The 137,629-nt window shown below is 39.4% G+C and overlaps 6 protein-coding genes and 1 long non-coding RNA gene across 24 annotated transcripts; 3 read left to right on the forward strand and 4 right to left on the reverse strand.

The window, feature by feature from the left end:
- Positions 1-2,325: 2,325 nt before the first annotated feature.
- Positions 2,326-27,403, forward strand: tmtops2a (teleost multiple tissue opsin 2a). The gene is made up of 4 exons (XM_056750563.1): positions 2,326-2,695; positions 18,725-19,050; positions 19,746-19,979; positions 24,748-27,403. Exons 1-4 carry the CDS (start codon positions 2,326-2,328, stop codon positions 24,949-24,951), a joined length of 1,134 nt encoding a protein of 377 aa, XP_056606541.1. The 3' UTR covers positions 24,952-27,403.
- On the reverse strand, positions 19,613-40,116 carry st6gal2b (ST6 beta-galactosamide alpha-2,6-sialyltranferase 2b). Of its 8 annotated transcripts, none has more exons than XM_056750555.1 (7): positions 40,011-40,116; positions 36,664-36,711; positions 35,727-36,422; positions 34,175-34,272; positions 33,950-34,051; positions 33,383-33,557; positions 19,613-21,324 (listed from the first exon to the last, which is right to left on the reverse strand). In XM_056750555.1, exons 3-7 carry the CDS (start codon positions 36,412-36,414, stop codon positions 21,077-21,079), a joined length of 1,311 nt encoding a protein of 436 aa, XP_056606533.1. In that variant the 5' UTR covers positions 36,415-36,422; positions 36,664-36,711; positions 40,011-40,116; the 3' UTR covers positions 19,613-21,076. The 8 variants fall into 8 exon arrangements, with proteins under 8 accessions (XP_056606533.1, XP_056606539.1, XP_056606538.1 ...); XM_056750561.1 differs by having other exon boundaries at positions 36,664-36,682; positions 39,777-40,105; XM_056750560.1 differs by adding an exon at positions 36,505-36,564 and having other exon boundaries at positions 36,664-40,105.
- Positions 40,117-48,220: 8,104 nt separating this feature from the next.
- On the reverse strand, positions 48,221-55,040 carry LOC130424250 (uncharacterized). Of its 5 annotated transcripts, none has more exons than XM_056749743.1 (6): positions 54,590-55,040; positions 52,152-52,846; positions 51,323-51,541; positions 49,948-51,006; positions 49,062-49,230; positions 48,221-48,982 (listed from the first exon to the last, which is right to left on the reverse strand). In XM_056749743.1, the coding sequence occupies exons 2-6, from the start codon at positions 52,669-52,671 to the stop codon at positions 48,847-48,849; spliced, it is 2,103 nt and encodes a 700-aa protein (XP_056605721.1). In that variant the 5' UTR covers positions 52,672-52,846; positions 54,590-55,040; the 3' UTR covers positions 48,221-48,846. The 5 variants fall into 5 exon arrangements, with proteins under 5 accessions (XP_056605721.1, XP_056605722.1, XP_056605723.1 ...); XM_056749744.1 differs by lacking the exon at positions 54,590-55,040 and having other exon boundaries at positions 49,948-50,284; positions 50,795-51,006; positions 52,152-53,231; XM_056749745.1 differs by lacking the exon at positions 54,590-55,040 and having other exon boundaries at positions 52,722-53,236.
- Positions 55,041-106,229: 51,189 nt separating this feature from the next.
- Positions 106,230-118,092, reverse strand: LOC130424803 (uncharacterized protein DDB_G0292642-like). Of its 3 annotated transcripts, none has more exons than XM_056750730.1 (4): positions 117,900-118,092; positions 107,441-107,484; positions 107,200-107,349; positions 106,230-106,925 (listed from the first exon to the last, which is right to left on the reverse strand). In XM_056750730.1, exons 1-4 carry the CDS (start codon positions 117,976-117,978, stop codon positions 106,488-106,490), a joined length of 711 nt encoding a protein of 236 aa, XP_056606708.1. In that variant the 5' UTR covers positions 117,979-118,092; the 3' UTR covers positions 106,230-106,487. The 3 variants fall into 3 exon arrangements, with proteins under 3 accessions (XP_056606708.1, XP_056606709.1, XP_056606707.1); XM_056750731.1 differs by having other exon boundaries at positions 106,230-106,818; positions 107,441-107,544; XM_056750729.1 differs by having other exon boundaries at positions 107,441-107,544.
- On the forward strand, positions 113,456-115,032 carry LOC130424804 (uncharacterized). The gene is made up of 3 exons (XR_008906981.1): positions 113,456-113,552; positions 113,941-114,003; positions 114,605-115,032. It is a non-coding gene; the product is annotated as an uncharacterized LOC130424804 (long non-coding RNA).
- An 8,124-nt stretch (positions 118,093-126,216) lies between the features above and the next one.
- Positions 126,217-128,456, reverse strand: LOC130425370 (potential E3 ubiquitin-protein ligase ariadne-2-like). Its single transcript, XM_056751664.1, has 4 exons — positions 128,278-128,456; positions 127,823-127,926; positions 127,521-127,670; positions 126,217-127,020 (listed from the first exon to the last, which is right to left on the reverse strand). Exons 1-4 carry the CDS (start codon positions 128,348-128,350, stop codon positions 126,574-126,576), a joined length of 774 nt encoding a protein of 257 aa, XP_056607642.1. The 5' UTR covers positions 128,351-128,456; the 3' UTR covers positions 126,217-126,573.
- A 39-nt stretch (positions 128,457-128,495) lies between these two features.
- Positions 128,496-136,607, forward strand: LOC130425369 (uncharacterized). Of its 5 annotated transcripts, none has more exons than XM_056751658.1 (12): positions 128,496-128,628; positions 130,522-131,600; positions 131,845-131,967; positions 132,056-132,152; positions 132,236-132,345; positions 132,526-132,596; positions 133,490-133,618; positions 133,870-133,968; positions 134,090-134,218; positions 134,781-134,939; positions 135,299-135,353; positions 135,605-136,607. In XM_056751658.1, the coding sequence occupies exons 2-12, from the start codon at positions 130,568-130,570 to the stop codon at positions 136,462-136,464; spliced, it is 2,865 nt and encodes a 954-aa protein (XP_056607636.1). In that variant the 5' UTR covers positions 128,496-128,628; positions 130,522-130,567; the 3' UTR covers positions 136,465-136,607. The 5 variants fall into 5 exon arrangements, with proteins under 5 accessions (XP_056607636.1, XP_056607637.1, XP_056607638.1 ...); XM_056751659.1 differs by having other exon boundaries at positions 135,608-136,607; XM_056751660.1 differs by lacking the exon at positions 134,781-134,939.
- Positions 136,608-137,629: the final 1,022 nt, after the last annotated feature.

Here is a 137,629-nt window from a genome sequence, read left to right on the forward strand (position 1 = left end):
ATTATATTGCATTTCTGTCAAGAGATCAATCAAAAATTACACATTGGACCTTTGAAATGTGTGATACACTTAGACCAAACTATCTGTTTTGTAAAGCAGTATTAAGAATTATGTTGCAGGAAGTTTAAATGTGTATGTCAATTACTGGTTAATTTAAGAACAAATAAGTAAACTGATGCCTCGAAAACACTTCCAGAACATCTGCTGCTGCATCTACTTGATTTATAACATATTTCCGCTTGTGTTGCAGCTGGTCGATAGTCGTGGTTTATTTATGGCAAGCAGACAAAGCAGAGCTTTGACCTCTTCCCAGAGCTACTGTTTGTATGCAGCATCCTATCCTATCATTATTTCTGTTGCATTCCTTTACAGTTTTAGTGAAAGTCATAGACTATATTTTCTAATGGAAGGATGGTATTTACTGATTCTCCTAAAATATATAACTGCAACAATTTTCAATGTGAAGTGCATAAATCAATAGCAGGATTTTTTGTAGAGTAAACAAGTGAAATACAGAAAAGCAAATGTCTACAGTGAATATAATCCACTGAAGGTTGTAGGTGAGTAAGAGCGAGCATATTAGAGTAAAAAACTTTGTTGTATAATCAATCAAAATGCGTTTTTCTTGTTTGGAAATGTCAACGTCAAGTCACTAACATTCAGAAGTTGCCATACAGAGGCTGACGGGATGTCTTCCTTAAAATGATGGATGGGATAACACTGTTGTTTAAAGGTGGAAAAGACAGCACAATTATTTTTGTATTGCTAAAGAAGACAGTGAATTTTTATTCTGCTGGACTATAGGTTATCTCATATGCTCTTTGTTCATCCACTTTGTTTAGGCAAGGCTTAGATTCCTTTCATCTTTGACTGTTGTTGTGGCGAATCGGCCTTCCATCGCAGAAAGAAATCTCAGAGACAAGGGTTCCAGGTGTCAAGAGTTTAAACTTTATTTGCCCAGGCAAGCAAAGTGGGATATTCAGAGTTCATCTGAAGTGATCCAACGAATACACATCTGACTCCATCGTTTATACATTGTTTTCAAGTTGTTATCACAGTTTAAACCAATCATGTGTGCATGACATCGTCTTCTTCCAATCAGGTTTCAAATGACATCACCTTTTCATTAATCAAACTGAAGTTGGGTTAGATTGATTAAAAAATATGAACTCAAGAAATTACAGATAAACCATAAAAACAAAACATAATAAATAAACATGATTTCTGAGATTTAAAAAACGTGTTATATGTTATGGCAAATAAAGTCAACATTTACACAGGTTAAATATGCATGTCATTTTTTCACAGTACCTTGTTTTACAGTGTATAATATCTGTATAAAAATATTTTATCTTGTCTTACAAATACATCGACAGTAAATATATAGACAGTACAACCACTGCAACAAGAAAAATAGCTTGTATGTTTGTAACAACATGTGTAACAAATTGCATCTCCCAGCTGTGAGCATTTATTGCCTCCATTCAGTATGCATGTGTAACTTTTTATAAGACAAAACATTATAGGCTAACCATAGAAGGATGACTCCATAAAAGGCTTTTTACATGTTTATGTGTTGCATTTTTTACTAAAAACCTAGATTTGTAAATGCAGTGTAATATAAATTGTTATTATTATGCTATTCCCTACTATCGAGTCTCGACGTCATGCTGGCTTCTCCTTTACGCAAACAAATGCGCTCGAGCTCTCCACACGAACAGAAAAAGTAGCAAACGCGAGACGCGCGACCCATGCGGTCAGTAATCGTTCATTCGTGGAAAGCGTGCATTTGTTTGGAGTTGGATAGCTTTTGGTAAACGTTATTTTAGCAAGTGTGTATCTCTTACCCTCTGTAGTGTCAGGATAAGATTTGCTGTCGAGTTATCTGCGTAGTGCCAACGTTTTGCAGTCGTATTTTCTTCAACATTTTCAGATTCCCCTGTTAATGTGTGTTCAAAAATTGGCAGCTTCATAACACCTTCAATTGGTGTTCTCTAAGAAATTTAACAAATGAGACTTAACCCTTCAAATAGCCTTTATACTTTATGTGATGGATCACCTGCGCATTTTTGCAACTTCGTTCCTGGACTCTGGATCATCGAAGACGCTTAACTGCTGTCGATGGGGCATACAAGTAAACTGGTTTTCTTCCCTTTTGTAGATTCATTATTAAAGTTCATACAGTATGCTTGGCATAGTCCACGTGGACAAACGTGATTCCCTGACTCAGGTGTGGGAAAGCTCTGTAAGTAGACTTTTCCCCATCTCATTGCAGCATCCTTATCGTGCAGCATATTATGAACTGAAATCCAATCCAAAGCAAGCATGTTTTATGAAGGGGCTCATCTAAATTCTTCTTCTAACGGGACCGATGAGGACTTACTGTCTCCGCAGCATCTGGAGTGGAGCGACACTCCTGCTGAGCGACTGTCACGGACGGGGCACAATGTGGTCGCCGTTATTTTGGGATCTATAATGATTTTCGGTTTCCTGAACAATTTAGTCGTTCTTGTTCTCTTTTGTAAATTCAAAACTCTGCGGACTCCCGTGAACATGCTCCTGCTTAATATCAGCGTGAGTGACATGCTCGTGTGTCTGTTCGGCACCACGCTCAGCTTCGCTGCAAGTGTCCGCGGCCGGTGGCTGGTGGGGAGACACGGGTGCATGTGGTACGGCTTCGTCAACTCCTGCTTTGGTGAGTAAAGTGAGCAAAAAAACAAGGTTGCAAAGGTTTATAGCAATTGTCATCGGATTTCGGACTCATTTCAGTAGAAATGAAGCTGCACAGGTTACATTAGTAGAGACATTATGAATGAAACGAGTAGAGAATTAAACTTCTATTTGATTTCTTCGGCACCTCATTTGTTTTAGATTACAATTATGTCGGTATCTAAATGTTTTATGTAATCCTTTGTTTTAGTAGTTTTAGTACATCTGAAGTATTTACTGATTATTTGTAAGCTGTTTATTATGATGTTGTTAAATATTCCCCATGGTCTATGGAGCATATTGTTAAGAAAAGTAATAAGTGTTAATATTAGATTAGATTCAACTCTACTGTTATTTCACATGTACAAGAACAAGGCAACGAAATTTCAGCAAGTGCAGGATATACAGCGGTTGCATAGGTGCAGGAAAAAACTGTATGATGGAAGTAGTTTACAGATGGGCATGTACAATGAATATTATATACAGGTGGCTATTACTATAAATAGGAAATTTACAGATGGGTATATACAATGATAAGTTATAGCAGTTATAACAGCATAGTGCAATGCAGAGTAGTGCTGAAGAAGGTGTACAGACGCTATCTAAGTAACAGTGCAGTGGAAGATGTTATTGCATATTTAGTTAAAGTACTGGAGTGGAAAGATGCATGCGTAAACAGTAGGTACTAGAATGAACAGTTGGCAGAGCAAATGAGCTGGTAGTGCAAATTATCATATATGCTATGTGTAGACAGTCCAGTAGAGACAGAACTTTCCAGTAGTGCAAATAACAAGACTTAGGTGTGCAGTGAGGGGGGAGAGCAGAGTGAAGAGGTTATGAGGGCAGTGGAATCACCAAGGGATAGAGTTCAATAAAGAGACAGCTCTGGGGGAAAAAAGCTAATGTGAAGATATTATGGCATTATATTTGTCACTTTGCAACTTTTTTGCCTTTAATAACAACAAATATTGTCTAGAACTATTAAAAGATGATAGAAATGTGTCGAAGGGAATGTAATGTTCAAAAATACGATACATAACTTTATATATAGGCTTCTGTTTAGAAGAGATTTAGAAGTCAAATCAAATATCTATCAAATTAATGCATTACGTGAGGTTGTAAAAAATAAAAAGTAGCTCAGTGGTAAGAGCATTGCGTTAACAACACAAGGTTGTGGGTTCGATCACAGGGGATTGCAAATACCTATGTAAAATGTATAGGATAAAGCAATGTAAGTCGCTTTGGATAAAAGCGTCTGCCAAATGCCTAAATGTAAATGTAAATTTAAATGACAAAATAATCCTATGGAAAGATGAAATCAAAGGTACACAAAAATACATAGTTAAAACAATGAATACCAAATAATACGTATTAATTAGAAATGTCAGTAGCTACTGTACATGTATCCTAATGCTAGGCTGCACACTGCAACATCTGGTACATGAAACAACACAAGGGTAACATTTAACTTATTTGAGAAGGATATACCGTATTCATGCTCATCACAAGACAAGAAATCTACTGTAAATGTGACAAATGATCAGACATCGCAAACATAATTATTTATGTGGGAAAAGTGGGCATATTTGTAAATTTAAAGGGGTAGTGTGAGATTTTTACGAGGATCTATTGACAGAAATGCAATATAATATACAAAACTATTTCTTCGGAGGTGAATAAAGCAGGCGTGCAGATGGCATTGGGGACGGGTGGAACAAGGCCCCCTCAGATTACAATCCGCCCCTCTCACTCTCCCTACGACAAACATCTGTAAATATGAGGATAAATCCGTGTTACAGCTATTCACATTAGCCTAAGTAGCGATACAATAATACACAATAATAATCTACCCATCACCATTACTTTGAATCCACCTTCTCACTATACCCTGTTCTGTTGTAAATAAACACACACGATGGTGCTGCCAATGACATTCACGTTCTCTGTGCTCTCTGTGTGCTGCAAGCCTGCTACAACTCCTGACCCTAGGGTCCTATGATGAGCTGTTAGCTGTCTCCATTGTGCCTGTAGTAGAGGTAACAATAGTGATCACATGTCATCTTCTGCTGAGCTGGTGATTTTGATGAGTTGGTGAACTGAAAGAAATGGACTGCACAACTGCCACATAAGCCAATGAAGAAACAAAAAAAAATGTAACCATAGGATGTAAGTATCCTATGCCTGTTGATTTTTTTCAGATCATGTGGCAGATTAGTTTTGTTTTTTATTTTGTATAGCCAGTCTTTTGCACTTAGCAAACACAGCAAAACGTGAAGAGCATGACTATGCAATTAGGTGAGTGGACAGAGGCAAATAGCGAATTAACACAAAAAGAATGGTTGGATAAATAAAAAAAATTGTCAGGAAATGATGTTTTATCTGGACTTGGACGACTAAATAAGTGTTCATCTAACCGAATGTACTGTGTAAGTTGACTGGACAGGTAAATTTACTGATGTGTTAGCCACATATAAAATGAAAAAAATATTATATTAAGTAAATTAGTGTTGTACAAGGTTAATGCAAGCCACAAATAAAGCCTATAGCCTTTTTGACACGCCCTTATAGCTGTAAATCATGTTTTTGTTATACGGAGGATATAGATCTTCACGCCTGATAGTTCATGTTTACAAAATCATGTTTATGCCTGCTCTGAAATTAAGGGCTATGGAAAACATGGATGTTAAGTTTAGTAACACATTATTTGAAAAAGCTATTTCTAATCTATAAATTGCAACCAACTTGTAATTTACACTTTAAAATAGTTTTTGAGTTATTCTTAGACTTGTGAAATAATGACCAACCAATAATTTAGTAGTTTTAGTCAGAATTCTCTGGAATATGTTGTATTTTTTTTTTAAATCTTATTGGGGTATTAAGGAGCAATTCTCAATCCTCTCGGACCCCCACTCTGCATATTTTGTATGCCTCTCCTACCGCTTCGGAGGTTTGTTCAATATGCCCTTAAGAGCCCTGCTAACTAAACATCACTAGATATTCTGCCATAATTCCAGTTTGAAATGGGCGTATATGTTCCATCCAAAGGGCACTAAGCATGACTGCACAAATCTCAAGATTACGGTTAAATAACCCTTCAAACTTGCGTAGTAGGTTTTGTCTGTGTGAGGACACTGTATTCGTGTTCTTAAATTAACTTCAGCCGATTTCAGTGAGTAGAGAGCAATGAACACTGTTCAGGCAGCACGTCAATCGGAACGATTCATTCATTGAGCTCTCTTCTAACGAGCTGGTGATTTACATCAGGTGTGTTAAACAAGAGAGAGACACAAAATATGCAGAGCGGGGATCTGCGAGGACCAGGATTGAGAACCGCTGGTATAGAGGGTCGTCTGAAATTTTACGATTTAAAATGTTAACATTGACCTCCTGGTCTGCAGGCAATACAGTGAGACAATTCAGGTGAGGATCTGCCGTTTCTGTGTTTTTACTGCTCTAAATACTTTAAGATAAGGAAACCAACACAAGCCAAAAGTATAGACCCAGCTTTTGACATTTCTAGATTTAAAAACTGGAAATGAGCACTTGAAAAATGTTCCATGCATGAGAAATCAGAGGGTCACAACGTTGCTGTTACAACTGCTGCCTATGAAAACAGGCCTGTTACTACACAGTTGAGCAGTACAGTCAGGACACAACCAGCAGGAAACAGAGCTAACCAGTTAAAATAATAGGGGGTGAGATGTTTCTGGCGAGGCAGGGATTGGCTTTAAGGGGGCATGAACATCAGGGGGTCATCTTGAGGAGCTTCTAAAATACAAAGCTGAAGATGATACATCATTTACTAGGTGGTTATCTGCAAAGAGGGGGGTGCACACATCTTGGGATTGTCCAAATGACTGAAACTGCACACTTTGAGGGAATTTTAAGGAGGCAGAAGACAGGTGTGACAATCTGTCTCTAGAGCCCATTGTTCCACCATGCACACATAGGACTTGGAAGTCCAATTAGCCATGTTTAAAAACAAGTACAACATCAGCACAACTGCAGATGTGTGTGCATGCTCTGAAAGAAATTCCCCATGAAGACCGAGGCCTATTTGATCAGGTAGAGACATTAGTATGATTGTTGATGGTGGTGCCCATATCATATGCTGAGACAGAGCACAGTTTTAGTGGGTTATCCAGATTGAAATCATGGTTGCGATCAACCATAACACAAAAAAGACTCAATGGCATTGCTGTGTGCCATATTCACCGAGAGAGGCTTGACAAACAGGACAGACAAGAAATTGCCAAGCAGTATGTTCAGGGTAACGAAAGGAGAAGAGATGGTTTTGGGTCCTTCACTGAGGAAATTTGTTTGGATGCACTAGAGGGAATTTCTAATACTCAGTATACTTATTTTTAATTATGTAAATATGTTGTTTTAGTTGTTGTTGAATTTAATTTTAGAATTATTATTTTATTTTTTTGCACATAGGATCTTTGCTTTTTTGTTCATAATGACAGAATTTGTATGCTGAGATAAGTAAATGTTTAAATAAAACATATTTAGCAGAAGGCATGAAGTTTGATGGGTGATTTGCATTCTATAAAAATAATCCCCCAGTTAAAAAATCCCATCTGCGCCCCTGGTATAAAGACCTTACATAATGAACCGTTATGTTTTTATGACATTAGAATAAGCTATTTCTATCTACAGAGCAAGCCTACATACATTGAATTCGCTGCCATGTTTTGTACAATAGCTCTAAACGGACAAACAACTCTACAAAGCGCGTTTCCTTTTCATCGCTGTCTACCCGGCGGTATAGTCCAGTTTTCCCCTGACTTTACAAAGGGAAGAAAACGTTTACTAACTTACTCCTAACTGTTATCTTACTGTCAGATCAAACGCCTTCAACAGCGTTGCTATAATACTGCAATACAAGCATGAAATACTTAGCTTTATTTTAGACCATGCAAATAATAATGCAAATTAATAAAATAAGCGAAGTGACTGCTATAAATCTCACTCTAGACCTTAAAAGGTCCAGTGTGTCATTTTTTGGGAGGATCTATTGACAGAAATAAAATATACATAACATGTCTTCAGAGGTGTATAAAGACTTTACATAATGAAGTGTTATGTTTTTATTTGAGCTATATCTACATACACCACATCTTCCCGTGCATTGAATCTTCATGGTGTTTCTTTAGCCATACGCAGACAAACTTCTCTGCAGAGTGTTCCGTAAATGTTATCTCCTTTAGCAAAGAAGCAATAACATGACATCTTAGTCCAGTGCAGATACCGCAGTGCTTCGAAAGGGATAGGTAAGCCGTTGGTTGCATTTCGCAATCTAAATTTCATATACTGGAACTTTAAAACAAATGTTTATTGACATCTCTTTCAATTCTGTCAGGAACTGTCACGACCAGGGTGTGACAGCGCGCAGAAAAACCCAAGTGCAGGGCAACGGTGGTAGGGAAGACAATACTTTATTAACAGGGACAAAACAAAACACCCACAATGGGGTAAAACACGGACAAGACAAATACAAAACTGAAACATAAACACTTCCCATGGTGGGGATAAAACGAGGGTATAAAATGACAAGACTATGATTAGACAGGAACCAAACTAAAAACAAACATGACACAACGTCGAACTATCTAGAACACAAATTAAACAAGGCAGGGTAAACAGACATGCGGGATCAGGAACAATATTACCAGGGTAGGAACATGATAAATTGGTAATTTTCACAAGACTCACGAGGTAGTAGCACGACGAACAACGTAGTACGAATGAGCACAGAACAATAGACACGAGGGCATCTTAAAGGGTAACTAACAAGAGAGATAACAATTGGCAGGTGTGGGTAATGAAACAGGCCGGAAGCTAAAAGAGAGAATGAGAGAGGCGGCTATGGACGAGACCGGAGAGAATCCATATTAAGTCGTGACAGACAATAATATAATAATATGCTTCTCTCAACACAAAATGTGAGGTTCTGTCATGATCCGTTAACCAAACCAAGAAAGACATGGCATGATGAGGCAGAATCATGACAGAGTCACTCAATAATATCTTGATTTGAAAAGAGCATGGTTAGCAACAAAACTGAGCAGATTTAATTTCATAATATAATACATAATATAAACATTTTCTTATTGACGCAGCCCAAATTTTGGTTAAAAATGCAAGACAATATCATTTGTATATTGTAGGCCTATATGCATGAAATTCATTCTTGCAGCTACTGTAGTTTCTTTGGCTAATGGAGATTTCACATGTCTATTAAAAAGACCAAAACAAGTCATGGGCTGTTAGTTAGAGATAAAGGCTTCTACACATTTTAATGTAACTCAACTGTCCTGCACGTAGGCATATAACGTCTATTTTGAGCAAAACTGGAAATTCCAGGAATGATTCCTGTCTCTCGTATATTCTCTATCTTTCTTTCTTACTCACACTTGCACATTATACATTGTAAGTACTTTCCATAGACATGATGAGTTTTAAACAAACTCTTTATTCTATCCCCTACCCCTTAACATCACATTTTCATATAAACATTAATAAGTTTGATTTAAGAGCAGTTTTTCTCATAGGGACCAAAATTTTCCCCACAAGCTTAAAAAAAATATTAGTACTAGCATACATTTTAGAGCTTATCTGGACCACACACACTCAGTCTTTAAATGAAGATATTTCATAGATTTCATATACTGTAATTAAATAGAAAATTATAAACCTGTATACATCAGTCCATTTTAGGCATACAAGATTAGAAACATTTTAGGATCTTAATTGGTGAAAAAGTTAAATGTTCTCAGAAGTGCTTTAGGCCTCCCTAATTTCTACAACTTAAGCAGAAGTTTTTATCATTTCACCCATCATCACACTGTTTCACTCCACATTTTATAAAACAATCATGATGCAACTTTCTATATTATTAAAATGGGTAATTGTTGGTGTGGCATTAAATTACAATGAAGGCACGCACTGTTTATCAGTGTTAATAATGACCGAGAAGCTGACATTTAGTAGACTTAAAGTTAAGTGGTCTGTGTTTTTTTTCATGTCACTTGTATTATAAAAGTTGCAAATTGATCGATCATGTGCTAGAAAATACTTTTTAATGAATAGAAAAGCAAGTAGAAAGGTATGGTTTAATTATAGGATATGTTACAGGTCTTAGTCTAGAAAAATAAAGTGATATAATCTGGTTTAATGTAAGGCCTTTCATTAGTTGAATAAATTAATAATTTATGCCCTGATCGGAAAATTACAGTATTCTTAATTAATACTTATATGTTTTTTTTGTTATGCTCTTTCATATAGTTCGGTTGATGAATACTAAAGTATTGCTTGTTTTAGTTTGATTGAAAAACAATAAATTATTATTTTGATTTCTATTGAGCGTCAGATAACAGACCTAAAATCACCCCTGCAAGTCACTGTTTGACATGCTTCACTATGTCACAAGGAGTAACCAGGCGAGAAGCAGATCCATATGCAGTTAAGATTTAATCAACTCAAAACAGAGTAGGCCTACACCAAAATAAAAGAACAAAGAAACAAGGGGCAAAAGTATTCGGAACATACATGAACCAAAACACAGAAACAACTACTGACAAATGACAAGTGACACAAAAGTGTGTATAGGACAGAACCAAACAGGGAAACAAGACACACCTGGGAGCAAATCAATATGGAACCAATGAACAAAAGAATTGCAACGGACTACACAGGAAACAGGAAGTTACAAAATAACTTAAAAACTTAAAAAAGTTATAGCCCAAACTTCACCCACAAAGCAAATGTTAAACTTTAAACTACAGTTTTATGTGTAACTGCCCTGTCCTCTGAATATGTCACTGATATTAATTCATGCTTGATAAAATCCCAGCTAAAAAGGTTTTTCTTAAAGTCTGCAATAAGAACGATTAATGAGGTCATATAAATCATTTGCCTCAGTAAATTATCATAGTTTCATCTCTTGGGTGATTTAAATGTGTGTCAAATGTTCTCTATCTAATTTAGACTTTGCAGCATGGAAAAAACAGCTGGCACAATGTAGTTATAAAATACACTTACTTTTGAGGTGTTTAAGTGTAAGAATCGCAGGGACACACATGCTGAAAAACTACACTACCCACATGAATTACGTTCAATGACTTGAGTTATAAAAGCGAATTTTGTTTGTTTAGTATTAGGAACAATTTTGTAAAGAGCCCCAAATGAACCAGAATATTTGGGAATTTAAGGTTTTGTCAAGAGCGAAATATCTCTCTTTTATTAACTGTGATAGTGAACCTATTTGTATGTGTGAGAGAGAGAGGTGCTTATTATCCATGTTAATCTCAATTTGAGCTTTACTCATGTTGAGACTCTTTTGAGGACCCTCTTTAGTGCCGAAAGACTTGATATAAAGACCTTTGAAGATTAGAACATGCTGTCCTGGTAAAGCCGGGTAAGGAGTGATTTGGGAACATTGGGAATTAGTACCTTGGGAAATGATTGTATAACACATCCCTTCTCGCCTAAGTCTGAGGAACTTCAGATCTTCAGCCAAAAAACACAGGTACATCATGGATCTTTTTCCCGGCCAAAACTCTTTGCTTTTTATTCAAATTCATTATTAAACATTTTGTATTTCTTTTACATACACTGACCAAAATTATACACTTTTGACACAACATCTCGTTCCTTTCACAGAAGTTACAGGCATAACCGATATGTTTTCTGCAAATAAATGCTAAAAACATATTTTTATGTAGAATTTGGGAGAAATTTCTTCACTAGTTTATAGAATGAAACAATGATAATTTTACCTAAACACGTACAGGTGGCTACTTATAAATCCAACCCCTTGCAAAATTATGGAATCGCCAAACCCTGATGATGTTCATCCTGCCTGGCAATTTTCTCCCCAAATTAAGAAAAAATGGAATTGTTTGATTTTGAAGAAAAATTTATGGAATAACTTGGCAGTAGCGGACCTCAACAAACTGTAAGAAAAAGGGAAGGTAATATACAAGTAAAACAAGGAAGACATCAAAGCCTCAGGACAGAAAACTTAAAGCAATATGCATTGAAAATAGAAAATGCCTAACAAAACAAATGGACAGAAACAAGAGTCAGTGTTTGTGACAGAACTGTGAGAAATCGGCTAAATGAAATGGGATTTGCATACAGAAAAGCCAAACGAAAACCAGCACTAACACCTTAACAGAAGAAAACAAGGTTACAGGCACAAGGCACGCCAAAAACTCATACTATCAGTCCCTTGTCATCCATACTTATTATCTGCGAGGCAAACCCGTGGGTTCAAGACACGTGACCTTTTTGGCATGGGCGCCATCTTGAGGACCTAGCTCAGCCTCTCCGTAATAGAGATTCTATGATGACATCAGATCCGAGTCCACAGTTTTTGTAATTCTTTCACTCTGTTAAACAGATCCTGTCCATAGATTAATAAACCATACCATACTGTGCCCTCAGTTTTTGTGAATAGTACCATTCATTTTTTAAATCCGTTCAACAAATACAACAACTGTGCTACCACTTTCACCATCCATCCCCACAGTTCCCACAGTTTTGCAAAACGTTTTATTTTTACCGTGAATTTTTTATGTCTTACATTACATTTATAAAAATGTATTATAGAAATGAGAATTTCAAGAAACTAGACTCAATTAATGTATATTATTATGTTCATAATTAATTATCTCAATATTAAGTAAAGAAGCAAACATATTTTTTGAATAATTCCCTGTTTATTAATAAAAAACAGTTTTTAATGGTATTGGCATTTTGCCTTATTTTCAATAGAAAAACATAAACTTTTACAAAGAACATTTCCTTAAAGGCCTATGCGAATATGGCAAAAATCATAATTAGCCTACAGTATTTATTACTTTTCTTGATATTAATTTTGATATTAGTTTAGATTTTACTTTGAAGTCTGTTAAAAATGTTTCATAACTTTCTGTAAAGTAAATGAATGGTGTATTTTATCATAAAAATCCAAAACAAACTGGACCTGAAATGTGTCATTATATTTGTAAGGAATCAAAAGCGTGAGCACAGTTTATGAATGTATTTTTAGGTACAGATTTCAGAAATTAACCAAAGGAATGAATGAAAAGAATTGATGCCACGGATTTGCAGGGCATGTTTTTTTCCTCCAACAGAAACCTCACAGGGTCCGTACGAGGATATTGTAAAACATGAACCCATTGCTTTTATTTGCTGTTATAAAGGTAGACGCATGTTGTAGTACGGTCCTCCAAATGGTGGCTGCACCGCTGTGTGACGTCACATGAAACCCACGAATAAAGACTGTATCAAGAAATCGAACAATTTCACCAGTCACTTTACTATATAGGGTTGCATGTCAGAAAAGGGATAGGGGGTTGGCAATCATTACATCACCAGTGATTGCACATGCTTACATTGACATTTTGGACACTTCAAGGCTCCATCTTCCAAAACTGATCTGTCAAACGCATTCAAGAAAGCTGGAACCAGAATGATGAAAAATATTGTTTTTCATTAGTAAAGTCCATGCCTCAAAGAATCCAGGCTGTCATTAAAGCCAGAGGAGGAGCAACCAAGTACTAGTGATTTTTGTTTAATCCATAATTTTTTCCTCTACTTAATTTGGAGAGAATTAATTTAATTTCAATGAATGTTTCACAAAGGTGTAACAGAACAACTCGGAAACAGATGGTAAGTAAAACTGGATGTTTTTTCACAAATAATGATTCTAAACAGCAGGTAAGTGGAGTTTACAGGTTTATGGGTTCAACTGAATGTTAAAACTGTCCTTGTGTTTACAGGTGATGGGTATCCTGTAAGCAGGACTAGGATATCCATTGGAGCACACACCTCGGTGATGTAACTGGAGAAAGACTTGGAGTGGAGCTGGAGGGAGATCTTGGAGACTGATGAATATACTAGAGGAAAGTTCAGGTAGAAGATAACTGGAATCGCCTGACTAGAGATACAAGGTCAGTAACATCACGGGTAAGAGTCTGAATCACTTGCAAGGCCAGGCGCAGACTAAGCGTGAGGTTTGTGCTTATATGCTGGGCTGGTGATGACTGTCATGAGGTGCAGGTGAGTCCAATTAGAATTCGGATGATGGTGCTCGTGATGGTTGTGAGGGAGCCTGGCAGATCCGTAAAAGTAGCCCTCCTCCACAACCCCTCCTGAGTACAGAGGACCACGCAGTCATGGTGGCTGTTGATTTCCCCGTGGTGCTGGCCTGCTGGGATGAGACTGGTGGTAATGAGGCCAGTAGAGTCAGGTCAAGGATATCATCTCTGGGTACCCAAGATTGTTCCTCCGGGCCCTAGCCCTCTCAGTCAATGAGGCATTCCAGTTTGCCACCACAACGACGGAAGTCTAGGATCTCTTTTACAGAGTAGGTGGTTTCTTTTGGCTAGCCAGGCTCGGAGGAGAGATCAGACTGGGGTGAGTGATAGGGTTTCAATAGGGATACATGAATGGCTGGGTGGATGCGATATGAGGTGGGTAGTTTGAGCAAGTATATGACTGGGTTAACGGATGATTGGGAAGGGACCAATCTGAGCCATAACTTTCAGCTGAAAAGCTTCATCCTGATGTCTCTGGTGGAGAGCCAAAGCTTTTACCCTCGATGGTGCTGCGGGGTCTCCTCCCGCCGGGCTTTCGCCTAGATCTTTTGGCGGTGTATGGCCCTATGGAGCTGATGGTGAGCTTCATCTCAGACCCTCTCTCCATCCCGAAACCAGTGGTTCACAAAAGGTACCTCCGTAGGATTCGCAGACCATGGGAACCTACTTTGGGGCTGAAAGTAGGGTTGGCAAAGGGCTGTTTGTGCATACTCTGCCCAACTGAGGAACTGGTTCCCCACATGGTGACCATGACAGAAGATTCATAGGAAACTCCCAATCTCCTGGGCCCAGTTTTTTCAAAAGTAATCCAGTGGGATTTCGGATGGCAGATTGGATCAAATCTTGGAAATGGGTTTTTCAAAAATAAAAGAGGGATTCCGAACTAAGATCATCCTGATCCCATCAGAAGGATGGATTCAGTTGTGATTTTTCAAACCAAATAACATCAGAGAGGTTATTTTTAAGTGAATGATCACAAAATCAATGTTTACTGATGATATATACATCATATAACGTTCCTCAGCTACAAAAAACGATGGTGACAGCTTTGAGTTGCTTCTGAAACGGGAAACCGAAAGAGCAAAAGTACAAATTGAACTAGGTTAAGAACAAATCATGCTTACCCAACTGCAGCAGAAAAAAACTGCAGACGGAGATACTAAAGGCAGAGATGGAAAGAGGTGGTATCTGTCATGTAAAGGATTTTTGGAAAGTATTGTTTTGTTTTGTTATTTAACATTATAACAAAATAAGGAATGTAAAATGTTTCTGTTTATAACAGTATTGCTGTTTCTCACAATTAAAACCAACAATGGCTATATGTGGCATTTTGCCTACCCGGTATTTTGCCTACCTGTTGTTCTTTACTAAGCCAGTAGGCTACACTGTTGGTTCCGTTTAAGGCTCTGGTAAACAGGATTTGATAATCCTGAAATTTAGTATTTGGATCACAGTGATCCAATCCAATGTTCCTTGAAAAAACTGGCATAAAAGTAAAATGGATCAGCTGATCCTGGATAGCAAAACATGGGATTTCCAAATCCGTATAAATTTTTTCCATTCCATTCCATTTTCTACCGCTTATCCGAACTACCTCGGGTCACGGGGAGCCTGTGCCTATCTCAGGAGTCATCGGGCATCAAGGCAGGATACACCCTAGATGGAGTGCCAACCCATCGCAGGGCACACACACTCACTCATTCACTCACGCACTCACACCCTACGGACAATTTTTCCAGAGATGCCAATCAACCTACCATGCATGTCTTTGGACCAGGGGAGGAAACCGGAGTACCCGGAGGAAACCCCCGAGGCACGGGGAGAACATGCAAACTCCACACACACAAGTCAGAAGCGGGAATCGAACCCCCAACCCTGGAGGTGTGAGGCGAACGTGCTAACCACTAAGCCACCGTGCCCCCCCCCCCGTATCAATTTGACTGGGCCCTGGATTTTACTCTCAGTCTGTCCATTCACTTGAGGGTGGTAACCTGAGGATGGACTCAGTCAAACCCAGGAGTGAGAAAAAGGCATGCCACACCCTTGAAATGAATTACAGTTCATTTTCGGAAAATGTGTCCTCTGGGATACCAAAATGCAAGAAAACACACTAGAAGAGGAGATCGGATTTCTCCATGGATGTGGGCAGTGCGTTGTGCAGAATTAAACAACATGATTTGGAGAATCTATCAACCACTACAAATATACAAGTGTTACCAGCATGGGCGCCGTAAAGGGGTTGAAGGTTAGGACTATTCTAAGGGCCCAGGCTGATTTAGGGCCCAGGAGAGCAGACCCCCTTTTTATTTTCCTATTTGTAGGTTGCCCAGAAATTTGGTTTCCATAGGGCCCAGAATTTCTGGCGGCACCCCTGGTTACCAGATGGAGGGAGACACCTGTGGATACACGGTCAAGAGAGACTGTTCACTCCAACCACTGGTGGAAGAACATTGGAGAAACATATCCGTTGCAAACCTCCACGGAAGTAGGGCCCTGGAGTTGCCATGGGACTTGTGATGACTGATAGCAAAGCAGCAATGTCGACTGTCCTTGTATTTACAGGTGATTGAGATCGCAAACGCAAGGCTAGGATATCAGTGGGAGCACACACCTCAGTGAGGAAGCTGGAGAGACTTGTCAACGAGCTGGAGACAGATGAATTTACTCAAGAAGTGTTCAGGTAGGAGATAACTGGAGTCCAAACACACTGACTAGGGGCACAAGGTAAGTAACAGAATGGTTAAGACTCTGTTTCACTTGCGAGACTAGACTGACATTGAGGTGTGTGCTTATATGATGGGCTAGTGATAACTGTTATGAGGTGTAGGTGAGTTTAATAGAGTGGTGACTGCTTATGACATAAGTGCACAATGAGGGAACAGATAAAAGACACTCACAGAGACATCCATGAGCTGATTTTAAACCACTATAGGTGAGAAGACAAAATAGGGATCCAAATTGCGACTTTCCTTTAAAGATTCTGTCGCTAATGGGTTTACGTGCCATATAGCTGTAGTAATATTCTCTAAAAGAAACATTTACCGTGTGACAGCTTGAAAGCCACATGAGTAATTTATGTGTCATTCAATTTCTTTTTGTGACATAAGCTAAGCTGTAAATTTTTTATGATTATTTTTTCTACTCTTTGTTACAGAAGATGGATCCTACAGAAAATTGTTAGGCTCATCAAAGCAGCTATTTCCAACAGTGAATAAATCAATAGTTCATCCATAAGGGCTGTGTCCACCGAGGCGTTTACACTTGTGGCTGACGTGTTTTTTCAATTGTTTTCAACGGAGACGGCAAGCTTTTAAAAAAAGGCATCAGTTGCCTTTTTTTTCGTGCTCAGCGCAGGTGCTATGCATTTTTCCCACGATCATCGCCGGCTATTTCAGCCAAGCTTCTGCCATTTTTAGCCGCGTAAATGCGCCCCGTGGACACAGCCCCAACAGAATTCTCCATCATCATTAACTCACACTTAAATTTCTCCAATCCCATATTTTATTCAATTCTATTTATGAAATTATGCAATAGCTTTTTGTGGGAAGACCAACATTCTTTAACTTCTCCATTCATTTAAAATATTGCATATATCAGGTTTTCTTTAACGAGTCCATCCTAATGGAGCAAAAATAAAGCCTCTTTCCTGTAAGCAATGTCCCACATCTAAAAAAAATCTCCAAAAAGTGTATTGTCCTTCCCTTTTTAGTTAACAGATTTGCATCAGATCATGAGGTACCGTACTTACTGCATCACATTTTAAACTCTCTTTTGAAAGGGACAAGTAAAATATTGAAATGCTCAACTACTAATTTCTATCTCTAACAAATCAGGTACATTTAAACTAAAAGAACTTGAATTCACAAACAAAAAATTCTTTAAAATCTATAGAGATCATTTAGTAGAACTAAATAACAGAAACTCATTCTGTCCTTCTGTAGCTACAGTATGTGCATAACTATCCCAAATTTAGAACAGAATAGAATAGATTTGTATTGTCATTATGCGGCTTTTCAACAAAATTCTGGCTCTCACATGTACATTTAGTAAATGTAAACAATTACAAAGAGAATGTAAACAGCAAATGGGAACAGATAATTTGGTTCAGTTGATTAAATATACAGTATCTTTAGGCATATGTTAACCATTTTTCTAAAATGTTTTGTGAAATCATGGCTAGTGTATAACTATCACATTGTCCTAACCTTATTTTCCAAAGTTTTTAAAGGAATTAAAATGGTAAATCTGGTTTTAAATTCCTGTTGAATATTTGGTCAATGTAAACAGATGTCCGCATTGCATTTTAATTTCTGAATGATGAAGAAGTCTCTATTTCTACATAATATGAATGACCTTATTAAATGGTCCCAGTCAGAAAATTCCCACACTTGCCCCTTTGAATAATATCAGAATAAAAACTATACGCTAAAGACCAAGTGTTCTGAAAACAGAAAAGTAATGTTTCCTTTTTTTGTGTGGAGGTCATTTTCAGTATTTATTTCATAAATCATACTATTGCTTTGACATTAAGTTGTTCTCTGGGGTTGCAAAGCAAACAAAGCAGACTTTTAAAGGTAATTTCCTTCCTACAATGGCAACTTTTCCTTTTTTTCAATTGAATTGATGTATATAGCCATCTATTAAGTATAAACAGACCTTAACAAAGTATTTCATTAGCCTACATGATTGCTTATTTACTCAATAATGATTGCTTTGTTTTCAAAGTGATTTGTTTGCATGAATTAATAAGCATTTACAAAAAAAGATTACTTTTGGATGCGTTTGCATAGTCTCTGTGATTTTTTTATTGTGTAGAAAAACATAACATAGCAAAAAAAAAACAATGCTGGACAACTAAATAGGTTCCCATTTCTCTCTGATTTTAACTTTCCCTCTCTTAACAGGTATTGTATCATTGATCTCTCTGGCGATCCTTTCGTATGATCGTTACAGTACTTTAACTGTCTACAACAAGAGGGCCCCAGACTACCGTAAACCACTGTTGGCCGTTGGAGGCTCCTGGCTTTACTCACTCTTCTGGACAGTTCCTCCTCTGCTGGGATGGAGTAGCTATGGACTTGAAGGTGCCGGCACCAGCTGTTCGGTTACATGGACCGCCGACACCCCACAATCACATTCCTATATAATCTCTCTGTTTGTTTTCTGCTTGGGAATCCCCGTGCTGGTAATGGTGTACTGTTACAGTCGGCTCATTTGTGCGGTCAAACAGGTAATTCCACCACAAAATCCCAACTGGTAGTAATAAGATCCATTACTATTAAAGGTTGTGTGTAGATTGTCAAAAAAAACGGGATTAGTTGGTGGGCCAGTCCTGAAACCCTCTACATATGCCTGGAATGCAATACCAATCCTTTTTGGAATGAAAGAATTAATTGTCTCACTGACTCATACCGGCAGTTTTCAAACTAGGTCATGCTACAAATAAGGGTTAAACTGCCGCAATTGGTGTTCGCTTAAAAAACGAAATTTCTAATATGCTACAAATAAGATAAACCCAGCTCTTGTCAGAACAGTTCACCAAAAGCAAATATATGTAAGATCAGAGACATTAAAAAAATCACATCAATAGCCTCCTGGCAGTTTTGGAGCCCACAAAAAATCTGTTGGATGTGTGTGTAAATTCTGTTTAAGACTGCCGTTTTACAGCAAACTGGTAACATTTTGGAGACATGATGGATCCAATGTGAAATTTCATCATTTATGCACTTTATTCAAATGCAGAATTGCAAAGATTTCATAAAGTCTACCCAGGAATAAATTACATTACTAAATCTCAGTGGTTCTTCTAACCAGATTGCAGACTTGCTCTATAGTGAAGCCCGAGTCCATTGAGATCAATGGCTACTTTCAAAATATCTGCTGGAAAAAGTATGAAATCCATTTCAATGTGAATGTTCTCTGCAGGTGGGCCGCATCAGGAAGACGGCAGCGAGGCGGAGAGAGTACCACATTTTATTCATGGTCATCACCACAGTGGTGTGCTACCTCTTGTGCTGGATGCCATATGGGGTAGTTGCAATGATGGCTACGTTTGGACATCAGGGCATCATCACACCCATTGCGAGCGTGGTGCCTTCAATTCTGGCAAAAAGCAGCACAGTCATCAACCCTCTTATTTACATCCTTATGAACAAACAGGTCAGACAACAATTTTCTTAATTATGCACTGAATTATTGGGTATGAAGTGTTAGGAATTACTGCTCTTATACACTGAGAGACACTGAGAAATAGATAATATGTAACATTGTTTCATCAAATACTCATTCATTTCCTTTATTTACACTGTATGAAACTACATTCACAGTAATAAAAACTATTTACCAGCCGTTAGAAATAAAAACATCAGGTACAAAATACATGTTAATATAAAGACAAATAATACCAAAACCAATTAAAATGTAGATTTTTTTCAATACAATAAAAATAGAAAAAAAATTGGCACAGCTTACAAAATTACTTTGTCAAAATATTACAGTAAAATTGTATCGTTTAAAAATATATCTGCCAACATTTTATATTCACAGTAAACAGGTAAGGCGGAAGGAATTCAGTATACCCGTAGTGCAGTTAACAATTCTGCAGCAGAATTCCCTGTGGATATCCAACCTAGATCTACCTAGAATCTAAATCTTTTTATGTGAAAATAATTTAAAATCCAAATTCATTTCCAAATACATTACATTTACATTGCAGATTTATATGCATTTAGAATACCATTACCATGACTTTAAGATAAAAGTTTCATTTTAAAAATACACTACTGTTTAAAGGTTTAGGTTTAGCACACAGTAAGCTTATATGCATATATTCACTTTTTCTTTATAACATTTTTATTTTGAAAATCCTTTTTAGTTTTCATGATTTTACGATTATTCTTGTTTGTTGAAATATGATTAAGCAAGCTAATTATACTAAACTTTTAAAGGCAGTGAGTAATTGCAAATTATTTAATCAGATTACCAATTAATTATATAATGCAGATGAACAAGCTTTAAAGTGGATAATTCCCATCCGGAAAATGGGAATTTTCCTTTTGGAAAGTCATGTCCCGTGAGTGGATAAAGTGTCTGAATTAATTTTTAAGTGTTTTATCCGGATACACTAAGCCTCTCCATTTATTAATCTGAAAACAGTGCTTACAGTACAGAAAATGTTTGACAAAATGAAATAAAATAGTGCAGAAATACATTCAATGGGATGCCATGTGAATGTACTGCACTAGTGAGTCTAATCATCACGTTGGACATGTAATCTTGGAGAAACCTGGCAGAGTGACCTTTCCCTTTTTCCTGAGGTCGTGTTCAGAAGCTGTGCCCATGCGCTTGATGAGCATCTTCTCGTAAATCAGAGGGTGGTACGCCCCGTAGGTGCAGCCATCGTCTTCATACGTCTCATGATAATGGCACAGACTGCTTTGCCTTACAGAAGGGATGTACTCATAGACATCGACTTCCTCACATAGGTTCATCATCACAGTTATACCTGTCAGACAAACACAAAGAAAATAGATCCATCGGTACTAATTTGACTTGACGTTTTATAATCGTATTTGACACTTGAAAGAGCCACATTCCCCAGCTGTGTGTGCTGTTGTCTCCCGTGTTGTATTTTTGTCGATGACCACGCTATCTGCCCGCAGGCTGTAAACATACAGTGCCTGTCAGCACCCTGGCGGGATCAAACAGACAGCCACCTCGCTGCAGAAATGCCCACATGCAGGGAACAGGCGCATCAAAAAGTTCATAGTGCTGTAGTTACACGCAAGTGTGAACATCAGTTGCCTGGATGGGCCGAGACTACTCAGCCAATCACGCATCGGGTCAATTGGGACAGCCAATCACCTGAGACAGTTGGCTTGTTCTGTGACCGCTTCTACAGGTTGTCATGGCAACAAAATGATACAAATGTGTTGTTAGAAGACAAACATTGCATCCATGCACGTGCACACATAGACATAGCTTCTGCTTCCTTGAGAAGAGGTGCCCCTTTTTTATGGGGATTTTTTTATGAATATAACCATAAGTGTGCGTGTTTATGTTTGCGCACAGCTTAAAAAAATCTGAATATCAGGTCGGGACATTTAAAAAGACTGTCAAAATCCGCTGCCTTTCTCCCTTCACGGCCCTGCGCAGGTGCGCACAGCAGTCAGTCAGTGTTTATGATGAAGCACACATGGCACATCGCAGACAGGCACAGCACAGGCAGAGAACCGCAGAAGTGAAGCCCCTCTATTTCACTTGTTTTTGTCTGGGTGTGCAGTGAGTAATGTTAAAAATATTAAGCTACCATTGACTCAAATTTACAGCTTATTATCCAAAAGATAAAAGCAAAATATGAGTTATATGTCTTGCTTGTAACTCCTGAGCTACCATGTAATAAGTTAGCTAAAGTTTAGCTTACACAGCCTCACTCAAATCTGGCTCGTGAGATCCACTTTCTTGACAAACAAGTTTAGCCCTGACTCTAATAGAACATACCTGAACAAGCATAACCAAGGGCTTAATTCAGCGCTGCGCAGATTCACTCTGTCCTTAAGGACAGCAAGAGACCAGATTAGGCATTAGTAATTAAAATGATTTTCATACATTTAATGCAAGGCATTGCAGATGAGTAGGATAAACAAAATAACTAAAGCATATCACCACAGAACTTCCCCAGTTATTAGTTAATGACTTAAATCTAGATTATTTTCCCTTTGAATGTTGTTTAAATATCCATATAGCTGGTTTTGGTTCATTTATAAGAAATCTACAGAAACAAGCAGATAGAAGCCTTTTCAAACAAACACATTAATTTGAATTTTTGTAATTTTGCAAAAGAAGAAACGGAAAGAAAATAAATGTATATAGCCTACCAAAATCTAAAAACGGAAGACTACATGAAGTGTCCTGCCTTAAAGGGATCACATGATTAAAACATGATTAATTTGTGTTTATTGTGTAACAAAATGTTTTACAGTTGAAAAAATTCATCTTTTAAATACTTGTCATTAGTGTACCTCCTCTATGCTCTGCCTTTCTAAAACGCTTGTATTTTGACAAAACTCAATTCTCTGAAAAGCGCGGTGTGCACTGATTAGACAGTTGCCCAGTACGTGGTTATTGGCTTAATATCTCAAGCGTGTGAATAAAAATATTACGCCCCTGATGAGACCGATTGTCAGTGCATCTCTCACTCGGAGACGTTAAACTGATTATTTTGTAGGCATTTGTTGAAAAATTAAACAACATGAAACAATTGGGTGAGTGTGAGGGAATTCAAATAAATTGGTAAGATTGAGTTATGTTAATATTTAACATTTTGTTTAGTCAAATAAATAAATATGAGAAGTGCCCATTTTTCCACTTGAGCCCCTGCCCCTTAATTGCATGTCCCTGATTGCATCCATAATTTGAGAACCAGCAGGAAGTTCCTATTCACTAATGTTCAGAAGATACCACTGGGGCTTTAGTGTGGATTGGAGTGAATATAATTGACATCTGTAGATATATTGTGTAACAAGGTTCAATAGGTGGAAGGAAGGAGACAGGAACCGGCGAACATTCAAATACATTTTTAATAAAATAGACAAACAAAAACACAGAAGTAAAATGCCGGCAGCCACCTCACGGTCGACTGCCGGTCACAAGAACATAAATACAAACTAAATACATGTCCGTGCCCGGTCCTCTCTCGTCAGCAGTCCCGTCGCTCGTCCTCTTATGCTCCCGATTTCCTCCGTGAGATATGCAGGACCAGTGTGCGCACAGCTGATTCCAACTATCAATCACGCTACCGGCCCCACATCACGGCTCTCGTCACGCCTTCCTCACCACATACCCCCATCACCCCTTACAGGCCGGGGGTACCACCGTGGAGCCAGTCTCGGCGTCCGCAGCGCCTGGGGGTATGCAACGACGAGACGAGAGAACGGAGACAGGAGCACCAGGAGCGACAGGGACGAGAGAGGAAAAAAAATGTTGGTCCGGTTCCCCGACACACTGTCGCTCGGACCTCAGCCCAGTCGAGTGGCTCTTCCTCGCGGTGCTATGTGGTGGTGCTGGATGTCCGTTGGATGTCCCGATCCTCCTGGCAGTTGGTGATGGCTCCTCCGTGTGAGTGCACTGGCAGCGAGTCAGTCCGCCATTTCCTGCTCCTCACCTTTATGGCTGTTGGCAACAGGGTTCAGGCTCACGGGCAACGGCGCCAACCCCTCCGCTCCCTCTTGGACGGCTGCCGCCCCACCTCGGCCCAGGAGCACGGCAGTGAAGTCTCCGTCCCATCCAAATCCTCACTCCAGAACCACCGCCTCGGGCAGCCGTGGGCGGTGCTTTCTTCCCATCACCGTGATGTCACTCAACGGCGGGGGCTCTTCGATAGCATGTCTCTCCTTCCTCATGGGTTTCGGCACCAGTGTAACAAGGTTCAATAGGTGGAAGGAAGGAGACAGGAACCGGCGAACATTCAAATAAAGTTTTAATAAAATAGACAAACAAAAACACGGAAGTAAAATGCCGGCAGCCACCTCACCGTCGACTGCCGGTCACAAGAACATAAATACATGTCCGGGCCCTGTCCTCTCTCGTCAGCAGTCCCGTCGCTCGTCCTCTTATGCTCCCAATTTCCTCCGTGAACTATCAATCATGCCCCCGCCCTCGTCACGCCTTCCTCACCACATATTGATAAAGCTGTGTAGAGCTAATCGTGTGCCACATGGAATGGGTTAATTATAAAAAGTCACAATTTTGACATGCCAACTGCCTAAAGCATGTGTCCTGTCTTACAACACACTCCTTGAAGGAATGAAAACTTTGTCAAAACAATAAACATTGTGCTTTTGTAATTTGAGTTTTAGCTGACCAATTCCCTATTACAAGTACGACAAAATGAGAAAAGGATAAAGCTAACATTTGTGTTGTGTTTCAGTTTTACAGGTGTTTCCTCATCCTTTTCCACTGCAAGCACAGCTTTCTAGAGAATGGACAGTCCTCTATGCCATCCAAAACTACAGCTATCCAGCTCAAACGTAGAGTTTACTGCAACAGATTGGCTGGTGATGCACCCCCTTCCGCTGACCTCAACCAACACGAAAGCAGTACCCCTGTCTCAGAAGGAACCAATCCACCCTAAATCACAATTTGATGTTCCAGTTCAACCCTGCCCCATGACATCATGAAATCTTTTCACAAATGATGATGGGACAAAATAAATCTGTGTACTGTAGCATTGCGTGATGTAGCTTGAACAGTGACACACATTTTCAGTGTTCGTACGTTATGTGCTTGATCCTGGAATGCTGGACTGGTAGAACCTTGTCGAAGTAGAGGACCATAGAGGTCGAAAGGTTTAAGGACACTTGACTGAAATGTTTCAAAAGATCAGTATGGTTTAAAAATCATTCCAGCGTGATACCTCAAGAAGCTGGTTGATAAAATCCCAAGAGTAAATTTTATAAATTTAAAGCAGACGATGGCTACTGTAAAACTGCTGTAATATAAGCAAAATTCCCAGAGGCAAATTCGTTTTATAACATAGTTAATGAGTTAAAGTGGCAATCCGTAACTTTATTTTGTAGAAATGATCTAAAACCAATTATTGAGCAACTACATGAAAGAATGGCATTTAAAACGTGGCATTACCCTAAATGGATTCACCACAGAAAGCTTGTAATAATGGTTTGTAATTTTCCTTGTCGGGTAGTGTTTCTCTGGAAATCCTTATTCGTGAACAGAATGAAGAGGACCGGGCTGCTAGCCCGCATGTGGATAATGCGGGTGACGGGTAGCATTGAACACAGAATTTTTTACTTCAATTCTTTTATTATTATTTATGGCGCCTTTTAGAAATTTGATTTTCAACGCCATGCAGTTCTTACATCTGGGGGTCTGATTGAGCATTTACAAAGAAAATGAGAATGTGATAGGACTCAGAAAACCATAATTACGGAGCCCGTAACCTGTCACAAGACCATTTTATATATATATCGTGGCCACAAATTATTTATTTGTGTGAACGTTTTGCATATTCGTTACCTCGATTAACGTAAATCGTGCCCACGTTTTATTAATTCGTTCCCTCGATTTACATTAATCGTGCTCACGTTGAATTACCCATGTGATCCTTTTGTTTCCCTGTCTGTGGACAGTTCTTACAGCCCACCCTTAACTCCATGCTCACGATTTGTAAGTTTATAAAAATAAACATTCTTATCAGTTTACGCAATATAATTTTGAAAATCAATATAACACGAAGTATAGCACATATTATATCCAAATTGCATATTTGTATAGCCCTCTTGCCCTCAATATGCGATGCAGGTGCCTCTCTGATAAGACGATTCCTTGCAATGCAAGGCTTCGGAGAATGTCTCAAACCCAGCTCAAAATATATATCAATTATTATTTTCTCTGTCCATAACAGTTGCAATGTCTAAATTAGTAAAATACCGAGGGTTTCATTTAATTGTGGGAACAAATGAATAAAACGTTAGCACGATTAACATAAATCGAGGGAACGAATTAATAAAACGTGCGCGCGATTTATATATAAAAAATGTCGTGTGACAGGTTACGGCCTCCGTACATAATTAATAATGTTAAGGCATTTCAAAGATTGAGTGAACTCCGGTTGCAGACATGGCTTTATTTCTTCTGAACAGAACAGGTAAGACATTTCGCTATTTCAATAGATGACGCGAAAAACCATAGCACACTTGTTGTGCTAACACAAACGGGTACTGTTTTATCGCTTGTTCTTTCTCTCTTTGGTATGTTCATTATGATAAAGGTAACTTAAGTCCTATTTGCACAGGATAAGTATTATCTGGGGACCTCGTGTTATTTAGAAATTACCTCCCCACATCTGTATTTCATTTGGCGCACTCGCACAGGATAAGTGATCCTGCGATTTCACTCAAAATTATGATGACAAGGCTTTGCGTATAGTTTATGTATATATAGTTGTGTTGTGTATAGTGATATATGACCGTACCTGTCAGCATTTCAGACTTGTGATCGCATATCTTCTGTACGATTTGTGTTATGGGACATACAAGGCCACATGTGACATACGACTAAATACATCAGACTCATCCGCGCAGTTGAGCAGTGCCGAATCATAACTCGCATAAAGAAAATCCTCCGAACATCACTTGCAGTAGCAATTACAAACTGAGACGGTGACAGAGAGGCCATTCTTACGAACTGCCACTTTAAAGGAAAGGTCACCCAAAAAAGAAAATTCTGTCATGATTTACTCAAGTTGTTACAAACCTGTTTAAATTTCCTTGTTTGATTGAACACAAAGAAAGATTTTTGAGGCACCATTGACTACCAAAGTAGAAGGAAATGTTGTTGTTTTTTGTTCTTTCAAACACAAAAACGAGATATTTTTAATAATTTAGGGAAACAAACTATTCTGGTGCACCTTCAACTACCAGTTTGTCTGTTTAACAAAAGAGAGAAATGTATACAGGTCTAAAACAACTTGAGGTTGACTGATTCATGACAGAATTAAAAATTCTGGGTGAACTCTCCGTTTACAATTTTTCCAAAACGTGAAAAAAGTGTGGAAGTGGACTGTAAGTGAACCTAAACTTATCACTGGTAGTGAAAGTGCAAAATGCAAACAGCCACTGGTTACTAGTGAATATGGTTTTCAGGTTGATGTGGATATGCATGACTTGTTTTGTGAATTTCCTAAATTATTTAAGATTAAGATGTTTTTTAAACTGTACATTTCACAGATTGTCCTCAAGAATGGTAAAAATGGCCTTGCTTCAGGTAGTCTAATGTCAAAATGGTCCAGTAATTTATGACAAAAGTGGTTACTTTTTTAAGACCACTTCTTCTGTAGCTGTAATAGTGCATCCCTTACAATACACAATTGCTCAAATTACTGAACTCAAAACCACTGAAAAGGCTTCAAAAATATGGATGCTTCTACACTTTAACATTGTTCAAAGCTGATATTGTAGTCTGTTAAATACAGCGATATTAGATTGTGCCTTCAACTTTCACAGCATTTACACCTGCTTTGATAATATGTGACAAATAAACCAATTTCCCCAAAACGGTACTTCTCGTTAGTCCTACATTTTTTAGCTTGTGTGTCTGATTTCTTTATTTATTAAACATTTCAGCCCAAAATGTCTGTAATTGTTTTCTCACCCTCATGAACATTTTGAAGAATGTATGAACTTTCTTCTGTACAATCATATTTAAAGAGTAAAGTTTACCTTAAATTCAAGCATAGCGTCAGTTCTGGCAGGTCACATGAGTCTAGCTTGCATCAGCCGATCACGTCAGGTTCAGCTAATCGGCGTAAACCTATATACAACACATACTAGACTGCGCCCTATTTAAGTTTCCTTTCTCTGCTCCTTGTCAGCTGCTTAATCGTACCGCACTTAAACTTGTTTTCACCACCCACGCTTCATTGTTCAATGCATCTCGCAAGTTGTTTGGATATACAGTATTTGCAACACACCGTTGACACTCTTCCAGATGTATATGCAAGCAGTATGGATTTTAAGCCCTCGTTTACAAACTACTTTGCTCTATACGCTAACTAGATGTTCGGATATGCAACGCGCTATTGCAAATCATGGATAGTTGTTGGATAATCTATAGCTTTACCTCCACTATCGCTACTACTGTGCGCGGGTGTTTGATCTGCTTGCTGGCATGGGTGCTTTTCTCTTGCCCACTGTTCCATTAAGCAAGCAGGCGGGGGGCTGACTGTACTAAGCTCACCGGAGAATGCATATTATAACGGCATATCCAAGTGTGAACTGTCTGCTATGTATTTAGTGCTTTCAGTGCGAGATCTTCTTATTTTGTCTGCACAATGCAAACACTGTGTCTCAGACATTGCGAGTTGAAAGTAAGTTATTACACCTTGTATGTGATTTTATTTGGCACATTGATGCTTGCAGCAATAAGTCACAATAGTTTTATACCCTAAAACTCTAGTGAATATTTGGGTGATACTCTCATTCTCCACATTTCTTGTCAAGTGCTTGCTGTTTGTGCTCTGCTTGTTTAAAGCAGCCCTAACACACAGGGTTTCTGCCAATCTCATATTAATCTTGAGTACCTATAGAGTAGTATTGTATACGTCGTATCTTCGAAGAGTATTAAGTTTGATCAGATTTATAAAGATAGATACAGCTGTACGATTACTTCCGAAATCATACGGCGGATGTAGGCCGCTGAACTAAACCACATTGTGAACAAAACACAGACATCAGTTTCACTCATCGCATGCGGTTTAGCGCTGGGACGGCTCGATATATCAGTTTCAAACGATCTCGAAAATCCAGTGTTATATCCGCCGTTTATATAACATTTATCAACCAAATGCAGTGAACAAACAAACACCTGAACTTCGCAAACATATGCTCTCTCTCTCTCCTGCAGACAAGTGTAAGTGACGTCTGCGCATGCTCCGTCTCCTGCTCCCATGCTGCCACATGCTTTTCGAGGAAAATGTCCAATAAGGGACTAAGAAATTTTTTTATATGTTCGAAAAAAAACTTTCCGAAACCTGTATGATCGCTTGGGGAGTGTATTGTGCACAGAAAGATATGTGAAACGCCCAACTTGTTATTGATAAGTTTACCATGTTAAGCATTAGAAGACAGCACGTTTAACATTGTAAAGAAGTCAGAATGCATGACACATCGTTGCACCGGCTGGACTGCCGCCTGTAGCACCGGCTGGACTGCCGGCTGAGTCACCGGCTGCACCGGACTGGACACCGGCTGCATCGGACTGGACAATGGTCTGGATACCAGCTGCACCGGACTGGACGCCGGGTGCTGGACCGGACTGGGACAGCGGGAACACAGGATCTCTGGACCCGGCACAGCAGGAATAGGATCCACTGGACTCTGGACCACAGGAATTGGATCCACCGGACTCGGGACCACCGGAACTGGATCCACCAGACTCGGCACCACCGGAACTGGATCCACTGGACTTGGGACCACCGGAGCTGGATCCACCGGCTCGGCTGCCGGACTGGACACCTGTGGCTGGGAAGCACTGGGGATGCCGGCTGCACCGAACTGGAGATGCCGGCTGGATTGCCGGGCTGGACGCTGGAAAGGACGACTCTGAAGAGGCCCTCCTGCCCCGCTTGCCATGGAGGGTGACTGGAGAAGATGAGGCGGATGGAGGTGCCAAGCTCCCCAGGGTAAGGGTGGCCAGGGTGCATTCCTCCAGGACGTTATATGAGGGAGTGGATACCCAGGCTGGCACTAATGGCTAGGGATCATCCCGGTTGACCACGTACCTAATCATATCACCCAACCACAGGGAACTCAACATCTTCATCTCTGTCCGGTTGAGAGGCTCGGTGAGGCAGCAGTTAAAAATAACCTTGAGCTCTGCCTCACTGAACTCCGTCTCCCCTGCGACAGCCACAAAATCCTGGGCGAAGTCCCTGATCCCGCGATCCCCCTGCCGAAGCCCAAAAAGTAGGCGGCCCGGTGGGATCGCAAGGAGATGTCCATGCTTGCTGCCTGCTGGGTTCGGTTAGGCTCGTTCATTCTGTTATGCAGGGGGAAGAACCTAATTGCAGGCAGCGGGGATTAGGGGTTAACACGCAGATTTATTCAACATAAAATACAAAACAAGGACCCACGACGGGGTAAAACAGGAACAGACATTAATATAAAAGCACAGAAACGAAGACTGACTAAACACTAGACCAAAGAGCACTTGACATAAACTAACACTAAGACTAGACTTACTTTACAATATGCAATTTATATCCACAGGGACACAGACGAGGAACCAAACACGCGGCTTGAGAAGGCATTTACATACAATGAAGGAAAGGACAGTACAGTACAGGACAATGAAACATGAGAAGTATAAATAGGGAGGCAAGTCAACCAAAACAGGTGCGGGGCATGAACTACTTAACAAGGTGATAATGAGACGAAAGGGCGGGATACATAGACGATATTTGGGGAGAGTATGGAAAGCCGCAAGGCCACAACGTCTCTCTCCACATAAAACAGGAAATTCTGTTTTGGTTCTGCCTCAAGACCAAGAATTAGCCAACAATGATAGGGAGAACCGTGACAGTTTGTCTGTAAATATTTGCATAGTTTGTTGCCCAGACGGACATGTATCTTGCACAGTTCACTGAAAGTTACAGTGAAATACTACTTCTTAAGCAGAAAATATCTTAACGAGAACGGCTTTTTGCATTTTGTTGTTTAAACTCTTCATATAGAGTTCATTTGTTTTTTACATTTATTTAAAGTTGTTTATTAAAAGCAAGTTTTGTTATAATAATTGTACTGGACCATTGACGTAGACAAGGGTTCAGATTCGGACCTTTGAATATAAACTGATCTATCTGGTGTCAAACTTAAATCCTGGAGGGCCGCAGCTCTGCACAGTTTAGCCAAATCCAACCCACACCTGTTTAGAGGTTTCTAGTAATCCTAAAGACCTTGATTAGATGAATCAGGTGTGTTTGATTAGGGTTGGAGCTAAACTGTGCAGAGCTGTGGCCCTCCAGGAATTGAGTTTGACACCTGTGATCTAAAGCAACATAAAAAATAATGTTTTTAAGCGCCAATTTATCATCGGAAACAAACGTTATAGTACAGTTTACGTTATTTAAAAACAAAAATTGGGATTTTAGTCGGAGATCATAGAACTTTCAGAATTCCCCATTCACTCTTGTTTGAATAAAGTATAACTGTCCTAACTGCCCGGAGGCGCATTGAGTGGCAGGACTTCCCTTAACTGACTTTGCTACTAGTTTATTCTGCTTGTTTACAACTTCCTCATTCAACTCAAAGGCTATTTGTTGCCAAGTTTACTCTTACCCTGCAAGCTTAACTGCTAATTTAACCAATTCGTCTCGTTAACAGTTTGCTCATGCTACTCTAGTGCTATTTGTTGCAGGGTGTACGAAAACGAAATGTGATCGGTTGCTTTACCTGTCAGTCATAAGGCCTCTTGGGCGGGCCTTGCCCAAGAAGCAGCAAAAGTTTCCAGACATAGCTGTGTCCCAAATTACATACTATGCACTTAAACTATGCACTCAACCATCTAGAGTATGAATGTAAGAAGAGTAGTATCATCTCAAGTGATAAGACTGTTTTTATACATCCTATCAAATCGCAGAGAAAGATGAAAGCCACTGCCACTATTTTTCACATTAGAAATTCCATTTCACCTGGAAATGCGTCAAAATACGATCACAACTTCCGGTTTACGTGGACTTTAATGTTGAAACAATGTTGAGAATAACCAGTTTAACATTGATTCAAAATTAAATCAAGTTTCTTTGCTATGGGTTACTTTAACATTATCTTCATGTCCGAAAGTCATCTGTGACATTCTTCTCTTTTATTTATTTGTACTATTGTAGTATGTAGTACTATTGGGAACATGCTGTTTCTCCATAAGCTGCCTACCTGGTTGTCTATCAAAGTGGGTTTACCCACTAACACATTTAGCCTTCATATGCACATCCCTCCATTTTCTTTCTACATTCAAAATAATAAAATATAAAAATAAATACAAACATACTGTTCATGATTTACATCACCAACCCTTATAAAAAATAAGTATTCTCTATGTATATTTTAAGTATACTTTGTGTAGTAAGTATACTAGATGGATTAGTTGTTCTATAAAATTGTATAATGTACTGCTTGGGACTAAATTTGCCAACTTTTGAGTCTATAAAAATATACTTTTAAATGTACTTTAAATGCAACAGTAGTAAGCTTTTCAGAGCACAACTAGTTTACAATTTACGTTTTTGTACTACAACTATACCCCAAGTAATCTGGTCGGTATACTGATAGTTTACTAGTTCAATACTTTAAGCAAACGTTTAGTCTGAAAGTTTACACTCACCTCAACTTATTTTATGTATGCTTGCAAGCTTTATTTATGTGAACTTGCAGATATACTGTTCCTAACTAGATCACTACTTGTAGTACATTTGTAAGTACACTTCAAGGTGTATTCTTAGTAAACTACTAGTTTAAGTATGCATGTGTTTTTATGAACATACTATTTATATATTTAAATACTTGTAATCTATCTCTAACTGTACATGTACATGTACAGGTGACATAAAATAATTCAATACATTAACATATAAGTGTTCACCTTATAAGGTAAATATCAGCAAACACATATCAGATTTTGAACCAAACAAAATAAGTAAATGAAATCTCTTCAATTCAAATTTATTTAAGCTATTCAGCTATTTATACAGCTTTACAATACAATATTTTAATACATATTAGTATAATAAGTATTGAGTGGGACAGAAGTATAAAAACGGAAATTATGCATTAGCTATAATAAATAGAAAACTTTTAAATACAAATAGTGATAACCAAAGAGAGATAAACATCCATTTGCGATCACATGTTATAACTGTACAAAATATTTATTACAGGCATATATGTTTTTTTTACATATAACAGGCATATATCATGTGAAAGGTTTTCAAGGTCATCCGTCAATCACTGGTTTTCTTAGTTAGAATATTGAGTAGAAAGAAAAGGAGTTACCTATAAATCCTGAGGAAGTAGGGTTGGGCTGAATGTTCTCCACTGTGTTATTTTGCACAAAATCCCAGAGACTCCAGATAAAGGAGGGATGCAGGATATAAAAAGGCTGCTCAGGATTGCTCTCTCTACGAGCAATGTAGGGTTTGAAGAGGTCAAAGTCGGGATACTTGTACCACTACAAAGAAAGCAGAAAAAACAGTTAGGTTCCAGAATTAGTGTTTGGGATTGAAAATATTATTTATCATAAGGTGTGACTGCTTTGTTTAAAAGAGAACATGCAAAACAAATAAAATATTTTCTGTAGGAAAAACAAACCAAAGTCAGTCTATGTTCTATAAATAGTCATGATAACAGTATAAGTGTAAGGAAAGCGAAGGGCCAAAACACAACTGTAAATTTTTAAAAGTTCTGTTGCGATTGCCCTACATATTACAAGTCACAGAGTAATTTTTAGAACAGATGGATGACCCTGAAAAGGCCAAACCAAACATGTTTCATTAAAACATTAAAATAATTATGAAATGTTATCAGGGCTGAATGCCATGAACATAAGTAGATTAAATTTACCTTTTCCAAGTCAAGATCATAAGGAGCAGGATCCCAGGCTAGCAAAGCAATGTTCTTATAAATAGAACTGCTGTTGAATTTGTACTTGGGGTTTGCAAGAATCTGATAAAAAACAGTAAACAAACTTTCCATCAGTACTTCTATGCAAGTAAAAAAAAAGAATCAAGGATCAATGGTCAATTACATAAAATGTGTGTGAGTTTGTGTCAATTCAAATGCCCTCACTTGAGAGTTCATGATGCGAATGGTGGTCTTGTTGCCCACATCTCTTTCATAACCAATAGAAGGTGCAGAATTAAAACGCAACACAGCCTCATGGGAATCTTAAATGTTCAAGATTGAAAAAGTAAAAAAATAACAATCATTATATGACAGTCAATTAAATATTTATTGCTATAACAGGTGGGTACAAAATAACTACACTTCATTGACTGACAGAAAGGACACAAAGTGTTGTGGTATTGCTCCCTCTAATGTTTAGTAAGGCTAAATGTTGACTCAAAGCCTGTCATAAGACTCTGCCTTTTGTATTGGTACAGTTGTTTAGAGTAATTTGTTATTTACTGACCCATACAATTATTTTTCTGCCTTTTAGTTAATTTTTTATTTTTTTTAATCTATAAATAGTGCATACTGATTATTCCATTAACCCCTTCACTTGCAAGACATTAAGCGATCACTAGATGGCAGCAAAAAAAACATACTAATACTGTGCATTTTTCGTGAGGGCTTCATTGACATCTTGAGAAACAGTAAACAAAAGATTTTTATAAAGTACGTTATGATGTTCAAACAAGATTTATAATAGATTTCAAGAATGGGACCCAGTAAAACGACTGATTTTCTCCATCAACACTCTTTCTGTCTGACAATGGGGCAAGGCACCTATTCAAAAGCTTCTAGGGAGCAGAATGGGCTGCATTAATATTCATCTGTCATTGGCTGTCAGCTGCATTCATGCTCAAACACATTCAACAATTAGGCCATATACATCAACATCTTTACACAAAAGCGAAGAAAATCAAGAGAGTCGATGAATTGAGTGGGAGAATTAGAGAGAGAGATACTGAAAGTCATGGAGATTTTCTCTATTCAGTTCATACTTTATAGGTTAAATATATATATATCTATATCTAGTTATTTCCTTTTTTTCTGAATTTATCTTTTATAGGTATGTGTTTGGGTAAAGTTATTATTTTTGTTTGAATCGGTCAACTACTAACAATTATCCTCCCACATTTCAAGTTTCTATTTGCATTTAATGGCAGACAAAGAAAACTGGAGAAACAGGTAAAAATAAGAAAATTCTCTATATTTTTAAATACTGCAAAGACAACAAGTTCATATTCAAGTTTAAGCAACAAAACAGTAATATTTGTGCATGTATTTAGGAAATGTACAAAATAAAATTTATGTGACCTAAATTTTTATCACAGTTTTCATGTGTCTTGTCATGTGTCTTTCACATTGCTGTTGGATGACTTTATCACTGTTGAAATGTCAATAGACACTGGACTGTTATGACCACAATAAGGAAATGCTGATTACATGAAAATTTGGAAGGGTTTTTTCATTTTTTCTGCAGCAGTATGTATTCATATTTAAATATACAGTATCTCACAGTACATTTTAGCAAATTGTAATTTCTTCAGTGTTGTCACATGAATTAATATTATAAACCGTTTACAAAAATGTGAGGGCTGTACTCACTTCTGTGATATACTGTATATTTCACATTAACGTTTCTTTCTGCAAACATTTTTTCTGTCCAACTCACCAATTTCTCGACCCATTAAAGAGTTAAGGATTGAGCCTGCTGATGATACCACAGCACATGTCTTGTACACCTTCTGCAGGGGTTGGGATGGAAACCACCGTTGAAAGTCAAGGCGAAAAAATGGCTGCTCTGAACTATCCAGATTCTTGAGCCGAGTTTGCCGTTTCATCTGACAGAGTAACTCCTGCCCGCTCCTACTTGCATTTCTCCTCCCTTTGTAGAGAACCTTGTGCGTATTGACCCGAACATAATCTTTTATGACTTGTTGCAATCGTTGATTTAACAAGTTGGAGGACACATTTCCCTTCCAAAGACCTTCCATCAGTAACCAAGTGTTGTCGATTGTCTTCATCTTGTTTCTCTTTAATTCCATGTTGTTTATATTCCTTAAACGAAGCTGCTTATATCTTGAGTCAGAAAGTTTTAAATCTCGTCTGCTCTGGAAAGGACCCCTCCTCTCTGCAAACCGACTCAAGTGTATTTTTTTTAATTCTCTGCTGTCCCGGGCAACATGTTGACCGTCAGAGTATGAGATGGAAATTGCCATTTGGGTCTGGTCAGAAAAGTAGGTGGTGACAAAGAGGAAGAGCAGTGTCCAGACCACTAGGAAAAACAGGAGAACTCGAGCCGATTGCTTCATGGCATGCCATAGGAGAGTGTCCTGGACCATCATCTCCCTGTTCCACATCACCCACCCTGAATAAAGATTTGAGATGTAATTTGCGGTACAGTATTGTAGATCTGCTGAGAAGACCAGCTCACACCAGCAAGAACTCACATGCAGGTTAGTGTTGGTTTTGTGAACTGTCTCAGATCAAAGAAAATCTGGAGGTGACATCTGCAAACATCCTTTCAATTTCTAAGTGTTTCACTACATCTAGATGTTAACATTCAAATCAGTTTTACTGTATGCCATTTATTAAAGAAGTCAGCTTACCTATTTTGGCCCTTGTTCCCTGGTTCCACAGTAAAAAGATTCTTTATTCTGGCTTGGTGCACATTCATGAAAAAAAAGAACAATTTACAACTCAGGAAAGAACTCTGTTCTTTTTACTTTGTGCGATAAACGTCATCATTAAAGTCGTACCTAAATTTAACCTAAGCAGACTTTAAGATGCTGAAATGTTCATGGATGTTTAATCCTATACCAAACAGCAATGGATTATTTGGTCAATAAAAAAGTGCAATCATTTTTGACTGTCCATCAAAAATATTAAAAGATTTAAAAAAAACGAGCAGATCTGATTTTGTGGACCTAACATCTGGATAGCTTAATGCACATATAGAAGTTAGTAAAAGGGACAATATGTAAGATTTTTCCGTTAAAATACAAGAAAACTACCAGTGCACTGTTATTTATTTTGTTTACGTGTGTACTTGCATTATCCCAAATGTTTTCAACAACGTTTGAATCAACATTCAAAATTAAAATTCTGTCAATTCAAACCTGTATGACTTTCTGTCATCATCGGAACATAAAAGAAGATATTTAGAAAAATGTTGGTAACAGAAAACTAATGTTCCCTTTTGTCAGTCTCTCGACGTTGTGTCGAGAACGAGAGATGGGGTTCGCCCTTGAGAACCAATCAATTCTGACTACTATAGAAAAGGCCAATGAAATTTGGCGAATGAAATTCCGCATTCATTTACCTTTTGTAGAGACCTTTTCCTCAAGACCTACATGATCGGGAGAAAGGACACATCTGTCCATGGGGCTAGGGAGCAACAGCAGTGAGGCGTAATGGAGATACGTTTCGTGCCGGTGTATCACGCTCTTCAAGGAACGCGACTTTGAAGCCAATGCTGAAGCGGTCTCATATCTGTCAACCCGAGCAGCACGACTGCTGTCGAGGATGCCATATGCCTCAGGAGCCTCTGAAACAGTTTCAGTGGGACCGCTAATTGCGGCCTGAAGAGTGTCAGGTAAAGCCTTATTGACTGGGCATGCTCATAGGTAAGGCGTGCCATCATGGTGACAGATTCTTGTTCCATACTGAGATAAGAGATGCTCTGCACCGGAGAGAGCTTACTCTTGTCCCAGCGATCTGCATTATCATCCCCATGGGGGAAGGGTCTGTGGTTGGCAGAACAGAAACTGCCTGCAGCACGACGCACCATCGAGTGGAGAGTGCTGACCAGATCCGCATGACGCAACGTCATAAAAAAGGCCAGTTCATGACTCCTTTAAATGAGTCATGTGCTTCTAAGGTGAGAAAATTGATAAATTTGGGCAGCATTAGGATGAATTTTGCAGGTAACAAAGTAATAGTTTGTAAACAGGTTAGTGTTAAACTTAGTCAGTTTCCACTGTGCAGTACGGTTCGTTACAGTACAGTACATTATGGTATGCTTCGTTACGGGTAACCATTATTAGGCTTGCGTTTCCACTGACAACAGGTAGGCTTGAAAGTATCGATCAACGTCATTCTCACGCAACAAAATAATCTGTAAATGACAGTGTCGCTTCCTGTGTTGATGTTCCCCCAAAGAGTATAGATACCAAGAGGCGTAACTCTGGTGCTTTTTTAAGAGAAAACAATGCGGCTGCCCTTTTGGGGTGAAAATGCTTGATAACTGTCAAGGTTTCTAGCGAGCCAAGGCTTTTGTCGTCATTTCTTATCATCATTCAGGTTGAATTTCAGCTTTAATGTTTTATTTTTTAAACAAAGCAGCTGATATTGCCATCGTCAGAGCAGAAAGCAGAGTTGCTTTCAACCCAAAATGGCGGAAACGCAGGGTGCAGGTGTTGCAATGGAACTATCTATTGAATTTCACCTCTTGTCATCTATACTCTTTGGTTCCCCCTTATAGTACGCGCAAATGACGATTCTCTTTTGGAGCTGTGATCCTTAAGCTACAGTATCATGATCACAAATAATAATTATCAGGATATAACTAATTTCACCTGCTGTATCTTAGTCTTTCATTTTTTGCTTGTGTACAATCCACTGAGAAACAAATGCCTTTGTTAGTAAGGAAGTCCACTGTGAATAATTTTAAATCAGCAAATATTTTAAATAAACTTAAAGGCAGGGTAACCGATTTCTGAATTACGCTTTAGACAACTGAGTCGGGCCGAGTACCAAAACAACCTTGTAGCCAATCAGCAGTAATGTGCACAGTGAACAGGACGGACTTTAGACGAGCCGAGCGCTGACGAGATCGAAAGATGGGGGCAGGGTTGTGTTTGTTTTGGAGATTTTAAAATCAACAACGGCTGAAAGAAATCTGACACCCTGCCTTTAAGTAATCATGCCAACACACGAAGAAAGGCTTTTTCAATTCCAAGCAGAAGGTTTGTGTGGAGAGAGACCTTCACCAAAATAAATAAACAAAGCTTGATGGAGGCAGGATAAGGTCAAACAACAAAACAACAAAACAAACGCTTTTCAAATGAGGAACCAACACCTTTCTGCTTCTTTATGCATTCAAATCTAAACAGAATGTGAAGTTTCCAGTATTTTTAAAAAGCCTTCCTGCCAGTAATATGCCATCCCTTGGTCAATATCCTCTGTTCTATTTGTCAATAAATGCAATAAATGCAGTTGTCTTTGCATCACCATTGCATCAGGTAGTTGCTCATGAACAGGGTGTGAAATTTCCTAGTTCAAAACATTTAATCTTTATTAAATAATTGTTTACAGTTTACTGTTAAGCCTAGCCAGAATTAAAGGATTGTATTTTTTGTTATTAGAAACTTGTTAGAAACTGACTCAAACAAGTAAAAGCACAAATTGGTTGATAAATGACAGTAGTGTGCAACATGTTGTCATGTTGTAGATAAATTAAATACTTGTTCATTTAACACACGAACAAATTAGCCGAAACAAAACTAAACTTAAACACTTCGAATCTTGATGGATTGCAATGTTGAGTCTAACACAGACATGGTTCAACTATTGTTGCTGTAGCTAAACCAATTTATATTAGCACTAAAACTGTAAAGTGTGCCCTAAATATCTTATAAAACTGTTACAGATGTCAAAATAGCATGAATAATCATGTGCAAATCTATCTATAGGCGGAAATGTGGATAAACTGTTCACCTACCGCACCTGATCGCAGCACACGGTTCTGGTCAAGAGAATTTGTGCTTTTAAAATGCTCTACTGTGAATCATTACTAAAACAATAATCCGTTTAGGTGTAATGTCGCCAAACATCCGGCTGTTTCTCTGACAATCCTTTTCGGCAGTTTGTCATCGCAATCAATATATATTTGTTCTGCAGTCTAGACTAGAATTGAAAACTATTCGAGATGTCTGACGAATGGACTTGCACTCACCGACAGATGGACGAGAAAAGACCGCTGTCTGATGCACTGATTCGCTATGTTTTCCCACGATATGTATGGGAAAACTTGTCATTCTCAGGGCTCGCACGTTCCCCGAACGATACTGGATATTGTCCAACTCTTCCTGTTTGGCAAATGAATAATAATAAATCATCATTATTATTATTATCATAAATAACATGTATAACATTTTTAACAACTTTTTCAATAAGACTGAACATTCAATTAAATAATGTTGAAAGTTTTAGGGTGATAACTAGGTTTATTCAGGACAATATAAATTAGGCTATTTATAGCAGGTTTTTTGGGGGTAGTTAACAAATACTGTGTAGGCTAGATGTGTCCTTTGGTGTGATAGCAAACATCTAGAAAACAGTTAATAATATATTTTATATTAATATTCATGTAAAAGGGCATAAGAGGGAATTATTTGTCTTAATTGTTAGTTTTAGCTGTAACATCATGGGACATGGTTACTCCATTAAGTTTATATAAGTATATTGCAAACCTGTCGTTGCGATTATAATGGTCTATTTGAAATGTTTTAAATACCAATTAAATTGTGCGCACGTGAGCCATCTGCGCGATAACTAGTTTTTTTTCTATAGCTGAAAAAAACATAATTATGGTTGTACAGAGATTCATTCGAACCTGTTAATGGTTAACTTTTATTTGTTTATAGGCACAACAACAAAAAATATATTGCTTCTAGTAAAATAAAGAAAACATTCAGGATACGCTTTTCGCTTTCAGTTTCGGTTTGTGGTGCCCGACTCCGCCACAAAAATTAGCCTATCTTGAAAAATGTCTAATCTTTAAGTGGGCAGACTATTAATATCAAAAAGCACAACATTCACTGTACAGCGCTTTAGAGACGTCGAAATGGATTTATAAAACGTAATATAAAACGTCCGAAATCGCATAGGCTACTGCCATAATCTATAGCAGGCGAAAAGCATAGGTGAACGAATAGGAAATCCGAAACCTCGGTCTTCATAAAAAAGTAGGCGGGAATTTCCCGACTGGTGCATTATTTCTACCATGTCTAGCTTTAAGGGGCGTTCCACGGACACGCGTCTTGGAAGTAGACTTAACGTTACATATATTAAAACCATACTCAAGTTAAAGTCTGTGTAGCATGTGACCTGTCATTTTATCTATAAAGTATTGTAATTTATCACATCAAAATATAAAATACACATCACAGTAATGTAGCTTACGTCTGTTGTTCACTGCTTGCGTAGATAAATATAAGTAATGTAAATATAAACATATTTACTTAAGTAACTAAACCTAATGTATATATTTTATTTGTCCATTATTATGAATTCAGGAAAATTTGAGTTGAATAAAAAGCGAGTTAACACATGTTCAACTATCTCCACATTTAAATGCAGTATTGAACACATATTACAGAGGTAACTTATATCTTGTTTGACTGTTACAGGGACAGAGGAGCACACTTGTTAAAATCACAAAGGCGGAGACGGTCGTCAGCTGCGAGATGGCAGTAGGATGTGGGGTTCAACGCCTGTAGATACAGGATAATTTGCTACTAAAATAAATTGAAATAAAGATTTAATTTCTGTCATGTTTACTTGTATATGTATTAATAATTAATACATTTATTTATTTTCTTACATCAAATTTACGTATTTTTATATGTTTATTCTATAATTTTCTGTAAATAAAACATATTACATTACTTCATGCATGTCATTGCTTAACTGAAAACGTATGCATTTACATTTTTGTAGTCTGTATTAATGCATAGATGGCATATGGCAATACAATTACATTTAGTAGCCTTAATATAATATATAATTTTGAATATTACTCCATCCAGGGTGTATCCTGCCTTGATGCACGATGACTCCTGAGATAGGCGCAGGCTCCCCGTGACCCGAGGTAGTTCGGATAAGCGGTAGAAAATGGATGGATGGATGGACAATAAAATCAGAAGTACTCTCCTAAGGCGAGATCGCAGGGCCGGCCCTGGCCAATTTGCTGCCCTAGGCAAGATTTCACCTGGTGCCCCAGGAATTTTGTTATTAAACTTACACAGAAACAAACTGCACAGCTTTGTCTTGTTTTTCTTTATTTTGAAAATATTTTGGAAACACACACACAACGTATTATAGATACAATATAAATATGTTTATATTATATTATGTTAGTGCAGAAAAAACTATATTACAGAAACATTGCTTTCCTTTGCTTTCCTTGCCTTTCTTACAGCATATGTAACATTCCAGAAATTATAAATAAGAGTGCTGCACAAAAAATAAATAACTATATACAAACTTGAATGAACTATGCAAATGTATATCAAATGTTCTACAGTCTTACTCGCCTTGCCTTTCTAGCAGCAAAGTCATCTATGATATCATCATAAGACAGCTGTTGTGAGACTACATGATTTATGCTAATGACTGAAAGTCCACTGAGACGTTCTTGAGCCATTGTAGATCTCAGGTAGTTTTTAAACAGTTTGAGCTTAGAGAAGCTCCTTTCAGCAGCAGCGACTGTCACAGGTAGAGTGGCAAAGATTCTCAGAGCGACCCACAGATATTTCAAAAGTGCATCTGAAGAGAGAAGAGGAGGATTATATGTGACCATTGGGTGTTACGTTTTATTATTAAAAAGCTGATGATAGTGAAACTAAAAAAAAATATCGCAGCACCTAAACCACATTATAGCTTAAACACACAAACAGCAAGAATAATTACATCTGGTATTCATGCACAAAATTCTATTCATTGAGCACTTCTCTAGCATACAGTAGTTACATTTTCAAAATTAATTTTGAAAGTGTTTGTTTTCCAGTATATCTGGCATGGCAGCAATGTCCTACTAACTACACTTTATGATGTTATAACCATGAAACAGAGGAGAAACGTAAATCTTTATTTAAATTGAATTTTAATGTAGCTATTTTTAATAAATCCATATATATAATACATATATATAACAACATTTTATGTAGGACTCATTTTAAATAAAGATTTACGTTTATATAGCAACATTTTATGCAGAACTCATTTAAATAAAGAGTTATATGTCACTACTTTCTACTCAAGGACCTTGACAGAATTGTAGTGGTGTAAAAAGTACGATATTTGTCTTTCAAATGTAGTGAAGTTAAAGTAAAACATCTCCTGAAAAAATAATACATATAACATTACTAATTTAGCCAATTCAAATAAAAATACCATAAAATACTGCACAAATTCGACTAACTATGTCATAAGCTAATTCAAATTAGCGAACTTTACAGGCATCGTTGAACTAACTTAATGCAACATAGATAAACTAATCATTACCTACCTCTGTCTTTTTCGCGTTTTTCTTCCTCTTCTCTTCTTTTTTTTCTTCCCTGGGCACCAGATGGCTTCGGTCTTTTTGACATAATGACAACTTATCAGTGTCAGTGAATTCGGCCATCTGTCACTCACAATCACACACAGGTAACGGATGTTTGTTTTGTTTTTCAGCAGGGCGGGGGAGATTGATGCGTCACTCAGTCGGACCGGGGTGGATCGGGATTCGGGAAAGCAATGTTGTAGTTTTGTCTTTATCGGACGATCGCTTTTTTTTATCCATAATATTTAAGTAGTATTGGTAATAAAAAAATTAAAATATATTCTTAAAAATAGTAATTTGGGCGCCCCAAGGGGTGGGCGGCGCCCTTAGCATTTGCCTATTCCGCCTATGCCCAGGGCCGGCCCTGCTCAGCCTTGATATAAACATTCTCTGTCAATCCCGGTTTGCGGCAAACAGCCAATCAAACAGAACATGGAAAGCATCATCAGTTTGATAGACTTCTCGCGAGTATCAGTGCAATTCACTTTTCTGTGGAAGATGAAGATATCATTATGAAAAAATGACATGAATTAAAAACATATTTACAAGGCAGGAATAAACACTGCTGCAGTGAAAGTTCGACAAGGCAGCTACTTACTATATCCTTGTAGAATCATCTGAATTTAAATTATTTACATAGGTTAACAATAAGATCACAAGATAACATGTATGCTATACTTTAAAATCTTTTATATATTGAAGTTTGTTTTATTCGAATATACTTATATTCATTTAATATTTTATATAATTAATTAACATTATTTATCAACTCATATAATAATTATATTAATTTGTTCTGAATCATAATTAATACAATTAAATATGTAATACAAATAAACAGCAATGACACATTTTTCCTCTTACACCTTATCACTTCAAACTTTTTTTAATTTGGAGCGAGAGATGTATGGGAGGTGGATTCACTTAAATCGTGTAGCCTAAATTGCCATGGCGATGAAAAATCCGCTCAAAACCAATCCACCTTCTTGAGCTTGAAAATTTAGAGTATTCTCAAACAAAACACGAATTGGGTAAAACCCGAAACCGGCATCGTGATTAAGGCCACAGCTTTGTGTTTGTCAAAAAGAGTCGGTCATTTTGCCGGAGCTTTTTAAGTGGGTGGTTGAAAAAAACACAGACATTGAAATTGAAATGAATTGACATTTTCATTGAAATGAAATCAGCAGGGGTTTTAAATGGGTTCTTTTAGGCTGATATAAAACTAGATGTGTAGCTGCTTTTAAGAGACAGGAGTTTTAACCGGTAGCCCTAAATTTAAGCGCTGCAGAAATATACATCATGAGAAGGGTATTACGTTTAAAAAATTGGCCATAATTGATGGAACCATGAATTCTGTGCTCTACGAGAAAATCATAAAAGAGAATATCCGGCTATCGGTTTGTGAACTCAAGCTTAAATGCACTTGGGTTATGCAGCAGGACAATGATCCAAATCCCAACAGCAATTCCACCTCTGAATGGCTAAAAAAATCTAAATAAAGGTTTTGGAGTGGCCTTGTCAAAATCCTGACTTAAATCCAATGGAAAAGCTGTGGCATGACCTTAAAAAGGCTGTTCATGCTGGAAGATCCTTCAATGTGACTGAATTAAAACAATTTTGCAAAGAAGAGTCCGCCAAAATTCCTCCACAGCGATGTGAAAGTCTTGGAAGCAAACGTTTGATTGTAGTTGTTGCCGCCAGGGGTGGCAAAACTAGTTATTAGGTTTAGGGGGCAATTACTTCCTCACATATGGTCTGAAATGTTTGGATTGTTATTTCCCTTAATATATAAAACCATCATTCAAAAACTTACATTTAAGACTGACAAATATGCATTTTAATTTTTTGTTAACTATCAGTTTACTTCTTTAAAGAATAATTAGTTTTGATGTTTCTCAATGCATAGTTTCTTGTTATGACATGTCTAAAGGATGTTTGTGTTAGTGAAGCAACTGTTACATTGTTCCTTGACAAAAAAGACATCAACGTTATTTACATCGACGAGTCAGTCCACATATCATGTCTATCTATGCACCACACCCAAAGTGTCCTTACAACTTTATATTCAAAATATTTTGTGTAAATATAAGAACATCTGTATGTCTAATAAAACAAGTGTCTATTTACAGACATTTCCTATACAACAAACTTTATATACATATTTGAATTTACTTGCTTAACCGCTGTTTTCTAAAATAAGTACACACAAAAGCGTTGACAGTTGTTCCTTTATTCAGAGACCTTTATGCTTTTTTGCCCCAAACCTTAATGTAGCTGACTTAGTGCTGGTGGAAGGGTTGATTCCAAATAATCTGCACAAAGATAAAGTCACAAACACAAACAGAAGCATTAGAATAGTTGACAGAATGGAATTAAACAAAAAAAAATAAAGCTGCAATCTGGACCTTTTACCTCTTTATCACATCTCCACATTAACAACAGTTCAGTAACTAGTTTAGTTTCAATCAAAAAATGACGGACCACAGCCTTTAGTACCACCAGTAGCGGCATTAACTACTACGCAAACCACGCAAATGCGTAGGGCACCGCAAGTTTGGGGACCCCCTAGTGGCCAGAAGTGGTTAAATCATTTGACGATTGCTATTGACGGCAATCGGCCTGCGTATGCGGCACCGGATGCACTAAAAACAGACAGGTCTTTCTCAGTTGATAAACCAATCAAAACTTTAAACTAGGGGGTCGGTTCACCTTGCTTTGACGATCAGCCAAAGCATGTGATTCATTTAAAAAATAAACCACTATAAATGACTTATGTCAGGTTTCCATGTAAAAGAAGCATAGTGGGAAAACACAATTATTCGCTGGATTTCATCTGCATTAGTCCCAAATGGCTTTTGTTTGAAGAACTTAAGGATTATCTGTCCCTTTTCTTCATGAAAGAGACTCTTAAAGTTAATAATGACCTATTCCTTACTAATCAAAATTAACATTTAGAATAATATTATGGGCGAGGACCTTAACCTTTCAGCCACAAACCAAAAGTAATCAACGTTCAAAATAGCACTGCATGCCCTTAGGCTCCAGACTAACTTTTTTACTAGAAAGACTGACTGAAAGTCTTAGGAGCGCAAGCAGGACATTTGGGGGGGACCTTAAAACAGTATGCGATAAAATTTTCAAATTCCCCCCATATAACGTTATTACTGACAAATACCTGGATTATATGAATACACTTGTGAATGTGTCATGTTTAAACTGTGCGTTGCCACTTTAGATTGTATTTTAGGAGACAGAATATTGAATTACCTCGCAGTGATTGTTTGGTAGCAGAACGTCTTGGTTACGTATGTAACCTCTGTTCCCTTATGAAACGTTGTGTCATCTTATGACTAGTATGAAAAGGCCAATAAAATTGGCAAATGAAATTTGCATACCGGATTCCGCCCCGGATATCAGGGTATATAAGGGAGACGGCGTGCTGCTTTCATTCACCTTTTATGCTGAGGAGCCTGAGAGCATATCTCAAATGCTTTTTGTGGCGAAAACGTACATGCCTTGGACGGGAATAGGTCGACCTCTCCAGGTGGCCACCGTCTGCGAGCATAAATGTACCGCCACGGCACGCTCCACCTGAGGTATGTTGACATAGCCCCTAGCTGCCCCACCATCGAGTGAAGAAGGGCAACTGAGCCAGCTTGACGGGAACGCACCAAGAAGCGGGTATTCCACTACTTACAGAGATCCTCATGCACTTCTGGAAAAAAAGGCACCGGGCCGGGCGCGGCTTGGAGTCGAGCTCGGACTCGAGGTGCTAAGTATCCAGCCGCGAGCTTTGTGAATGGGTGGTGTGGTGCATTGCAGCTCAATGCTTGCGGCGCCCCAGGATAGTATGGCTGACATTTCTACGTCCACTTCTTCCTGGGCTCGATCTCCTGAAGGAGGAAGCTCTAAGGAGTCGTCGGTCACCCTGCGATGCTGCAAGGGACATCTCATCTTCATCACGCATCATTTCCGAATGCATGGCTGAGGAACAAGACAGGGTAGGACCGCCTTGGGGAACGGTCAGACGAGTGAGACGTCTCACTATGGACTAACTCCAATTTGCGTTTGGAACGTATATCTCCCACTGGCTTGTGAGGCTTTCTTGATAACTTGCCTTCAACACAGGCTTCACAAAAGTGATCTCCTTTTTCTGCAGGAAAGTTCATTCCCCTCATCAGATTCTAAACTTCCCTCAGCTTGGTGGTCAAGTCTGGTTTATTTATAAAGCACATTTAAACATGGCAAAAGCCAATCAAAGTGCTATACAACAACAATTATACACTGTAAAAAATAAACCGTACATTTTACGGTAAAAAACTGGCAGCTGTGGTTGCCAGAACTTAACCGTCAAAAAGACGGTTGCACCGTTATTAGTAGTACAGGATTTCACCCACTTTTACAGTTCTTAATTGTCTTTTTTACAGTTCATTACTGTCCGATTTACTTGTTTATGCCGTAATAAAAACTGTTTATTCCAGTCAAATTCCAGGGTTTACATTGTATTAATTACGGTTCATGACTATCTTTTTTACAGTTCATAACAGTCCAATTTACTTGTTTATGCTGTTCTTAAAACAGCTTATAACTGTCACATTCCAGGGTTTACATTGTTTTATTTACGGTTCATAACCATCTTTGTTACAGTTCAGCACAGTCTAATTTAAAGTTTGTTGTTATAATTACAGTTAAACCCTATAATTATTTGCTAAACATTCAGATTTAACCTTTAAGAAACTAATATATAACTGTTATACTAATTCATAAATATCTTACATTTACTAACCTAAATCAAATCATCAAAACTCATCAAAATCTATAAAAGACAAAGACATCACTGTGGTCCCATTTTTAATAAAGTCTGGCAGGCATTTAAAACAACAAATGACAGCCTTTTCTGTTAATGTGTGGTTCAATTAAGGTCAGTCAGTCCAATGCATTAAAATCATTTACCTAACTAAGCTCAGTTCAAAATGAGCATGTTTCAGAAAAGTTAACATGAACATTTACAGTATAAAAAAGTAGAATGCAGCACAACACAAGTGCTTACAGAGTTGATTATATGACTAAACTTGCATTAACAATGAACATTCCAATGTTTAAGTGACAGTTAACCCAAAAATAGATCATTTACTCACCCCTCCTGCCATGTCAAACCTGTATATATTTATTTGTTCTGCTAAGCACAAAGGATTATATTTGCAAGAATGTCAGTTATCAAAAAGATCTGCTCCACCATTGGCTCCCATAGTATTTATTTTCCCTGTCATGGCAATAAATGAGGGATAAAGTCTGTTTGGTTACTGACATTCTCACAAATATAGCTTCCTTTTGTTCAACCGAACAAAGACATTAATACAGGTTTGGGACAACCTGAGGGTGAGTAAATGATGGAAGAATTTAAATTTTGGGATGAACTATCCATTGAGAGAGTATCAACTTTGAAACAGTCTGAAGACCACCTTTACGAAGTCTCTCGCCATTCATGGTCAGAAAGGTCAGAGATTAGGGTGAATACTCTTGGGTTGACTAGGAGTCGCTTTTTGTTTTTCTTTTCCACCACCTTTGTTCCCTTCTCCGGATTGATGAGGAAAAAACACCTTGAAAAAAAAAACATTTGCAACTCTGTAAATGAAGCCACACTGAAATTAATCTCCCCACCTGAGTCTCTTTACATACCTTTGCAGGAATTCGAGAACTGACGCCAGTTCTGTAGGGTAGTGAATGTTGAAGCTGTAATAACTGCCCAACATTAGGCAAACAGCAGAGATGAAAGAAGTGATATTATCATTCACAATCTTGCGGTCCACAGCAAGCATGAAATGGACAGCAGCATAGCAGGAGGGTCCTGTAGATAAATGTAATATACATAGTTATGAACAAGTAAGATAATTCTGTATTTACATATTTGTCAAGAATATCATACAAAATCTTGTTTCTGTAGTACTGCCCTGAAATAACTATTTCACATAATATATTTTATAAATATTGGAAATAACCCAGATATATAGTTTAGATTTATTTAAACTGAGTTATTAATCTGTGTTGTTGAATATATGTAAAAAATATATTATGTGAAACAGTTTGTTTTGTGCAGAACTAATTAAAAACTGAAATTTGTATGATTTGTCTCATTTCTTAAACTGACTGATCAACAAAAATGAAAATTGTCTCATTTCCTCACCCTCTTGTCATTTCTAACCTTTATGACTTTCTTCTGCAGTAAACAATTTTAAAGAATGTTGTTAACTGGCCCCCATTCACGTGTTGGTTTTGTGGCCATACAATAGAAATGAATGGGCGCCACAGCTGTTACTTGTGTGTGTATAATTTGTATTTAAATGATCTCCTTTTGTGTTCTGCAGAGCAAAGTTATTACATAAAACGATAAGAGGGTGAGTAAATTATGGCAGAATTTTCTTTTGTGGCTGAACTATCACTTTAATCTCCATCATTATTCCTACTCTGAAAGGGAAATGTCAATTTATAAACTTAACTTTATAGTTCAACCTTTAATAATTAAAGCTTAAGGGTTCTACTTTATATTAATAAAAGTTTTACTTACCACACACAATAATGCAAGGTGTCACAGGCAGGTTTTCCAACTCTACATCCTTTGCGAGGCTTGTCTCTTCTACATAACGAAGGAGGACCTCCTCTTTCTCGTCAAAATAGGAGAGAAGTAGAAGAATCATATCTTTTACATCCTCTGAGCAACCATTTCTCTGTCCTCTCAAAACTTGTAGTTTTGCAACAGCCTGTAAGACACGCTTGTTCTTGTTTGCGCAAATATTCCTCATGAAGTGCAACAACCGATTTCCTTTTCTGTCAATGCTTTCCAGGAAGGTCTCTTTAAGTGGTATTCCTGTGAGGTCTTTAAAGTGCACTTCCATTCCACTTTCCTGAAACAAAAATGGCCACTCATCATTGAGGGTTTTCATGTCTTTTCCTTTGTTTATATCTTTTCGTTGACAGTAGTATGTAGACCTCATGAGATCCTTCACTTCTTTTTCATTCCAGTCAGATGTTTGCGAAAGACTCTTCATCTTCTCTTTTTTCAACTGCAGACTCTCGGCAGTTTCACTGAGTGGCATAAATTTTACTTCCCAATTAACACAGCCATATGTATCTTGGACCACAGCTCTTTTTTCAGGTGTGGCTTCCTCAGTGTCAAATTCATCTGAATCATGAACACGCTTTTTTATTTTTGGTGTGCTGGTCCTTCTTGCATTTTCAACTCTGGTTTGAAATTGTTTGACCAAGGAGTAGTATCCAGGACCAATCACACTCTCTTCAATTACATCTTGCAAAGACTTTGGATATTTGGCAACCATTATTTTGGCGACTTCTGTTAAATTCTTCCTACTTGGACAAGCACAAACTTTCATCATGGCTGCAATAACAATCCTCACCATTTCCCTGCGCAACTGAGGACTTGGCCTTTTCTGTCTCTCAAGTGCCTGCATTAATTCCTCAGGAAAGTTTTTCCATGGGACTTCGAAGCTGTCCACCCATTTCACACTAAGAGGAGAGGAAGTCCTGGAAGATGAGGATGAAGAACTTTGGGACAAAACAGATCCTTGAGATGGACAGTGTTGCTGCCTTGGGGTTTCTGAAATTTGTGCTGTAAAAAAAGTCATATGCACCTACTTAGTTGGACCATGAATAGTTAAACCAAAAAGAAAACAATCATAACAATTTATTGCCCTCTTATAATGTCTAATCAGGTACTCATTTAGCACTACAATGGTTTAGTACATTTTTTACAAACTTGGTTTTACAGTTGCTTTAAGGTCACAATTTTTCAATCACAGTTAACATAGATGATGCATATCATTAATAGATACTTAATACAGTTAATTTTAATAACAATAAGAAATGTCCTATATATTTATCTGACCATTAAGGTTTTCGTAACCGAAACAAATGCATGGACTTACTAGTCTCCTTTAGAACAGAAATAAATTTCCTGGCTTGAATTGGCCTCAGTACAGCTACAAGATCTGATTCCTGAAGAAATCGGAAATCTTCTGGGGTGTCAACTCCAAGTGATTTTAAGGTGTCCTCAAGAGATTGTTTTGTTGTGATTGGAAGGTCAGGTAATATAACATCAATGGCACTGGTAATGCTTGAAATGTTCATCTCGGATTCTCCCATTTCTGAAAACAACCACATAACAATGGTTCAATTAAATACACCTTTAGTATGATAAAATAGAGATCAACAAACATATTCAGTGTGACATTACACTGTGTTTTAGTGGAATAACCAGTTTTTCATTCATCACATATGAAGTTAAAGGATAGAAATCTGCCAGGTCATTGATGTTCACACATTGCATTACTTCAGTCTGATTTGTCAATGCGTGCAAATGGTATTCAGGAATGAATTTTGCTACAAACTTTCTCAGGAGAAAATGAACGACATCATCTTTTATGAGAACAAGTGCAAGTTCTCCAAACTCTATCGAGTCCGTATTCTTTGTCACAAGGAACTGACTTTTTTTGTACAATGTACCCCTGTACATTACTTCTGCTGACACTTTGGTATTATTCTCTGTAAAACCAAAGTGCCTCACTGCATCTTTAACAGAATCACCGTACAGCTCTTGGTAAAATTCAGTGCTGTTTTTTACTCTTAGAGTTGAATCACACATGGGCCCTTCTGACAGATAGGCCTGGAACATTTGATGCCTTTCAGAGAGAGTGAAGCACAAGTTTTTAAAATACTTCAAGTTCCTAGCACATCTTTTAAAGTAACTGTGCTTACTTTCAAAGCGCATCGTCCACAATCTGATTAAAGGACCCAACTTTAAAATCAGTGCAGGGTAGTGTCGCAAGTAGTGATGCTTAGGCTTTAGTCTATGTCCTGGAAAGAGAGAGAATCTACAAGACAGATACTCTTGGATAAGAACATCAAGGTATGCAACATCAGGCAATGAAATCCTGTGCGCACAAATCATCTCAACAATATCTTTCAGCTGAAGGGTCAACTGCCAAACATCATCCATGGGCTCTTTCACCTTGTCACCCATGATCACAGGTAAAAGTCTTAGAAAATTCCAGTTCTGAATAGCCTGACCAGAAAGCTTTACTCCATTGGAGCTCACAGTACATGGCTTACTCAATGCATCAGATGCACTGTATTTAAACTGCTTAATGCGTCTATTCAAAATTGAATAGGTGAACCACTTTTTCTGCTTGATGAAGTATTTCAGGTAGAGGGCTAAATCATAGGAAAGGATACCCTCAAAAATGTCGTGGCCTAAACAAGGTGGCAGGCCAGGCATGCAAACATTGAAGTAATTCAATGAATTAAAGATTGACTTACATGTTATACCTTCAACGTTTTGGTGTCCCTCAGACTGTAAAATGTCTACTGCTGAATTGTAGTTTTCAGGAGTGCGTTGAGGCCCACATGCATTTGGATCCGTTTGAAAATCCCTTCGTGCTATCCGGCAATACCTGCAGAAATATTCAGAAGTACTAAAATTTTCTGTGAATCCCCCGACATTGTGTGACCCCAAATTGTCACCGGCAATGCACAAAACAGTCCCTTTAAAGGTTTCCTCTGCCACAGTAATTCCATTATCTTCCAAGTCCTTTAAGTCTGCAATTAGCCTTGAGAAAACTTTTTCATGTCCAAAGTGTTTGAAATCTTTTTCTCGACACAGCATTACAAGTGACATGTGGTCTGTACTTGATCTTATATGAGGTGGTAAATTAGCTAGAGACATATAAACAGCTAGTACTTTGTGCTTGCTTTTTGCTGAACCTAATGGGTTCACCACCTCAAATGAATCTTGATATAGAATTAGTTTGAGACACGATGGGTTTTGAGAAAAGAACTCATTGTTTTTGTATACCTGACCATCAATGACATCACAAAGCACATCTGTGCAGGGTAAGCATGTATCCTGTGCAGCACATTTCTGCCATAGGTCAGACTCCAGTAAACTTCTCAAAGTGTCTTTCAGTGGAACATAGTGGGCAAACCTCTGTGACCTTGTTTCATCTGTTCCTAAGTACAACTTTACAGGTTCTGTGTATCTGAACATCTCTTTAAAAGTCTTTGTCCTTGAAAAATTCGTTCTCATTGGTCCATCATGACAAGTGGTGAATATGTCAGATTCCTTCACAACATCACATACTCTACCAATGTTCTCATCTGTTAAATCTAAATCATTTTTCAGGAATGCACTCAATTTTTTCAAAGAATATGTCTGTCCCAGTTCATGTATGCTCTGCATCTCTTCAACAATATTTTGTATAGTTGATGCTGGCAGAAGAAACTGCCCATGTAATTTCAAGTAGAAAAGACTAATATTTCTGAGAAAAAGATCACTGAAATTCTCTGCAAGATGAACTTCACCTTCATCAGTCTCATTTAATCTCTCTGTGGGGCCTGTAACTAAAGGTTCAGTTTCAAAAGACTGAGGAACTGTCTCTCTATAAAGACCACGTATACTGCTCAAAGAACACTGTCTGTGCTTTCTTGAGATGTGGGAAGTAAACGACGACTTTACAAAGAAAGTATGATTACATCCTGTTACCGGACATGTCACGACACGTCCTTCGGCGATATGTTCCTTTAAGTGAGCGAGTAGTGCTTTGACATCCCGACACTGGTGTTGGCACATAGATATATTACATCTTAACACCGCAAGGGTATGTGTAGTAGCAACACGTGAATCTATATTATGTTTACGGTAAAAATGAGCCTTAAATGCTCCGTGTGAACGAAACGATTCGTGGCAATCTATAGCGGCACACTTGAACACGCAACGTGGCTCATTACGGTGAAGTTTGATATGTAAAACATGCTCCCTAAGGGTTTGCACTGATATCCCACAGAACTGACAGCTAAACATTTCAATTTAGTGAACAAAAACACACCCTTCTACTGTTTCAAACACAAATTATGTTTTACATTATGGGCTGGACATCGTGAAATCAGGGCGGATGCTCCCTTACTCGTATTTAAAACGACGCGCTAAAACTGTTTGACTCTACTTAGCAATGTGTGAAGTACATAACAAACATATATTTCACACAGTATTTCTACTGATCGAGAGCTCTCACGTTTTAGAGTTTGCAAGTCTGCCTAGATGCGCTGGCTAGTTAGATTCGTTTATGCGCCGTGAAAATAATGTGCATTCGACTCGTGTTTAAAATAGCATACTGGTAAAGCTTTTTAATCCAACTTACCAACGTGCCCATATATATATTTATATAAATATATAGACAAAATTTGCATTGATTTGAATTTCAGCTCCTACGGTGCTTCACCAGAACCGTCACTGATGAAATGAGGGAACGCAAACATTACGTTACGCTGCGCTCGGCGCCAAACGAGTATTCAGCCAATCACTTCCTTTGTTCACGGAGCCAAGATGCAAACTATATCTTGATTGGATGATATTTAACGGTTATTTTTTGAAATGCTTAAAACATTTAAAATCACTGTTAATTACCTAAAAGTTATATTTAAATTCTCAAAAGTGACAAATTTAAAGGTGAATCTTTTTAGGGTTTTAGGCAGACAATTTAACATTAAAAGTTGAAAGAAGTCATTATATTACAACTTTACACAGAAAAAGATTATTCTATCACACATATTTTAAAACTGGTTATGGTGTGTCCTGCATTGTGGTGTTTAAGTGCACCCTCCATGGGGGGGGGGGTAAATATGTTAATGTATTTTAATAAAAATAAGTTTATGACAAAAAAGTATTTTCCTTTCTTTTTATGGCAAATAATACAGTTAACTGTTAATTTTACTACAGTAAACTGTATTTCAATATGTTTTTATCTGTTATATTTACAGCCTTTCTCCGTATAGCTAATTTCAGGGTTTCACCTGTACATTATACGGTTTTCACGTGTTATATGAAATACGGCCTTTTTCTGTAGCATTTCTACGGTATTTTACCGTTAAATTTACAGACATTTTTTACAGTGTAGCATAGAACCAATATACATATGCATCCATAAGAAAACACTGATAAATAAAAACTAAAATAGAAGCAATAAAACCATTTTACACCTCACAACTCTAAGAATTAAAAGCCAGGGAGAACAGTTGGGTTTTTAATAAGGTTTTAAACAACGGTAGGGTGGGAGCAGCTCTAAAGTGTGGTGATAGAGCGTTCCATAGGGTGGGACAAGCCACCACAAAAGCGCTGGAGCCTCTAGTCTTTAGCCGGGTTCTCGGGATCAGGAGCCGAGATTTTCCCTCAGAAAGTAATCCCCTACATTGGGCATAGGGGATGATTACGTCAGATAGATATTGAGGGGCACGATGATTTTGGGATTTGTATACAAGAAGAAGTAATTTAAACTTGATGTGATATTGAGGAGCATTACAGTTGTTGTCATGCTCTGTACACTGGCATATCCAAAGCTGCCGCCAGATTTCTAAAGGGTGGAAAGAAATGTAACCATATAATGAATCGCTACCACTAGCGAACATTTAGAAATGGATTAACTTTGGCGAGGGAGCGAAGAAATTAGCTAATGCACTCTGAAAAATGCTGGGTTATTTGTTTAACCCAACAGCTTGGTTGAGCCTGTTGGGTCATTTTGTTGGGTTATTTTCTTGGTGTTGGATCGTTTTTTGAGTAACCCGAACGCTGGGTTACCAGTCGGGTCAAATTGAGTGACAGTTGAGAGTGTAAACCCCTCACACTCCTCGACGCCTCAGACAAACTCAACGGACATTTTGATTCACCTCATCTCGGACAGCTGTTATTCGGAGAAAACTTTTACAAGTTTTTAATGTATAAAACTAATAATGTACATCAAAAAATGCAAAAGTATGCAAAATTCAGCTGTTCGTATTAGGTTTGAAAAGTAACTTTACAATCTAGCTTTGTTAGCTTTGGATAGCTAAGGTTAGTTTGTAACGTTATGCCCACGTTGTTCTAACTTACAGCTTTTGAATAATTTAAACCTCCTTTTTGGTGAACATTTCCTGTGAAATTTGTGACATGTGTGGGTCATTAAGTCACGCATCTTGATATTAGTTTAAGGTTGACCCGAGAGCGTCCTGTCAAAAGCAAACATCCAGCTATTTTTTTTTGTATAAATACCACAAATGTTCGTTGGCGGAACGTAGTTTTAAGAGTCTTTTAGACCAGAATGTAGTTGTTAAGACCTCAAATAAGTGTATTTGTGTATTAAATATCAAATAATATTTATATATAAACATAACACCTCTTTGCTCCATCCAGGGTGTATCCTGCCTTGATGCCCGATGACTCCTGAGATAGGCGCAGGCTCCCCGTGACCGGAGGTAGTTCGGATAAGCGGTAGAAAATGGAATGGAATGGAACACCTCTTTGAGAATTTGTTAAGACGCTTTCGGAGTTGTGACCATCAGACTGTCAGCGGTCGTTGCTTAAGATATAATTAGTCTTGGGTATATGAAACAAACAATTGTTGGTCTTTTTATTCTTCAACGTAACCCTGAGTGTGTCGAATTAGGTAAGAGTTGTGTTAACGTTTATAATATATTTTTTTAAGACTGTATTTCACTTTCTGTACAGAGCCCTAGAACTTACAGCCTCTGCCACCTCTTTTTTTCCCCACACTGACAGGGTGCAGAAAAACAGCTAATAATAATGGATCATTCTATTCAGGAGAAAGAAGACTGGAAGTTTGATGTCCTGATACCATACTTTAAGGTAATCTTTATTAAGGTTAAATGCTAATGTACTTCTCTATATGTTAATTTAATCCATTGTGCTATGGGTAGGCCAGTTTCCTTACATTCTTCTCTTGTATCTTTTCTTGTCTCTTTCTCTTTAAAGACGAACAAATTGATACAAAAAGAAACCCTACATTCCATACATGATGTTTTATTAACAAAGTTCGGGAGGAGCACGTGCAAATAATTAAGCAGCTGCACGGCATCAGAAATCACGCAGCTGCCCGGCATTAGCAATCACATCACTTATCCTTCCAAACCAGAACGAGCCCTATAAATCGTGAAACCTCCTTACCTCCTTCATTCATAGATTTTTGCAGCATCCCACCTCCACCCCGACTCCTCACCATAAAAAACTATTTTCTACCCAAAAGGGGGGGAAAGCGCTCGGGGCACGGGCAAACAGAGACCAGAGCCCTCGCCCCGAACAAAGGGGGAGCGCTCCGGGGTCGGGAGAGAATGCCGACCCCGGAGCCCTCTCCCCGGACAGCACGCCAAATACGCATACTAAATTCTCAGCGTATCCACGCTGCTCCCCCTTTAATTATTTGCTAAGGTGAACTCGTGAACCTACATTCCTTGCAAATTCAACCAATACCATGAAAAAAGTTTTTACCAAATGTTTTACTGTACTAACTGCACCTTATCAACATTTGGTGGTTTAATTACCAGTGTGAGGTCTCTCTTCAAGTTAAGGTATTATTGCTTCAGGTTTGTACATTTTAGTTCACAGAAATCCTACAAAGTTTGTTTCCTCCCGAATACGGTGTCCCTTTTTCACATCCATAACACTTGTTTATCTCCTTTCTTTAAAATAAAAAACTTGTGCATAGACTGAGATTTTATCATATTAGTGCAGTCCTATCAGCAAGGGTTTAGTAAAATAGAAATAAATGCATCAGTATATTGGTAACAAATACCTTCTCTGAATGTTTTTGTCACATCCATAACGGTGGAATTGCCCTAAAGCATTTTACTCGTCCCAATTTGTTAACTGTATTTTGTAAAAAGTTCAGATTTTTTTAAGCGGAAAGTTGTCGAACTATTTCTATTTACTTGCGCCACTTTATGCATATATTAAAATCGAAACTAATGTAATTTATTAATGTTTATTTTTTTTAAATATGTATAAACAAAAATTGCATCGAAGTGTTTTATATGCCGTTTTATTGTTTTTTGCAAGTTTTTATGAATTTACGAAATTGCATTTCGATCCTTAATAAAACTTCAATTTTGATTCTTACTGATGCCTTCAGTAATTCCGTGATTTTTTTTCAAACATTTGGGGTTTGTTTTAAACCAGCAGTGTAATAGTTGATTTAAATAAAACAACCCAGCATGTTGGGTCAAATATTTAACCCAAATGGCTGGGTTAAATTAACTGGCTGGGTTTGTCCATATTTTGTCTATACATTGTCCAGGCTTTTTTTAGTGTGTCCTTGGCGAACTTCACACAATTATCAAATATCACAACCTTGTTTGGTAGCATATGTTCCTAAGAACCACACATGATAATTTCTATTTTGTTTGAGTTTAGCAGAAGAAAGTTGCTGGCCAGCCATGATTTTACCTCTTCGAGACACAGATAAAGGGTATCGACAGAGCTCTTAGAATTGTTGGTCATGGGGAGATAGATTTGGAGGTCGTCTGCATAGCAGTGGAATGACACACCATGTTTCCTAAAAATGGCACCCAACGGTAGCAGATCTAGAGAGAAAATAATCGGGGATAGAACTGAGCCCTGTGGAACCCCACAGGTGAGCATTCTAGGGGCAGAAACATAGTCTTAAATTTTTTCTGCAAAGCTTCTATTTGTCAAGAATGACATAAACCAATTTAAATCAGCATCCCCCCATACCCACGACAGACGCCAGTCTAGAGATTAAAATCTCATGGTCTACTCTGTCAAAAGCCGATGATACCAAGACAACTGAATCACATGTTTCAGTAGCCACTAATATGTCGTTTAGTACTCTAAGAAGGGCAGTTTCAGTACTGTGAAGTGGTTTAAACCCAGATTGAAAAGCCTCATACATATGATAGTACATTAAAAAGGATTGACAGTGTAGGAGAAAAGGTACCATAGCTATGGGCCAAAAAAATTCTAAAACAGTTGTATCAAGTGTAGGCTTCTTGAGTGCAGGAATGACCATAGCCACTTTTAATATTCTAGGAATATTGCCAGATTCCAGACATTTACGCAGAGAAAAGAATGCCTTAGTAGTTGTATCATAGACTGTGTGTCAAAAGTTTGAAATTTTATGACACCTGTCACTCAACCTGAGTGTTTTATGGCCTGTCAATCTTGATGACAGATATGTTTTATGGTTGTTTTTGTGGGGTATCCTCTGACCCCAACCCTTCCTTTAGTGGTTCTATCTACCTCACCCCCCTTCACTACTTCCTTATCAAAAAGGATTGTTTTCATCCTGTTTAGCTGTTACTGCAGGATATTAGTGAAAGACATTTGTAAACTAGTGAGATAAACTAAATGTAGTATAAGTGTTTTTCCTCTAAGAGTGTTGTTTCCTTTGCTTTGTGGTTTTTATTATGCAAATGAGTGAGTTGGTGCTTGTTGTTTGAAATCTTCTGAATGTGTGTGTGTGTCCCCACTTTCCCCCTAAGTAAGTCATGTAAATCAAAGTAAGTTAGTTTTTATGATCTGACAGTCTTGTTGTTAGTTTATATTTTGTAGCTGTGTTAATGTGTAGTTGTCTTCATCTGTTGGCCTGACATCCTGATGGTCAGGCAAACGATTGATCTCTCATTAAACGTGTGAAAACCAAGCAGGGGGGATGTTTTAGAGTGGAGTCCTAACGTTTAAATGCACTGTTTCAGCTAAAAGGAAACGGTACCAATAGTTTAAGATTTTATATGATAATGATTAAAAGCGATGTGGTTCCGATTATCATCAATAATGCATAAAATACATATGCTTCAAGGATATGGCTCTGTATTGTTTCTTTTAACGTTATTAAACATATAACAAAAGTATTCAGACAAAAATTTTATAGAATAAGAAAAATGTCAACAATAGTAAGTTACGTTTTAACAGGCGTTTGGTATCGTTCTGCATGGATGTGTGTTTTTCATATTAAACAGGGTGTTCTCTAACGAAATTTGTAATGTAGAGTTAAGGCAATGATCCAATTCTAAACAAAAAGGTATTCTGAGTCGTGTCATGGATTACCGAATGATTGGTGAGACGCCAATGTGTCTATGTGTCTATGTGTTAAAACCAATTGTTTTAAATTTGAATTCTTTGAAATGTAGGTCACCTGTGCGTTGATTTAAATCAAGTACTTCCTTATGCCTAAGAGGATGTCGTAGGTCTAAGATGATTTAATATGATAAAGAGTTTTGGGGCTTTGTTAGTTTGTGTGTGTGTGTGTGGTTACAATGACCGGGGGTGTGTTTTTGCATATGTTAATGGAGTCACCCCCTAAGTATTTTAACACACGGCCCTGTAAGTCTTTATACGGCTGAAAAAGTTAGTTCTTTCGTTACGGAATCCTGTTTATCAAGACGGTCGGTTGCGGTAAACAGACATTCAGCTCTTTGTTGTTTTGAAAAACTACCCAATCTTCTAAAATGGCAAGATTCATTAACGGTATGTGATTTTCGTTTTCTCTTTGAAACAAATAAAAACAAAAAGTTTATGTAGTCATGGTATTGGTGCCTTGTTTAAAACAGGTTGTATGTAATGAAGTAGGTGCTTTGAACGACCCCGATATTCCTGGCTTAGAAAAAATGAACAAACTAAATGGACCAAGCGGTATGTAAATATGAACATATTGCATTTATAAGGGTCATAGCATTTATTTATATATAAAATGAATAAGTGCTTTCAATTTATCTACAGGTTCGCCCCCTGTTGTAACAACTCAACACAGCAAAACCCCCGGATGTTTAAGAAGAGCCTTTGGTACGTAGGCCTGTATGTGTGTTTGAGATAGTAGTGATTATTGAAAATCATGTAATACAATGTTTTACTGCCTGCTGGCATGACACCTGATGTTCTCACATCACAGTTTGAAACCTGACGGTTGTCTTTTTAAATTTGTGATAGATAATGGTTATGTCTTGTTTCATCTAAGAGTTATTTTATTCCAGGTTTAAGATTTTTATCTGATAAGTGATTAACGTTTTTGGGTCACCATTTTATCATTGTGTCATAACTATATCTTTTTGATTCAATGACATGCCCTGCCATGTTCATTCTGGTCATGGAGGAATGGGGGATTGTTTTTGTTAGCACCTCCAAGGGGTGTCTTTCTGACAAATGTTATAGTCTTAAGACCACAACCCCAAAAAAAAGGAACTTTTAAATCCAGGAATAAAAAAAAAATCAATATCTTCATCTACAATTGTCATAGGTCTACACTGTTTTATTTAATAAATGTTGCGTTTCAGATGATATCTTAAGATCTTCAAGAAGGATGGTGCTACCACTTATAGCTCTAACCATGGGTTAAAATACAATTGTTAAGCACTCTTTACAAAATGAAAGATCTATTATTGTATTCTTTAAAAGATGTGGAATAGTCCTGTAACTACTTGGTATCATGTTGAGTAAAGACTGAGTCACAACAGTGGGGTTTTAAATGTAGCTTCTGTTAATGGAGTTGTAGGTAAGGATGTGTTTATGGTAATAGGTCAAAGAATTTTTGGGAGACTCAAACATCCCTACATCCACTTTTCACAGCTTAAGTCATGAGACTACCTCAGTCTGAGACTATAGTAGTTTCTTTTTCATTTCCATCCCTCTTCATCGGCATTATTTCAGGTTGTACATCTGATAGCAAAGAAGTCTTAACAGATAGTGTTTCCATTTCACATTGTTTTAAGGGCATATATTTGTAAGTGTTAAGTAAATGATAACATGTTTTTATAACGGTTCTCTTAAGATCTAAATATCACAAACAACGTATAAGTTGACTCAACTGGGCATGTTTTGTAAATTTGTCATCCTTTTCTTATGTTGCATGCTTTTAACTACTCATGTAATTCCCTTTCTGACACAAACCATCTGAATGTATTAAAAATAATAATTAGAGAAGGCCACAGCAAGTTTTTTAAGTACCACTGTATTTTCCTGTATGTGTTAAATGCTTGGCCAGACAGATCTGAAAGTGTGTGTGCTGGATTGTGCATTAAACATGATTGGTAAAATGTGGTTGGATTAAAGAATATCTTTTACGTGTAAAAAAATCTATATTTAAAGTTCTAACAAACTAAACTAAAATAAACTAAAAATGGCTTTTGCCTGCAGGAAAATAGGCAACTTATGAAGACAATGTGTCTTGTGAAATGCTGTATGGGGTTTTTTAAATGTTTAAAAACATATCGAGCTACAGAGATAGATTTAGTTCCACCGCTTTATAGGTTCTTCCTTTTAAAAGATTGGATGTTACCTTTAGTTTTTAGCCAAGTTTGGTCTTTTCATCTTCTTTTCTCGATTGCTCAACGAGCACTGGCAAACATGCATATCAGTAGAATTTTATGTGATCTTCACCTTAGGTCTTTCAGTGGTGAAGACAAATGGGAAGCCCATGGGACACTACCCCAATCCGTATCTTAAGTGTCACTTAAGTTAAAGATGGGTTAAGTCATAGAGAGACACTATTAACATTGCAACAATATCTCTATAAACCAGTGCGTCAGTAAATGAATCAGTCGATAAATAAATAATTACTTGAAGGCTGAACACACGTTTTGTGTTACCTTGTTTCCCTATTAAATCGATATCCTTTGAGAAATGAGTTTTGTGAAGTAATCCTTATACTATACCCTCAAATACACATCATACACGCAATGTCGTTCTCTCACTATATATCTACAGTGCTGATCAAAACTTTCGACACCTGTTTTACTACTCAAGTTTGTATCCTCACCATGTGCATGTCAGGAACATTTTACATTTCTTAAATTGTTCATCTTTTGTAAACCTTTTAAATGGTTTCAACTTTTTTTTTATTCAGTACAAAGTTGTCAGGTATTTACACTTACGTTTTTAGAAGTTGTTTTGTTTGTCACTTTTTTGTGAATATTTACAAATGACGAATTTGATGTGATGGGTCAGTGACGTTTTGTTAGCTTCATTACATGTTTTACCAAATCTAACGAATGAATCCGAAGGTCGGCATTTCAAATGATAGCCAAAAAATTTAGGACAGCTCTTTATACTGATATAATCTACAGAAAGGTGATAAAACAGACATGGTAAGGCTACGGATTTGTATTAATTGTATTATGTAAAGTTTCTCATTTGAACTTTTTCATAATGTTTTCATTAGTTTTTCTGCTTTATTTTCTTAATTTAACACTTCTTAGTTATAACTAGTGGCCTGTTTACTTCTTTGTGATTTTTAGTTTAATTCCTCAGATAGCCTTTTGTTATAAATTTGTTATTTGACTTCGTACAAAAAGCTAATCCATACATTTTGACCTGTTTATTGTTTTGAGATCTTGTTCAATTGTCTTATTTTCCTCACAAATTTATCCAAAATGTCTTGCTTTAATGCTGGTAAGATCAGTTGTTCTAAGTTTTCTCATCGTTCCAGCCGTGTTTTAGGGTTGATTTAGGTTTGCTTTGATTTAATAAAAAGCAAGTATTTACATCCAAAACCTTCTTCATCTTAATGCCTCTATTTTATTACACAGCTAGTATTTTAGCTATTGAGGATGCATGTTTTTATTTTATACATCGGCACCAATATTTGGCACAATATTTGCATGCAGTCCTTATGATCTAAATATAAGATTACTATGCTGTAGCTCAGTTGTATTTTACTAAAGAAAGCATCTTGATTTAGATTAGTCTTTCTTTGAAAGGAGGAAAGAAAAGTTGTTTAAGGTCTCAATTAGAAAACTTGTTTCCATGGAAAGTGCTTACATACTAGTTTGGTTACAAGATTTACGACACAACCAGTGTTTGTGTGTGTGTGTGTCAACACAACACTTTTTACAATATCCATGATAGTCTGATTTATTTATTGCTTCATAGTCTGTATGCCGTTCTTATGGCAATTATAATAGCAAATAAAGGAAATATAATTATTTGTCCTTAAGGCAGAAACTATTCAAAGGTAACTTTCTGAAAAATATCTAATTAGATCATAATATTACTGTTTCATTAACCGATCAAAAGCCAATTTTAATTTTTACAGACCTCATTGACCCCCGTCTATCCAAAATCATACAGTTTTAGCTCAAGCTCATCCATATTAAAAACATTTAATAATAATGTTTAGTGTACCTTTTTAACAATCATGTACATATTGAACAGTGACACTGATTTGTGAAGTGTCATTGAGTTGCAGACAAGCACTGGTGAGATAAAAGATTTTACAGCTATATGTTTGTTGTTTTGCTCTTTGGTGGTATTGTAAGTTCTGGTTGTGTGTCTGTTTTTCATCTGTTAATTAATTAATTAATGTCCCAATCATAAAAAATACACTTTTCAAGCAATATTTAGAAATGTTACCTTCCGTATATCCTTCCACACCTAATCTGCTACACTTACTTTTAAGTACGGTAGTACGTCTTATTTTTATTTCCCTTTCGGTAGTCTTCTGCAGTTGTAACATTAGCTCTCGACTCCAGATTTTACAATTTGGAACTATTTTCACAAACATTTCATTATTTCAATTTCTACTAATTTCACAACGGATGATAAAAAATGCATTTAAATTATTGTTTACGTCTCGTTTATGAGGAATTCGTGATTCATACTCTACAAAATGTTTATCTCTGATTTGAATTTCCATCTATACTTTTTTCTCCCATCAACGATTCTCTCACGGTTGGGCATTGCAAGGCAACATTTATTTATATAGCACAATTCATACACAAAGGTGATTAAAAATGCTTTACATAGAATTGATTCACAAAGAAAAGTTACTTAATGAATAAGTTCTTTAGAAAGTAAATGAGTTAAAATCAAAAATGCTTATATCACTTTTTTTGTGTCCGTCCATTATTGCAACAAAATAACACAAGTTTAAAAACAATATTTTAAATGCATTTTTTATCATCCGTTGTGAAATTAGTAGAAATTGAAATAATGAAATGTTTGTGAAAATAGTTCCAAATTGTAAAATCTGGAGTCGAGAGCTAATGTTACAACTGCAGAAGACTACCGAAAGAGAAATAAAAATAAGACGTACTACTGTTCTTAAAAGTAAGTGTAGCACATTAGGTGTGGAAGGATATATGGAAGGTAACATTTCTAAATATTGCTTGAAAAGTGTATTTTTAAGATTGGGACATTAACAAATTAATTAAAAGCATGCAACATAAGAAAAGGATGACAAATATACAAAACATGCCCAGTTGAGTCAACTTATACGTTGTTTGTGATATTTAGATCTTAAGAGAACCGTTATAAAAACATGTTATCATTTACTTAACACCTACAAATATATGCCCTTAAAACAATGTGAAATGGAAACACTATCTGTTAAGACTTCTTTGCTATCAGATGTACAACCTGAAATAATGCCGATGAAGAGGGATGGAAATGAAAAAGAAACTACTATAGTCTCAGACTGAGGCAGTCTCATGACTTAAGCTGTGAAAAGTGGATGTAGGGATGTTTGAGTCTCCCAAAAATTCTTTGACCTATTACCATAAACACATCCTTACCTACAACTCCATTAACAGAAGCTACATTTAAAACCCCACTGTTGTGACACTGTATTTTAACCCATGGCTAGAGCTATAAGTGGTAGCACCATCCTTCTTGAAGATCTTAAGATATCATCTGAAACGCAACATTTATTAAATAAAACAGTGTAGACCTATGACAATTGTAGATGAAGATATTGATTTTTTTTTTATTCCTGGATTTAAAAGTTCCTTTTTTTTGGGGTTGTGGTCTTAAGACTATAACATTTGTCAGAGAGACACCCCTTGGAGGTGCTAACAAAAACAATCCCCCATTCCTCCATGACCAGAATGAACATGGCAGGGCATGTCATTGAATCAAAAAGATATAGTTATGACACAATGATAAAATGGTGACCCAAAAACGTTAATCATTTATCAGATAAAAATCTTAAACCTGGAATCAAATAACTCTTAGATGAAACAAGACATAACCATTATCTATCACAAATTTAAAAAGACAACCGTCAGGTTTCAAACTGTGATGTGAGAACATCAGGTGTCATGCCAGCAGGCAGTAAAACATTGTATTACATGATTTTCAATAATCACTACTATCTCAAACACACATACAGGCCTACGTACCAAAGGCTCTTCTTAAACATCCGGGGGTTTTGCTGTGTTGTGTTGTTACAATAGGGGGCGAACCTGTAGATAAATTGAAAGCACTTATTCATTTTATATATAAATAAATGCTATGACCCTTATAAATGCAATATGTTCATATTTACATACCGCTTGGTCCATTTAGTTTGTTCATTTTTTCTAAGCCAGGAATATCGGGGTCGTTCAAAGCACCTACTTCATTACATACAACCTGTTTTAAACAAGGCACCAATACCATGACTACATAAACTTTTTGTTTTTATTTGTTTCAAAGAGAAAACGAAAATCACATACCGTTAATGAATCTTGCCATTTTAGAAGATTGGGTAGTTTTTCAAAACAACAAAGAGCTGAATGTCTGTTTACCGCAACCGACCGTCTTGATAAACAGGATTCCGTAACGAAAGAACTAACTTTTTCAGCCGTATAAAGACTTACAGGGCCGTGTGTTAAAATACTTAGGGGGTGACTCCATTAACATATGCAAAAACACACCCCCGGTCATTGTAACCACACACACACACACACAAACTAACAAAGCCCCAAAACTCTTTATCATATTAAATCATCTTAGACCTACGACATCCTCTTAGGCATAAGGAAGTACTTGATTTAAATCAACGCACAGGTGACCTACATTTCAAAGAATTCAAATTTAAACAATTGGTTCAAATAGACACATTGGCGTCTCACCAATCATTCGGTAATCCATGACACGACTCAGAATACCTTTTTGTTTAGAATTGGATCATTGCCTTAACTCTACATTACAAATTTCGTTAGAGAACACCCTGTTTAATATGAAAAACACACATCCATGCCGAACGATACCAAACGCCTGTTAAAACGTAACTTACTATTGTTGACATTTTTCTTTTTCTATAAAATTTTTGTCTGAATACTTTTGTTATATGTTTAATAACGTTAAAAGAAACAATACAGAGCCATATCCTTGAAGCATATGTATTTTATGCATTATTGATGATAATCGGAACCACATCGCTTTTAATCATTATCATATAAAATCTTAAACTATTGGTACCATTTCCTCTTAGCTGAAACAGCTAAGCATTTAAACGTTAGGACTCCACTCTAAAACATTCCCCCTGCTTGGTTTTCAGACGTTTAATGAGAGATCAATCGTTTGCCTGACCATCAGGATGTCAGGCCAACAGATGAAGACAACTACACATTAACACAGCTATAAAATATAAACTAACAAACAAGACTGTCAGATCATAAAAACTAATTTACTTTGATTTACATGACTTACTTAGGGGGAAAGTGGGGACACACACACACATTCAGAAGATTTCAAACAACAAGCACCATCTCACTCATTTGCATAATAAAAACCACAAAGCAAAGGAAACAACACTCTTAGAGGAAAAACACTTATACTACATTTAGTTTATCTCACTAGTTTACAAATGTCTTTCACTAATATCCTGCAGTAAAAGCTAAACAGGATGAAAACAATCCTTTTTGATAAGGAAGTAGTGAAGGGGGGTGAGGTAGTTAGACCCACTAAAGGAAGGGTTGGGGTCAGAGGATACCCCACAAAAACAACCATAAAACATATCTGTCATCAAGATTGACAGGCCATAAAACACTCAGGTTGAGTGACAGGTGTCATAAAATTTGGCAGGGGGTCATAAATCAATCAAACTTTTGACACACAGTCTATGATACAGATACTTGCCTTTTCTCTGCGTTTTTCAAAATCCATTCTTGCCTGTGCATTTGCTCCCTCTGCCATTGTCTCAGTCTCCATTACCATGCCTCATAGTCCTTGAGCTTTCATCAAATGTTCCATTTGAAATTTCCATGTTGCCCAGTTTCTTGTCTGCACAGCTTCTTAATAAGCAGTCTATCCTCCATTGTGAGTTCCACAACACTGTCTATTGAACACAACATCCTGTGTAAAAGCACCTTTCTTAGCGGTGAACTGGCCCCATAACCTGTTGCGACCAGTGTTGGGGTAGTTACTCTGAAAAAGTAATTAATTACTAGTTACTCATTACATATTCAATAGTGTAATTAGATTACTGTCCAAATTACTCTGTCCAAAAAGTATTTAGTTACTCATTACTAATTACTTTCTATATCCTACATCGACCTTGATTAGTTAAGTGATCAAGAATATACATGAAACGGCTTATTGAATTCATTCAAATAAATAATATTATTAACTGACCAAAGTATTACAAATGTGAGAATTATACATTAAAGCACAGATTTTAAAGTAAGACTTTCAATTTTGATGTCAATAACACTATTGCACACGCATATATTTAACAAAGTATTTAGTTTAATTACATCAAAAGTAACTGTATTTAAATTACAGAAAACATATGAGTAATCCCTTACTTTACTTTTTCAAGGGAAAAGTAATTAAATTACAGTAACTAATTACTTAGTAACTAGTTACACCCAACACTGGTTGCGACTGAACATGTGTGTTTATTACACAGAAGAAGAGAGAACAGGTGACAGAACTGCAGTGACACCTATTGGAGAAATTACGACATTACAACAGTCTTTTTACGTTATTAGAACCTTGAGAACATACAAATACAGCATCAAACACATGATTAAACAACATTAAAAAGTGACAGAATAGAAGTTGTGGCCTAATCACCTATGCACCATTTCTACCCGGTCACTGCGGCAAAAATGGCTGCCCACTGCTCGGGGTGTACTCAGTGTGTGTTTAGTACTATATATAACCTGTGATGCCATCTGTCTTTTGTGTATTCTACCTTATACTTATAAATCTTGTTCTCTGCTATGAGTCTCGCCTCTGTAGCTCACGTCGCTAACAGAGCCTTTGACTTCTCTCGCTAACGTGTGACTTAAGCAGCTTTCATTTGAACGAAGCTCCAAAAGCTCTGTCAACACGATGCAATGTCCATGTTTATTCAGGCTACCGGTAAGGACAAAAAATCTTAACAGCAGTTTTATTGACAAAATATGAGACATGTTATGTCACATATTGAGTCAAGGACAGTGATTTCCCAATAAATGACATTTGACTGTTTCATATTGAAGGGTTTTATATATTTTATCTGGGTTCTTTATGTTTTATCTAAGGGTTTATATCAATTACATTTTCTGAGTGTGTTTTTATATGATTATTACTTATTACTGCTTACCTTATATAACATTGCATTATTTTACTATGTTGAGTAGGGTCTCAAAATATTAGTGCAAAATGGTATTTTCAACAGGATGTGGGGGTTGTGTGTGTGTGTGCAGCATTCCAGGCAGGAAAGGAGGACAGGAGAGTATGCTACACATCAACGCACATACCCATATAGCGTGGGGTCTAAGCAACAAAGTTTATGTGGAAACTGGGTGGGGGAAGTGTGTTATCTTGCAGATAGTAAAAGAAGAAGGACGTAAAAAAATATGAGATGAAGCATCACTCCATTGGACACAAAGAAAGTAGCAGAGGTCAAGGCGCTCAGGGGTTGGTCACTGTCCTAAGCAAGCTTGAAGACACACCCACACATACACATATAAAAATGTTGTAAACCATTGAGGCGGGGCAGAATCTCTGAAAGACATTGTGTCTGAGATTGTCCAGCGCGCTGTTTCTGATCAATTAAACTTCAACATTTGTTAGAGTTATTTAAGCTGCCTTCCTCTTCAATTTTTGACCACGCAGGACATAAAAGTCCATCAGATGGTGACCCCGAGTATCGTGATTGGAGAAAAAAGGCAGTAAGGATAGTCGTAGAATTCGGCAAGGACCGAAAATTCGGAACGGAACGATTTTGGGTTCAACATACGGTCGACCAAAATAAAAAGGTAAGCAGAAACCTGTTTAAACGAACTTCTGCATATTGGACACTCTAAATTTCATGTGTTGAATTTGATATGTATTCCGTTCCATTTAATAGATAGTGTTGATATCTGTTGATCAGAATAAATAAAAGACTTTGGATGAAAGGCCCACAGCTGACCGTAGGTTATAGTCTTACGGCACATTAAATTTAGAAGACTGTGGATGAAAGGCCCACAGCTGACCGTAGGTTATAGTCTTACGGCACATTAAATTTAGAAGACTGTGGATGAAAGGCCCACAGCTGACCGTAGGTTATAGTCTTACGGCACATTAAATTTAGAAGACTGTGGATGAAAGGCCCACAGCTGACCGTAGGTTATAGTCTTACGGCACATTAAAATAAAGCAGTGGGTTCGAGTCCTACTATAAAGCAGTGGGTTCGAGTCCTACTATAAAGCAGTGGGTTCGAGTCCTACTAGAAAGCAGTGGGTTCGAGTCCTACTATAAAGCAGTGGGTTCGAGTCCTACTTTAAAGCAGAGGGTTAAAGTCCTACTTTAGAGCGTGGGGTTAGAGTCCCTACGCACATTTGAAATTTATGTGTAATTTATGTGTATGAAATTGCGTGTTGGAAATTACGGAAAATTGGAAATAATATTTTGTTTAGAATAATTGGTGGAAAACAGATAATAATAAAATAATTGATAACTGTATAATTAAGAGAATTGAATAACTTAAAAAAAATGGAGGGAGAATTTGATAGAGAATGTGATGAATATGGGTGTTTGCTAGTGGAAAGCCAAAGGGGACATGTGGTAAATATGGTGTTAGCCCAGACCGTGGTTAAAAATCAGAAAAAGGAAAGGAAAATTTGGGAAGGGAAATGGAGTCAGATGTGTATTGAAAATGGATGGGTAGATCCGGAAAAAATGTTGGTTAGATTGGCGCCAAACGTAAGAGAAATGTTGATGAAGAAAAAAAAATATATATAAAGTGGTTAAAAAAGAATAAACATAAAAATAAAGAAGTTAAAATGAAGGAAGAATTAAGACTATGGACATGCATTGCGCTTAAGGCCACTGCTCTGAGTCCGGTTAAAAGAGAGGGGGGAGAAAATGTGCAGACAAAGAAGTCAGGGAGTCAGGGAACAAACAGCATATTACCCACCCCCAAAACTATATCAAGACTTGCAACTATAGACAAAACCACAACCGTATGACGCAAAACTGTAGCAAGTTATGGTTAAGTTATTAAACCAAGGAAACGTAGTAAAGAATTGCCTGACACAATGTTTGATATAAATGAAATAAGACAGCAATTACACCAACTAACAAGATTAGTCAGTGGAACAGCACAACAGTTAGCCACCGAGGGAGAAGAACAGGGAGAACAAATTCCACAAGGGGAGGGGGAAGAGGAGTGTGGACAGTTAATAAATCACCACACACCCCCTGTTTCATTGCATGGCCGACAAAGTTTAGATAGTGCTGAAGGAACAATTGCAAAGTGAAGAGAATGAATCTCACTCTGAAACTGAAATTGGCTTAAATCTGTGCACAGACAAAATTGACCTGGTTATCTGAAATCCCTCCAGCATTAATGTCTGTACATTTTTCTGTTAACAGAATTTCAGGCTTTACACCATTTAAATTGCTTACAGGTAGATCTTTTCCAGGACCAAGCAATCCGCTGAGACAAGACACCATCAAACCGTTGTCACATTGTGCATATTTTGACAAAATAACTGCTCTGATCTAACACTTTTCCCAGAAAGTCACACCAGGACCTGAACCAGAACCTGTTACACGACCAATGGAGTGGGTTCGACTGAAGACCTTCCACAGGAGGTGGAGCAAACCACGGTGGTCAACACATTGCGTGTCACCTCCCGAACATCGCATTGTGTCCCACTTGAAGGGAAAGGCGACATGTGGTACCATTTGTCTCCTTGTGCTGCTTGTTATTCCCCAAACAGGTCTCTGGAACAGACGGCTGTGGACCTGAGATCTCAGGTCCAAGAGAGGGAGGGTGTTGAAGGTGAAGTACAAGGGAGCGCAGAAAAAGGAACATTGGTCATATAGAAGAAAGGTGACATTTGAACCTCTAGCGCACTGTGTAAGTGAAGATTGTGCATATGCGGCAGGCATTGCAGTAATATTTAAGAATAAATATGGTGAAAAGTGAAGCATCACATGCATTTCTAACTTTTATGGGTCAAACCGATTCAAAGACTCATAGAATTCTTCTATTTTTATTTCATTGGTCCACTACCCAGTGCCAAAAAGGGGGGTATACTTTTTATACTTTTTCATTAACACTATAGATACCATGGCACAAGTGATAGTGAACCATCTGTTAAATATCACACAGAAATTCCCTAGTCCTTACAGGCCTCAAAGATCTCAAATGGACAGGTGTGGGTAGTGCCATAAAAAATGAATAGCTAAACAGACAGCACCACAACATATGGACTGATATTTAACCCACAGATTTGACTGAATTGAGAGAAAAAATGTATCTCTGTCTGTTATCCTAAAGTCTTTCTTTTCAGGTTGATCACTATGACTCCTTTAGAGTCCAGATACCAGAGAGGTGTCTTAGAACCTGAAATGGAGGAGATGTGTGAGATAATACTTCAAGGGGTCATTCACACTTCACAGTTACATCACAGAAGTAGTTACACGGCCTCCCGGTGTAGCACCGGATCCAAATTGTGCAACACAGATTGTTGTAGATACCCATCTCCCAGACATGAACATATAGCATTGTGGACAAACTTTCGCCACTACAACCTCATAAAATTATTATCTGGCATAATCTTAAAAGTTATCCAGACTCAAAACACTACACATCGCCTAGGATGATTAGTCTAGATTTCAAATATGATACATAAGAAGGATCTATAGCCTGTCATGCATACACACAACTGTATAGCATCTCACACATAGAACAAACTCATGATGCTAATTTAATTATAAGATAAAACCTGTTGTTACAATTCTGTTGATTTATGTGAAACCTTGCAATGTACATAGTAAATCTGCATGTTTATAGTTTTATGTATGGTAAATGGTTTGATTTATGTTGAAGAGAGGTGAAATTGAAAATTTGTGCAATTTTCAATTGAAATCATTGGCATTGTTCCAAACCAGATAGCACACTGGTTTTTAACATATGTCTAATGATATGTTTAAAGAGTGGTTAGATCTGAAGTGCTGGTGCTTCTGCAATCGGCCTCGCAATTCTCAATCAGATTTTGACCATTGAACATGAAATGGCGTACTGTACACATCAACATTCACAGAATTTTTTGACAACAGCTATATTAGAGATTCAGAATATGTCCTAATACTTCTTTGTAATGATAGATCTGCAGGGTTAACTCGTATTTGAGTATTCTGAATTACTATTATGGTTATTAAAATAAGTTATATAACTATACCATATTATGCATAACGTTGTATCTGGATTTTATAAATACATGAAAATACATTTATATGCATACTGTAGATTTGTATTTTGGTTGCAATATATTTAAAAGATATAATTATAAACTATTATTTTATGATGTATACCACTGGAGAATATGCCAGTTAAATTGACTTTTGCCACTCTTCCTATAAAATACTCAGAGTATCTAAATTCCACTATAGTAGTGAAGAATCAGGTAATCAAATGAGATCACTTTATGTGGCTTTGGATGAAATTGAGACCTTATTCACCACTCGCACCAGGTACCATGAAATATATATATATGTTTTTTTTGTTGTAACCCTTTATAATCTTCTCCCAATGTTATTAAAATCATCAGTGTTCAGTTGTTGTATGCTTATGCAGATGCCGTTCAGGTGTCTCATACACAATGATGTGTTATTAGTGAGATGAATTCCTTAACGTATGGAGCTGCGCTGCAAACCATACCTTCTACTTAGATGTTCCTAAGGATAAAAGGGTCAGATAAATATCATGGGGAGGATACTACTACACACAGATGTTTCTCTTCGGTGGGAAGACACCTTATACGAACAGAGCACATGGGCTCTGACTGAATGGACTTGGTACAACAAATTATATTGCAGACTATCTGACTTAGGTGGAAACCAACCTGGGCAAAAGAACAGCAAAGATCCACCTGCTCTGCACAGTACCAGCTCTACAGAGACTTCTAAGGTAATAAATGATACACAAAGACCAAAAAATGCCTAACTGTGTCCCCGTTGGGACTGCTCTGAGATTGCCCCAAGGGGTCAGGGGAGGAACTGTAAGGCAGCTGGAAAAGTGCAAAGAATTAAGGTTGTTTGTAAAGCTGGGACTAAACAATCAAACACCATTTTGTTGCTAGATTCTGAGGAATGATATCCTGCCCTCCCCTAAGGTTTTGTTGATTCCCAAGAATTGAACCCCATCTTGTTATCACACTTCTCCCCTTCATCTCTTCAGGCCCTGATCACTAGGAAAATGCTTACCCTTTATTCTGTGTATATCATTTATTGTCATAGTATGAAGTTTGATGATTCATGTTTTGTCACGATTCTCAGTGGAGAACATGGCGTGAGAACCCAAGTGCAGGCACAGACAGGACAAGGCAGATGAAGGGGTTAACGGATTTATTAAATGATAACAGGGCTATAAAACACAAAACAAAACCCACGCGGGGGAAAACAGGACAGGAATCTATAACCTTAACAGGAAACACTGACTAACTAAGACTACAAAACAAACACTGGAAATACAAACACTAAACTTACACTTACTATGACAAGGGTGATAAACACGACCAGACACGGGCAATGAACAGTCAAAACAGCATACAGGGTATCATATACAATGAACGCGCACAGGACAATGAAACATGAGGATTCTTATAGGGAAGACAACAAGAGGGAACAGGTGCAAGGGATTACAATCAAGGAAGGCTAATCAACACAAACTAGGGAACAGGAGGGTAGGAACGATGACGAGACAAGAGAGAGATGAAATCGTCTCTCTCCCACATGAAACAGAGGATTCTGTATGATTCCACCTCTAAACCAAGAAATACCTGACAAGGAGAGGTGGAACCATGACAGAACCCCCGCCTTAAGGAGCAGCAACCTGATGCTCCTCAAAGGCACGAACAAGACAAGGCAGACTGAGACAAAGACAAGATCAAACAAAACATGGAAAACAAGAGTAGGGGCAGACAGGCAAGGACAATGAGTGGATTAGGGTGGGACAATAAAAATAACAGACAAGGGAGGGGGGGTGGAGGCAAACAAGAACACATCGGGGGAAGTCCAGAAGGGGCAGGGCTGGGAGGGGAAGTCCTAGCCCTGGGGAACGCGCCAGAGCGCGGAGCCCCAGGGGGCTTGACAGGGCTGGGCGCCGGTTGATGGGCCGGCTGGACAGGGCTGGGCGCCGGCTGATGGGCCGGCTGGACAGGGCTGGGCGCCGGCTGATGGGCCGGCTGGACAGGGCTGGGCGCCGGCTGAAGGGCCGGCTGACCAGGGCTTGACTTCGGCGGCGGCTGGGCGGCTGGGCGGCCGGGCTTGACTTCGGCGGCGGCTGGGCGGCCGGGCGGCCGGGCTTGACTTCGGCGGCGGCTGGGCGGTCGGGCTTGACTTCGGCGGCGGCTGGGCGGCCGGGCTTGACTTCGGCGGCTGCTGGGCGGCCGGGCTTGACGGCGGTCTCCGCTGGACCGGGCTTGACGGCGGTCTCTGCTGGACCGGGCTTGGTGCCGGTTGCTGGACCGGGCTTGGTGCCGGTTGCTGGACCGGGCTGGGTGCCGGTTGCTGGACCGGGCTTGGTGCCGGTCGGAAGATCGGCAGGACAGTTATTGACGCCGGCTGATGGGCCGGCAGGACAGGGCTTGACTTCTGCGGCGGCGGCTGGGCGGCCGGGCTTGACGGCGGCGGCTGGGCGGCCGGGCTTGACGGCGGCGGCTGGGCGGCCGGGCTTGACGGCGGCGGCTGGGCGGCCGGGCTTGACGGCGGCGGCTGGGCGGCCGGGCTTGACGGCGGCGGCTGGGCAGCCGGGCTTGACGGCGGCGGCTGGGCAGCCGGGCTTGGTTCCGGCTCCTGGGCAGCCGGGCTTGGTTCCGGCTCCTGGGCAGCCGGGCTTGGTTCCGGCTCCTGGGCAGCCGGGCTTGGTTCCGGATCCTGGGCAGCCGGGCTTGGTTCCGGCTCCTGGACCGACCTTGGTTCCGGCTCCTGGGAGGAATCTGCGGCCGAGCTGGACGCTCGGACCTTCACCTCCCCACGGCGCCCCCCCCAAAAATATTTGGGGTTTGACACCACCGGACTCGGGGCCACCGGACTCGGGGCCACCGGACTCGGGACCACCGGACTCGGGACCACCGGACTCGGGACCACCGGACTCGGGACCACCGGACTCGGGACCACCGGACTCGGGACCACCGGACTCGGGACCACACGTCGCCTCTTCTTTCTCCCCCGCTTGCCAGCAGAACTGGTGGGCGGTGGAGTGGCTACAGATGTTGGGGTGAGACCTACGAACCCGATGTGTAGGGCATGACCCTCGGGACCCGAGGCTAGCCCCGCGGAAGAATCCACTCTGGACCACTCACGATCCAGCAGGGTCTGGACAGTGTCCGTGAAGCTCTGGGACTTCAACTGGCGCATCTCAGCGGGTCCTAGGGGCTCATCGAGGCAACTATTAAAAATTGCCTTTAACTCCGCCTCGTTGAACCCCGAGGACCGCGCTGCAGCCAGGAAGTCCAAGGCAAAGTCCGTCAAGAACCTTCCTCGCTGCCGGAGGCCAAACAAAACGTGGGCTTGGTGGCCTCTTGTGGCAGCGATCTCCCGTTCTTCCATTCTGCCTGCTGGGTTCTTCGTAGGCGCGTTCATTCTGTCACGATTCTCAGTGGAGAACATGGCGTGAGAACCCAAGTGCAGGCACAGACAGGACAAGGCAGATGAAGGGGTTAACGGATTTATTAAATGATAACAGGGCTATAAAACACAAAACAAAACCCACGCGGGGGAAAACAGGACAGGAATCTATAACCTTAACAGGAAACACTGACTAACTAAGACTACAAAACAAACACTGGAAATACAAACACTAAACTTACACTTACTATGACAAGGGTGATAAACACGACCAGACACGGGCAATGAACAGTCAAAACAGCATACAGGGTATCATATACAATGAACGCGCACAGGACAATGAAACATGAGGATTCTTATAGGGAAGACAACAAGAGGGAACAGGTGCAAGGGATTACAATCAAGGAAGGCTAATCAACACAAACTAGGGAACAGGAGGGTAGGAACGATGACGAGACAAGAGAGAGATGAAATCGTCTCTCTCCCACATGAAACAGAGGATTCTGTATGATTCCACCTCTAAACCAAGAAATACCTGACAAGGAGAGGTGGAACCATGACATGTTTGGTATTGTTTTAAAGGTCATGGTGCGATGGGTGAAAGGGTCTAGTTCTTTCAAATCTAACATGGAGTATATTAAAACTGTTTAAACTTTAATCCATAACCTGCACTCCTCTAAAGAGGATTGGCTTTATCTGGGAATCCTGTTCACAGATAAATTGGCATCCCATTTGATGATCTCGTCAGCCACGAGTTAAACTAAATTTCACAGTGACCATTGTATTCACAATGAACATTGAGTACAGTATATCATTCTTGGGTATAAAAGGTGCATTGGCAAAAGACTCAGGGAAGCTTCTGTAACCAGAACTTCCCACACTGCAACTGTGAGTCTTGATTTTACCAGGTATGATAAACTTTGAATTATTTTTTCATTTTAACCATATAATTGTGTCTATGGCTGTGTTTGTGGGAATTTTGGTCACCTGCGGATGTTGCTGTTGTGTGCCGTGTATTAGATCATTATGTAACCGCCTAATTGTTACTGCAATTGAAAAACGAGAGCCCCCACCATATGTTATGCCATTGTTGACCACAGACCACTTCTATGATGACAGTGAGGAGGAGGACAAAGACAATGTATGAGGAAATGTTTTGTATCAATTACAATTATATATCAATTACAATTTAATATGTCATTTACAATTTACATGTTAAGTATAATTTGTCTGTTTCTTACCATTTAAGGGTGATGACAATAATGTGTGTGTGACCTCTTTCAGAGGTCAAGAGAGGGATTGAAGGGTTTTATATATTTTATCTGGGTTCTATATGTTTTATCTAAGGGTTTATATCAATTACATTTTCTGAGTGTGTTTTCATATGATTATTACTTATTACTGCTTACCTTATATAACATTGCATTATTTTACTATGTTGAGTAGGGTCTCAAAATATTAGTGCAAAATGGTATTTTCAACAGGATGTGGGGGTTGTGTGTGTGTGTGTGCAGCATTCCAGGCAGGAAAGGAGGACAGGAGAGTATGCTACACATCAACGCACATACCCATATAGCGTGGGGTCTAAGCAACAAAGTTTATGTGGAAACTGGGTGGGGGAAGTGTGTTATCTTGCAGATAGTTAAAGAAGAAGGACGTAGTCTACGAAAATATGAGATGAAGCATCACTCCATTGGACACAAAGAAAGTAGCAGAGGTCAAGGCGCTCAGGGGTTGGCCACTGTCCGAAGCAAGCTTGAAGACACACCCACACATACACATATAAAAATGTTGTAAACCATTGAGGCGGGGCAGAATCTCTGAAAGACATTGTGTCTGAGATTGTCCAGCGCGCTGTTTCTGATCAATAAACTTCAACATTTGTTAGAGTTATTTGAGCTGCCTTCCTCTTCAATTTTTGACCACGCAGGAGATAAAAGTCCATCAATATGCCTTTTTTATTTAAAACTTGCGTGATAAAAATCATGTTTCTGTGTAATCCAGTTATTTGCTCATGTTTTTCTGTGTGAGGGTTATGTTTAAGGAAACAACATAATGTGAATCAGGAACTTGATATAAAAACTGGACGTGTGTTTGTTTGATAATTAGGCTATTTGTAGTGAGGCGAAGGATGGAAGCAAAAATCGGAAAGAAGACATTCAAAGATATTTTAAAACAAACCAAAGTAAGCGAAGCCCAGAACATTTTCTCATTTGGCAATGTTTAATTATGCCAATTTTATGATATGATATTCATTGCATGTCTATGCCATGTTTCCTCAGCGTTCATATGAAATGCATTATTTTGTGATGTCAGGTGACAGAACCAGTCTTGTCAGCTTTCCAATACCTCAGTGGTAAGAGGATTGCGTTAACAATGCAAGGTTGTGGGTTCAATCCCATATTACATGCACAAGCTGCCTTTCAGGATGCTTACGCAGAAGCGCATCATGGCGTCTATCAGATGTCAGTATTGGTTCATGGCAATCGACCTGAAGGATGCTTACATTCATATCTCGATTCTACGCTGCCATAGGCCACTCCTACGGTTCGCTTTCGAGGGTCAGGCATATCAGTACAGAGTCCTCCATTTCAGTCTGTCCCTGTCCCCACGAGTCTTTACGAAGATCGTGGAGGCCGCCCTCACTCCACTCAGGGAGAGAGGTGTGCGAGTACTTAACTATCTCGATGACTGGCTTATCTGACACACTCTCGAGATCTGTTATGTACACACTGGGACCTTGTGCTCCGGCACCTTTCCCCCGTGCAAAGCACCCTCTTTCTCGGTATAGAGTGTCTACATGACAGCACACCTGAACACAGAAAGCGCTCAGTCAGTGGTCCCCCTGAAACAATGTCAGAGGCTCCTGGGCATGGCATCCTCGACGGGAGTGATACCCCTCATGTTGATGCACATGAGCCCGCTGCAACACTGGCTACAGAGTCGAGTTCCGAGGAGAGCGTGGCACACCGCCAGCAAGCGCATGGTGATAACGCCCCTCTGCCATTTGGATGCTGTTCGAGCAGGCCCAGGTACACCTGTTCGACCCCCATGACACCACCCTTTGCCCGCTTTGGTACTCCCTGTCCAGACCAGACCTCTGGAACCGCCATGGTCTCTGGACGGGACGAGGAGATCCTGAGAAGGCTACCCCCCTCTGTGGTGGAGACCATCACCCAGGCTAGGGCCCCATCTACTAGGCGGTTATACGTCTATAAATGGCACCTCTTCTCGTCCTGGTGTCTCTCTCAACGAGAAAACCCATGGAGGTGCTCGATCGTGATCGTGGTGTCCTTCTAACAAGAGAGACTGGAGACTAACATCTCCCCCTACACACTGAAGGTGTATGTAGCTGCTATCGCCACTCGTCATGACTAAGTTGATGGAAAGTTTCTAGGGCAGAACGACCTGATCACCAGGTTCCTAATGCGCACGAGAAGGCGAAACCCACCTTGTCTCAGCTCCATACCCTCTTGGGACCTTAATGTTATCCTGGCGGGCCTACAGTCAGGTCCATAAATATTGGGACATCAAAACAATTCTATACACCACCACAATGGATTTCAAATGAAACAAACAAGACGTGCTTTAACTGCAGACTGTCAGCTTTAATTTGAGGGTATTCACATCCAAATCAGGTGAACGGTGTAGGGATTACAACAGTTTGCATATGTGCCTCCCACTTGTTAAGGGACCAAAAAGTAATGGGACAATTGGCTTCTCAGCTGTTCCGTGGCCAGGTGTGTGATATTCCCTCACTATCCTAATAACAATGAGCAGATAAAAGGTCCAGAGTTCATTTCAAGTGTGCTATTTGCATTTGGAATCTGTTGCTGTCAACTGTCAAGATGAGGTCCAAAGAGCTGTCACTATCAATGAAGCAAGCCATCATTAGGCTGAAAAAACAAAATTAACCCCTCAGAGAGATAGGAAAAACATTAGGCATGGCCAAAACAACTGTTTGGAACATTCTTAAAAAGAAGAAACGCACCGGTGAGCTCAGCAACATCAAAAGACCTGGACGACCACGGAAAACAACTGTGGTGGATGAGCGAAGAATTCTTTCCCTGGTGAAGAAAACACCCTTCACAACAGTTGACCAGATCAAGAACACTCTCCATGAGGTAGGTGAATGTGTGTCAAAGTCAACAATCAAGAGAAGAGTTCACGAGAGTGAATACAGAGGGTTCACCACAAGATGTAAACCATTGGTGAGCCTCAAAAACAGGAAGGCCAGATTAGAGTTTGCCAAACGACATCTAAAAAAGCCTTCACATTTCTTGAACAACATCCTATGTACAGAAAAGAAGAGTATGGAGAAGGAAAGGAACTGCTCATGATCCTAACCATACCACCTCATCAGTGAAGCATGGTGGTGGTAGTGTCATGGCGTGGGCATGTATGGCTGCCAGTGGAACTGGTTCTCTTGTATTTATTGATGATGTGACTCCTGACAAAAGCAGCAGGATGAATTCTGAAGTGTTTCGGTCAATATTATCTGCTCATATTCAGCCAAATACTTCAGAACTCATTGGACTGCGCTTCACAGTGCAGATGGACAATGACCCAAAGCATACTGCAAAAGCAACCAAAGAGTTTTTGAAGGGAAAGAAGTGGGCTGTTATGCAAATGGCCCAGTCAATCACCTGACCTGAATCCCATTGAGCTTGCATTTCACTTGCTGAGGACAAAACTGAAGGGAAAATGCCCAAAGAACAAGCAGGAACTGAAGACGGTTGCAGTAGAGGCCTGGCAGAGCATCACCAGGGATGAAACCCAGCGTCTGGTGATGTCTATGCGTTCCAGACTTCAGACTGTAATTGACTGCAAAGGATTTGCAACCAAGTATTATAAAGTGAAAGTTTGATTTATGATTATTATTCTGTCCCATTACTTTTGGTCCCTTAACAAGTGGGAGGCACATATGCAAACTGTTGTATTTCCTAAACGAGTCACTTGATTTGGATGTATATACCCTCAAATTAAAGCTGACAGTCTGCAGTTAAAGCACATCTTGTTCGTTTCATTAGAAATCCATTGTGGTGGTGTATAGAGCCAAAAATGTTAGAATTGAGTTGATGTCCCAATATTTATGGGCCTGACTGTATCTGGGCGCCCTCTGGCCCCCCCTTTGAGCCCCTCGGTTCCGATCTTCCTCACCTTTCAAGTAAGACGGCCCTCCTTGTGGCGCTCGATTCCTTCAAGAGGGTAGGGGACCTACAAGCATCCTCTGTGTCCCCGGATTGCCTTGAATTCGGCCCTGGCAGCTCTCACATTATCCTGAGACCCTGGCGCAAAGTTCCCAGGACTTAATTTCTGGGACCAAGTGGTGAACTTGCAGGCGCTCCCCATTGGGGAGGAAGACCCAACCCCATCCATGTGTGTCCAGTACGCGCACTGCGCCTCTACTTGGTCCGCACCTAGAGCTTCAGGAGCTCTGACCAGCTCTTTGTCTGTTTGGGAGGACAGCAGAAGGGGAGGGCTGTCTCCAAACAGAGACTGTCGCACTGGATCGTGGATGCCGGTGTTACAACCTTCACGTAAACCCGGTGTCCGGACCTAACCCGGAGGTTTCAGACATATCAGAGACGTTACATCCGTAACAAAGACGTTTTTATAATGTTTGTTTATATGTATGTATGTACAAGAGTAGTTTTTTAGATGCAGTAGTGGCTGATTGGCCAATTGTATATCGTGGTGTATTTTTTAACAAAGAGAATACAATGAAGAACAGAGTAGATTTGAAGATGTTCTGGACTTTGAAGTCAAGCCAAATCAACCTCACCCCAGATAACAAAAGATAAAAAAGTATAAAAAAAGATTAAAAAACGTTTAAATATGATATTGTTTAGATAAGTCAAGGAAACTGCACTAAACTGTTGTGGTAATGCGGCTCTGCAGCTCAATTTTATTAATGTCCCCACTAGGGTTGTCACGGTACCATAAACATGTCCTACGATACTATACCAGCTGAAGTATCTCGATACCAAGTAGTAAAACACAGATTTAGAATAAACATTTTGAATTTACTATAGTGAACTGTATTATACTTTGCACTTGAATATGTTGTTGTATTAACTGTAGTAATTGGATAAATTTTAGAAAATACTGTACTATGCTTAAATATTTACTCTGATAAGACTCAAAAACACTAGTGTCTATGAGTTTTAGTAGTTTACTGTAGTAAATACTAAAGTACACTAGATCATTTTCACACAGGAACTAATTCAAATGTTGGACAAATTTAATTGATACAGCACGTTATAAAAGGGAAATATTAGGCTTAGGCCTACTTTAAATGCAGAATTAAAACGGCCTTTAGGTGGCGTCAATTTTCCACTGAGTTAGTGAATCATTTAACCAACTCGTTCAATTCTCCAATTTGAATCATTAACTCGTCCGAGACATTCAAAATGACACATTCATTTTGGAGATAAACACTGCAAAAAGGCAGATGTAAGTGTTCAAATTAATATAAATATGCAACATTAAATATGGTACTTCGATACTACCGTTTCAAAAATAGAGAGCCATTGCGGGTATTTTGAAGCTTTAGCATCGCAATGCAAAGTTTCGCCCTTTGCTGTGACTATAAAGTCTTTTTAGCAATAGCTGCAATTCTGTTCTGATTTGTGATTTATAGAATTGTTTGTCTGTCTTCGAACCAGTCTGGACCATGTATTTTCTTTCTACCTCTGACTTGCTGTTTAGCCTGGATAACATTGTAGTTTGTCAACACATGCCATTATAGTCTTCAGGAATCCAGTATTAAAGATCTTGAAATATCACTTTTTTTGTTCTTTTGACCAGTGTGCCCCTTTCAAAGTTTCTGAAAATAATAAATATTTTCTTTTGTAGTTTGATAAATGTTGTCACAAGTTAAAGGACTATCATTTTACTTAAACATACCTAGGAATATCAAATTCAGATAAACTGGCAACATAATATCACCATAACAAAGAACCCTGCATTGGGAAAGACTGCTTTCATTAGGCATCACTGCAACCGTAGCCAATCAAACATCTGCATGTAAACTAACAAAACACAATAAAATAAATTAAATTGTATAATCATGAATATACAGTCATGGCCAAAATTGTTGGTACCCCTGAAATTCTTCCAGAAAATCAAGTATTTCTCACAGAAACGTATTGCATTAACACATTTTTTGCTATACACATGTTTATTCCCCTTGTGTGTATTGGAACAAAACAAAAAAAATGGAGGGAAAAAAGCAAATTTGACATAATGTCACACAAAACTCCAAAAATGGGCTGGACTAAATTATTGGCACCCTTTCAAAATTGTGAATAAATAAGATTGTTTCAAGCATGGGATGCTCCTTTAAACTCACCTGGGGCTAGTAACAGGTGTGGGCAATATAAAAAATCACACCTGAAAGCAGACAAAATAGGGAGAAGTTGCTTTAGTCATGGCATTGTGTGTCTGTGTGTGCCATACTAAGCATGGACAGCAGAAAGAGGAGAAGAGAACTGTCTGAGGACTTGAGAACCAAAATAGTGGAAAAATATCAACAATCTCATGGTTACAAGTCCATCTCCGAGATCTAGATGTTCCTTTGTCCACAGTGCGCAACATTATCAAGAAGTTTGCAACCCATGGCACTGTAGCTAATCTCCCTGGACGTGGACGAAAGAGAAAAATTGATGAAAGGTTGCAACGCAGGATAGTCCGGATGGTGGATAAGCAGCCCCAAACAAGTTCCAAAGAAATTCAATCTGTCCTGCAGGCTCAAGGTGCATCAGTGTCAGCACGAACTATCCGTCGACATTTAAATGAAATGAAACGCTATGGCAGGAGACCCAGGAGGACCCCACTGCTGACACAGCAACATAAAAAGGCAAGACTACAGTTGCAAAAATGTACTTGAGCAAGCCAAAATCCTTCTGGGAAAACGTCTTGTGGACAGATGAGACCAAGATAGAGATTTTTGGTAAAGCACATCGTTCTACTATTTACCGAAAACGGAATGAGGCCTACAAAGAAAAGAACACAGTACCTACAGTCAAATATGGTGGTGGATCAAAGATGTTTTAGGGTTGTTTTGCTGCCTCTGGCACTGGATGCATGGACTGTGTGCAAGGCATCATGAAATCTGAGGATTACCAAAGGATTTTGGGTCGCAATGTAGGGCCAAGTGTCAGAAAGCTGGGTTTGCGTCCAAGATCGTGGGTCTTCCAGCAGGACAATGACCCCAAACATACTTCAAAAAGCACCCAGAAATGGATGGCAACAAAGCGCTGGAGAGTTCTGAAGTGGCCAGCAATGAGTCCATATCTAAATCCCATTGAACACCTGTGGAGAGATCTTAAAATTGCTGTTGGGAAAAGGCGCCCTTCCAATATGAGAGACCTGGAGCAGTTTGTAAAGGAAGAGTGGTCCAAAATTCCTGCTGAGAGGTGTAAGAAGTTAATTAATGGTTATAGGAAGCGATTGATTTCAGTTATTTGTTCCAAAGGGTGTGCAACCAAATATAAAGTTAAGGGTGCCAATAATTTTGTCCAGCCCATTTTTGGAGTTTTCTGTGACATTTTGTCACAATTGCTTTTTCCCTCATTTTTTTTTGGTTTGTTCCAATACACACAATGGGAATAAACATGTGTATAGAAAAACATATTTTAATGCAATACTTTTCTGTGAGAAATACTTGATTTTCTGGAAAAATTTAAGGAGTGCCAACAATTTTGGCCATGACTGTATATCTGAATATGTTATCTGTGATATTCTATGGTCTACAGAATTAAATAATTACATTAGGGCTGCATCTATCGATTATTTTAGTAATCAAGTATTCTACTGATTTTTTAATCGATTAACAGGGTATTCAGATAATAAACACTTTTCTTTATTAAAGAGCAATACCACAATACTATTAAAGAGCAATACTTCTCTCTGAATGTGGAGAAGACTAAGGAGATTGTTGTTGACTTCAGGAGAGCGCACACTCAGCATGCTCCTCTGACCATCAACGGTGCTACTGTGGAGAGAGCGAGCAGCACTAAGTTTCTGGGTGTGCACATCACAGAGGACCTCTCCTGGACTAACAACACTGCAGCACTGGCCAAGAAAGCACAGCAACGTCTCTACTTCCTCCGCAAACTCAGAAGAGCCAGAGCCCCGACCCCCGTCATGTACATTTTCTACAGAGGCACCATCGAGAGCATCCTGACTAGCTGCATCACTGTGTGGTATGGCGCCTGCAATGCGTCCTGCCGCAAGTCCCTTCAACAGATAGTGAGAGCAGCTGAGAAGATCGTTGGTGTCTCTCTCCCCCCCCTCCAGGACATCTACAGCACCCGTCTCACCCGCAAAGCCCTCAGCATTGCAGGCGATCCCACCCACCCGACACACAGCTTCTTCAAGCCGGTTGCCATCAGGGAGGAGACTGCGGAGTCTCCAGGCGAGGACCAGCAGACTGAAGGACAGCTTCATCCATCAGGCTGTCAGGAAGCTGAACTCCCTCCCGTCCTTGCCCCCCCTCCCCTTTTTTACCCCAAGCAACACTGAACTCTGACACTACGATCCCCCCCCCCTTTACAACTGTGACCCGCACCAGTCACTTTGTGCGTCACTGCAGCAATGATCTCTACCTCATCCAGCATTGTCTGAAATCTACCTCTTCTGACAGTCTGATAAAAAGACTGTTCTTTTTTTCTTGCACTACTCTCATCAGCACAGTATTATTTTTATTCGACTGGTTTACACTTTATCTGCAATGTGCCAATTGTCACTTTATCTCTCTTTATTTTTATTTTTTTATTGTTCTACAATGTCCTCATTTGTATATCCATATAGTTTATATGTACATGTGGTTAAATCGTATTTATCTTTATTTCAACGTCTACTGTCAGTGTTTAATGTTATTTGTATGCACCAAGGGTCTGAGAGTAACGCAATTTCGATTCTCTGTATGTATGTACTGTACATGTGGAAGAATTTACAATAAAGCACACTTGTACTTGAACTTGAACTAATTTGTTAAAAAAAATATGGCTGAAATTGCATACAGTAATATCTGTGAATATGAAGTTATCCCATTTAATACATTACATTGCCATATAACATTCAAAATGCAATAAAATACAAATCTATAAAAAATAAACATTAAGGAAAATAGAAATGATTAAAGCTGCAAGCAGCATTTAGCTGGTTCAAGCAATTTAAGGCTTCTAAGGTAAGTTTGCCGTTGTCAGGAATTGCACCATAAGACATCCACAATGGATGACACTCTCCCACACCAAGAAATGGTCAGTAACAGTGAATAAAGACTACGCATGCTTACACACATATGCAAAAATGTGTAAGCTGATAATACCTAAGGGATAAGTGAAATAAAAAAATTCTCATGTGTCTATGGTGTTCTCTTGCAGAGATATAGATCTTGCTAAATGGATAATAAGGTTACCTGTTTGGTTGCTATGTGGGTGGAATGGCACCTGCCAATTAATAACACACTAAACCACAAGTCAAACGAAACAATCCCAGTGTCACTATGATATTCTATTGCAGAGATATAGGTCTGGCTAAACGGTTGCTAAGGTAATATGTATGGTTGCAATGGGCGTGGCTTGTCACCTGTCAAATCAAAATACACTTATCCATGAGTAAAAATAAATAACTCCTGTGTCTCTATGACATTCTGTTGTAGAGATATCGATCTTTTTTGTTAATACAATGCACATTCTTCAAAAGCCTCTTTTATGTTCTGAAGAATTAATATTGAATAAAAAAATCTAGGACCACCTTATATATATATACATTAATTCGCATTCATGGTTGCTGGAAGTAGCCATAAAAAGATTGCTACTCTGTGGTCAGTAGGAGATTGACATTGTCTGCATTAATATTCTAGAAGGCCGTGCCGTTTAAATTATGCTTATTTGGGACACACACCTCACATAATACATCACATTTCTTCCCCATTTTGATTTTCGGTTTGAACTTCAGGAAATCATGTTTACCATGTGTTAATGCCTTAATCTGAGTCGCTGCCATGAGACTGGCTGAGTAGTAATTTGGGTTTACATGCAATTGAACTGGCCAACCTAATAAATGTGAGTGTTATGTATAGCAATACAGCATCTTACAACAAGACAGACATGTGCTATATTTGAAGTAGTGTAAATATGGAGCAACGTTTAATGATTAACGTGTTTAATGCTGTGGTCCTGTGCTGGTCCTGTGAGAGTGTAGCACAAAAATATAGCATACAACACAAACACACACACTTGTGCACTCTCATTCAGACATGACTCACAAAAGTATACAGTTCAAAAACAGTGTTAGAACACAGTGTGCAAAACTGCTGCGGTCTCAAGAGACAGAAATACCACATATTACCAAGAATTGTTATAGTGCCACGTATACTTTGCAAATGTTAGGACTGACTGCACATTTTTCTATGTAGGCCTACTGTTTGTGCTGCTGTAACATCCTAACATTGACTTTTAATATAAAAGTACAACAAGTTAATATGGCAAATATCTCACTCATCAGAAAAACTGTATTGTTTTAAAAGCAAAACATCATGTCATTACATGATACATTCAGAAACTCTTCTATTAATCATGCACATTGCACATCAAATTGCTTTCATATGATCGAAGTGGATTTCACCTTTTTGACTATTATGAAGGCATGCCTCTTCCAATGAGCATCACATTTTGCATGCTTATTAAATGTAATAAGATGTATTATTGTCATGAACAGAACAACAATCCATAACACCATTAATACAGCATATGATCTGACTGACATAAATTAAAGTAATCATAATCAAGCATACAAAAGAAAACATTACAATGCATAAAACAAAACATAATCGGTAAGACCATAAATAACCCTCAAAAAGTGATATAATCATCGAAAAGCCTGCCTAAACAGGTAAGTTTTAAGACGAGATCTAAAAGTTGAACGATTGTGACTTTCCAGAACGTCATGAGTAGCGAGTTCCAAAGGTGTGGAGCCGCATAACTAAAGAATCTGGACTCAAAAGACGTAGAGGAACAAGAGTATGTGCAGAAGATAATCTTAAAGTACGTGTCGGGGTGTAGTTAGGGAGCATTTCTGACAAGTAAGAATGAGCAATATTATTACGTTTTTTTTGTAGGAAAAAAGAAGAATTTTAGAATCTATTTAACCGGGAGCCAATGCAATTGTTCCTGTATAGGAGTAATATGTTCAGTTCTAGATATAATTCGTGCAACCGAGTTTTGAACTAATTGAAGTTTGTGAAGAAGCTTTGAGGGCAAGACATAAAGAAGAGAATTACGAAAATCCAATCGAGATGTAACTAAAGCATGTACCAGGGTCGCTGTATTCTCCACTGATAAAGACGGATGAATGTGATTAATATTGCGCAAATAAAAACATGCAGTTCGAACTATACTGTTTACATGTGCTTCAAATGATAAGGTAGAATCAAAGATGACACCCTTAACATCATCACCAATAACTCACAGTTCAATCGTTATCAATGGTTCAAGTGACAACGTTGTTTGGAATCAGGAGAGCTTTCATATGATATCAATAGTTTGTATAAATGTCAAAAGTCACGTGATACACAATTGTTTAGGCAACCAAAAGATGTGTCAATGTTACCATTTTTACTGTTATAGCGCCACCTAGTGTCCAAACGCCGCGGTCTTTTGAAATTGTGCTCGAAGTGATGGTTTACTAATATGTTCCAAGCCCCATGATGATATCTCAATTGGTTCTCAAGTTATGGCACATTATTAGTGCCCCCTATAGGCCAATTGGGGTCATAATTTGATACCCTCTCCCCAAATTGAGGGCTACCATCTGACCAAGTCTCTATGCCTTACGTTTTGGGCTGCACAATCAGTTTTACGGCAGAAAAAAAGAATAAAAATAAAAATCTTAAGAAATACAAAAGGTTTCTAGCACTGCGCGCTCAAACCCTCATAATTTAAAAGGTAAACAACTTCAGTTTTGCATGATACACTTAGTTTATCTAAATTAGTTCTAGTATCTTTTAGTTTTTACTATTAAATAGTAAAATATACAACATAAAATATAGAGTTAAATTTTTATTTTGTCTGGTTGTCGGAAGACGTTTAATTTTTAGTATGTCCGTTTCTTCACTCAAACATTAAATGTTTGTGAAACTCATGAAGTTCATTTCCCCATAAATCACAGACGCAGACAAATTCATGAGCATCTATGGTGTTTTTTATATACTATTGCGTTTTCTAACATAAAATTATACATTTAGTTAGTTATAGGTCATAGGTATTTTTCTGATATAATATTGGCTATGGTTCTCATATTTGAGTTTGAGCACTTAAACACAACTCCAAATATTTTATCAAACAAAGACAGGAACTGCACGTTCACCACACATACTTTTGTAGACAAGTCCAAGGGAGAAAATGTTATTTTGACATTGGTGGAGACAAAAAAATTGGTCTGTAGAGCCGCAATAGTTTTTTAATAGTCCATCCATCCATTTCCTTCCGCTTCATCCGGGGCCGGGTCGCGGGGATAGCAGTCTAAGCAGCGATGCCCAGACTTCCCTCTCCCTAGACACTTCCTCCAGCTTCCGGGGGAACACCGAGGCATTTCCAGGCCAGCCGGGAGACATAGTCCCTCCAGCGTGTCCTAGGTCTTCCCCGGGTCTCCTCTCTTTTTTAATAGATTTTTTATATTTTGTTATCCGGGGTGAGGTTGATTTGGATTGACTTCAAAGTCCAGAAGATCTTCAAATCTACTGTTCTTCATTTCTCTCACCCTGTTCTTCATTATTATCACTATGGTGTCTATTTCTGACTACAGCAGTTTCCTTAGAAGTACACCAGGATAAACAATCAGCCACTAGTGTATTTACAAAAATTACTTTGTATATTCATACATATTAACATACAGTATTAAAAGTACTGTATGTATGATTGAGTGCTTCAAAATATATATTATAAACAACAACAGTGCAACCTTAATATAATGCAAAAAAATTAAATGTGCTTTTAAAACATTTTTAAGCATGATCATCAGTGACCCTGCCTCTTTACCTTGGCTAGAGCTTTTCAAGGATGCTTCTGCGACCTGAAAAAATGACAAAACTGTTGGTGGATGGCATCTTAACAATTTAAAGCTTTCATTTTAAACACACACTGAGAATCTATACTGTAGATTGTCCACCTAAAATTTGACCCTGCCTCACCACAACATTACAGGACTGGTTCTGCAGGAAACATTACACAAAGCATCACAAACAGCATAAAAAAACGATTGACAGCAGTCCTTACCAGTACGCAACACAAATAACATAATGTCAAGGAAACTGCTTTCTCTGCTACATGTGAATGACACTTGAAGTCTGCATAGACGCTTCACTGGCACACGTGATTTATGTATTTTTTTAATCTTCAGAGAGAGCGAGTAAGCAATAAACAAACATGCCGTTAAAGATAGCAAAATATTGTGCATCCCTGGTTGTGGAAGATCACAGTCGCTGCATAACCTTCCTTCGGATTCCAATATTAGGAATATTTCTCAAGAAGTTCAAGCTCATGTGGGAAAATCATGGAGCGTTTGTATGTTTCGTTTCTCCGAGGTTTCCTTCGTGAACAAGGCACAAGTTGACCGGAGTTTGTGGAGAGTTTAAAATTAAAAAGCAGTGCTGCCTTGAATATTGGATCCGATAAGAATGGCACAACAATCTTATGCGAGTAAAACTGCAGCAAGTTTAAAGTAGGGAAGGAAGGTGGTGGGAACCGGCGAACATTCAACAAACTTTAATGAAAACAAACAAACAATCACATGGAAGTACCGGACCTTTCCAGACGACGAGGACGACCTCGGGGACGAGGAGCTGGACGCTTGGGGTTCTGGTCGTGGAATTCATTAAGAAGGGCGGGGTCAAGGATATCGTCCCGATGAACCCAAGATTGTTCCTCAGGACCGTACCGCTCCCAATCCACGAGATATTCCAAATGGCCGCCTCGACGCCTGGAATCCAGTATGGAGTCCACCCGGTAGATCTGCTGGGCCACGTCTAAGGGTGGGGCGGGGGGTTTGCTGACCTCGACACCAGGTTTTGTGGAAGGAAGGGGAGTAGGATTAGTGAAGGGTTTTAAAAGGGATACATGAAACGAGGGAGAGATTCTTTAGTGAGGAGAGGGTTGAAGACGGAAGGTGACTGGGTTGATTTGTTGAAAAATGGCGAAGGAGCCGATGAACTTGGGACTGAGCTTCTTGCAGGGTTGTTTGAGGTGTAGGTTGCGGGTGGAAAGCCAAACCTTTTGGCCAGGAGTGTATCGTGGAGTTGGTGAACGGTGGGTGTCCGCATTGGTCTTTTGACAGCGGATGTGTTGTTGGATGGGTTTGGTGGGCCGAGTCCCAAACCCTCTCGCTTTCCCGAAACCAGTGGTCCACAGCTGGCACGGTGGAGGGCTCTCCCGACCAAAGGAAAAAAGGGGGTTGGTAGCTGAGTATGTACTGAAACGGGGTTAGACCTGTGGAGGATTGACGGAGCAAATTTTGTGCATACTCGGCCCAGGCCAGGTACCGGTGCCAGCTGTGTTGTTGATTGTGGCAATAGGACCTCAGGTATCCCCCATTTTGGATCTTCCACCCAGCCTGGCCGTTGGCTTGGGGGTGATAACCAGAAGTGAGACTAACTGTGACTTGTAGATGTTTGAAGAATGCTTTCCATACTTGGGAGATAAACTGTGGCCCTCTGTCCGAAACGATGTCCTCTGGGATTCCGAAATTACGGAACACATGATTAAATAGGGCCTCTGCAGTCTGAAAGGCAGTTGGGAGCTTGGGTAAAGGAATGAGTTTACATGCTTTAGAGAATCTGTCCACTGCCACCAGAATGCACGTGAACGTATCAGACAGAGGGAGATCCGTGAGGAAATCGACTGCGAGGTTAGACCAGGGATGTTGAGGCGTGGGTAGGGGCATGAGTTTCTGCAGGTAATCGGCGGGGGGGTTTTAAAATGGCACAGACTGAGCATCCCTTGACGAACTGGGAGATATCCCGAGGCATCTTCGGCCACCAGTAACGGGCGGACAAAAGCGAGAGGGTTCGCTGACTGCCTGGGCGTCCAGATCCCGGAACAGAATGAGCTGAGTCCATGAGGGAGGCCCGGAACTCAGGATGGACGAACATTCTTCCCTCAGGACCTCCCAGCGGAGCATGCTGATTGCTGGCGAGCATTTTCTGGTCAATTTCCCAAAGCTGAGGGCTGAGGAAGGCGGTTGGAGGGAGTATAGTTTCCGGAGGAGATGTTTCAGGTTGGATAGAAAATTGATGTGAAATAGCATCTTTTACATTGTTGGATCCTGGGCGATAGGTTACTGAAAAATTGAAACGGGTGAAGAATAACGCCCATCTGGCTTGTCTAGGATTCCATCTCCGAGCTACCCGTAAGTACTCCAAGTTGCGATGATCGGTGATGACTGAGAAGGCTTCCCTCTATCCCTCCAACCAATGTCTCCATTCTTCCAAAGCCAATTTAATGGCCAGCAACTCCCGATTGCCAACGTCGTAATTTTGCTCCGCCGGGGGATGCTTACGATAAAAGTAGGCACATGGATGAAGGCGTGGCGGATGCCCCTGCCGCTGTGATAAAACTTCGCCCAGCCCCGAGGTGCATGTTTTGACTTCAACGACAAAGGGAAGATCCGAGCCGAGAAGGCAGAGAGTGGGTGCAGTACAAAAGGCTCCTTTGAGAGGTTTCCAGTGCTCTGAGGGCTTCGGGGCTCCAGTACAGAGATTTGGACTGTGAGCTGACCATGGAGGTGAGGGGGTTTGCTATGGAACTGATATTCGCTATAAAGCGACGATAGAAGTTCGCAAATCCTAGGAACCTTTGGAGTTTGCGTACTCTCCTCGGTTGCGGCCAGTTTGCGGCTAATGTGATAACCGAGGAAGTGGATGTTGGATTGGTGGAACTCACATTTCTCCAGTCTGACGAAAAGATTATACTGACGGAGACGTTGAAGAACTTTGCTTACGTGGAGAATATGGTCAGTTGGGTTATTGGAGTAGATGAGGATGTCGTCAATATAGATGATGAGGGATGTATAGAGTAAGTCTCTGAAGATCTCGTTCATGAAACTCTGGAAAACTGCCGGAGCATTAACCAGTCCAAATGGCATGACGAGGTACTCATAGTGGCCATAAGGTGTTATGAAGGCTGTCTTCCACTCGTCTCCAGATTTGACTCGGATGAGGTTATAGGCGTTTCCCTAGGTCGAGTTTAGTGAAGATGGTAGCATTACGAAGACGCTCCAGTGTGGAAGGAACCAGAGGAAGGGGGTAAGTGAACTTCCTCGTGCGGGAATTTAGGATCCGGTAGTCTATGCACGGTCGCAAACCTCCGTCCTTTTTGCCCACGAAGAAGAAACTGGAAGCGGCAGGAGAGGTAGATGGTCGGATGAAGTTCTGCGCCAACACCTCGGAGATGTATTCATCCATGGCCTTCTGCTCCGGGATGGACAGGGGATATACGCGTCCCTTAGGTATGACGGCCCCAGGCAGTAGCTCTATGGAGCAGTCCCATGGCTGGTGAGGAGGAAGTTGAGCCGCTAACTTCTTTGGGAATAGGTCCTGCAACGCCCGGTATTCAGGAGGTAAGTGACTGGAATTGCGTTACTGGAATTGAGGTAGAGTTCAATGGAAGGTTGGAGATTTCAGACGGGAGCTAGACCCGGGATACCCCACAATGGTCCTTGCAGACTTCGCCCCAGTACAGGACTTCTCCGGTCCTCCTGTTCATGCTAGGTTGCTGAGTGTGAAGCCACGGGCGTCCCAGGACTATGTCCACCGACGAGCCCTCCAGAACCCAAAACTCAATCTCTTCCTGATGATCTGGGCCGCTCCTAAGAGTCATTACGGGAGAATGATGGGTTTCCCAGACCTGACAAAGACTGACTGTACAAGTGAGGGTTATATGCCATGTGGGTGATTGGGTGCAGGTGAGACTGATTAGTGTAGATGAGTGAGTGCACAGAGTCCTGGGAAGTGTAGTGTACTAAAAGTCCGGGGAGAAGGTGAGAGGATTTCCAGGGGGAGACGCTGGTGCCGGGGGCGTGGTCAAGCCTGGTCTTGCGGGTGTTATAAACAGGTTTGGGATTCTACTGAACGTGCAATTCAAGGATTTGCTCACTATTCGAAAACAGGCTGATGTGCTCTGCGCTTCATATCCTTTTGATTTAGATCATTTGAGCATCTGATTATTAAAAATGAAAATACAAGGTGGCTTTATTTTCCATTTGATGTCAGATACTTTCAGGTTTAAAGTTAAGTTGACCCATGCTGATTGCATCCTTTTCATTACTAGAGATGAGGAGAGAGACAGACAGACCCACAGACAGACAGAGAGCACCCCAGATGGAGAGGACGAGAGAGGTGTGTGTGTACAACCTACATGAAACATTATCATTATTAATATTATTGAAAAGAAAAAACCCAGTGGCTTTATATTCCATGTGATGTAAAATACTTTCAGGTTTAGAGTCAAGCTAACCTATGCTGAGGAGGAGAGAGACAGACAGACAAATAGAGACAGCCCCTGGAGGATAGAGGAGAGGACCAAAATAATATCTGGAGACAGGAGAAGAGAGACAAGTTATGGAAGAATCTGATTATTAGATATGGATTGGTGAACGTCAGGCAGTACTGTATGTGCTTGCATATGCCAGAGAGTGACACTACGCATGCAGGGAAATGTCTTGATATTGTTGCTGCTGGTCCAGAAAAGCATTGTTGAAATAAATGTTGATACTGTAGGTGAACCCAACAGTACATTTTGCCCAGGGGCCCCTGAATCCTTAATCCGAGCCTGGCCACTTTATAGCCAAATTCCCCAATTCATCTGTATGAGATGACACGTAGGCCTATCAGTGATGATCGATGATCACATTTTAATACTAATAAAAAACAACCAAGTCCAAATTATGACAAACAGTGTCATGATTCCGCCATCATGTCATGTCTATTCTTGGTCTTGGGGCGGAGTCACAGCATAGCCTTAGGTTGTGTGTAGAGGGAAAGATAGTTATCATATCGGCTTGCTATACACTCTCTCTGGTCTGCGTCTTTGTTCCCAGCATCTCGTTTCCTTGTTATTTTTCCCTCAGTGTTTAATCCCTGTCACCTGGTTTCTGTTAATTATCCTTTGTCTGTCTCCCCTATAAAACATCCTTGTGTCTATTGTCCTGTGCTCGTTCATTGAATGTAACTACTTCGTAGTTTGTGACTTTATTCCAAACCTAGTCTTGTTGTTGCTGCTTGTTCCATGTTGTGAGTAATCCGTTCCCAAGTATATGTCAGTTTATGTCTAGTAGTGTTTTGTTAGTCTAGTTAGTAGATTATTGTTCCAGTCGAGTCTGTCATTTATAGTCCCCGTGTCATTGTTGTTTTAAGAACCGATGGGTTTTTTGTTTTTTTTCCTGTTTTTTGTATAATAAATCCTTTCGTTAACCCCTGCGTTCCCGTGTCGCTGCCTGCGTTTGGGTTCTCCCTGAACAATCCGTGAAAACAGAAACGATGAATTCATTACATTAGTAATCGTTTTATTACATTGACTGTAAAGAAATTACTTTCTTAACTTTCCTTGTGGTTCTTGAAATGAAATTTTACGTTGTGGTTGTTGTGTCAGATATTCTTGTGTTGCATACTCTGCATCTGGCAAATCTTTTATTTATTGGCACGGTCCAGTTCAAAGTCCTTACAGCAAAACTTGACTGTTTGTGGCTGTTGTCTGCCATGTTTGGCGCGATTTGAGTTTTGCAGCTTTAAAGACACAGGCACTAATTAGTGCTGCTGAGTCACATTAATTATTAATTGTAATTCGTTTTTTTTTTTAAGTTCAAGTCATTCTCGAGTCTTCCACTTTGTCGAGTCAAGTCTCAAGTCACTTCCTGTCAATTTAAGTCATTTTCTTACTTCAATCAAGAAAGTCACAAGTCCTGAAAATTAGGACGCCACCTCGGCTTTCAGGGAAGCCTTTGTGGCAAAACCTGCAATACCTCTGCATGTGCCTGGTAGGGATTTCCCTCTAAGAAATAAACATTTTTTTTTAATGAAAAATCAGCTGTTTACTGAATAAAAATTATGGGAGATATCTCCTCTGTTGCATAAAAAAAACTTAAGCGTTTTACACCTTTTGAACATGTCCTTTATTTCTAATGAAACAAATGCCTTTCCAACCTAATGAGTTATTGGAAAAGGAGAACATGTTCGGCAAAAGGGGGATTCAAACCCTGGTTGATCTGTTGAAAAGGCTGCATTGTGGTGTGGTTCTTTTAACATACGTCACTGGAGCAGGTGAGAGTTGAGAGCCTTTTAGCTATTTAGTGTGCTCAAAGTCTCTGTCAACGTTGCAGGTACTTGCACTTAGTGTGAATAAACTTAGTTATTTTATTATATAAATCTTTATTTTATAGTCTACACAGAAGCAGGAAAAAGTCAATTGAAATTTAGTTTTATTTATGCTTTTTACAAATTGCATTGTGTCAAAGTAGCTTTAAAAAGAAATCAAATGCAGACACATACGTATCGATGTACTTTGTACAGATAAAAATAGGTATTATTTATGAATTTTACAGTGATTATTACAGCTCTAATAAGATTCTTGTAAGTCTTGCAAAAGATGAGCTAGAGAAGCTCAGGCTAAGCTTGTATAAGCTAGCTAATGTCATGACTTCGGTCTGATCGACCCAATTCTGTTGTCTTTGTGCTTGTGCGTCCGAGTGTTTCGTATAGCATGAATGTTTAGTTTTGACAGGAGAGCGCATGGCCACCTGTCATTTCCCTTTCCTTACTCGTTAGGTTGCTTTTTATTCCCCCGCGTTTACATTTATGCATTTGGCAGAAGCTTTTATCCAAAGCGACTTACATTGCATTATAATACACAAGTATGTGCCTCCTAAGTTTTGTGCGTGACTTTCCAGTTTCACTGACGCCTGGGTTTCTCTCACCCTGATGTGCCTCAGAACTTGGCGTGGCGGGGCCCTCGCATTGTGTGCATGTGTCCGGTGCTTATTTGCGAACTTTCAAGGGTTTCGGCGCTGAGATATCTAATCTGTTTGACCACTCTGTACAAGGACATGCGGCGGCTTCACGGTTAGTTTAGTTTGCCCAAAGGTCTCGCTCAGCCACAGACTACTCGATTGAGTTTAAGACCCTCTCCACGGCTTGCGCTTGGAATGGTGCCGTTCTGGAAATTCCAGTTTTTAGAAGGACACAACGAGATCTCGTCCCACAAGATTCCCCTGTCAATTGTCCGGTAAAAACCAATGCCCACAAGTCAGGGTGTCCTGGTGGGCACGAAGAAACTGGAACATTCTCCCTGGACGCGCACTCAACTCTCCATTCAGCTCCACTTCAATGGCGTCAAGGAGAGGCCTGTTGCGCTCTTGGATTCAGGGACGGAAGGCAACTTCTTGGATGTCTCTCTGAATGTACTGTGGGGAATTCCAGTGGTTCCACTTTCTCGGGCTCTCTCGTTCTGGTCGGTTGGAAGGCACGGTCTGGAAGGCAGATGTATATATTCACCCATTGCACACCCACCACGAGTCTTTCTGTTTCCGGCAATCACTGTGTAGAGATTGTGCTGTACCTCCTGCAGTCGCCCCTTGCACCTATTGCCCTGGGGCATGCACGGTTGGCACAGCACAACCCCCACGTGGATTGGCATTCTAATAACATTCTAGATTGGAGTCAGTCATGTCATGCGTCTTGTCTTGGTTCTGCCTCCGCAGGTTTTGTGTCTTCTGTGTTACAGGTGCCGTCGGTTAATTTGACAGGAGTCCTGGCGGCATACCTAGATTTTTCGGCAGGTGTTCAGAAAGTCCTGGACTGCATCCCTGTCTCCCCACCGACAGTATGAATGCGCCATAGATCTTCTCTATGCAGTGGCCTATCGTACAGTTTGCTGTTGCATGCATGCTGTGCTCTTGTGAGGCATTTATACAGATGTCTGCCGAAGCTTCTTAAAATTAGCGGAGAACAGAGAATTTGCACAGACGCGCAGTAAAGGATGACAATTTTAAAATAATAAAAAAGATAAATTCAGGAATCTCGAGGCACATCAACAGACAAGTCCCATATACTCATTCTTTTTCCCTTGCGATGCCCCTGGCTGGAACTGACAGTTCCTTGGGAAGATTGCTTTCAAGAAGCCTTTGAGAGGAAGCTCTCTGTTTGAAAGCAGGCAGGATGGAGAGCGAGTTGCATCCCAGTAGAGGTGTGGTGTAGGCGATTTGCAGCATGTTCCTTAGCCAGAGCCTACAGAGAATCGGGTTTTGTGGGAGTGAGCAGGAGGGGACCTATCTGTAGTACCACTGAAGCAGCAGAGATGGCCTCATGGCTATGTATTGTTCGTAACCAGAAGATCCTCTGTTTGATTCTCAGTGCCATAAGGTAACGACTGATGTGCCCTTGAGCCTCCCTGCAGGAATGGCTGCCCACTTCTGGGGCTGTGTGTTCACGACTTGCAATGCGCATGTCATGAAACAAATGGAGAGAACCCTAACCACGGAGACTTTTATCAAAACAATAACTAAAACACCCTCGATGGGGAAAACTATACTCAAGCATTATACAAAAACGAAGAGTTCCCTTGAGGGGACCAAAAATAAGGAGACAGGATAAATATAAACTACTAACAAAACTAAGACACGACGTGAAAAATAATAAGCATCCAGACACGGGTAAGGTAATCCACGAGGTAGCGATAGCACACAGGGCATTGTCATGATCAAGAACGAGGTGAGACCCAAATGCGGTGAGGATACAAGCGTTTATTAAACAGGGTATAAACCAGAGCCCAATAGAAGAGACCGCCAAGCGACCGCGTCAACAGCCTAGGAGAGAGTCACACCCAGAGACCCGGGATCTAGACGACGGCTGTGATGAGGCGCTCAAGGCGGGTCTCACAATAGGCAGGGTAACACACAGAGTCTTTAGCTGGCTGGACTCGACTGGATAGGAGAGACCGCCAAGCAACTGCGTCAGCAGCCAAGGAGAGTGTCACACCCAGAGAACCCGGGATCTAGACGGCGGCTGTGACGAAGCGCTCAAAGCAGGTCCCACGATAGGCAAGGTATCACAGAGAAGTCTTTAGCTGGAGTGGCTTGCGTGGATCCCGTGGACAGATGGCGGAACTCCTTGGAGAAGGCGTCACGGGGAAAACTGGAGCGCTGGCGGGAACTATAGGTAGATAGGTTCAACCCAAAAAATAACAGGACAAGAATCTAGATAATTGAACCAACTAGGCATAGGAAAGAACAACTAGAGTTTAGAGCAGAGCGATATGCTAGGGAAGACAACAGGACTAGACAAGACAAGGAGTCAGCTTCTAGGACTGTGAGCAAACACATTCAACGGACTGACAAAGAACAGCGAGACACGAGAGAATAAATAGGGAAACCTATCATGATAGAAATGAGCAGCAGCTGCGCAGCGCAACCCGCGGGCGTGAAGCGCTGGCGAAACTCGCTACAGGTGTCAGGGTGATCAGAGATGAGTGAGGGAAACCCAGTGAGGGAGACACGAGGGCGGTGCTAGTGACGCGGATACCGAACACGCGGCAAGCTGTCAGACAACTCCCCACGTGTCGACACAAACACAAAACAATGCCACACAAGTACAAAAACGGACAGACAAAACCCAGAGTCATGACAGTACCCCCCCCCCCAGTGGCGCCACCGGGCTTCTAGGGAGGGGGCTCACCTCGTCGCCGGTGGAAGTCCACGATCAGCGCACGGTCCAGGATGTCGCGAGACGGCACCCAACACCTCTCCTCTGCGCCATAGCCTTTCCAGTCCACTAAGTATTGGTAGCCCCTGCCGCGACGGCGCACGTCGAGCAGCTTCCTGACCGTGTAGGTCGGGGACCCGTCCACCAGGCGAGGGGGAGGGGGTGGTGAGCGGGAACCAGAGGGGTTCAGGCGGGATGTGAAGACAGGTTTAACCCTGGAGACATGAAAAACAGGGTGAACTCGGCTAAAATTAGGAGGGAGTTTGAGCCGGACGGCCACCGGATTGACCACCTTGGTGATTCGAAATGGGCCGATGAACTTGGGAGCCAGCTTGCGAGAAGGCACCCGGAGAGGCAAGTCCATGGAGGAGAGCCACACTCGCTGACCACACACATAGGTAGGATGGGACGTCCGGTGCCGATCAGCTGCGGTCTTGTTACGACTAGCGGATTGGGCCAGAATCCTCCTAGCTTTCCTCCATGTGCGTTGGCAACGTTGGACGAAAGCCAGGGCGGAAGGGACCGAGGAGTCGAGTTCCTGGCAAGAAAACAGAGGGGGTTGGTAACCCAGAGAGCACTCAAAGGGCGACATACCTGAAGAGGACACGGGCTGCGAGTTGTGGGCATACTCAATCCAGGACTGTTGACTCCAGGAACCAGGGCAGTGCGAGGTCAGGCAGCGGAGTCTCCGACCGAGATCCTGGTTGGCGCGCTCACATTGTCCATTGGTCTGTGGATGAAATCCGGAAGAGAGGCTAGCAGTGGCACCAATTTGCTTGCAGAATTCTTTCCAGAACCGGGAAGTAAACTGAGGACCCCTGTCGGATACCACGTCCACTGGTAACCCATGGAGACGGAAGACGTGATCCACCATCAGTTGAGCGGTCTCCCGGGCGGAGGGAAGCTTGGGCAGAGGAACGAAATGGACTGCTTTGGAGAAGCGATCCACCACTGTCAACACGACGGTGTTACCACCAGAGGGAGGAAGGCCGGTCACAAAGTCCAAGGCGATGTGGGACCAGGGGCGGGAGGGAATGGGCAGGGGGCGAAGCAGACCAGCAGGAGGACGATGAGAAGGCTTGTTCTGAGCACAGACTGAGCACGCCAACACGAACTGCCCGACGTCTTTGGCCAGTGACGGCCACCAATACCTCTGACGCACCGTAGCCAGGGTACCCCGATTGCCTGGATGGTTGACGAACCTGGAGGAATGACTCCACTGAAGAACTTCAGGGCGCAGCGCAGCCGGGACGAACAGACGACCAGGCGGGCATCCCCGTGGAACTTGCACACCCCGTCCGGCCTCCTCTACTCCTCGCTCGATTCCCCAGGTGAGAGCTCCGACTACCCTCCCCTTAGGGAGGATGGTCTCCGTAGCAGGCTCCCTCCCGGGTATCTCAAACAGGCGAGAGAGGGCATCAGGCTTGACATTCTTTGAGCCGGGCCGGTACGAGAGGGTGAAGGTGAACCGACCAAAGAATAGAGCCCACCGAGCCTGTCGTGAGTTTAACCTTTTGGCTGAACGGATGTACTCTAGGTTCTTGTGGTCCGTCCAGACCAAGAAGGGCTGCGCTGACCCCTCCAACCAGTGATGCCACTCCCCCAGAGCTAGTCGAACCGCCAACAGCTCCCTGTTACCGATGTCGTAGTTCCGTTCTGCAGGGCTGAGGCGGCGGGAGAAGTAGGCGCATGGATGCACCTTCCCGTCGTTAACCGTTCGCTGGGACAGAACCGCACCTACCCCGGCATCAGACGCGTCTACCTCGACAATGAATTGGCGTTCCGGATCTGGAAGACAGAGCACAGGTGCAGAGACAAACCGGGACTTGAGATTGTCAAAGGCTACCTGTGCTTGAGGATTCCACTTGAACGGAACTTTCGGGGAGGTAAGTGCGGTGAGCGGTACAGCCACCTGGCTGAAACCCCGGATGAATCGCCGGTAGAAGTTGGCGAACCCCAGGAACCGCTGCAGGGCCTTGCGAGATTCAGGAACAGGCCATTCAGCGACGGCCCTGATCTTGGCTGGATCAGGCTCAATGCCTCTAGGAGAGATTATGTAACCAAGGAACGAAACCGAATCGGCGTGGAATTCGCACTTCTCCGCCTTGACGAAAAGTTGGTTTTCGAGAAGACGCTGGAGGACCTGACGAACGTGCTGGGTGTGTACCTGGAGAGAGGGGGAGAAGATCAAAATGTCATCCAAGTACACAAAAACAAAACGATTGATCATGTCACCCAACACATCGTTGACTAGGCCCTGGAAAACGGCCGGAGCATTGGTCAGGCCAAAAGGAAGAACCAAATACTCGTAATGTCCCGATGGTGTATTGAAGGCCGTCTTCCACTCGTCCCCCTCACGAATGCGGACGAGGTGGTAAGCATTGCGGAGGTCTAGTTTTGTAAAGACCTTGGCTCCCTGCAACAATTCAAAAGCAGTTGACATGAGTGGTAAGGGGTATTTGTTTCTAACCGGAATCTCATTCAACCCTCGATAGTCGATACAGGGACGCAGGGAGCCATCCTTCTTCTTGACAAAGAAGAAGCCTGCCCCGGCCGGCGAGGAGGAGTAACGGATGAGCCCAGACTGAAGTGATTCACGAACATACTTATCCATGGCCTCTCTCTCGGGAGCGGAAAGGGAATAGAGTCGACCCTTAGGCGGAGAAGTGCCTGGTAGGAGGTCAATGGCGCAGTCGTAGGGGCGATGCGGAGGCAGAGAGGAGGCGCGCGCCTTGCTGAAGACCGAGCGCAGATCGTGGTATCCCTCCGGGACACCGGAAATGTCGGACGTCTGAACCTGCAAGACAGGAGAGACAGAGACAGGAGACAGGGCAGGACCAAGACATGATGCATGGCAAAATGGGCTCCAGGCCAGGATAGAACTGTTAGCCCAATCCACGTGAGGATTGTGCTGTGACAGCCATGGGTGCCCCAAGATGATTGGTGTCTTGGGGGACTCAAGAATGTACAGCTCAATCATCTCACAGTGGTTACCAGAAAGGAAGAGTCTTACGTGGGGAGTGACGTGAGTGATAGTGGCAAAGGATGGACCCGCCAGCGTCCAGACCGGGATGGGTTGGGGCAACGACAGAAGAGGGATCCCCCATCGACGAGCTGTGGAGGCATCCAGGAAGTTGCCCTCGGCTCCTGAATCCAGGAGGGCCTGTCCGTTGTGGTCCTGACCCCCAAAAGAGAGGCGAAAGTCCAAGACGGTGCGAGAGGTCGGGGAGGAAGTAGGGATGGCGCCCACACGGATTCCCCAAACTACGGGTGGGCGCGTGCTTTTACCGGGCACTGGATGGCTTGATGTCCTGGACCTCCACAGTATAGGCATAACCCACGCATGATTCGGTGCTCCCTCTGCTCAGGTGTGAGGCGGGTTCGCCCAAGCTGCATGGGTTCGGGTTCCTTGGAGGAAGTCGGTGCAGTCTGTGGCAATGGGGTGTCACGGAGTCGCCAAGAGGGTGGCGAGTGTTGTCTGAGACAACGACGCTTGAGTCGATTCTCCACTCGAAGGCACAGGTTGGTAAGATCCTCCAAATCCTCAGGAAGGTCAAGAGTGGCGATCTCGTCTGCGATCGAGGAATGGAGTCCCTCCATGAATCGAGCCCGCAGGGCAGGGGCATTCCAGCCACAGGCTGCCGCCAAGGTCTGGAACCGGATCGAATAGTTGGTGATCGACGATCTTCCTTGGGTAAGACGAGAGAGTTGGGAAGCCGCCTCATCCCCTTGGGCAGATCGGTCGAAGAGACGGGTCATCTCAGTCTTAAAGGCCTCAAAGGATGAGCAGCAAGGAGCGCCAGCCTCCCAGACGGCAATTCCCCAGTCGCGGGCCTGTCCGGTGAGGAGATTTAACACGAACGCTATCTTGATGTCCTCCTGGGCATAGCGGCGGTTCTGCATGGTGAATACGAGTCCGCACTGGGCCAGGAAAGGACGGCAGGCGTTCGGTGTCCCATCATAAGGGGGGGGTAGATGGGTATGTGGCTCTGATTCCGAGGCTCTGGGGAGAGAAGGGGTGGTTGACACCTGGCCGCTGGCGATGGTCCCCTGGATCTCGTGCAGGGCGGTGCGTAACTCCGTCATCTGACCAGACAAGAATTCCATCCCCTGGGTAGTGGCAGTTAGGCGTGTAGCTTGTTGTCCTAATAAGACCCCCTGCTGCCGGATGGCCATCCGGACGGAATCCTCCTCCGCTGGGACTCGAGTTTGGTCAGTCCGTTCTGTCATGATCAAGAACGAGGTGAGACCCAAATGCGGTGAGGATACAAGCGTTTATTAAACAGGGTATAAACCAGAGCCCAATAGAAGAGACCGCCAAGCGACCGCGTCAACAGCCTAGGAGAGAGTCACACCCAGAGACCCGGGATCTAGACGACAGCTGTGATGAGGCGCTCAAAGCAGGTCCCACGATAGGCAAGGTATCACAGAGAAGTCTTTAGCTGGAGTGGCTTGCGTGGATCCCGTGGACAGATGGCGGAACTCCTTGGAGAAGGCGTCACGGGGAAAACTGGAGCGCCGGCGGGAACTATAGGTAGATAGGTTCAACCCAAAAAATAACAGGACAAGAATCTAGATAATTGAACCAACTAGGCATAGGAAAGAACAACTAGAGTTTAGAGCAGAGCGATATGCTAGGGAAGACAACAGGACTAGACAAGACAAGGAGTCAGCTTCTAGGACTGTGAGCAAACACATTCAACGGACTGACAAAGAACAGCGAGACACGAGGGAATAAATAGGGAAACCTATCATGATAGAAATGAGCAGCAGCTGCGCAGCGCAACCCGCGGGCGTGAAGCGCTGGCGAAACTCGCTACAGGTGTCAGGGTGATCAGAGATGAGTGAGGGAAACCCAGTGAGGGAGACATGAGGGCGGGGCTAGTGACGCGCATACCGAACACGCGGCAAGCTGTCAGACAACTCCCCACGTGTCGACACAAACACAAAACAATGCCACACAAGTACAAAAACGGACACACAAAACCCAGAGTCATGACAGGGCATGGCAAACAAGCAAACACGCAAAACGAACGAGCACAGGATAATAGACATGAGGGCACTTTATAGGTGAACAAATCAAGAGGGAGCAGGTGCGGGGCATCAAATCATCAACAATTGCTAATGAGGGAACGAGAAGGCGGGAACTGAGACAAGACCGAAGACTGTATGGAAGGTCAAAAGGGCCATAATGCTTTTCTCCACATAAAACAAGAGGTTCTGTCATGATTCTGCCACTAGATCAAGAAAATCAAGATAAAATGGGGCAGAACCATGACAACGCATGTTCATTACTCATTGGTTGGGTTAAATGCAGAAGTCACATTTTGAGTGTGGGTGACCGTATCTGTCATATAGGTGACTTTCACAATGTTGCTGTGTGTACAGTAGAGGAAAGCGAAAATCCACAAACACAAGTCACAAAGAGAATAAAAAACAAAAAGCTTTAAAGTTTCAGTTTAAAAACAGGGAAGATACACTCCATAACAAAATATGTGGTTACATCAACTCTTTATTTCATAGTTAGGTTATGCAATCCAAGCATTTTTTTATTATGGACATAATCATGAAGAAAAAAATCATTAACTCAATAGTTTACAAGATGGACCAGTGTAATAATGTTGTATGATGTTCAAATTAAAAAATTTCAAAATCTCGAAAGAAACAAATAGTAAATAATTATCTGTATTTTTTGTGAAAAAAAAAAAAAGGAAGACAGCCTTTCAATTAACTCTTAAAATAGTTACCACTGCTACAATACGGTTTTTATCTGCTTTGGTGCGAGTGTACATGGACATTCATAGTCATAGTCATGTGCAGGATTTAAACAAATAAAGCAAAACTCTGTGTTACAATCTGGGCATGGCATGTTATTACATCCTTCATTAGCATGTTCAATCATTGTGTCACAATATGGGCATTTTCTGAGTTTTGGACACTTCACAACTGCATCAAAAAAATCTTGTTCAAAATATTGTAAAGTAATCATTGGGCACTCTTTCAGCAGTTTCTCATCAATGCAACATCCTTCATTTCCACAATGTTCAGCATGAGTTTGAGGTCCTTTCCACTCTCTCATACACCTCCAACAGAATTCATATGTTTTTTTGTTAGTCGCTGTGCAAACTGAGCACAACACACAGAGATTGGAATTATCCGACCTTTCGATTAAAGTGCTACAGCCTGGACACTGAATACCCAGAGTGAAAAGACAAAGATGCACTGTCAGAAAATCTGATTCTCATACCTGACCCATCTTAAACATTAATATCTTATGAAGTATTCTCCACTGCACAACACCCCCCACATCAATATGCTCAGTCACTGACATAACCCCATATTAATACTGAATCTCTATCTGAAAAATCTGTAGGATCTGTTCCATCTTTGCCTTGAAATCTCAATACAATTTTATATATTTTAAGTACTATAATAAACGGAATTAAAGCAAAATGCAGACTTACATCCCTAAAGTCCAATAAGATTTTAACAGTGTTTGTCCCAAGCTTTTCCTCAAAACTGGATTGCTCATCAACTGTGAGTTTTGCCAATTTTCGCACTTCATTATATGGCCATTCTTTCACGCACAGAGGACATTTGAATTCAGTCCGTCCCTGAAATTAAAAATCAAATCTTCATTGCACTCTTATGGTATTAGAAATATTTTCATGTAGAAATCAACAAATTAAATTCACATTAACTCACCTTGTCCAGTTGAGCCTTGCAACAGTTAGTCAGTGTCTCTGGATCTGTAACGTGACCACAGGATAGCTCAGCCCTTAAAACACTCGGATCATCATCATATTCATCTGAAAGTTTTACAAAGCTCTTTAAACTCCATTTAAATGTGAAATATAATGCTTTATATTCAACTCTCAGTATGCCTATCTTCAATTGTTAAATAGCTACCCTAACCACGACCCTAAACCTAATGTCACAGGGGATAAGTCAAATCATAACAGGACATACGAATGAGATAGTTTGAAATAGATATTCACATGAATGAGCTACGTTGTAAAAAGGTATTAATACCCATCAGATTGCATTGATATTTATTTATACACATAAAAGAAACTGCATATTAAAATATGTTAGATTACAAATTGTGCTTGGGTGACATGAAAAGAGGTGGGAAATTTGTGTACATGAATAGTAAGCCTAACTTAAAATTACATGTGACCATTTAATGGCTTTCAGTTGCTTTAAAATGACACATTAATCATAACTACTTTGCCAAAACCTTCTATTTCAGTATCTTCTTTATGTATTTTTTTTTGCGGCCCAAGGAGGCTCCTGGGGCCTCCTTGGGCCGCACAGGAGCCGCTGACATTGTCAATCTATCCCATTTATTTTCACAAGCTAGTATTCGACACTGGTACAGAAAGGTCCGAACTTCACAAAATTGCCGTATGTGTCTGGTCAGGGGTCCCTGGATCAGGTTCTAGAGTTCTGTGACAATGAGACCTTGTTGACTACTCAGTTTATCCAAAAAGACACTGGCAGCCTACAAAAAGGTGGCAAATGTACACTATAGAAAAAAGGGGTCAAAATGTTGCACAGTCCATCGCCAGGTGCTCCCCAATCGGGATCTCGAGTTCCGCGGCTCTAGACGCTTCCCGAGATCGATATCCCCTTGGAAAGTAAATGCCTCACTGAGCCTTTGAAGTCATATGGCCCCATTTAGATCTAAAGGTTCCTTACTTTCTGTAAAGTTTCGGGCTCCTGGGGCCTTCGCAGGCAACCTGCAACCTATCCCATTTAAAATGGACCATTTTACAGTATTGTCCAAAAGAAGACTATGAGACCCCTGTGGATTAGGTGGCGAGTGGGATTTCCTGTGAATTTGCTGAGTCACAGGAAGTGCAAGTCGTAACTTATTTGACGGGGTCCACATAGGTAGCTAATGAACACAGCGTTTTTAGGCTTTTCAAGCACATTCATTAGCTTTAATGTACATCATCATCCATTTGCTACCTATTCAGTCCCAATCAAAGAAGTTATAGGTGTAAGAAAACTTTATTTAGATGCGTATTATGCTTTTCATGCACATTTATGATTGTAACTTAAATTAAGAGCTTTGGTGTGCTTCTTATGTGAAATGCCGTACATATTTATCAACAAAGCATGATGGTTGCCATTTGGGTTACGATAGAAAAATGAAACTTTACAAATACGTGCCATAAAAGGATTTACCGCTGTAATGTGTAGCAAGCTACATATCAGTAGTTTAGTTTATATGTAGCTATTGTATTATTGTGTCAATTTGTAATCAACATTCTGGTTTTTTTTAAATGCATCCCAATCATAACTTGTTTAACGAAACCCACATAGGTGGCTAATGTGCATATCGTTTTCAAGTTTCTGGAGAACATCGATGAGTTTAATTTAAATCATTGTGAAGGATTTTGTCATCCTGTTGGTTTAAGCTTTATAAATCATTGCCAAGGAAAAAGTGGTCATTTACAGATTTTGTATTTGACAACCTTTGAGGCCCCCATCAGAAGTTACGGATGTACACCCAAAACTGGCTCTCCAGAAATGTATCCTACTCATAACTTGTTTGACAGGGCTCAAATAGGTAGCTAAATGCACATCATTGGGAAGGACTGTGCCGCTCATACAATTTATAGTTGGGTTTACGTGTATAACTCATTGCCAAGGCAAATAATGGCCATTTACATGCTTTGTATATTGGCCACCAATGAGGGCCCCATCAGAAAAGTTACGTAAGTAAACCTAAAATGCATCCCACTCATAATTAGTTTGAAAAGGCTCACATACAGTAGGTAGCTAATGTACATCCCACTAATAATAATGTAGGTAATATTGTGCTTTCCTGTGGCTCAGTGTTTAGAGCATGGCACAAGCAACACCAAGGTCATGAGTTCGATCCTAGTGGATTACACATAGTCAGAAGCAAATGTATAGTACAATGCAATGTAAGTCGCTTTGGATAAAAGTTTCTGCCAAATGCAGAAAGAGCCCCCATAGGCGGCTAGAGAAGTAGTGGTTGATATTTTTCTGTGGCGGCGGTTTTCGACCTAGAGGTGCATTCCACAACCTGGACGTTCACTAGACCTGGTGTCAATAACAGATGTAATCTCAGTAACAAGGGCGTTTTCAGTTCTGACAATTACATAATGTTTGAGTGAATACAATTTTCTCTTATATAACAAATGCTCGGGTTAAAATTGTGATTTTATATCATGCCTCCTTTAAGGTTTATTTTCTTCCTGTCTTGAATATCTGAAAACCCTGTCACTTTAGGGAGAGACTCTCGAGAGTGGCATACCCTGTGTCATATGTTCAAAAGTGAGGACTTATTTCACTGTTATTGTTATTTAACACACATGCAACATATTGTGCAGCGCCTGGTTGTGGAAGAACACAGTCGCTTCCTTTGGATTCTGATATTAAAACTGCGTGGTTAAGGTTAATTATTAAAGATGTTACAGGTCTCGTGGGTGAAACATTGAGTGTTTGTTTGCTTAATTTCACCGTGGATTTCTTTGTAAACGTCTTGGTTACGGATGTAACCTCAGTTCCCTAATGGAGGGAACAAGACGTTGTGTCTAACCGACAGATGGGATTCGCCCTTGAGAGCTCTTTAAACTCTCAAGGGCATCATCTCAACTTTGATCAGGGGCAGGGATGCTCCTCTACTACTGGCCAAGGTCGCCACGAAGGTAATCGGGCCCGTCCCTCTAGCCGATATGTTCAACGGGTTTTACCGCCCGTACATCATCGCCCCCAAAAAAAGACGAGGGAATGTGCCCCATCTGTGTACCCTGAACAAGCACCTGCACTTAGTGCCGTTCAGGATGCTCATGCAGGGGTGCATCCTGGCATCTATCAGATTTCACGATTGGTTCATGGCAATCGACCTGAAGGACGCATACTTTCATATCTCGATTCTCCCTCATCATCGACCGTTCCTACGGTTCGCTTTTGAGGGTCAGGCATATCAGTACAGAGTCCTCCCTTTCAGTCTGTCCCTGTCCCCGAGAGTCTTTTAGAAGATTGTTGAATCCGCCCTTACTCCCCTCAGGGAGAGAGGTGTGCGGATACTAAACTATCTCGATAATTGGCTTATCTTGGCACACTCTCGAGATCTGTTATGTACACACATGGACCTAGTGCTCCAGCACCTTCATCGATTGGGTGCAGAGCATCCTCTTTCTCGGTATGGAACTCAACTCTGTCACCATGACAGTGCATCTACCTACAGAGCGTGTCAGTCAGTGTTGAACTGCCTGAAACATTTCAAGCAGTCAGCAGTCCCCCTGAAACAATTTCAGAGAATCCTGGGACACATGCCATCCTCAGCGGTGGTGATACCCCTTTTTGGTTGATGCACATGAGACCGCTCCAGCACTGGCTACAGAGTCGAGTTCCATGGAGAGCGTGGCACACAGGCAGCAGGCGTTTGGTCATTACGCCTCTCGGCTCCCCGGGGGGGAAGTAGGTACAGTCTCGGTGGTAAACCCCGGCCTATAAGGGGCAATGGGGGATGTGGTCAGGAAGACGTGATGAGAGCCGTGAGGCGGGTCCCGCATATTTCACGGCGGAGATTAGGAGCATAAGAGGACGAGCAACGGGACTGCTGACGAGAGAGGACCTGGCCTGGGTTTTAGTCGTGGTTTGTGTTTATGTATTGTGTTATTCGCCGGCAGTTGTCCGTGAGGGGCTGCCGGCTGTCTTTTACTTTGTTATAATTAGATTTAATGTTTAAATGTTTGTGTAGTGGAGTAGGCGGGGCGAGACAGTGGTTCGAGACCGGTGAGTAACTGTTAATGAGCGCCAGCTGTGCGCGCACCGGTCTCGAATCACGTAGGAGATCGGGAGCATGTAAGAGAACGAGCGACCGGACCATCGAAGAGAGAGGACCGGGCCCGAACGTGTTTATGTTTGTATTTATGTTTGTATTTATGTTTTATTCCCTGGCAGTCGTCCGTGAGGGGCTGCCGGCTGTCTTTTTCTTTGTTATTATTTTGATTAAATGTTTAAATGTTTGCCTGTTCCCGTCTCCTTCCTTCCTTTTATTGAACCTCTTCAGTTTGCTATATAGTAGCGAGGTATGCCATTTCGGATTCAGCCGTCAACAACTTAAAAACGGCAGACTTCACAAAGAGCATGTCATGTATTCTTAAAGGAGCTGACGCTTTATTGGCCAAGTTACCATATTTGGTGATTCAACTGATCAATCACAAAGGCATTTCCATGCCTCTCTGAGCTTGTGTAAGCAAATAATAGCTGTGTCTCGTTTGGTAATGCTGCGTCCTTGTGTCCTGCATAGGTATCATCCTCTAAAGGATGTGGTATACGGAGGATTCTCAACTTAGAAATAAACTAGATATCCTGTGTAAGACATACTGGCAAAAAAGCAAACAGGAAGTACCAAGTTGCTATGACAACATGTTGCACTCGCACATCTGTCAAATTAATTCAAATGATGTATATTTGATTTAAGAGGTAAAAAGTTGGTTACTTTCTATCCTAAACAATGCAAAAGAGTTAAAAAAATATACAAGTTTTTCCTTACTGTTTCAAAACGTTTAAAAATCACTAAACACTTGTAAATCTATTTACCACATATGCCTGCTAAGATTAAAAAAACGTGACACAAATTGTAAACTGTTACCATCTAGACACCACATATTTGTTTGAATGTGCAGCTGTTGCCGTTTATTCAAATAACAGACATTGGCCAACGTAAAGAATTGTGGGTTATCTCTAGCAACGAAGGATACAGCTCATGTATCCTCCAATTCCTTTCAAAGAAGGTTGCATTTGAAGGTTGCCTTCAGAGAGTCCCACCTGATTTTATGAAACGAGACAACTTCGATGACATAGCAGCCTTCGAATGAGACCTTTGGAGGACTCTACCTTACGAAATGAGACACAGCCAATGTCTCCCAGTCAATCAACAGAGACTACGTGACAAATAGTTACATCATGGCATGTGACCAATCCCAGAAAGCAATAGCCGTCATTTCAACGTCTCTGTTAAGTATAGGCAGTATATGGCTGTCTATAAAAAGTAACCCAACTTTTGGCCCAAATAACCTTGAATTTACATGTTGTTTTTGCTTGTATGATGTATGGTATTTCATCATGTAAACAAAACCAACAGTGTTTAAGACTTTGAGTTTAATTTCTTTGACGTGTTTTGTGGATAGCCATGATTCAGCTCCAGACCGGCTATGTGTAGCCCACGTATAGTGATAACTGGTTCATTCTCGTTCTTTGGCCAGTTTGCGCAGATATTGTTGATATATCTTATCATGTTTTATATATTTTAAAAATATCAGTAAGATGTGGTGTCTTTTCATTACATTGTTGATCTGTATTCAGGATTTAGCCCTGAATTGGATGGGCTATGTGCAGTTTGCTTTTAGTCCACACAGCGAAATCAAGTCTAATTTCAACTTGGTTTAGCCCTGATTCAGACGAGAGTAGCCAAAAAGTGTTAAAATTGTTTGTTATGACATCATCAAATGCAAGTAAACATTCATTACATCATTTGTATTATATTTGCTGTCACATAACATTCATACATATTCTAGGATATTATTTTTCTTTCCTTTTAATAAATTAAACATAAATGCAATTACAATTCTTGACCGCTAGATGACAACTGTAACCCTACTTAGACTTCTGGCAATGCGAGACTTGGAAGTTAGTAGCGATCACTGTTACCAGATCACGCGAGAACTTGTCTTTGAATTGAGAGACAGTATTTTGTGTAGGACTCGCAGTGTGGAGATTATCGGAAAAACAGCAAGCGTGACCGGATATTCCTGATGGTGTCTTGTAAGTATGTGTTGTCTTTTTGATTTGTGTTCATTATTTATCTACAATATTTGTTATCATGACTGTAGGAACGCTAACATTTCGGTGTCTAAAAGTGTGGAGCCATGTTGTGGTTTGCTTAAACATTTTATTTTTTAGATCATTATGATATAGAAAAGTGAGCATTGTTTTGGCAAAGTACGTTTCAACAACAAGACCATCTAGCATGCTTTACGTAAAACATAAAGCAATTTATGGCATTTTGAAGACAATATGCGATTATTAATAACGTTTAAAAAAGTTGCACAGCACTATAGCCTCCAAGCTAAAGATAATGACTCGAGTTTTAATTAGTGTTATTAAAGTAAAAAATATTTTTATCATGCATTTTAATTATTTTTCATATTTGGCAGATTATGTGACAATCAACTTCCCAGCAAGCACCGGTGAGACAATCAACTTCCCAGCAAGCACCGGTGAGAAGATGGGCGAGGATGAAGAAATACATTTATTTAAAAACTATTCATATTTTCCTTCCGTTCACTGTTTGTTTGTTAAAATTCTTAAACAAACAAAAGGTTTAACCTTTTAATTTCGTCATTGATTTGTATTATATTTATTATTTTAGAATATGGCTAAGGTTTTTAAATTTTAATTTGGTCGTTCTTTATATTTGTTATCTTAAGTTGCTTTTTGGCAATTTTCGATATTTATGATATGTAGTTTAACTATATTGTATAAATAATATTTTATTTCGTCTCTTTCATGTTTTTTTTCATGAGTTGTTAAATGTTCTTTTCCCTAATAAAGATGTTTAAGTTGTTTTTGATGAATAAAAATAATTAGAAGACGTGGTCGTTTATAAGCTGTCTAATTGATGACTGGTCTATTCTTAGGTTATGGTTAGCGGTCTATTTTAGATTTTGACTGACAGCCCAAATTAATCTTGTTTTAGCCTAGACACATATTCACCGTCTATTAGATGTATACATGAAGTCGTTCTAATTGATGACTCTTGTTATATGGTAAGACGCCAATTAGAATTTCACTGACAGCACAAATCTTGCCTTCTTTCAGAGTAGACATCTGGGCTGTGTTTGGACGGCAATTAGACGAAATTGCTTGCTGGGATCAGAAGTTGCCGGGGCGTTTCAAACTTCAGCTTAATTCCGGAATTTGTGAAACACGGATCAGTGGATTTCTAAACATTATTTGAACACTGTTGCTGAAAAGTGGTGTGATCATATTTGATCATATACACCTTTTCAGTTAAATGACAAAGTGTAAATTTTTAGACATAGGCCTGACGCGTCTAGTAAGTCATACTTTTAATAATAATGCCTTATAACATAAAGCAATCGTATTTATAAATGCATTGGATGTTGTCATAGGTTTGTATTACGTTATACAGTCATCCAGTAGGAAACTTAAATTGATTACCGTTTATATTATACCTAAATGGCATATATTTGTGTTTATTTTTATTTTGGCCTTATTATTGCTAAAATAAGTGACATCAGCAGTTTGCCTACTTGGTTCTATCTTTCACTTCTTATTAGATATATACAATTTGTGTGTCAAAATTGTTTGTTTTCAATAGATCTGCACTTCACTGTCACGGGTTTGAGTGTTTGTGTTCCTAAATAAAAGATTGTTTCTAAGTTTGTAAAATCTTTAGTGAAAGAAAAATGTTCCTAAATAAATATTTGATGAAGTATATTTATGTTTTATGCATTTATTTATATTTTATATATTTGTCCTATATTTTTAAACATACAGTTGACAGAAAAAGTATGTGAACCCTTTAGGCTTACTTGGATTTCTTCATAAATTGGTCATAAAATGTGTTCTGATCTTCATCTAAGTCACAACAATAGAGAAACACAGTCTGCTTAAACTAATACCGCACAAACATTATACGTTTTCATGTTTTTATTGAACACAACATATAAACATTCATATTGCAGGGTGGAAAAAGTATGTGAAACCCTAGGCTAATAACTTCTCCAAGAGCTAATTGGAGCCAGGAGTCAGCCAACCTGGGGTCCAATCAATGTGATGAGATTGGATGTGTTGATTAAAGCTGGCCTGTCCAATAAAAAAACACACACCAGTTTTGAGTTTGCTGTTCTGAAGAAGTGTTGTCTGATGTGAACCATGCCTCGCACAAAAGACCTCTGAGAAGACCTACGATCAAGAATTGTTGACTTACATAAAGCTGGAAAGGGCTACAAAAGTATATCTAAAAGCCTTGATGTCCATGTGTCCACGGTAAGACAGATTGTCTACAAAAGGAGAAAGTTCAGCACTGTTGCTACACTCCCTAGGCGTGGTCGTCCTGTAAAGATGACTGCAAGAGCACAGCGCAGAATGATCAATGAGGTGAAGAAGAATCCTAGAGTGTCAGCTAAACACTTACAGAAATCTCTGGCACACGCTAACATTTTTGTTGACAAATCTACAATAAGGAAAACATTAAACAAGAATGGACTTCATGGGAGGACACCACGGAGGAAGCCACTGCTGTCCAAAAAAAACATTGCAGCACGTTTGAAGTTTGCAAAAGAGCACCTGGATGTTCCACAGCACTACTGGCAAAACATTCTGTGGACAGATGAAACCAAAATTGAGTTGTTTAGAAAGAACACACAACGCTATGTGTGGAGAACAAAAGGCACAGCACACCAACATCAAAACCTCATCCCAACTGTGAAATATGGTGGAGGGGGCATCATGGTTGGGGGCTGATTTGCTGCCTTGTTTCGACTGTCATCGATGGAAAAATGAATTCCAAAGTTTATCAAGACATTTTGCAGGAAAACTTAAGACCATCTGTCCGCCAACTGAAAAATTAACAGAGGATGGACGATGAAACAGGACATAGACCCAAAGCATAGAAGTAAATCAACAACAGAATGGCTTCAACAGAAAAAAATATGCCTTCTGGCGTGGCCCAGTCAGAGTCCTGACCTCAACCCGATTGACATGCTGTGGCATGACCTCAAGAGAGCGATTCACACCAGACATCCCAAGAATATTGCTGAACTGAAACACTTTCTAAAGAGGAATGGTCCAAAATTTCTCCTGACCGTTGTGCAGGTCTGATCTGCAACTATAGGAAACGTTTGGTTGAGGTTATTGCTTCCAAAGGAGGGTCAACCAGTTATTAAACCCAAAGGTTCACATACTTTTTCCACCCTGCACTATGAATGTTTACATGTTGTGTTCAATAAAAACATGAAAACGTATAATGTTTGTGCGGTATTAGTTTAAGCAGACTGTGTTTCTCTATTGTTGTGTCTTAGATGAAGATCAGAACACATTTTATGACCAATTTATGAAGAAATCCAAGTAAGCCCAAAGGGTTCACATACTTTTTCTTTCAACTGTATAATCGTTTTGGGGGGGAATGGCTAGACCAGCGAGGAACCATGTGGTAACTTCATTGACCTTGATTTTGATCATATTTTTTTTATTTGAAGTCATCAAAGTTCAAATGTCTTGAAATAACCTACACTAACACTCCAGAGTTGAAAATTTCAATTCCTAAGTATTTCAATGAGTCATGTACATTGATCGGTTTTGCTTTTATTTGTCTAAATTGTCTAATCGTCTTTTGTTTAATGTTTTTTTATTTTCTGTTGTTTTCCCATTTTTGTGTTGTTAATTATATTTGCAGAGAGGGGGGGGGGGAGATTTTGTCCGCATGAAGTGTTTAATATTGTGTCCTGTTTCACAAATGTGATTGTGGTTATATTGAGTGTGGGGTGGAAATCTAATGACCCATGATGGCCATCCTCCTTTGCATATATTTCTCTTCATTTACCATGGCATGCATACATTGTTGGACAGATATCTTGTAATGATAAAGCTGATATTTTTTATAAAACAATCCAAAAAGGTCAGGATTTAGGAAAGTTCAGTGTGGTTAAATAATGTTTTATTTGTGTTTTCAAAAAAATCTATAAAAATTAAACCAAGCGCAAAATGTTGCAGTTGGGAGGTGCCTTGGATTTGGGTGACCCACAATCTAGAAACGCCACGGAGCAAGATTTTCCTACATATCTCCCTTCTTTACGACTAAATATATTCATTTAAACTCCGAACAAAGGAATGTATAATAACGCTGAAGACATAAAGAATTAACATATGAAGTATAAACTTGAAGTAAAACACATACATCATAAATGTATAGCTTACATTTGTTTAATTTTCTGTTATCAAAAGGTTTATGGTACAGAGTTAAAATTTAACAAGAGTAAACGGCAAAAGTCACTGTCTCTTTCTTATTTGTTTAAATCTACTTTAGCAAACGGCTTGCTAAAAGGATGGGCCTATGTTTAAATGTACAGTCTAAATGGTGCACACTTACCAATATCATTTGGTTTTGAAACCAGTTTGATGCCTTTGTCGAATGGAGTGAATTTCTTTTGATTTATATCTTCAGACATATTAAACCACTTTGATGTCTTCAGTCTTGCCCGCGTCCTTACAGATTGCGATGAAGCCTGATTTAAGTATCAACAGTCTGAAAAATGAAAGTGAAAGTGTAAAAGGTCACATGATCCGTGCTGTTTGCTCACTGGTGTGAAACTCATCAACAGTTGACATCTTCTTTCTCTTTATGATTTTGTGTGCGTGCGTGTCTTTGTGTATGCTCGTGTATGCTCGTGTATCTGCTGCGCGCGCTTGTGTCAACTATGCGCGTCCTCCACGTCGTGAAACCACTTCATGGTTCGCTTGTTACCTGAAACAAATGTAACAAAATTCAGCAGTGCGTTTAATCCTTGTAGCCCATTATTCTGCTTTACTTCTCATTTTGTCATTAAGATAATTTTCAAACTGGCGTTATGAAGAAATCTCTCTCTCAAACCAGGGCCGTCCTTGGAAACAAATTCAGGCCGGGATACCACACACTCATCCATGCCATAACCCACAAATCTATTATTTATTGAATGTAGAATGCTTCGTAACCATCCCACAATACGTCATCAATAGCATATTTAGACAGTGCATTGTTTATGAGTACAATAAATACAGTTTGGCTTGGGAAAGTTTCAAGATAACAAATTGTATGTGACCAAACCGCAAAAGCACAATTAAATGATTTATACAGGTCATTCTTAAACGTCTTGGTTACGTATGTGACCTCAGTTCCCTAATGGAGGGAACGAGACGTTGTGTCCCTTATGCCACAAACACGTATCGTTTTCTGCTGCAGTCGTGAGAGGCTCTCATGCTCTTCAGAACAAGAGGTAAGAAGAAATCCTGCATGCCGGCTTCGTTTTATACCGGACATCCGGGGGCGGAGCCTGGCATCCAAATTTCATTCGCCAAATTTCATTGGCCTTTTCTATAGTAGTCAGAGTTGATTGGTTCTCAAGGGCGAACCCCATCTGTCGTTCTCGACACGACGTCGAGAGACCGACAGAAAGGGAAGTGAAGATTCCTTCAATCTTTATGTTTTATAATAAAACAACTAATACACAGTATATGCTTAAATTGTATGTGTGAAGAGAAAAAATTGCAGCGTGCTTTCAATAATCTCTCCTTCAATGACTGTTTTCCCTTTAAATGCTAATGACGTTAGAAACGTTATGTCACTTTGTTGACTGTCCATAAATTCACAAATATTAAATGCCCAACGTCAATCTAACTTTATGTTGATGGACTTTTCTGTCCTGCGTGGTCAAAAATTGAAGAGAAAGGCAGCTCAAATAACTCTAACAAATGTTGAAGTTTATTAATCAGAAACAGCGCGCTGGGTTGTCTCGAAAAAGAACCAACCCAGTGTGTCATTCTAACAACATATTTATAGTGTGTATGTGAGAGGGTGTATCTTCTTTCTTCAGGCGGTGCCTCCCTCTCTTGATTCAATCAGCTCTCTTCTCTGTCTGCAAACATCATATGACACCCCACAACACCCAAATTCTGCATAGCTAAGTACTCAGATAATGATATGTGTGTGCATGCACTTCTTTGTTCCACCTTTGGTCTTTGACCCTTTAATTTATTGTCTGCACTCACATTCCTAGAGGCACCAATCTGCATTATCTGCTTCCCCCAATCTTTGTACACAAGGCTACACACACACACACACACACACATATTATGTTCATCAAAACTGTAATAAAGAATCAAGATTTAAACGTAATAAAACTTATTAAAAAACTCCTTCAATGTCAGTCTTTTATCGTGTGCCTTTTATATAGAAATGTCAAGAGCACGTTATTTGAGGGTGAAAGTACGGCAATATTGATGTGTGAGCACGAACCTCTCCGCACGCATGCGGATTTATTTTGCTCTTGCACAAAATTGGACACGTGCCCTTTGATACCCTGAGCATAAGCAGCACTCGTCAAGTCTTGAGCCAGAGCAAAGTAAATCTGCATTCGAGCGACGTACGTTTGCGCTACAATAACATGCTATCTACACTTGTCTGTAAACAAAACTACAGCTTGGTGGCAGGAGGCCAATTCAATCGACAGGCCTATAGGAATCGCCCCGGTTCTCCCGATGGACAGTCCAGGCCTGTCTCAAACCCACCTGCTTGCACGCACACCCGAATGGCGTTGAAAAAGCTGGCCGGGGGAAATTACCGCAACGTCATTTTCATTAAATTTACTTATTTAAATATCAAATGTGTCACAATCTATATTACATTAAATGCCTTTCTGTTGTGATATAACAAGAAAAGCACAATGCATAGCCAAATGTATATTCATGAAGTAATTTAACATAATTATTGTAACCCAACTATGGCCTGTAATGACTAATGAAATGTCAAAATAAGTAATGTGAAAGAAATTAAGGATAGTCCCTTGCTAAAATTAACGTGTGACTTGTCTTAACTCAGTATAACTTGCTCAGAAATATCTTAAAATACATGAGTGCTAGTGTTTTGTCAAACCAGAAAACCAGTAATATATTCTTATAAGGTATTTTTATAAAAGTGACATAAATATCTTAATTCAACTAAGGCCACACATATACTCAACTCAACTCAACTCAACTCAACTTTATTTATATAGTGCTTTTTACAATTTTCATTGTTACAAAGCAGCTGTACATGAGACACATTGAATACAAGTATGAATTCTAAAGCAGCCCCCCCGGCCAGGCAGATGACTTCCCATCGAGAAAAAAAACCTCAGGGGAACCCAGGCCCAACCAGGGGATTCCAGTTCCCCTCTGGCAAAAGCTGCTGCCTCTGCACAAGCTCAACAGTGCTTGCACAACAAGGCTTAATAAAAATATAAAAATTAAGGATTTAAGATTATCATTAACAATCTAATAGCATTTGAAATGTTGTAGGAAAAACAAAGTTGTCGCGTCCTTCATCCAGCTCTATTCTCTTAGCTCTTGTCAGGTCACCGCTTCCCATTCACAGCTCTGCCATCAGGTCTGGGCATGAACTGCATCCTGCGGTAACCTTGGAACAAAGAGACAAGACTGGCTGAGAGTAGAGTACTGTTCAGCACTCTTTGATTCAACAAGTACATCATTTGTTGTTGGATGTGTTCCTGGTTCCGGTTGATCTAATTAATGCAGCCTAAATCCTCTGAGGATTAATATTATGGAGGTGTAGTGTATGCAAGATTAAAAAGATGAGTCTTTAGTCTAGATTTAAACTGACAGTGTGTGTCTGCTTTCCGGACCGTGCAGGGAAGAATATTCCAAAGTTTAGGCACTAGATAAGAAAAGGATCTGCCACCTGCACTTGATTTTGAAATTCTAGGTATTACCAACTGACAGGACGCCTGAGAGCGTAATGTACGTGGAGGTCTGTAATACAATAGAAGTTCATTCAAATACTGTGGCGCTAGACCATGTAGGGCTTTATAGGTAGTAAGCAAGATCTTAAAGTTAATGCGATGCTTTAAAGGTAACCAGTGCAAGTTTGACAGAACCGGGGTTATATGCTCATACTTTTTTGTACGTGTAAGAACTCGAGCTGCCGCGTTTTGAACCAGTTGCAGTTTTTCCAATAGGCCCTATATAGTCCTGGTGTAAGATGGAACTGGGCCTATATGTTCAAACTTTTACTCATTTAAATATTGAATTATGTAGATATGCTTCAGGGACAAGTGCTATGATCTTTGTTGCAAATTACAGCTTTCCTGTAGCTCAGTGATAAGAGCATTGCGTTAACAATGCAAGGTTGTTGGTTAGATCCCAGGCGATTGCACATACTTATGTATAAATGTATAGGAAAATGCAATGTAAGTCGCTTTTGATAAAAGCATCTGCCAAATGCGTAAATGTAAATAACAGCAATGCTGCGAAAAACTGGCCAAGCACACTTTGGATATTAGTGTCATGTTTCTCTTGGTATAGTGGCAGGATCATGATATTACCCCATGATTTATGTGGAGAGAGACAATTTTGGCCTAACTGTTTCTCATCATTATTCCTGCCCTCTTCTTTCCTTGTTAGTGCTCATTATGATTTCATGCCCCATAGCTGTCCCCTCCTGACTTGTCCCATTACTTAATACCCATGTGTTTTCTGTCCTATGTTGGTTCATTGTTAATCGTTTCATGTGTGTGAGTACCTGTCTCTGTTAGTCTAGTCTAGTCTAGTCTAGTTATTTGTATGGAATGGAAGAAAATAGAACCCATATATGAGTTTTAATTTTATCCACATCGCGTCTGGTGTAAACAGAGTGTTAAAGTACAAAAACAAAGGTAGAGAGTGTTGACACACATGCAGAGAAAATAAGTAACATCACAGCCCTACAACTGACTGATCTTCAACATATCTTTATATACCTACCAATCCAAAGATGCAGCGACCCTGCATGGTTGGTTATACAGCTAGTGCTGCTGACAATATACCAATGGGAAGAAACATCACTTACAGTATATGAGAGAGATTTTAAACATCCTTTTATTGAGACATTTCAGTGACACTGTATAAAAGGGTTGAATTTGTTCACCTTACAGTAGTTATTGCATTATCCAACCTTCACAATACTTCCATGACTTAAAATAATCAGTTAACATAGATAAAACACTGTAAATTAGCATTTGGTATTGACAAATATTAAAATATATTAATTAATGCTGAAAACTATTGCTAATTGTTAGTTTTGGTTAGCTAATCATTTACAACCTTAAGGTAATCTTTACGCAAATACAGAGAAGTTATTTGACAGTCAAAAATATACTTGTCAAAGATACAGCAGTCATGGGTGGCTCCTAAAATATCCTTTGGCATTATTGGAAAAATATGCCAATATGTTTAGTCATGACGACAGAGACTTGGGTTGTACTGATTTATTCCAATATACTATTCCATTGTCGGTTGATGCACCTGTAATCCAGCGTTATTATTGTCTCCCCCCTTCTTAGTATGACTTGGTTAAGAGCCATATCCAAGAATTGGTAGAGCGCAATGTATTGGACTGGAAATGTGCTAGTGGCGACAGATGTCTTCTCTAAGTTTACCCAGGCATATCCTACTCCTGATCAAAAGCCGAGTACAGTGGCGAAAATTTTGACTGAGAAGTGGTTTTATGTCTATGAGGTGCCAAAAAGGATTAATTCGGATGAGGGCCAAAGCTTTGAGTAGAGTAGGACAATGCCATACCACCCAGAGGGTAATGTACAATGCGAAAGATTTAATCGAACGTTGCACGACTTACTTCGTACCCTATGGCCTGAGCAGAAGCGAAAGTGGCCCTCAACTCCTTTTCGCGTATAATACCCTGGTATTCATCAGTCAACCCAACACTCTCCTTATGAGTTAATGTTTGGACACAAGCCTGAATTGCCTGTGGATCAGCTTTTAGGTTATGAGGATGCACTGGAAGGGGATCGCACCCCGGTAGATTGGGTTGCTCAGCATCAGGAGCATTTGACTTCCATTTATGCAAGTGGTCGTAGGCAGTTGGAGGTGGCAGCTGAGTGCCATATAGGTGATTGTCTGGAGCTGGTATGAATATTGCCCCCTTGGTACTTTAGTGTATAGCATATAAAGGGGTGACTTGTTGTGATGAGGTGGGGACATTTTATAAGATAAGACCCCGGGAGACCGAGGGCCCTATTTAAGTCATGCATCGCACAGAGTTGAAGTTAGTTCCGTCGGACAGAGCTGTGTCCTGTGAACTTAATGGCAGTACACCTGTAGTTTCCCATGGTTCTGGGGACAAGTCAAGTCCTTAAGTAGATAGCCTCCTACCAGTGGCTGTGATTGTCATGATTCCACCTCACCTTGTCAGGTATTTCTTGGTCTAGAGGTGGAATCATACAGAATCCTTTGTTTCATGTGGGAGAGAGACGATTTTGGCACTTATTTGCCGCCATACCCTCTCTCTAGTCTGCGTCATTGTTCCCTACCCTCCTGTTTCCTAGTTTGTGTTAATTACCCCCTATAAGAGTCCTCATGTTTCTTTGTCCTCTGCGCGTTCATCGTTTGCTGTAAGTCTTGCCTTGCCTGTAAGCCGTTGTAAGTTGTACTCGTACCTGTTGGTCCCCGTATACTGTGCCTCGTCTTAGCTCTGGCTAATGTCATCCTGTATGTTTGATCTTGTCCCTTGTTCCTGTCAAGTAAGTCTAGTTAAGTTAGTGTGTTGATATTCAAGTGTTTGTTTTGTAGTCTTAGTTTAGTCAGTGTTCTTTCCATTCCATTCCATTTTCTACCGCTTATCCGAACTACCTCGGGTCACGGGGAGCCTGTGCCTATCTCAGGAGTCATCGGGCATCAAGGCAGGATACACCCTGGATGGAGTGCCAACCCATCGCAGGGCACACACACTCACTCATTCACTCATTCACTCATTCACTCATTCACTCATTCACTCATTCACTCATTCACTCATTCACTCATTCAATCACGCCCTACGGACAATTTTTCCAGAGATTCCAATTATTCCACAATTTTAGTGTTCCTTGTTTAAATAAATATCTGTTTACCCTTCACCATCATCTCGTTCTGTGTCTGCCATCTCCTGACTGCAATTGGGTTCAACCATTGAGATTCGTGACAGTGATTTCTATAAGAACAGGGCCCCAAGCTGATGCTAGAGTTGTTCCCTACGTTTTAAATAACTCTCTTCTCAATAAATCAAGTTAGCACCATTATTTTGGTCTTTAGAATGGAACTTTTGATTTAAGCCTTAAAATATTTTGTATAAAGTGATGAATCAACAACAACTCAAAATGGCAATAAAAACAGATAATGATGACAGATAGTCACAGGTTTTATACACAGATTGAATACACAGTATTATACAGAGAGAATTGAATTTTAAACATAATATACATTTACAAAACAGAAATATACATGTCTAATATATTGCAAGTTTATCATTAAAAACATTTCTACCTGCACACTATAATAATAATAATCAAACAAATTATATTTTTGATATTTTTGATGTTTGAATGGGCAATTCAATGAGAGAGACAAGACATTAATCAAATGCTATATGTAGTATCTCAAAGTGCTGCTGCATGACTCACAATATGACTACATGACATCTTCAAAGGACTGTAAGAGGAAACACTACAAAAATCATTGGATTTTGGGTTCCTCGTCACAGCAGGGCAGTGGTGGCCTGCTCACCGGGAGACTGCATTCATTCATTTATTTATTTATAAATTAGATATTATTTATTAGAATGATCTTACTCGTTGTATAAACACCATGCACTGTGCTGTGTTCTAACTTATCTGTTTTTCCTGTTTGCCCCTGTAAAGCTGCTTTGAAACAATACACATTGTGAAAAGCGCTATATAAATAAACTTGAATTGAATTGAATTACAAAAAGAGGAAGAACTACAAAAAGAGCAACAACGGAACAACAACAAAAATTAGCGTGCAGAATTTATTGGGATGTCCATAATAATTTTTGACTATAGGTCATCTATTTTTTTTTTTTAACAGATCCTTTTATCCAAAGTGAAGTGACTTGGAAGAATGTTACAATTTGATGCTGAGAATGTAGAGAGACAAATAAAGGGAAAACTGTAGAAGGAATAATTTTGAAATGAAATAACAGCTAGACATTCTGGTTGTTCTATATATAAAACATTCAAAAGGCTACAAAACTTTACCACAATTTAATGTATGTATAGTCACATATGTTAGATTATTTAATATATTGAGAGTTAATAGGAAAATATAATGTTCTATATTACTTATAAAACAAGGTGTGATGTAATCAAACATTAAAGTTTAAAAGTATCATACCTACTCCACCAGGCTTTATGAGCACGACAACAAGAAGAGACTGTCTTACTGCAAAGCGATAACAAGGAAATATATTGTAGCCTATCAGTTTCTTTCTCTTTCACTTTGCAAATATGCAAGGGCGTCAACTTCGTTGAAAGAAAGACTTCCATGCTGATAAAAGTACATATTCCCACTGAAAACACAATATTGGACAATAGCAGCATGGCAGCGCTCGCGACATCACACTTAAGCGAACCGAGCAAGCCACCCATAGATATCAATTCACACCTTTTAAAGCAAATTTCCATGTCAACATATGACAGCTCTCATTGTGGATGACATCACCCAAATGTTTATGTTTCTTGAATGTTAAATGTTACAGCATATTTGAGAACACCTTTCCTTAAAGAAGAATTTCAACTTTTTACCATTATCTGCAACAGTCACACTTTTACTGTGAGGACTACATATATAAAAACAGTATATATAATATTGTCTGAATAACCAAAGGATTAAAGTAAATGCATTTTATTTAAAATAATTATAAAGTATACATGCATGCATGGACAGTAATTACTGAATGATATTAAAATCAGATTGAAAACATGGTAATATTTGAATAAAGTTCAGGGGTAATTTGGTGGTGGTCCAAAATGACATAATGAGTATCTTTATGAGGAACTTAGAAAATTAATGACATAATCGTGAAGGAATCACTAGAAATTAGATAGACCAGTAATAACAATGCTGTGTACCTACACTTTAAAATCTTGAATACACAGAAAAAGTAAATATAATCAATTAGCTTTATAAACTCTTCCTCTTCTTAACTCCTCACCCTTTAAAGCCGCTTCTGCTTTATCATCTGCTTAATCAGTTTGTCTAGGTGCGACACTAGCTGAGCATGAAATGAAATGAGTAGAAGTTTTTAAGCAGTCGTGGGCGGATTTTAAACAAGCAAAGCAAAACTGCTTCTTACAATTACGACATGACATTATTTTACATCCCTTATTGTGTTCTATCAACACGCCACAAAATGGACAGGCACGGATTGCTGGACACTGGACATGAACACTGGACCCCTTATACACAACTGATGTGAAAGTGATCATATCACAACCCCTCAGCAGCTCCTGGTCAGCGCGTCTACATCCCACATTACTGCAATGATCAAGACAAGGTCTAGGCCCCTTCCACTCTCTCTCACACTGCCAGCAGAATTCAAAGATTCGTCCAGTTTTTACAGTGCAAACTGAGCACTCCACGCAGAGATTGGAAACATCCGATCTTTCTATTAAAGTTCCGCAACCAGGACACTAAAATGAGAAGAAATAAGAGAGAAATGCACAGTGTTACACTTGACTGTGACACATGATCCATCTCAAACATTCACTCCAGTATAAAGACCAGTGTGTTCCACAACAACATACTGTATTTACCCACATCACAATGTTTAGAGTCCTCACAAAACTATTTTTTGTAAATTACACTGCCTGTCTTTTAGTTTTTATATTATTACATCCAGACATTTTCTTATTATTTCCATTACATCCCGACCTCGATTATGTAACTTTATAATAACTTTTATGACAAAATGCCTTTTCCCCATAAATTAACATATATCCTGATACAAAAGAACATCAGAGATCCTTAAATATTAAAGTGTCTAGATTGTGACTTTTCTCTTAATTTTTATCTCTTTCTGGTTAAATGTCTGCAGCATCTCCTACATATGTGTCTTTAAATATCATAGAAACCCTTCTTTATATCAGTATGTTTATCACAAGATTTAATAAAAATATAGAAATGTACTTACATCCCTTAAATCCAATAACTTCTTAACAGTGTTTGTCCCAAGCCTCTCCTCAAAACTAGACTGCTCATCAATTGTAAGTTTTGCCAATTTGCGCACTTCGTTATATGGCCATTCTTTCCTGCACAGGGGACATCTGAATTCAGTCTGTCTCTGAAATTAAATACAAGAGCTGCTGGTAAATCTTCATATCTATATTCTGGCATTCATACATTATTAACTAATAAAAAAAATATTCTGAGGTAGCCTATTAAAATTAGTATAAGTAGTAGAATTATTATACATGCCCACACACACATACTCACATCTTCCAGTTGAGCTCTACAACAATCGGTCAGTGTCTCTGGATCAATGACATGACCACAGGACAGCTGAGCTCTTAAAACACTGGGGTCATCATCAAATTCATCTGAAAAGGTTAAAAATGCTTTCTAAGACCATTGTTCTTTTAAAATCTTAATCTTAACTTACGCAATAGCCAGCAGTCTACTGTAGGATGAAAAAAAAAACGTTTTTATTTTCACTAATGTCTCTGGCTATGATTAAAAACATGTTGTTATTTTTCAGTTGTACATTCCACTTTCACTTTCATTTAACAAGTATTGAAGACTCGTTTTTCCTAAAACATCACCAAGTGAAAGAAAATTGGCTACATTCTCCTACCTGCATACCAATATTTTATACTATGATAAACTCAATAACAATCGTCTGAATGCGCAGAAAAAAAAAATCTTAACGAATATAGCCTATTTAAACTTACCGAGATCGCTTGGTTTTGACACCAATTTGATGCCTTTGTCGAATGGACTGAACTTCTTTACATCTTCTGACATAGTAAACTAGGTTGATTTTGAACAATCGTCTGGTGAACCGTTAATTTTGGGGTGCTGTTTTCCCCGGATCAGTTAAAGCATGATCTGTTCCTTTGCTTGCCTCAGATGTCCCGCCCACAGTCTTCGCACTATCACTTTCGGTACATGAGAATATTGTGACAATTGAAAGCCTAACCGTGGAGATTAGCCCATTTAAACGTTTCTAATTGTAAGCTTTCCACATAAAGAAGTCTACGGGCATTTGGTTATGATGTATCCACTTGATCATCGTTGTCAAGGTTTGTTCTTATAATTTGACTTTTTATTAAAATTATGCTGTAGCCTACATGTTTAGTTCAACCGAACAATTAAACGTTGCGTTAACACCAACTATTAATACCAATACCAACTGTTCGTATTGTAGGGCATAGCCTACTCTGTTTGAAACCATGCAGCGTTAGCCTTTGACGTTTGACATTCATGTGATATTCGGTTCCATCAGTCTCAATGTATGCTACTGTTTATATATATATATATACATATATGTAATTTTACAACTTTTAATGTCTACAATTATATAATTCCATTTAAAAACAATCCTTTGTTGTATGGAATAATATTATGAATATTTTACAGCTGTTTGATACCTTAATTTAAAACGGCACAGTATATTAAACATTTAAAAAGTATGGTTTCTGTACCGCATTTAAAACCTACAAATGTTTAGAAACAACAAGCCTCGTGCATTATAGGGAATAATATTATGTTGATTTAATACCTTTATCTCAAATGGTGTTGTTGTTTAATAGATTAACTGCATTCATTAAACATTGTAAGCACATAAAATGCTATTTCCCCAAATTGGAGCGTTATGCAATTACAGGGATGTATTCTTCTGAACACTTTAGTGTTCGATTATTAGTATAATGTCATATAGGTAAATTGTTTAATTAATTTACATGGTTAATACATATAAAATATATATATAAATATAAATATATATATATATGAACCCCGATACCATCCTTGCTCTATGTAACTTGTGTGTGAAACACAATCACAGTTATATTAAATAATGTCCTATCTCTTCCTTGGTTTGTAATGGCATGTGAATTTGAATGTCTTTGGAAGTTCCAAAAATCATATATTCATCATAAAAATTACCTACTGTATATGCTCGTTATTGTCTTCTGAAATTACACATTATGTTTTGAGAGAATGCAATGAATATTTTGTACTTATTTAGTGATCGTTACACTGCATAAAAATAACAACAGACATGCAAGCAAGGTAAGTTTAAATATCTATTCAGAGATAATGTTGAATCTCAGTGGTAAAACTAAAATTAGAGGTTAAGTAAATTATACGATATTTTTTTATTTTCTGGTGAACTATTCCTTTCAACAGAAACGTATAAAGCATTAAAGTAAAAATCTTGGCACGAACTTGTTGTGAGCCTCGGACCCAATATGAACCCAAGCAAAGACAGCCAAGTTTGCCAAAAATACTTTTTTATTAAATAATAAGCCCACAATGGGGCAAACAGCAACACAAAACAGGGTATAAACAGAAAACGTGCCACAAGGGAAAAAAACAAAGTCCAAAATAAAACACTGAGAATAATGCAGACGAGACATGGCAGGAGCAACGTAACTAGATGACTTGGACTAACTAGACTACAACACAATACTTGAGAAACGCAACGCACGAGACAGGGAATAAGAGGGCCTTAAATAGGGAGACTAATGAGGGGCAATAAGACTGGGCAGGTGAAGGGAATAAACCACTATCAGGGAAACTAAGGAGATTACACGGGGAAGGTGACAGGAATTAACACCAACAGAAAACTACCAGGGAGATAACACTGTACAGGTGAGGGCAATCAAACTCTGAGGGGAAGCTAAACGAGGAAACAAGGGGGCGGGGTCAAGACGAGACGGAAGAGAGAGCACATGGCATGACAAAACAAACAATGCCACGTCTCCCTAAACACGCGGGTCTGTCATGATCCTGCCACAAGACAAAGAAAAACATGTCCAAAAGAGGCAGAGTCATGACACCTACTACCACGTATGTGAATTACACATTACAAAATAAAAAATAACTGTTTTTAAAACCAAGCTATTAAAGATGTTTTTTTCAAATTTCTTTATATTGTAAAAGTTTACATGTAAACCTTTTCTAATTTGCAGAGAATAATGCCCTGGTAGAACCTATTACAACGTGCAAATCTGAAAAATGTTATACTGTTTGGCTCGTAGCATACTGGCCCAACTAGTATTATGTAAGCACACAGATAAAGTGATGCTGTATGAACGTCCTTCAATGAGGATGTGTGGAGCCCCATCGCTTCTGATGTCTGGATGCGTTTCAGTGAAAATTTCTAAATTTTTGTTGCTGATGATATCTGATGACCCATCGCTTAAGATGTCTGGACGCTTATCAGTAATGATGTCTGAACAATTATCAGTGAGGACGTTTCGACACCCGTTGCTGATGATTTTTAAACAACCAATAATGAGGATTTCTGGCCGCCCATCAATGATGATGTCGGGACGCTTATCAGTAATGTTATCTGGACACCTATCAATAAGGATGTTTGGACATCCATCACTTATAATTTCTGGACAACCATTAGTGAGGATTTCTAGACGACCATCAGTAAGGACGTCTGGACGCCCATCAATGACAACATCTAGACGTCATTCAATGACAACATCTAGACGTCATTCAATGAAGACACATGGATGCCCATCAATGAAAACGTCTGGATGCCCATCAATAAGGATGTTGAGATGCCCATCAGTAAGGCCGTCTGGACGCCCATCAATGAAGACATCTAGTCGTCAATCAATGAAGACATCTGGACACCCATTAATAAAGACGTCTAGATGGCCAACGAAAAAGATATCTGGACACCCATTAATAAAGACGTCTAGATGGCCAACGACAAAGATATCTGGACTCCCATTAATGAAGAAGTCTGGACGACCACTAATGAGGAAGCCTGGACGTTCATCAGTGAAGATGTCTGGATGCCTTTCAATGAAGATATGTGCCTACCTATCCGCAAAGATGTCTAGGCACCAATTATTAAAGATATCTGGACACCCATCAATGAAGATGTCTGTAAAGCTATTAATGAGGATATCTGGATGGCAATCAACGAGTATGTCTAGACATCTGTCAATGAGGATGTTTGGACGGCCCATAGTGGGGATGTCTGGAAAACATAATGAAGAGTTCCACAAAGAAAAAACGAATAAAACAGGTATTACTTGCTATATTTTATAGTCGAAGTCATGGTGTATGAGTGACTATTTTAAACTAGCAACACATTAAACTGTTCATAATAAGGATTTCTTCCCTATTTAGTTCCACATGCAAGAGTGTTTTAATGATTAAACTCTGAAAACTGGCTTGATGTGGTAAACGTCCTATGTGCAGAATTCCTATGCTTCAGTATAAATTATATGTAATTTGTCAGTTCCAACATTTTGTCACATCTTGTATAGAAAAGATCGAATATGGAACCAGGTATAAAGAAGATATCCAGGTTGCAGAAGACAACTTTTGTGATGAGCAAAATAAGCAAGACTTTCTTATTGAAACTGTCAATGAAACTTCGCCACCTAAGAGTAACTCTTTACTTTCTTTTATATTCTTATTGAATTGTCAAATTACACTATCATAACATAATTTGAATGCATCTCTGGGTTTATCAAGGATACATTGGATTAGAAAACCAGGGAGCCACGTGTTATTTGAACACAGTTCTGCAAATACTCTTCATGACAGAGGATTTCAGAAAGGCTGCAGAGAGGTGGGACTTTTTAAATTCTAAAAAAAATTCAATTGGTAATTAGCTGCTAGAATAAATTCAAGTATAACTAGCGTGTTTTACAGGCACCATTCCACCATTAGTATTCATCTTGCACAGTTATTTGAGCAATTAAAGTCTGGAGAGAGAAACATTGCCACAACTCATGGAATCACTGGTGAACTTAAAATAAATGGTTGGTTTTGGATATGTTTTCTAAAATAAAATATATCTTAAAGTTTGAATTAGAAAAATCCACTTAAACATTGAAAACAAAACAAAACCATGATTTAAATATTTTTAATTAAATTTAAGTTTATCTCTTTAGTTGTTTTCACACTTTTTGACTAATTCCTGGTTCATGTTACTTCATCAGTTCATAAGCAGGAAGATGCTGCAAAATTCCTACAGAAGATACTTAACAAGGTTGATCCTGAGATGGCTAAGGTGTGTTCAGTACCACACACAGATAGACACCACAGTGAGTGCTGAATTGCGCATCAGCAGTACAGCCATATTGGGAATGGAAGGAATGCCCCATAAACAACACGTGATTTTTTTATTAAAGTGTCCGAAACCCACAGTTTTTGTATATCTCATATTAATCTAGAGTACTTACAGAATAGTATCGCTCCCTTCAAATATCCATAGATTTTTTTTGTTTTATCACATTTATAAAAGTAAGACACATTTTGTACAACTATTTCCGGAAAACATTTGATGTGTGCAGGGGGGTGGGAGCTGGAACTAAAGCATGTGCGCACCCTGTGCCAACAAAACACAGACATATGACTCAGTTTCACTTACCGCCTGCGGTTCATTTTCGGTGTTTAGTTTTTTTTTAAGACATTGTAAGTCAAAAAATACTACATTTCCCATTTAACAAAGGCCTATAGTCCTGGCTAAGACATTTTTACTCCATGTCGACTATGAACTGCTAGTTTGATTAATGTAAGCATTAGGCCTATTCTGCTTTCATCCAAAATAAACACAGCTTCACATTCTTTTGATCTGTATATGTTTATAAGGTAGTCTTACCATTTCAAATATGGCAACATCATAGGCCTGTCTCACCGATCGGCCAAAGCTCTCAATGTGGTGTATAAGTATGTCTGTTTAGTCCCTATTTTACAAACATGGCTTGGTAAACTAATATTGTTAGCTGTTTGACAAAGTGTTATATTGTATGTAAATGTTTGATATTACAGTGCTAATGTTCCACATCTAGCTTATTGAGACAAATGCAGATATATGAAATAGTGAAATAAATAATTGACATATTTTGGGTAAAAGATGCATATGAAAAGAAATGATTTGCTAATTTTATGTCGACTTTATAGCTATTTCAGGGAATAAAGGTGGACACAACTACTTGTAAAAAAACAGCAAAGCATCACGAACCTTTGAGACAGTTTAAAACATTTTTCACTATATCAATTTCCTTGGAGTCAAATGTTCATATTAACCTGGTAAGAACTTACTTGTTAACATGTTTCAGGTGAGTTATTTTTCTTTACACAGAATAGTTTGGTTATTGAATGATTCTTAAAACAGCTTTACGGTGATAACATACAAGCGTTAACGCAAGTATTAATATGCTTTGATAAATCTGTAGGTATCTCAATGTTGTTTAAATTACTCCACAAATATATGTTAAGCTTGTTAACCCAGCAGGTTAACTAGGACACATTGTTTAAATAACATTTATTTTGAATTTCAGCAAAGTTGTTTTGATTCATATTTTGCACCGATCAAAATGTGTGGGGAAGACCAACAAATCTTTTGTAATGACTGTCAGATGTTTATGGATACAGAAATGGTGAGTTTTCTAAATTATATATAAACAATTTACTTGAACAGTGAGCTGTTAGAGTTTAAACTGCATTTCTATGTTAATTACTTGATTGCCTATTGTAAGTCATTTTGATTGTGTCTTTCAGACCTCCAGTTTGCAGAAAGTTCCTTTAGTTCTGGTTTTGCACCTGGAGAGGTTTGAACTGGATTATGACACGATGTGCTGTGTGAAGAATGATTCCTTAGTGCAAATTCCTGCCCGATTATCAGTTGAGGTAAAATCAATTTGTCCTTAAAAATGTTCAATAAAAATGTTTGGGTTTGCAGGAAAAACTCAACTTCACATATTAACATTATTCAAGAGACATGTTTTTTTTCACCGTATCATGTTTTGCTCTTTTTTAGTGCATGTTATCAAACATAAAATAAAACCTAAAAGTTATAAATGTGTTTAAAGAGAGATTTACCATATATGCTTTCCTTGTTGCTTGAAATAGGAATGAAGTATCTGTGCATATTTTACATAAATATTTATTGCTGTCTTAATGTAAAACCAGAATAATCACGTGGGCCCACTTAACCATTAGCAGTAACAAATAAACAGCATACACTGATTAAAAATAATGGTTCATCCTGTCATTATGAATTGTACAGTAAGACTTATACTTCCCCTTTAGTGACCTGTTAAATTGAGATCCGGTATGACTAGATCAAAGAATTGAAAATTGTTTCATCAAATGGACTGTCCAGATCATTGAAAACAACTTTCATTTTTGGATGTTTCAGTAGTAAAAGAGTTGTATAGTAAATAAAACATTTTATTTTCTTCATCTTCAGGAAAAGGCTGATAAAACTAACAAATACTGCTATGATTTGTATGCTATGGCCAACCATGTTGGGTCTCTCAATGGTGGACACTATTATGCTGTCATCAAATCATTTGAGGACCACCAGTGGTATAGATTTGATGACAGCTTTGTAGAAGAGATTAAAAAGGTAAACACTCAGTTTGGACTACTGTATTTTTTCAATAAAGTATGCAGTTTTTTGCAGAATTTACAAAATGTCCACTTAACTTTATAATTTAATTATATATCTGTTAAATTAATTTGTGAAATGTTTTCACCATTTGTTTTCTGTGACTAGATGCCCTTTATGCTATGTTTTCCATTTTTGATGTGGGTGTTAGAATGCTCTGTAGTGTTTTTATATTGATTGTCTGTTTGTATCATCGGAAGTATTGTTTGATTTTTGAGGATTGATAACATGGTTTTGAGGTAACTGTGTGTTTTTAAGGACAGACAAGATGTTGTTTAGTGTGTGGTTTAATTTACTGTTTGCTCTCTGATTTTCAGTATGATCTGGACAATCACTTATCCAGAGAAGCATGCATACTTTTGTACAAAAAATGTGAGTTTATATCCTAGTATTTTAATTATTTCATGTTTCATATCGCACTCTTTTGCAAACTATGTATTTTCACACTAATGTGATGGTCTGAATTCAACCTGACATGAATATTTACAAAATTAAGTTGGCTATTAATTAAAACACGTTTGATTACACAAACGATCAAAGTGGACCTTGTACCATTGTCAAAACAATGTTAATTAATCCTTTAAATTATTTGTCCAAGTATGACACCCAGTTTATTCTTTCAGCAGCCATAATGACTACAGGCCATTCCCAGACAGTACTAGATAACCAAAACATCATGAAAAATAGAACAAATAGAGAAAGTGCGAATTGTGAGAAAGAGGTGTCGAACACTGAAAACATCAAAGAAAATTATGAGAATTCTGAGAAAAATCTGAAGAACACTTACAGCATTAAAGATGAATGTGAGGATCCAGAGAAAGATGAAATGAACAATTACATCAGAGAGGAATGTAAAGCTTCTGAGAAACATGAAATCAACACTGACTGCATAAAAGATACATGTAAAATTCCTGAGAAAGATGGAATAAACTCTGACAGCATTAAAGATGAATGTGAGAATCCTGAGAAAAATAAGATGAACACTAACAGCATCAAAGGACAATGTGAGTTTCCTGAAAAAGATGACATGTACATAGACGGCATCAAAGATGAATCGGATGATCCTGAGGATGTTGAGATGAACACTGACATACATGAATTAAAAAATCCTGAGAAAGTTGATATGAACACTGACATCAGAGATGGATGTAAAAGTCATGACAAAAAGGATATGAACACTCACAGCATCAAAGATGAATGTAGAGATCATGAAATAGATGAGACAAACTGTAAGATTACCATATATTGTGTAGAGCCACAACATAGTTTTGATCTGGAAGAAAAGAGTCTGCTAGAACACACTGATAACTCTGAAACAAATGCAATCACCCTACAGATTATGTTAAATGAAGACTCTAAATCTGTAATGCACAAAAAAAAGTGCAATTTTAAAAATGTGCATGTCAAAATCATCACTTTCACGTCAATACTCTTCGTAATTTTCTTACTTTTTATTTTACTTTTTATTTTATTTAAATTATAAACATACAACTGTGCACAAGTGCGAAAGAAAATTGCACTTGTTTATGTTTGATCAGACGGTTAAAACCTGAGATTTGTCTTTTTACACATACAAATGTCACTTCCAGAACCAAACTCAATAAATCATGTTTATTGTGCTATAATTGACACCTGACTTTTAGTTTTAGTATTGTGTTCATAACAAAACATTTTTCACATTAGTCATACTATTGCTTTAATGATGTTTTAATCAACTTAATCCGGAAGGAGTGTGAGCAGATAATCAATCCGGCTGGTCCAATAATGTCCAGCTGCGGAACCGCAGCAAAAGATTCTGAACAGCAGCCAGAGAAAGGAGGAGCGTCTTACACGAAGGCGTGACACATAGAGTCTTGGAGTGTGATCTCCTATTGTAACAAGGGAAAAACGTCATTTCAGGTCTAACATGTGTAAATTATAATAATACGTTAAGGTATAGTACAAAAAGTCATTTAAAACATCAATCTTGTGTAGAATTATTGTAATTTATGTGTTTCATTATATTAGTTTATGTAATCTTGTTGATGGTGTTAGAAATAATGTTTCAAACTTATTTTGTATGAATGTATTGGTTTTATTGTTTTATGGTGTTCTGCTTTGATCTACATGAAAACAGATATTTTAATAAAAATATAAATAAAACACAGCAGCATTATTTTAAACAAAACAATCAAACATAGTGTAATGAAATTACAATTAAACAAATTAACAATATACTCTTAGGCCCATTTTGCTATGATATTCTTGCAAAAACAACTCCATGTCGTGCCAGAAACTAAAATTAATTGTAAAGGGCTCTCTGGAAGCTTCTAGTCCTTTTATCAGACTGTTTAGGGCCTCTTTCCTGTCCTCCTCATTCATCATAAACTGTTGTTGCATTGCTGCAACTCAGGTAAAGAATCACCTTGCTGAATCCACCTAGGGAAGGTCATGGGTTACCAAGGTGGGAACCAACCATGAGGATACATCAGACGGAACCGCTCGACTGGGGGAATGCTTGTAGGTCCCCTTCCCTCTTGATGGAAGTGAGGGCTATCAGGAGAACAGTCTTCATTGTTCGGTGAAGAAGAGCGGCTCTCCGAGGGGCTCGATGGGGCCGCCAGTACCACGTCAAGGTCCCAAGAGGGAATGCATCATGGACGAGGCGG

This window comes from Triplophysa dalaica, chromosome 6, assembly GCF_015846415.1.
Source record: "Triplophysa dalaica isolate WHDGS20190420 chromosome 6, ASM1584641v1, whole genome shotgun sequence".
NCBI classification, from domain to species: Eukaryota; Metazoa; Chordata; class Actinopteri; order Cypriniformes; family Nemacheilidae; genus Triplophysa; species Triplophysa dalaica.

What these genes read in the sequence shown, in the direction of transcription:
- LOC130425370 (XM_056751664.1), bottom strand. Translation starts at nt 128,350, where the DNA reads ATGTCAGAAGATGTAAAGAAGTTCAGTCCATTCGACAAAGGCATCAAA. An exon ending in GTCAAAACCAAGCGATCTCG is followed by an intron (nt 127,927 to 128,277) that starts GTAAGTTTAAAT and finishes TAACCTTTTCAG; the next exon opens with ATGAATTTGATGATGACCCC. An exon ending in GTAGAGCTCAACTGGAAGAT is followed by an intron (nt 127,671 to 127,822) that starts GTGAGTATGTGT and finishes ATTTAATTTCAG; the next exon opens with AGACAGACTGAATTCAGATG.
- LOC130425369 (XM_056751658.1), top strand. Translation starts at nt 130,568, where the DNA reads ATGTTATACTGTTTGGCTCGTAGCATACTGGCCCAACTAGTATTATGT. An exon ending in CAAATGTTCATATTAACCTG is followed by an intron (nt 133,619 to 133,869) that starts GTAAGAACTTAC and finishes TTTGAATTTCAG; the next exon opens with CAAAGTTGTTTTGATTCATA. An exon ending in CTGCCCGATTATCAGTTGAG is followed by an intron (nt 134,219 to 134,780) that starts GTAAAATCAATT and finishes CTTCATCTTCAG; the next exon opens with GAAAAGGCTGATAAAACTAA.
- LOC130424803 (XM_056750729.1), bottom strand. Translation starts at nt 117,978, where the DNA reads ATGTCTGAAGATATAAATCAAAAGAAATTCACTCCATTCGACAAAGGC. An exon ending in TTCAAAACCAAATGATATTG is followed by an intron (nt 107,545 to 117,899) that starts GTAAGTGTGCAC and finishes TAAAACTTTCAG; the next exon opens with ATGAATATGATGATGATCCG. An exon ending in GCAAGGCTCAACTGGACAAG is followed by an intron (nt 107,350 to 107,440) that starts GTGAGTTAATGT and finishes TTTTAATTTCAG; the next exon opens with GGACGGACTGAATTCAAATG.
- LOC130424250 (XM_056749742.1), bottom strand. Translation starts at nt 53,118, where the DNA reads ATGTCTCTAGCTAATTTACCACCTCATATAAGATCAAGTACAGACCAC. An exon ending in GTGGACGATGCGCTTTGAAA is followed by an intron (nt 51,542 to 52,151) that starts GTAAGCACAGTT and finishes GGTTGTTTTCAG; the next exon opens with AAATGGGAGAATCCGAGATG. An exon ending in GTTCTCGAATTCCTGCAAAG is followed by an intron (nt 48,983 to 49,061) that starts GTATGTAAAGAG and finishes TTTTTTTTCAAG; the next exon opens with GTGTTTTTTCCTCATCAATC.
- tmtops2a (XM_056750563.1), top strand. Translation starts at nt 2,326, where the DNA reads ATGTTTTATGAAGGGGCTCATCTAAATTCTTCTTCTAACGGGACCGAT. An exon ending in TCATTTGTGCGGTCAAACAG is followed by an intron (nt 19,051 to 19,745) that starts GTAATTCCACCA and finishes TGTTCTCTGCAG; the next exon opens with GTGGGCCGCATCAGGAAGAC. An exon ending in ACATCCTTATGAACAAACAG is followed by an intron (nt 19,980 to 24,747) that starts GTCAGACAACAA and finishes GTTGTGTTTCAG; the next exon opens with TTTTACAGGTGTTTCCTCAT.
- st6gal2b (XM_056750555.1), bottom strand. Translation starts at nt 36,414, where the DNA reads ATGTGGAACAGGGAGATGATGGTCCAGGACACTCTCCTATGGCATGCC. An exon ending in ATGATCTTGACTTGGAAAAG is followed by an intron (nt 33,558 to 33,949) that starts GTAAATTTAATC and finishes CTTTCTTTGTAG; the next exon opens with TGGTACAAGTATCCCGACTT. An exon ending in TACTTCCTCAGGATTTATAG is followed by an intron (nt 21,325 to 33,382) that starts GTAACTCCTTTT and finishes TTTGTCTGACAG; the next exon opens with GTATAACTGTGATGATGAAC.